This window comes from Geotrypetes seraphini, chromosome 1, assembly GCF_902459505.1.
Source record: "Geotrypetes seraphini chromosome 1, aGeoSer1.1, whole genome shotgun sequence".
Taxonomy (NCBI): Eukaryota; Metazoa; Chordata; class Amphibia; order Gymnophiona; family Dermophiidae; genus Geotrypetes; species Geotrypetes seraphini.
In genome coordinates, this window is record NC_047084.1 from 96,903,192 (window position 1) to 97,047,370 (window position 144,179).

Genomic DNA, 144,179 nt, shown 5'->3' on the forward strand with positions numbered 1-144,179 from the left:
TTTCTGGGGCCGCGCAAACGCTGCAGCAAGACAGAGGAGGGAGCCAGCAAGACGGTAAACACCCGGGGACAGCAGAGGAAAACACTGCATCGCCCTCGACCGGGGCCGCACAAAATACTTTACGAGGCCCCATGTGGCCCTCGGGCTGCAGGTTGGACACCCCTGTCCTAGGCAGAACTTACATGCTGAGACTAAGATGAATGTAAAAAAGGTCTAAGTGCCCCAAAGGTGACCAAACTGACAAGATGACTACTGGAAAGTTTAAGGCATGCCCCCCCTTATACTCCTATTGGTCACGACCCCCATCTAGCACCCAAAGAGCTGAACCCCCCCTCCCCCCCAAAAAAAAGACAACAGGCTTCCCATCAGCTTATCGCAGAGGAATTCTGATCAGCTGAGCCAGTTTTGGGAAGTCTTGCTGGCTCAGCTGATGGGAGATTCCCCTGCCAGGATCTGCTGAACCATGATCTTAAAGAAATCAGTCCTAAAAATTGCATCTTACCCGGTATAAAACTATGTAAGGAAATGTGGGTAACACGATGTTTACAATCAAGCTTATATACCAGCGGTCTCAAACACGCGGTCCACGGGCCGCATGTGGCTCTCCAGGTTTTATTTGCGGCCCGCGGTCTGGAGGCGATCATTCTCTTCCTTTTGGAGCAGCAGCCGGCTCGTTCGTTCAAAGCCGCGCTATCCTTGCGCTATCCACTCCTACATCGGAAGCCTCTCTGATGTCACAACATCAGAGAGGCTTCAGACGCAGGCACGGATCTCGCAAAGAGCCGCCACCAGCAGCTTTGAATGAACGAGCCGGCCAGACACGCTGCTGCTCCAGTGGCGTACCAAGGGGGGGGGGCGGTCCACTGTTCTCCCTATAGTGCGGCTCGCGGCCCGTCTAGAGAAGTAGTGCCCAACCTGCTTCCCTTCCCTTCTCACTGCTGCCATCTGGGATCAGGCCGGCACCGTGTTCTTTGATCTCCCTGCTTCTCTTCCCTGTGGGGCCGACCAAATCTCGCGGCCCGACGTCAATTCTGATGTCGAGAGGATGTTCTGGCTAGCCAATCGCTGCCTGGCTGTCCGGAACGTCCTTTCCAACGTTAGAATTGACGTCGGGCAGCGAGAGTTTGGTCGGCCCCGTGCAGAAGAGAAGCAGGGAGATCTCGGCCTGTTCCCAATAGCGGCAGTGGCAGCAGCCTATTCCACAGCAGCGGTGGCATGGGGGAGGGCAGGAAGGAAGGAAGAAAGAAAGAAAGAAAGAAGGTGAGGTGGGGACAGGGAGCCAGAAAAAAAAAGCAAAAAATGGGGCACGGAGAAAGAAAGGAAGAAAGAAAGAAGGAGGGGGGACAGGGAACCAGAAACAAAGCAAAAAATGGGGTACGGAATCAGAGAAACACAGACATAGAGAAAGAAAGAAAAAGTTGGGGGAGGGAATTAGGTCTGGAGGAGAGGAAGCTTACAGGAGGCTGAAAGAAGGGAAGAAGTATTGGATGCACAGTCAGAAGAATAAAGTGCAACCAGAGACTGATGAAATTACCAAACAAAGGTAGGAAAATGATTTTATTTTCAATTTAGTGATTGAAATGTGCCAGTTTTGAGAAAGAAAAGATATTGAACTTTAAATGTGGGTGCTGCAGAAAAAAATAGAGTACTTGGAGGGCCGCAGAAAAAATAGTTAATGTCTTATTAAAGAAATGACAATTTTGCATGAGGTAAAACTCTTTATAGTTTATATATCTTTCCTTTTAACTGTTAAAGGAAAGTTTTATAAACTATAAAGAGTTTAACCTCATGCAAAATTGTCATTTCTTTAATAAGTCATTAACTATTTTTTTCTGCGGCCCTCCAAGTACCTACAAATCCAAAATGTGGCCCCGCAAAGGGTTTAAGTTTGAGACCACTGTTATATACCTTAACTCTAAGGGCTCCTTTTACTAAGCTGTGATAGCGTTTTTAGCGTGCAGAATTTTAGCACATGCTAAACCCACGCTACGCGGCTAGAACTAACGCCAGCTCAATGCTGGCATTAGCGTCTAGAGCGCACGGCAATTTAGCATGTGTTAAAACCGCTTTCGTAGTTTAGTAAAAGGAGCCCTAAGAATTTCTTTTCAAGTGCTAAAAAGTGCTACTGCCTTAAATTCTATTTTACACAAATTCTGATCAGGAATGTCAAGAAATCTCTCTTTATGACAATTTTACAGAGTTTCTATCTATAAAATATATATAACAATTTCTCACTTAGGATTAGAGGTGGACATATCATACACTCTGGATAATCAGATCATAGGACCTTCATGTCCGCATCCTGAATTGAATTGAACTACAAGAACGAGAGGGCATTCGGAAAAATTAAAAGGGGACAGATTCAGAACCAATGCTAGGAAGTTTTTCTTCACCCAACGGGTGGTGGACACCTGGAACGCGCTTCCAGAGGGAGTGATAGGACAGAGTACGGCATTGGAGTTCAAGAAGGGATTGGACAATTTTCTGAAGGAAAAGGAGATAGGAGGGTATAGATAGAGGGCTAGTATACAGGTCCTGGACCTGATGGGCCGCCGCGTGAGCGGACTGCTGGGCATGATGTTTCAAGTTTCAAGTTTCAAGTTTATTGGTTTTTTATATCCCGACCATAAAACAAATATCTGACCGGTTAACAATAAAATTTAAATAGGAAGAAATGAAATATTTAATGGAGTTTTAGGAAGATTAGTGGGAAAGATAACAACATATAAAACATACGAACGGACCTGACAGTGAGGGTAAATGGGGAGGTAGGGAAAAAGTTACATAATCTTAGCAGAAATGAGATAGAGGGAAGGGATATAACATAGAGGGCGGGGGTGCATGATATGAGTGAAATGCGCTGAAGATAAAGATTAGATATAAAAAAGGGATAAACAAGTGGACAAAAAGATTAAGTTTTGGCGTAGGCATCTTTAAATAGAAAGGTTTTAAGATTAGTCTTAAATTTTAGTAGTTGGATTTCATCCCGAAGAAATTGGGGGAGAGAGTTCCACAATGTGGGGGCAATTATAGCGAAATTAGTATTCCTTGAGTAAAAGGATTCTTTTAGAGACGGAATGTAAAGAAGTTTTTGATCTGACCCAGCAGAGGCACGGCTTATGTTCTTATGTTATGTTCTCACGAATGTTGTAATCATTTATGCTCCCATCCTCCTACCCACCACTTAAATCCATTATCTACAAGTGCTGAACATTTTTTTACAAAAACTTTTTTTGAGTTGGTTTTATTTTATTTTTTTTTTTTTTTAAATCTTTATTAAATTTTCAAGGCTAATCTAATCTTCATTTTAAATACCGAATCTACTCCCTAAGGAGCTCGACTCGGTTTACAGTTCATTAAAAAAATGAAACTTAACAAGTATAAACTGTGGGATAAAAACAGAAATTGGTTAGATTAGATGGATTGATAAAGTTAGAAAAAAGTATGTTGAATTGCTTAAAATTACTATACGACAGCTAAAATCAAATTAACTATTGTGAAAACAACCAGCATTGAGCTGGCGTTAGTTCTAGAAGCGTAGCGCGTGGTTTATCACACGGTAATATCCTGTGTGCGCTAAAAACGCTAGTGCACCTTAGTAAAAGGAGCCCTAAGTCACCTTTCATCCGGGGGGAGGGAGGGAATCTAAGGGTGTGTGTGATAGGAGAAGATCGGATGTATTAAACTTAAAAACTTATATTGAAGGATGTACAGCTAGGCTTTACTTAGCATGATTGTTTTTGTTAACAGGGCAGGATTAATTCGTCGAGGGCCCCTAGGCACACAAGTACACTGGGCCTCCTGCCCCGCCCCACCCCACCAGGCGGAAACAGGAAGCTGCGTCAGAGGGAAGCTTTGGGCAAGCAGCACCACTTGCAAAATTACAATTCCCATTGCCTTTCTTACCCGCGCTGCTTGCTTGTCTTACTTTCCATTGATGGGGGGGGGGGCATTGATGATCGGGGGTGGGGGGCCCGCGTTGCTGATTGATGCCGGAGGGGCCCATCGCCATTTGGAAAAAACAATGTTGATGTCCTCCTTCATCAGACCCCCCCTGACCATTTCAGGCCCCAGGCACGTGCCTACTGGGCCTATTGGTTAATCCTGCCCTGTTTGTTAATATTGTCTGTTTATTCTTTATTAATTTCACACTTTTTATGATGAATAACAATCATATCGAAATAAACAGTATCCATAGAAATACAAATAATTATTAGAGAAAGAAAAAGGAAAATAAACATTCTTTCAACTGTTTGTTAGTCCACAATATTGGAGAAGGAGTTTCATAATCGGAGCTTAATTCAAACCAAAATTATTTTATAGTCAAAAGAAGACCTAGGGCTCTTTTTACGAAGGTGCTAGCCAAAAATCTACCGCCTTCTCAAAAGGAGGCGGTAGCGGCTAGCGCACACGGCATTTTAGCGTGCGCTATTCTGCGCATTAAGGCCCTAGCGTGTGTTTGTAAAAGGAGCCCCTAAAGTGGACCTAATGTATTAACTGTGAGTGCTTATTCTTGTTTCTCTATAGGGGTACTAGCTGTCCTCGCCTCTTTATCCCTAATAAATCTAGATAACTCCGAAGAATCAAAGAAAATATATCTGACTCCTTTAAAGTTAATCAAACATTCACATGGAAATCGTAATACAAATGTAGCTCCCAATTTTAAAACCTGGGGTCTCAAGAGCAAAAACTGTTTCCTCTTTTTCTGAGTTTATCTGGACATTCTAATTTTTTGATTCAGAAAGATTACATTTTTATGCTCTTGTTAATATGTATATTTTAATATACTCTTTTGATGTATACTGTCTTCCTTCAATAAAAGATAGTCACCAAGGTATGCGGAGAATAGAGCTTGTCAATCTAAAGGCTTTGCTTATAGAATCACACCTAGTGGGGCCTAAAATGGACTTAGGCACCAGTAGGCATCAAAATCGTAGGCACCCTCTATTTATGCCAGGGTTTTCTTGACCTAAATACCAGCTCCTAAGTCCAATCTAGGAATCTAGATACAAAACATGCCCAAGATCTGCCCATAATCCACCCCTAACTGAAACCATTTTCTGGTTGGCACCTTGGGCTAGGCATCTACGTGATAGCGGTAGGCATTTACCAAGTCAGGTGCCTACCACCCAATTAATTTTAATGTTTGCCAATTGTGAGCTCATTATTGCTCATTAATGGTGCCAATTAAGCTAATTTTAAAAATTAAGTTATTCGCCTAGATTGACTAGGCATGACAATCTAGGCGCACAACTTCCGGCACCATTTATAGAGTCCAGGCCTTACAGCCTACGGTATGTGTATGTGCTAATTTTTTAATAGTCCACCACTAATGACAGCATTAGTACATGTCCATTAATTAGGAAAATGAAAAATCGGCCATTGTATGGTAATGGAAAAAAGTGGATTTAGCATGTGGGAAAGAGTTGCGGAAGGGTGTACTAAAGCCACGCGTTGCCAGATGTTGTGATAAAAGTGGATAGAATATCTGATTTTAATAAAGGTTTGGACAATTTCCTGGAGGAAAAGCCCATAGTCTATTATTGAGAAAGACATGGGGGAACCCGCTGCTTGCCCTGGATCGGTAGCGTGGAATGTTGCTACTGTTTGGGGTTCCGGAATCTTTTGTTACTCTTTGGGATTCTAGAATCTTGCTATGCTTTAGGATTCTGAATGGAATGTTGCTACTCTGTGGGGTTCCGGAATCTTTTGTTACTCTTTGGGATTCTAGAATCTTGCTATGCTTTAGGATTCTGAATGGAATGTTGCTACTCTGTGGGGTTCCGGAATCTTTTGTTACTCTTTGGGATTCTAGAATCTTGCTATGCTTTAGGATTCTGAATGGAATGTTGCTACTCTGTGGGGTTCCGGAATCTTTTGTTACTCTTTGGGATTCTAGAATCTTGCTATGCTTTAGGATTCTGAATGGAATGTTGCTACTCTGTGGGGTTCCGGAATCTTTTGTTATTCTTTGGGATTCCAGAATCTTGCTATGCTTTAGGATTCTGAATGGAATTTTGCTACTCTTTGGGTTTTTTCCAGGTACTAGTGACCTGGATTGGCCACCATGAGATCGGGCTACTGGGCTTGATGGACCATTGGTCTGACCCAGTATTCTTATGTTCAATTTTTGCTACAGTTTTGTAAAAAAGCCCCTTAATGTTCTTTCAATTAAATTCCCACAATTCAACCAGGTTAGAATATGTATATTTACATAACATTAACCTGCAAAAAAATAGTAGATTTGGCCCTTTGTGCTTGCAAAGATCTCACATTCTGTTGACTATTTGCATCCCTTCCCGACGCAGGAAAACGTGTGCATTGCCAGAGCTTTTGACATTCATAGCATTATGAAAGTCCTATCATGTCATCGCTGTAACCTGCAAAGATTTAACAAAAGCTGAGTCAGTGTTATATGAGGTTGAGTCACTTCTACTGACATCAGCATCGCACTGAAGCTTTGCAGCTTGTGGCCTGCCCTGATGGATCTCTCAATATACTTTGTTCTCTTCATCACAGTCAAGGATGCAGGGGCATGAAAGATTCATTGAATGACAGCAAATAGGCATATCTTTTCTCGTGTTCAGACTACACTCAATTATTCTCGCTAAAGGATGGCCAATACATGTAATAAAACAGAGAAAGGTCGCAGTTACCATAGTTATAGAGCACTGAAATATCATTTGGAGAAGACCTGAGTCTTAGGTTTACCAGTTCTCATGTCAAATGTATTAAAAGGATTTTTCCTGATTTGTTTCAAAGGCAGATTGGGGGGGGGGGAGGGGAGAAGCTTCATTTATGTAGCACTCTATAAATTATACACTTAAGCCTGACTTTGCCTCTGTGTATACCTATCTGTAAAACATGCGCTACGTAGTAACCCTGCAGATTGTATATATAGCAATCAGCACATACAAATTTAGGGGTGTGCTCAAATTGAGCATGCAGTTTAATTGCTTAATGATATGGTCCAAATTCGGCAAACGGCGTCCTGATTGTAGGCAGCTGTAGGCGTCCTACAGGTGTCTAACCAGCCAATCGGGACGCACGTTTTCTAAAAAAAAAAAAGCTCCCGAAGCAGGCCGCACCGGGAGGCGCCTCCGGGAGCCTAGGGAAGCCCGCATGGCCACCTAGGTTCACCTAAGGCTAGCCGTGGGCGTGGTTTGCCCCAGAAGTCACCTTAGATCAGGGGTCTCAAAGTCCCTCCTTGAGGGCCGCCATCCAATCGGGTTTTCAGGATTTCCCCAGTGAATATGCATTGAAAGCAGTGCGTGCACATAGATCTCATGCATATTCATTGGGGAAATCCTGAAAACCCGACTGGATTGCAGCCCTCAAGGAGGGACTTTGAGATCCCTGCCTTAGACGAACCTAGGTGGCTGTACGCGTTTCCCTAATAGAGTGGAAGACGCTTACAATGTAGGCCAGCTATACTTATCGCAACAAGGGGTGGGGGGGGGAAAATATTACTTTCAATTATATGCAAGTTCAAAGTGCTTTTCTCGATTTGTTATATGTTCAGCTTCATATGTAATGCACTGTTACTACTTGAAAATCAATAAAGATTTATTAAAAAAAAAAAAAAGAAATCTCCTAAATAGCAAAGTTTTCAATTTTTTTATGGAAAGAAAAATAATCTGTCATGAACCATATGCTAACATAGTAACATAGTAGCATAGTAACATAGTAGATGACGGCAGATAAAGACCCGAATGGTCCATCCAGTCTGCCCAACCTGATTCAATTTAAATTTTTATTTTTTTTTATTTTTCTTCTTAGCTATTTCTGGGCAAGAATCCAAAGCTTTACCTGGTACTGTGCTTGGGTTCCAACTGCCAAAAACTCTGTTAAGACTTACTCCAGCCCATCTACACCCTCCCAGCCATTGAAGCCCTCCCTTGCCCATCCTCCACCAAACGGCCATACACAGCCACAGACCTGGGAGATCATTCCAATACCTCAACATATGGTAAGGTAGGAGTTGCTCAAATAGTTTTCCAGACCATTCTCTCTTCAGATTTTGGAAACAGAATTTCATGAAGAACAAAATGTCTTCTTGTTCTGGCCCAATAGTGATGGCAATAATTGAGCTATGTCATAAAGTGACTTTATGTGTAATGAGTTAAAAGCCATTGTGAGTAGCATAAACATTATATAACATTATACACTTCTTGATAGGGAGCCAAAGCAAACTACACAACAGTGGGGTGAGTCTAATCCAGGAATCTCAAAGTCCCTCCTTGAGGGCCGCAATCCAGTCGGGTTTTCAGGATTTCCCCAATGAATATGCATTGAAAGCAGTGCATGCACATAGATCTCATGCATATTCATTGGGGAAATCCCGAAAACCCAACTGGATTGCGGCCCTCAAGGAGGGACTTTGAGACCCCTGGTCTCATCTAATCTAAGGCTTGGCTTTATATACCGAGACATCAATCCAAGAAAGCTCAACTCGGTTTACAATAGTTAACTTAACAAATAAAAACCATAAAGAATGAGACTAAGTTTCGGAAGATTACTTTTCAAAGTGTTTAGCAAATAAAGTGGTTTTTAAAAGATTTATGAAAAAATTGAAATGAGCCAGAACTCCTGAAAAGAAATGGAAGATCGTTCCAAAGTTGAGAGAACTTAAAAATCAAAGTCTCTCATATCTTGTTAGTAAACAAAATAATTGAGCCACTTTACCATTAGGAGTCAGAGCTGCCATTTTAAAACTGGCTGGCAATGGGACTGGGAGAAAATGGGATTGCTCCTGCCCAGATATAATTAGGAACATTTTCAAAACACAAAAATGTCTAACCCCCTCCCCCTCCCCATTAAATTGATACTTGGACGTTTCTCTCAGCAAAACGTCCAAGTGCCAATTTTCAAAACAAATATTTAAGACAATCTTGTGGAACGTTTGCCCTCCAGGACTTCTAACGCATAAAGGGGCATGTTAGAGGTATGGGTGGGATATGGGCATGCTTTAGAATAGCTTAGACTTGGTTGTCTTGTGGCTATAATTGAACCTTATGTAAGATGTCCTGGACAGAACTTAGATGGTCTGACTTAGACCTGTTTCAGAAGCATCTAAGTGCCAAAAAGGTACTCAAACTGACCAGATAACCACTGGATGCATGAAGGTATGACACCTCTAAACTTCCACTGTGGACACTGACCCCCCAAATATCTGAATGTAACAGTATATACCTGTGTCTAGAACAGTAACACTTGGTATTGAAACCTAATAGGACTCCACACAGGTGTCTTAAGTAGCCATTTGGGTGGGCTAGTGAACTACAGAGAGAAGGAGCCGGGCCATAAGCTACTCTAAAATAATATGAACAAAGAAAAGAAGATTTACCACCAATAACTAGATCCACAAAAGGTTAATCAGCTGAGAAAAAGACCATCCAAATGAATGTTATAAATATAATGGTCAAAATGAAGGAAAAGATCTCAGAATTGCCACTCCAAGGATCATAATAATATCATCCATATAGGAATTGTGGTGTGGATATCTTTCATTGATCAAAAACCTTCATATATTTAAATATGACTAAATTTGTCAATATTTATGAAATATATATCTCTCTAGACCAGTGATTCCCAACCCTGTCCTGGAGGAACACCAGGCCAATCGGGTTTTCAGGCTAGCCCTAATGAATATGCATGAGAGAGATTTGCATATGATGGAAGTGATAGGCATGCAAATTTGCTTCATGCATATTCATTAGGGCTAGCCTGAAAACCCAATTGGCCTGGTGTTCCTCCAGGACAGGGTTGGGAACCACTGCTCTAGACCAGTGGTTCCCAACCCTGTCCTGGAGGAACACCAGGCCAATTGGGTTTTCAGGCTAGCCCTAATGAATATGCATGAAGCAAATTTGCATGCCTATCACTTCCATCATATGCAAATCTCTCTCATGCATATTCATTAGAGCTAGCCTGAAAACCCGATTGGCCTGGTGTTCCTCCAGGACAGGGTTGGGAATCACTGCTCTAGACTACTCAACAATTTATAGCATTAGCAGTTTTTATAGAATTTTATATAACTTATTTTTTTATAGTTTTTTCACTTATATCAAAAACTGTTCAAAACACATGATACAAAATTGTGCAAATAGCAAAATAGCTTATTCGATATTTCAAAAATAGCTGTGCAAAAAGCATAATCTCTAAAAAACAACATCAAAAAAAGCCATAATACGACACTTATCTTACAACTTGATGTTGAAGAATTATTAACAACCTGAATGAACTATGCTCTGACCCGTTTAACCAAATACCCTGAAGAAGCTGCCTGACAGCGGCAAAATGGGTTCCCATTGGATACGGCAAAGGGGCTTAAGCGGTGTTCTACTTACAGCCGCGAAATAATTCTTCAACATCAAGTTGCAAGATAAGTGTCTTATTATGGCTTTTTTGATGTTGTTTTATTAGAGACTAGCTGATGCCCCGGCGTTGCACGGGTATTTAATTATAGCAATAACACTGTAAATGGATTCAAATAAAGATACTTTATAGTGGTGAATGAAATAATTTTATTACAACTTAATAAAAAGTACAATATTCAAATTATAATGTGAAATATTTGACAAAATGAATACAATACAACTAACGCAAAACGTGATTATAAACAATTTTAGTTTCACCTCCTGGAGCAAGAGCATATAAATTCTTGGGTGAACCCACCCTTGAGCAAGCAACATAGAGTTGTGGGCCGCGAGACCCCCAGAACATATCACCCCAGGTAGTGAGGGATCTGCATACCAAGTTTCGTTCAAATCGGTCAAGCCGTTTTTGAATTACAGTGAGAATGGCAGCTTTTTACATTTTTTCCATTGACATGAATGGGTGAAATCTGATTTTCTGTTTGTAGCTCCGCCCATGTGTGCAGGTGGGCCGCGAGACCCCCAGAATATATCACCCCAGGTAGTGAGGGATCTGCATACCAAGTTTCGTTCAAATCGGTCAAGCCGTTTTTGAATTACTGTGAGAATGGCAGCTTTTTACATTTTTTCCATTGACATGAATGGGTGAAATCTGATTTTCTGTTTGTAGCTCCGCCCACGTGTGCAGGTGGGCCGCGAGACCCCCAGAACATATCACCCCAGGTAGTGAGGGATCTGCATACCAAGTTTCGTTCAAATCGGTCAAGCCGTTTTTGCGTGATCGCGGCACATACACACACACACACATACATACATACATACATACATACACACATACATACCTCCGATTTTATATATATAGATTATGCTTTTTGCACAGCTATTTTTGCACTATCGAATAAGCTATTTTGCTATTTGCACAATTTTGCGTCATGCGTTTTGTACAGTTTTTGATATAAGTGAAAAAACTATAAAAAAATAAGTTATATAAAATTCCATAAAATTCTATAAAAACTACTAATGCTATAAATTGTTGAGTAGTCAAGAGAGATATATATTTCATAAATATTGACAAATTTAGTCATATTTAAATATATGAAGGTTTTTGATCAATGAAAGATATCCACGCCACAATTCCTATATGGAGTGGCAATTCTGAGATCTTTTCCTTCATTTTGACCATTATATTTATAACATTCATTTGGATGGTCCATAAGCTACTCTAACCACAACATTTATGGTGGAAAGTATGAGCCCACCAAAACCCTACTATATTGTCATATAGGTGCCACCTGCAGCCATAAGGGCTACTGTGGTGGCAGACAGATGGGTATAGTAGGTATAGGAAGAGTTTTAGAGGATTCACCATACATTATAAGGGGGTTATGGTGAGATGTACATCTGACACCCTTTATGTGAAATTCACAGCAGTGCCCCACTGCTCTGTTGGGAGTCTGTGTGGCCAGTCGATTACAATGCTGACTCCTCCCACATATAAACGGTGCTGATTTGGATGTTTCTAACATGGACATTTTTGTAGTCGAAAATGGTCAATAAAGTTAAACGTCCAGGCAGTCTAGACATTCTGGTAGACAAGATGTTCAAGTTGGTGATTTTCAAAAAAACAAAACAAACAAACAGTATATATTAATGTCCTGTTCAAAAATGGGCATTTCTTTCATCTCTGACTTTTGACATCTTGCGGGAAATGTCAAAAGTCAGACTTAGTATGTGATGTCATAATGCTTCATTCCACCAATGCCTAAGAGCCAGTCTCATCAGTGATGTCACAATGACTTGATAGTCCTATACTTGGCTCACTATACTATTCATTGTGGACATCCTGAAAACCAAGCAGGATTGTAGACCTCAAGAACTGGATTTCGTGGACCCCTGTTATAAAGGGTTATTTACATATATGCATTGCCACATTTACACAAAAAGGATCAAACTACCAAAATGTGGGTTCAGACTTCACCCTTTATCGAATTGCCTTTTAGTATATATATTGATATAAGAACAATATGCACCATGCATTATTTTTGGACTCTTGAATTAATGTACAGATAATTGCTCACTCTAATACCATTATTGAACGTTGCATCAATAGATATGCAATCAAACTGGCAACTAGAAAAATTATGAGTCCTTGATTTAACCATGTCAATGAAACCACTTGAAAGCAATCTTCCTCCCCCCCCCCCCATTGATTAGGATATTAAAATTTATTGGTAGCTAAATACAAATTAATCTGCCCATTAAATGAACACCTCATACGTGACATTTACGAGCAGCTGTTCCAATAGCACTTCTCACAAAGACTGTAGACACAGGATATGTAAATACTTGTTACATTCAGTAAACACTCTTTGAAATGAGATGTCTTTAAGTGCCAATGTCTATACGATAATGATGTCAACTGAACTTCATTACCATTGGTGTGGCTTTCTGTTACCCTTTTTGTAACATTTAAACAGCATCAATTTGCAAGACTTATTCTCTATCTAGAGCTATTGTCAAATGTACATTCTTCTATTGTATTTCTGGAAGCATGTCCTATTTAGGTAGACTTTAAAATAAGAATTTACAGTTCTTGGGATGTAACATAGTAAATGACAGCAGATAAAGACCTGATAAGTCCATCCAGTCTGCCCACAAGTTATACCCAATCAAAGATACAAAATTAAATTAACTTGTCCCTTCTTTGATATTTCTGGGCCGTAGACTGTAAAGGCTGGTGTTGTCCTAGATTCCAAATGCTGAAGTTGCCGTCCAAGCTCACTCCGGCCTATCCAACCATCCTGTTGTTTGCAGGATATCTACCGTAAAGTCTGGCCAGTAACATCCTCATGTTCCATATTAGTGGAGTTCACATTGATACCCACCCCAGCCCATCCTACACCAGTGGTCTCAAACTCAAACCCTTTGCGGGGCCACATTTTGGATTTGTAGGTACTTGGAGGGCCGCAGAAAAAATAGTTAATGTCTTATTAAAGAAATGACAATTTTGCATGAGGTAAAACTATAGTTTATAAAACTTTCCTTTAACAGTTAAAAGGAAAGATATATAAACTATAAAGAGTTTTACCTCATGCAAAATTGTCATTTCTTTAATAAGACATTAACTATTTTTTCTGCGGCCCTCCAAGTACTCTATTTTTTTCTGCGGCACTCACATTTAAAGTTCAATATCTTTTCTTTCTCGAAACTGGAACATTTCAATCACTAAATTGAAAATAAAATCATTTTCCTACCTTTGTTTGGTAATTTCATCAGCCTCTGGTTGCATTTTATTCTTCTGACTGTGCATCCAATACTTCTTCCCTTCTTTCAGCCTCCAGACCTCATTCCCTCCCCCAACTTTTTCTTTCTTTCTCTGTCTGTCTTTCTCTGATTCTGTGCCCCATTTTTTGCTTTGTTTCTGGTTCCCTGTCCCTTCTCTTTCTTTCTTCCTTCCTCCGTGCCCCATTTTTTGCTTTTTTTTCTGGCTCCCTGTCCCCACCCCACCTTTCTTCCTTCCTTCCTGCCCTCCCCCATGCCACCGCCACCGTGGAATAGGCTGCTGCTGCTGCCGCTATCGGGAACAGGCCATCTCCCTGCTTCTCTTCTGCACGGGGCCGACCAACTCTTGCTGCCCAATTTCAATTCTAACGTCGGAAAGGGCGTTCCGGGCAGCCAGGCAGCGATTGGCTAGCCAGAATGTCCTCTCGAAGTCAGAATTGACATCGGGCCGCCAGAGTTGGTCGGCCTTGCAGGGAAGAGAACAGTGGACCGCCCCCCCCCCCTTGGTACGCCACTGGAGCAGCAGCATGTCTGGCCGTCTCGTTCGTTCAAAGCCGCGGGTGGCGGCTCCTTGCGAGATCCGCGCCTGCGTCTGAAGCTTCTCTGAAGTTGTGACATCAGAGAGGCTTCCGATGCAGGAGTGGATAGCGCAAGGAGCCGCCAACCCGCGGCTTTGAGCGAACGAGCCGGCTGCTGCTCCAAAAGGAAGAGAATGATGGCCTCCAGACTGCGGGCCGCAAATAAAACCTGGAGAGCCACATGCGGCCCACGGGCCGCGTGTTTGAGACCGCTGTCCTACACTGAATCATCATACGGTATATGGGACACAGACCATACAGGCCTTAGTTCTTTAATTTACATCCTTCATCTTCTAATTAGACATCCTCTATTTTTATCCCACACTTTTTTGAATTCCATCACAGCTTTCCTCTCCACTACTTCCCTCGGGAGAGCATTCCAGCCATCTACCACCCTCTCCGTGAAGAAGAATTTCCTAACATTGCTCCTAAGTCTTCCTCCCTATAACCTCAAAGTTTTATCATTTTTTCTTCCCTGGAAAATATGTGGTTCTACTGTATATTAATACCTTTCAAATATTTAAACGTCTGTATCATATCTCTCCTGTTCATCCTCTCCTCTAGAGTATACATATTAAGTCTCCCAGCCTCTTCTCATACTTTCTTTGTTCAAACATTACCATTTTCGTTGCCTTCCTCCGGACCGCTTCAAGTCTTTTTATATCCTTCGCCAGATATGGCCTCCAAAACTGAACACAATACAGTGCTCCCTCGATATTCGCGGGGGGTTCCGTTCCAGGAGCCCCCACGAATCTTGAAAAACCACGAATACGGTTTTTAGCGGGGGAGACAGGAGAGGGCAACCGGCGCACCGGCGAGTGAAGGAAATTACTCGCGGTATGCTCCGACCACCTATTCCTGCACTAAAGTCGGGCCTCACCAATCAGGAGGCTGCTTTGACACGCAGCTCCTGATTGGCGAGGCCCGACTTTAGTGCAGGAAGAAGCGGTCGGAGCATACCGCGAGTGATTTCCTTCTATCACCGGCACTGCGGCTGCTCTCTCCTGCCCGGTCATTCGCGGTCGGAAAATACCACCAATGACTGGGACCGCGAATCGCCGACCGTGAATGACTGGCGGAGCACTGTACTCCAAGTGTGGCCTCACCAATGGCCTATACAGGGGCATCAACACCTCCCTTCTTCTGATAGTTACTCCTATACCATTCTCCCAGAGGAGCTCAGAACAGTTTACATGAATTTATTCAGGTACTCAAGCATGTTCCCTATTTGTCCCGGCAGATTCATAATCTATTTAATGTACCTGAAGAAATGGGGGATTAAGTGACTTGCCCAAGGTCATAAGGAGCAGCATGGATTTGAACAAACAACCTCAGGGCGCTGAGGCTCAAGCTTTAACCACTGCACCACACTTTCCTGCTTCAAATGCAATGTTCATTTAAGAATTAAGCAACACTTTCAGTTTAATGCTTTTGAACCTAATTTTTCTCAATGTAAAATTATTTACTATTTGTTATTGTGTACAATTTTTGTTAAGAGGAGAAAGGTCCTCAGAATTGTCAGCCCTAAGCTGAAATTTCGTTCAAGATATGCAAATATAACCATAGGTTGAAAGCTTCTCAAAAATAAGGAAATATACAATTTTAGGTCACTCGCAATCCCCTCCCCCACCTGACAAAACCCCAACCCGGCAGGAGGGATCCCAAACCCTCCTGACGGCACCTCCCCCGATAAACCAGCAATCACGAGAGGAGGGATCCCAAGCCCTCCTGCCAACACCCCACCCCCCTGCGAATACCAGCAGGAGGGAGCTCAGGCCCTCCTGCTGAAGATGGCCCCCGACACACCCCTGGCAGGAGGGATCCCAAGCCCTCCTGCTGGAGGGCAAACCCCTGACCTCCCCGACAATACTGGCAGAAGGGAGCCCAAGCCCTCCTGCTTGAAGATGCATTCCCCGGACCTCCTTCCCCGACTAACCTAATCAGATGGCCAGATGGACGGGTCCTTTTGCCAGCCAGCAGGCCCACCGTCTTTCAAATGGCAGGCCTGCCCCTTCATGGTGCATTGTGGGATGCACTGGGAAGGGGTCTTGGACCTGATTAGCCCAGGCACCTAAGGCCCACCCATAGGAGGGGACTTAGGCAACTGGGCCAACCAGAATTGGCCCAGTTGCCTGAAGCCCCTCCTATGGGCAGGGCCTTAGATACATGAGCCAACCCATTCCGTGTGCCTAAGGGGCCTCAGGCAACTGGGCCAATTCCGGTTGGCCCAATTGCATACAGCCCCTCTTATGGGCGGGCCTTAGGTGCCTGGCCAATCAGGCCCAAAGACCCTCCCCGCTGCATCCCACAATGCACCGAGAAGGGGCAGGCCCGCCATTTGGAAGACAGTGGGCATGCCGGCCGACCAGAGGACCTGTTTGTCCATCTAATTAGGTTAGTTGGGGGAGTCTGGGGTCCAGGGGGCTAGTTGGGGGTGTTCAGGGATAGGTATGCCTTACAGCAGGAGGGCTTGGGATCCCTCCTGCCGATATTCTCAGGGGTGAGGTGTTGGAAGGAGGGCTTGGGATCCCTCCTGCCAGTTCGGGGTTTTATTGGGGGGGGATTGCGATCGCGGCAGGAGAGATTAGGCATCTCTTCTGCCGTGATCATTGCAGTGGGGGGGGGGGGGGTCAGTTACAAGATTCTGTAACCGACGTTGTTTTTTGACAGACGCCGGTTATAGAATCCTGCTTTTAGGTGAAGGACTGGCCCCTCTTTCGTCTAAAAGGTCTGGGTTTGGGCGTTTGGGACTTGGGCAATTTTTTGGATGGGAATGTGGTGTAGGGATAGACCTAGTGACTGTCTGGGTGAGTAGATTGCTGAACGTGCAGGCAGGCCATTGTAAATTTGGACTTTTTTTTTGAGAATGGACATTTCCCTGCTGCCAACTTCAGTGTCTAATGACTTAAGCCAAAAGGGGACTTAGACTTTTTTTGATTATGCGCCTTGTCACAGGTATAAACTGGAAGAGTAGTTCATCTAGCCAAAATTTTATTAATCAATCAATAATATAGAGGCAATAATAATTGATCTAACAAAGTCAAGAGGTCAATGGTATTTGCTGAATCCATCTGGATTAGACACTATCCATTCTAAAGCTGTGATATTTGTGCCTACTGTAACGATGTTATCTAGGGGGTTTAGTTCTGCACATCTGTGAACAAGATAATGAAAACTTTGAAAGTCAGAATCCTATACAGCCCTTAAACCTGTATTCGTGGGGCTTGTTTTATCCATTTCAAGGTCAAAAGGGAAACCATAGCAAATCGTTATTCAAATCAGTATGCTGAACATTTTAACTCTGAGCGTCTATCTTCTCTGTCAGGGTCCAGTGGCTATGGAAGATCTGGATCACTTTGAGCTTATGGCAACATAAAGGATATTCGGTTCTAGTGGTTGATATGCTTCTCAGGTCTAAGATGTTGTCCACGGTGTCTGCCTATGCTAGGGTGTGGAAGTTTTACCAGCATTGGTGTGCCCAAGACTGGGTTGATCCTTTTTCAGCTCTGGTCACGGGTATTCTCGTTTTTTTTTCAGGCTGGTTTCGATAAAGGCCTTACTGTGGGGAAGGGGTAAAACGCGGACCTCACGGACCTGACGGACCTCGCGGATCTAAACCCGTACGGCCTTAAAAATCTGAGGTCCGTGTCGGTCCATGTCCGTGGCGCTTGTAGTTTCTGTCGCTGACAGACCTGGATGAGATTTTAGCACTGACAGATCCGTCTCAGCATAGGGAGGGAAAAGTGTTAGGATCCGTCAGCGCTAAAAATCTCTTCGAGGTCTGTCAGAGCCAGAGACTAGTGCTGGAGTTTGAAGACTTCTTTTCCATAACGCACGTCCAAAACCTATGTCCCCACTCTCTTGGCTTCTGCTCTGCCGCTCCAGCACTAGTCTCTGGCTCTGACAGACCTCAAAGAGATTTTAGCGCTGACGGATCCTACCACTTTACCCCCCCTTTGCTGAGACGGATCCGTCAGCGCTAAAATCTCATCAAGGTCTGTCAGCGACAGAAACTACAAGCGCCACGGACACGGACTGACACGGACCTCAGATTTTTAAGGCCGTACGGGTTTAGATCCGCGAGGTCCGTCAGGTCCGTGTTTTACCCCTTCCCCTTACTGTGGCTTCTCTGCGGGTTCAGGTGGCCCGGCTGCTTTAGATCCCAGGACAGTAGATTCTCTTTGGTATCGCATCCTGATTTTGCTTGTTTCTTGAAGGTGGCTCTGGTCCGGCCACCCGTTCAGAATCTTTTCCTGGCTTGGGACCTTAACTTGGTGCTGTTGGGCCTTGCTGGAGCTCCCTTTGAGCCTCTTCGGGATGTTTCTCTCTTAGATTTGTCATTCAAGACTGTTTTTCTTGTTGCCATCCCTTCTGCCCATAGGGTTTCCGAAGAGCAGGCGTTGCCTTGTAGAGACCCTTTTCTCTGTATTTTGGAGATGGGGGTTTCTTTGCAGACAGTTCCTTCCTTTTTGCCGAAGGCCATCTCAACTTTCCATTTCAATAAGGAAGTGTGTTTGCCTGCTTTTCAGCCAACAGGTTCCAGAACTCAGGATCGCCTGCTGAAGAAATTGGATGTGCACAGGATGTTCCTGCATTATTTGGAGGTCACTAAAGAGTTTTGACTCTCTGACCATCTGTTTGTGCTGACGCAGGGTGCTCCTGCTTCTAAGACCACAATATCCAGATGGATCCATAGGGCTATTTTGTCCACTTATATTCTGGCAGGGAAATGGTCTCCTGTTTCTCTCAGGATGCATTCTACCAGGAGTGTGGCCTCGTCGTGGGCTATTTCTCCAGAAGAGATTTGCAGGGCGGCAACATGGTCTATGCTTCGCACGTTTGCCACGTACTACAGAGTGGATGTTGCTGCCAGGCAGGACTCGACCTTCGGGTTCTCAGTCTTGAGGGCTGGTGCAGCAAGCTTACCCTACCTTTTTTGGGGGGATTGCTTTTGTACAACCCTATTGTCTAGAATGTCTCATCTATTGCACTGGAAAAAGAGATTATGTGCTTACCCTGGTAAACTCTTTTCCAGTAGATAGGTGAGACATTCTAGAATCTACATCCTGTCCTTCCTGCTCCTGCTTTCAGCTTTCAATCTCTTCTGCTTCTCCAAGCTGATTCTTGAAGACTGGTCAGCCCTTCGGAGTTATGAAGAATTTGTACAAATGTTCAACTTGTTAGGGAGTAGTTTTTGAGCTCCTTTGAAGTTTATATTGGCGGTTAAGGGTACTGTTTTGTTATGAGTAGAACATTTATTTAGCCTGTTGTATCAGTTGCCGCTACTTCACATGTGAGGGTGCCTTTCTATTCTTGGGTACTGACTGCTAGATGACACAATAATGAGCTGTGAAGTACAGAGGAGGCAGAGCGAAAAATCCGAAGTGGATTCCTTCTGCAGTCCATGCGAGTATGTAGTGCCCAAGTCCGGATCCCCTAATCCGGGAAGGGCTGCACTATCAAACAAAGGACCAGAGAGGACAGGATCAACCGCCGGATCCCCCAGAACAGGAGTCGAAACATGAATGACTGCAGCAGCGATGATTGTAATACCGAGAGTGGGATTACTGTCTTAATATCCCCGACCCTGAGGAAGAAATTGAAATGCATCGGAAGGGTGTCGTCAGAGAGAGGCGACGCAGGCAGCAAGTACGTAATGCTGCTCATGCAGGGAAAATTAAAGAGGCACGAGGGAAGGGAATGGGCATACATGCATGGCAAGTGGGGTGGAGAGGGGGACGGGTGCTGAGTCTGACACCCCAAGCAAGACTGTGTCTAGTATGGACCGCACCCCCTTACTACAGCACTACAAGGAGTGTTCATTTAAATACAGTACTCCCCCGGAATTTGCAGGGGTTCCGTTCCAGGAACCCCCGCAAATTAAAAAAAAAAAACGCAAATGCAGTTTTCCGCATGTCAAAAGGCAGGGGAAGCAGGAGAGGGCAGCTGGGGCGCCAGCGGGTGAAGAAAATCACTCGGGGTCTGCTCCGACTGCCTCTTCCTGTAGTAAACTAACATAAGAACATAAGAACATAAGAACATAAGCAGTGCCTCCGCTGGGTCAGACCTCAGGTCCATCCTGCCCAGCAGTCCGCTCCCGCGGCGGCCCGAACAGGTCACGGCCTGTCTGAGACACCAGAAGGGGCCCCCTTGCCACCTTGGTTTCCCATTGAGTTTTATCTTCCCATCGAAGTCCTAACCCTCCGGTCTTGCACATGCACGACCTGGTCGGATTTCTATACTTATTACTTGGTTTGCTTTCTATACCTTTGTTACATCCCAGCACCTCTCTCAGTATCCCACGATCCCCCTATCCCTCAGGAATCCGTCCAATCCTTGTTTGAATCCCTGTACCGTACTCTGCCTGATCACTTCCTCCGGTAGCGCATTCCAAGTGTCCACGACCCTTTGGGTGAAGAAAAACTTCCTTGCATTTGTTCTGAACCTATCTCCCTTCAGTTTCTCCGAATGCCCCCTCGTGCCTGTTGACCCCTTCAGCCTGAAGAATCTGTCCCTATCCACCCTCTCTATGCCCCTCATGATCTTGAAGGTCTCTATCATATCTCCCCTGAGCCTCCTTTTTTCCAGAGAGAAGAGCCCCAGCCTATCCAACCTCTCGGCATATGGGCAGTGTTCCAGCCCTCTTACCAGTTTCGTTGCTAGGATATGCCGCGGGTTTACACTCAAAGAAGTGTTAACTGCGAAACATCCCTGGGCTCTCTCCGTATGTGAATAACTAAAGTGCACAACAAAAAGTGCTATGTGTGAAAAACAATAATCGAAAAAACACATATCAAATATAAATAAAGATAGAGTTCATCTCTTTCCCCTAGTCTGGGGGCCAAAAGGAAAATTAGTGTCCAAATCTAACCGAGCAAAAAAACACAACTGGAAGGACTTAGCTTCTCCGTGTGAGTGCAGTCAACAGGCAGTGTCTTCGTCCAACGGGACTCCGTTTCGGGGGTGTACACTCACTGCACTCACACGGAGAAGCTAAGTCCTTCCAGTTGTGTTTTTTTGCTCGGTTAGATTTGGACACTAATTTTCCTTTTGGCCCCCAGACTAGGGGAAAGAGATGAACTCTATCTTTATTTATATTTGATGTGTGTTTTTTCGATTATTGTTTTTCACACATAGCACTTTTTGTTGTGCACTTTAGTTATTCACATACGGAGAGAGCCCAGGGATGTTTCGCAGTTAACACTTCTTTGAGTGTAAACCCGCGGCAGCTTGTCCCTGGACGTTCCAGGGGTTGCTGTGTGACTGAGGGCTCTCCCGTTAAAACACATTATAAATTTAAACCCAGATTTAGTAATTTCCAGACTTCATCTCTTTCCCTTAATCATTTTGCCTTCTTGGGGTGAGGGAGGGTCTTAGAATTTTTGCATATTTATACCTCCACTCTTCTAAGGGTTCTATTTTTTGTTCAGCTAAACCCTGGGAGCATGACCCGACATGTTTCGCACCGTCCGTGCTGTATCAAACAATAACATGAAGTGACATTAGTCTATGTTTAGTAACATCACCCACGCGGTAATTGTATAGATATATATATATATATATATAGCCTTAAAATCAAACGTCTTACCGGGTCGCCTGGGTACACGCCGACGCCATCTTGCTCATTCACAAAATAGGTAGAGTCAGATGACACAGGCGACCCGGTAAGATGTTTGATTTTAAGGCTATATATATGTATCTCTCTATACAATTACCGCGTGGGTGATGTTACTAAACATAGACTAATGTCACTTCATGTTATTGTTTAGGGGGACCCTTGATACAGCACGGACGGTGCGAAACATGTCGGGTCATGCTCCCAGGGTTTAGCTGGCATAAAGATAAGCACATATACCCTATTTACTTCCTTACTATTTATACTTATTTATTTGGAATCCAATGCACTTTAAAAAGATAAAAAATGAAACAATGTGAAAATGCCAGTGATGATAGCACCACGTAATTTCTTCCCGCAGTAATAAGACAATACAGCGGTGGAGTGGTGGGGCTGAGGCTTTTTCATTTACTTCATGCGTTTGACAAAATACGATCCATATCCAGTATTTAGTCTCTTCCTGTAGTAAAGTCAGGTTACACCAATCAGGAGCTGCTTTGACACACAGCTCCTGATTGATGTAGCCTGACCTTACTACAGGAAGAGGTGTTCGGAGCAGACCGTGAATGAGCGAGTCCGCGATTCGCGAACTGCGAATTCGCGGGGGAACACTGTACTAATGCATTTGCATAGGGTTCTTGGTGGCTGATACCACTATTGGTAGAAGCCCCAGAGAATCCTTTTAAACACGAAGTAGAGCTTTCTTGCATGTAAGACCGGTTTTAGCCCCTCTTACTTTCACGGAAAGCTTTTGAGAATCTGGGCCTGAGTTTTCTAGATGAAAAGAGTATGGGGGGGTGGAGGGGGTGGGGGGGTGGAAGCTGGAAAGTTCTCAGCCCAGCCAGAAATAAATTTGAAATGTCAACTAAAACAAAACAGGGCAGTTGAAAAATCAAAGATGTCAAAGGACGACATAGCTCCGAACAATCAGAAATCTACGAGGAAGCCCCTCATACTACGTAAGAAAGAATTCACAAGAGCAGTGTCGGTAGTGCTAGAAGACAAACTTTGCGACTCATACTCACTAAGGCAGGGGTGTCCAATGTCGGTCCTCGAGGGCCGCAATCCAGTCGGGTTTTCAGGATTTCCCCAATGAATATGCATGAGATCTATTTGCATGCACTGCTTTCGTTGTATGCTAATAGATCTCATACATATTCATTGGGGAAATCCTGAAAACCCGACTGGATTGCGGCCCTCGAGGACCGACATTGGACACCCCTGCACTAAGGGATGAGCTCAATGAAAACATGGAAATGAACAACTAGGAGAGCTTAACAATCAAATAATGGTTCTCACAGAAAGACCAACTAGAAATTATAAATGCCACAGTGACGGGACAGTAAGTCTAAAATAGGCAGCAGGAAAATAAATTAGAAGACACTGAAAACCAAAGTAGAAGAAATGAAATATGAATTTTAGTTGTACCAGAGAGGACGCTTTTCCAGTTCTATAAAACCTGACTGCTGGAAAATTTGGTAACCACTGAAAAAGGTAATAAGAGTCTTTTTAATATAGTGCATAGTCTTGGAACAGTAAAACAAGTCATGCAGTTGTAAAAGTGTCGTATTTCACTGACAAATAAAATTCCTATGCATCTTAGAAACCTCAAAGAACCGAAACATGAAAGCCTCAAAATGTTGCTGTTTCCTTGACCGAGGAACTAGCCTATAGCAAAGAAATAATACCATAGTATGCACAAATATATCGTAAAGGTGTCAACTTTTCTGTACAATATCCTGCAACAATTATACAAAAAGAAAAAAAAAACCCCCCAACAACAAGGAGGCTCAGGGGAGATATGATAGAGACTTTCAAGATCATGAGGGGCATAGAGAGGGTGGATAGGGACAGATTCTTCAGGCTGAAGGGGACAACAGGTACGAGGGGGCATTCGGAGAAACTGAAGGGAGATAGGTTCAAAACAAATGCAAGGAAGTTTTTTTTCACGCAAAGGGTCGTGGACACTTGGAATGCGCTACCGAAGGAAGTGATCAAGCAGAGTACGGTACAGGGATTCAAACAGGGATTGGACGAATTCCTGAGGGATAAAGGGATCGTGGGATACTGAGGGAGGAGCTGGGATGTAACACAAGTATAGAAAGCTAACCAGGTAATAAGTATAGAAACCCAACCAGGTCGTGAATGTGCAATACCGGAGGGTTAGGACTTCGATGGGAAGATAGGACTTCAATGAGAAACCAAGGTGGCAAGGGAGCCCCTTCTGGTGATTCAGACAGGTCGTGACCTGTTTGGGCCGCCGCGGGAGTGGACTGCCGGGCAGGATGGACCTATGGTCTGACCCGGCAGAGGCACTGCTTATGTTCTTATGTTCTTATTTATGAAGACAAAACAAATACCTTCACAAGAAAAGAGGAAATAAAAGGGGTCTTTTACTAAAATGCATTGTTATCTTGCATTGAACACCCCCCACCCCCTTTCACGAAGTCGCATTAGGCCACAGTGGTATTAGCTCTGACGCTGATAAGAACATAAGAAACGCCTTCACCGGATCAGACCGAGGTCCATCTAGTCCGGTGCTCCGCACACGCGGCGGCCCATTTAGGTACTCCCTTTTGGAGACCCGACTTTACCGTATCCCTCAATATGATATGCAAGAAGGTGTGCGTCCAACTTGCGCTTGAATCCCAGCACCGTAGTCTCCGCCACAACCTCCTCCGGGAGCGCATTCCAGGCGCCCACCACTCGCTGTGTGAAACAGAACTTCCTGACATTTGTCCTGAACCTGCTGCCATTCAGTTTCAGGCTATGACCTCTTGTCCGTGTCACATCTGAAAATGTTAGCAATGCTGCTTCTTGGTCTATTTTATCAAATCCTTTTAATATTTTGAAAGTCTCTATCAAATCCCCTCTCAGTCTTCTCTTCTCGAGGGTAAACAGTCCCAGTTTCCTGAGTCGTTCTTTGTAGCTCAAATGCTCCATTCCTTTGACAAGTTTCATGGCTCGCCTTTGCACTTTCTCCAACAGAGTCATATCCCTCTTGAGGTATGGAGACCAGTGTTGGACACAATATTCTAAGTGCGGTCTGACCATTGTTCTATAAAGTGGCATTATGACATCTTCCGATCTACTCGTGATCCCCTTCTTAATTATGCCTAACATCCTGTTTGCTTTCTTTGCCGCCGCCGCACATTGTACCGATGGCTTTAGGGTACTGTCAAATAGTACCCCCAAATCCCTTTCTTGTTCGCATTTTGCTAATGTCACCCCCAACATCTTGTACTCGTGTTATAAGAACATAAGAAATGCCTCTGCAGTATATAAGTGTTGGAGCTAATACTATCATGGCCAGCGATAAAACAGCTTAATGTCAGATGCCCATCACAATTATAAGAACATAAGAATTTGCCTCCACTGGGTCAGACCGAGGTCCATCTCGCCCAGCAGTCCGCTCCCGCGGCGGCCCATCAGGTCTGTGACCTGTGGAGTGGTTTCTGACCTCTTCTATAACCTACCTCAAGTTATATCTGTACCCCTCTATCCCCTTATTCTCCAGGAACCTATCCAAACCCTCCTTGAACCCCTGTACAGTGTTCTGGCCTATCACATTCTCCGGAAGCGCGTTCCATGTGTCCACCACCCTCTGGGTAAAAAAGAACCTCCTAGCATTTGTTCTAAACCTGTCCCCTTTCAATTTCTCCGAGTGACCCCTAGTGCTTGTGGCTCCCCACAGCTTGAAGAATCTGTCTTTATTTACTTTCTCTATGCCTTAAGGATTTTGAAGGTTTCTATCATGTCCCCTCTAAGTCTCCTCTTCTCCAGGGAGAACAGCCCCAGCATTTTTAACCTGTCAGCGCATGAAAAGTTTTCCATACCTGTTATCAGTTTAGTCGCCCTCCTCTGCACTCCCTCAAGTATCGCCATGTCCTTCTTGAGGTACGGCGACCAGTACTGAACACAGTACTCCAGGTGCGGGCGCACCATTGCGCGATACAGCGGCATGATGACTTCCTTCGTCCTGGTTGTGATACCCTTTTTGATGATGCCCAGCATTCTGTTTGCTTTCTTTGAGGCTGTCGCACATTGCGCCGATGGTTTCAGTGATGTGTCGACCATTACCCCCAGGTCCCTTTCAAGGGTACTCACCCCTAGCAGTGTTCCCCCCATTTTGTAGCTGAACATCGGGTTCTTTTTCCCTATATGCATGACCTTGCATTTCTCTACGTTAAAACTCATTTGCCACTTTTTTGCCCAGTCTTCCAGTCTCGTTAGGTCTCTTTGCAGGTCTTTACAGTCTTCCGTGTTTCTAACCCTGCTGCAGAGTTTGGTGTCATCAGCAAATTTGATAACCTCACATTTTGTCCCTGCCTCCAGATCGTTGATAAATATATTAAACAGGAGAGGTCCCAGCACCGACCCCTGTGGAACTCCACTCGTGACCCATTGCCAGTCTGAGTATTGGCCTTTTACTCCAACCCTCTGTTTCCTGCCTGCCAACCAGTGTTTGATCCATCGGTAGATATCCCCTTGCACCCCGTGGTTCCACAGCTTTTTAAGTAGCCGTTCGTGAGGTACCTTGTCGAAGGCTTTTTGAAAGTCAAGGTAAATGATGTCTATGGAATCCCCCTTATCCATCTGGCTGTTTATTCCCTCAAAGAAGTACAGCAAGTTCGTGAGGCATGACCTTCCCTTGCAGAAGCCATGCTGGCTTGCCTTCAGTTGTCCATTGTTTTCTATGTGTTCGCAGATTGTGTCCTTTACCATTGCTTCCATCATCTTCCCTGGAACTGAGGTCAAGCTCACAGGCCTGTAGTTTCTCGGGTCACCCCTTGATCCCTTCTTAAAGATGGGCGGGACATTTGCTATTTTCCAGTCCTCTGGGATCTCCCCTGTTTTTAGGGAGAGGTTACATATTTGGCGAAGTGTCTCTGCTATTTGACATGACTGAAGATATATTGTCCTCTCTCTTACTGATGGCCTGCTCTACTGCTTGCTGAGACAATTGTTTGCTTGTTTTGCACTGTTCCTCTTTGTCCCTTTGGTTGTATGTCCTTTCGCAATTGCTAATAAACATAATTGGGGAAAAAAACCCAGCTTAACGTGGCTTCGTAAAAACGTGGAGGGGGGGGGTAATTTTTTTAAGCCTGTCCTCCCTAATGAGCTTAGAATTGGTTACAAATCAGGTACTCAAGCAGTTTCCCTGTCTGTCCTGGTGGGTTTACAATCTATCTAGAGTACATGGGACAGCAGAGGATTAAGTGACTTGCCCAGAGTCACAAAAAGCAGCACCGAGTTTGAACCTACAACCTCAGGGTGCTGAGGCTGTAGCTCTAACTAGAGAATGACACGGTGGTTGTTTCCTGCGGCTAGCCGTGGGTAACCCATCAAAATGGTGGTAAAAAAAAAGGTCACCGCGAGTACGGGGACAAGGCCATTCACCGCCCTGTGGAATGGTGAATGGTCTTGTCTCCGCAGTTAATAAGTGAGCACACACGGTGAATGAGTGTGCGGTCTGGCAGCCCCCTCTCTCCCACCGGCCATCCTGCCGTCATCTCCCTCCTTTTCCCTTACCTTCTCTTTGTGGCGATTTCTATAAGGCTATGCGTTGTATTGCAGCCAGAACGTTGAAGTCGCATCACGTGTGGCTGCTGGAAAAGTCTCCTCTGACGCAACTTCCTGTTTCCAGTTGCATAGCCTTATAGAAATTGCCATGAAGAGAAGGGAAGGGGAAGGGAGGGAGGGAGATGCACGGCTGGCTGGCAGGAGGGAGCTGCTGGGCTGCGTGAAGGGCGCTGGGGGTGGGGGAATGGAGAGGAGAAGACCCTGAAGCAGCCTGAAGGGAACTGGGGAAGAAAGAGAGGAAAGAAGATGCTAGGAAATGGGGAAGAGAGAGTGGGGAGAAGACGCAGGGAAATGGGGAAGAGAGAATGGGGAGAAGACTCTGAAGGGAATGGGGAAGAGAGAGTGGGGAGAAGACCTTGGAAGGGAAGAAGACAGAGATGCCAGACTATGGGGGAGGGGAGGGAAGAAGATGAGTGCAAGACCAATTGGGGGGGAGGGTGAAGGGAGAGGCACAGTAACAGAGCAAATGGAAGGCGCAGAGAGAAGACAGACAATGGATGGAAGGAATTGAATGAGAAGATGAGGGAAGCAGAAACCAGACAACAAAGGTAGAAAAACATTTTCTATTTATTTATTTTGCTTTAGGATAAAGTAGTATATTAATTGTGTTTATAAAAATATATAAACAAAGCCCTGTCAGTTGAACATCTCTTTCTCTAGTTCAGCAGCCAGAACTTTGATTTTTTCTCCATGTCATTCTCTAGCTCTAACCAAACTAATACTATATCAAGAATGGACATTCCCATCATTTTTTTTTACTGCAGGTCATGCGTTAACATTTGAATTAACATGTGATTGTAATGGGCTGATGCTCAGAACTCCAGCACTGTACGAGAACAGCACTGGAAAACATTTCAGGCACAGCACAGAAAAATAACTTCCTGATGCTCAGCACTAAGAACATGGAAATGCTATGCGGTTGTTAGAGCCGAGCATTAGGAAGTGATTTTTCTGCCCATGCCTAGGGCACGAGCACTTTACAGCACAGCTCTGTGCAAATGCCCAGAAGGAAAGGGGATGGGCTGGTCTCCTGCTGGAAAGAATCCAATCCAGTCCAATTTTTAGTTTTATATACCGATTCTTCCCTCGAAAAGGTCTCGACTCAGTTATCAAAATGTGCATAAATCCAGTAAAGAATGAAAGATAATCTCTACTCCAACCATCAGTTTGGAACCGATGAATCTGTTAAAGATTTCTGAAATAAGTGAGTCTTTAACATTTTCCGAAAGATTGATAATTAATCTATATATATAAAATCGGAGGTATGTATGTGTGTATATATGTGTGTGTGTATGTGCCGCGATCACGCAAAAACGGCTTGACCGATTTGGACGAAACTTGGTATGCAGATCCCTCACTACCTGGGGTGATATGTTCTGGGGGTCTCGCGGCCCACAACTCTATGTTGCTTGCTCAAGGGTGGGTTCACCCAAGAATTTATATGTTCTTGCTCCAGGAGGTGAAACTAAAATTGTTGTTTATAATCACGTTTTGCGTTAGTTGTATTGTATTCATTTTGTCAAATATTTCACATTATAATTTGAATATTGTACTTTTTATTAAGCTGTAAAAAAATACTTTCATTCACCACTATAAAGTATCTTTATTTGAATCCATTTACAGTGTTATTGCTATAATTAAATACCCGTGCAACGCCGGGGCATCAGCTATATATATATAAAATCGGATGTATGTATGTATGTTCCATTATTACTCCGAAACGCATGGACAGATTTCAACCAAACTTGGTATACATATCAATTGCTATCTGGGAAAAAAATACTGTGGGGGTGGGAAGGGGATGACATGTAAAGACTCATCGAAAAAGACAGATATTGCTTTGACCAATGGTGTGAAGCTTGGGGAATGATGTCACAGTCAACAGTATATAAGGAAGTGCCGTTGTGGTGTGGTGTGGTTAAGCCGAAACTGAAAATTTGTGTGATGTTAATCCTCAAGTGAATGTTCCTGAAGGGAATTTATATCTGGGCAACGCCGGGTGATCAGCTAGTAATAATAATAATAATAACAGTTTATATACTGCAGTACCGTTAAGTTCTATGCGGTTTACAAAAGATTAGTGAAGTACAAGTTGAGTTAACTTAAGGCATGTCGGAACAATAGGGAGAAAGGGCAGGAACACCGTTAGAGAGGGGAAAGAGGGAAGTGGGTCAGCTGTCTAGGTATTTCAGGAATAGGTGAGTTTTGAGGCGTTTCCTGAATACCTCATAAGTGGTGGGCAATAGGAGTTGTTCTAGGTCTTTACCCCATAGAGCAGCCTGAAGTGAGAGAAGATGCTCATGGTGTTTTTTTAGTTTGCATCCTCTAACCGGGGGAGAAACGAAGTGCGAGTGGGAGCTTCTCTTGTGTTTGTTGGCTGAGAAGGAGAATAGGTCAGTGATGTATTTAGGGGTTAGACCGTAGAAAACTTTAGAACAGAGGCAGGCGAACTTAAACTTTACGCGAGCTTCCATCGGCAGTCAGTGTAGCTGTTTGAAGTATGGCGTCACGTGATCGAACTTCTTTAGACCGAAGATTAGTCTGACCGCAATTGAGAGAGTAATGCCCTTTCCAGCCAAATTTGCAGCCACTGCCTCAAAATGAAAAGAGCTGAAGAGCTAAGAAGAACTGCTAGGCAGGATTTGATTTTGGTTTGGGTGAGGGGGAAAAGGATTTGCTGTCTCTCTCTCTCTCTCTCTGCTAGCAGCCTCCCTTGAGCTAACAGCAGCGGCAGGCAGAAGACGCGACAAACCAAGTCGAGTCAGAAACCCAAATGGCGCGCTAGGCAGAAATCCAGGTCAAGTCATCGATGAAAACCAAGTTCAGATACCCAAACGCCAGTTCTGAGCTAGCATTAGGTTTTCAGCAGGGAAAATCCTGTTTGCATAACATCTGAAAGCTATTTAATAATAATAACTTTATTCTTTTATACCGCCATAACCAAATTTCTAGGCGGTTTACACTAAAAAGAGCTGGACAATCAGCAAAATACAATAATACAGTAAAAAATACAAATATTTATAAAATAGAATTTCAATAATAAAACACACCATGTAATAAACTTATCGAACAAAGTGGTGTTAATTAATTTCCGAAAACTGCACTAGGATAACATAGCTTGCTGAATACATCTACTTAACCAAGATTGTTGCCTACCAGCTTGAAATGCCAGGGTCCTATCTGAGAAGGTCTTATGTCTACACCCATTAATTTTTGGATAAGCAAATAAGTAGAAGTTTCTAGTTTCTTTTGATGGTCTATGCAACACAAAATGAGGACAAAGGTAAGCTGGGCATAATCCCGATATCAACTTAAAGCAGATACAGAAAAATTTGAATAATACTCTTGCCTCCAAAGGCAGCCAATGAAGTAAACGATAATATGGACTAATAAGGTCCTTCTTTTTTAAACCAAAAATCAATCGAACAACTGTATTCTGAATTATCCTTAATTTCCTTAGAATTTTTTTGGGTGCTCCTAAATAGATGATGTTACAATTGTCTAAAATAGATAAAACTAATGCCTGAACGATAAAGGATCAAAATATTTTTTATGGTTTTTAATTTCCACAATGTATAAAAGCATTTTTGTACCATTAAGTTCATGTGTTCTGCTAGTGTTAAATCCATACCACTGACTTACGAAGCCATAATTTGTGGTACTCTATTACATGTTAAACCTTCTTTGGATCACTATAAAAGCCGTTTTTTTCTTAATAATGACAGGAAGAGCCATCCAGTTGATAACATGCAACTGGAAGAGTTTTGATCGACTTAATTATACTTTCTGGTGGGCAAACTTATGTTCTAGCTACAAATATGAAAATGAATGCTGAAATTTTAGGATATACCGTATTTTCACGTAGATAATGCGCACCCTTGTAAATCGCGCACACGGGTATAACACGCGAAAAACACAAATTTATGTACATAAATTTTTATATACCGCACACACCCGTATACCGCACATGCTGCCCGACTCTCTTTTCGCCCGCCCCGACTCTCCTCTGGCCACCCCGACTCTCCTTTCGCTCGCCCCGACTCTCCTCTCCCCCTTGAAGTCCTGTCCCCACCCTGAAAGCCTGTTGCCCCCCCCCGACATACGATTCACCCCCCCCCCGCAGGACCGCTCGCACCCCCACCCCAAAGGACCGCTCTCACACACCCGCACCCCCACCCCGAAGGACCGCTCGCACCCCCACAGCCTCCCGACCCCCCCATCATGTAGAAGCTCCTCCCGGTGTCCTGCTGCTTCCTCTTGGCGGTCCCGACTCCCCGACACGATCAGGGCAACAGGGAGCTCAAGCCCTCTTGCCCCAGCCAACCGCGGCACCCCCGACACGATCGGGGCAAGAGGGAGCTCAAGCCCTCTTGCCCCAGCCAACCGCGGCACCCCCGACACGATCGGGGCAAGAGGGAGCTCAAGCCCTCTTGCCCCCCCCGACTCCCCGACACGATAAGGGCAAAAGGGAGCCCAAGCCTCTTGGCCCTGGCGACCCCCCCCCCCCCCCCCGCTAGTTGTTCGGGCCAGGAGGGAGCCCAAACCCTCCTGGCCACGGCGACCCCCTACCCCCACCCTGCACTACATTACGGGCAGGAGGGATCCCAGGTCCTCCTTCCCTCGACGCAAACCCCCCTCCCCCCAATGACCGCACCCCCCAAGAACCTCCGACTGCCCCCCAGCCGACCCGCGACCCCCCTGGCCGACCCCCACGACACCCCCACCCCCCTTCCCCGTACCTTTGTGTAGTTGGCCGGACAGACGGGAGCCAAACCCGCCTGTCCGGCAGGTAGCCAACGATGGAATGAGGCCGGATTGGCCCATCTGTCCCAAAGCTCCACCTACTGGTGGGGCCTAAGGCGCCTGAGCCAATCAGAATAGGCCCGGAAGCCTTAGGTCCCTCCTGGGGGCGGGGCCTTGGGCACATGGTCGGGTTGGGGGTGCCGCGGATGGCTGGGGCAAGAGGGCTTGAGCTCCCTCTTGCCCCAATTGTGTCGGGTGTCGGGACCGCCAAGAGGAAGCAGCAGGACACCGGTAGGAGCTTCTACATGATGGGGGGGGGGGGTCGGGAGGCTGTGGGGGTGCGAGCGGTCCTTCAGGGTGGGGGTGCGGGTGCGGGTGGGAGTGCGTGCGAGCGGTCCTTCGGGGTGGGGGTGCGGGTGCGGGTGGGAGTGCGTGCGAGCGGTCCTTCGGGGTGGGGGTGCGGGTGCGTGCGAGCGGTCCTGCGGGAGGGGGGGTGAATCGGACGTCGGGGGGGAACTATGTGAAAAAAATTTTGTACAAAGCACTCACATGTATAACGTGCAAGGGTATGCGCGGTACATAAAAACCACGTATAACGTGCGCGTTATATGTGAGAAAATACGGTAATAGTGCATTTGAAAGGGTGTGGAGCCCATTGACATCATTTATTGAGTCACAGTAATTGTCATGTTCCTTTTCTTTTTATCTGTCCTCCTTACACATCCAGGGTGGGAGGGAGGGAGCTGGGAAAACATTAGAATTATTATTCGTTAAATCTATTGTATTGAAATTATACATGTGGTTTGGTTTTATTTTCATTAGTTAAGGGGAGGAGGGGGGCTGAAAATGTTTGTTGTTGAAATATTTGTATATTTAAAGGGCTTTTGTTTGATTCGTTTATGTTTAAATTCACTGTATTGCACTATTAATAATTGAAAACTAATAAAAATTTACAAGAAAAAAAGCTTAGCTAAAAGTGCTAAAAAAAAAAAAAAAAAATCATTTTTGTACCACTAAGGGCTCCTTTTACAAAGGCACTAGCGGTTTTAGCGCGCGCTAGCAGGTGATAATTTTTCAGCTAGCGCGTGCTAATCTTGTGCGGGCGCTAAAAAAGCTGGCGCACCTTAGTAAAAGGAGCCCTAAGTTTGTGTGTTCTGCTAGTGTTAAATGTCGGTCTAGTGTGACTGGCATTTAACACTAGCTGAACATCCCAAGCACACTAATTCTGGTGCAACACTAATGCTTCATTGCCAAACTACTTATTCCGTATACCCCCCTCCTGGAATCTGCGTTCTACTAATCAAAACCTATTTTCTGTTCTTTGTATTGCAAACTATTTCTTGATTCTACCCGCAAAACTAATTTTTCAGTCGTTGCCCCCTCGTTACGGAACACCCTTCCGTCAGATCTTAGACAAGAAACAGCTCTTGAAAAATTCAAATTAGAGAATGACGCGGTGACAAAATTCATCACCGTCCCCATCCCCGCGGATAACCGCGGGAAATAATCCCATGTCATTTTCTAGTGTCTATTTCAACCTCAGTCCTTCTACACCAGCATTCTTCAAAGCAAAGCTTGCAGGTCAGTGGCTGTGCTTATGTGAGCCAAGGATAATGAAGCCATTGTGACATCACTGATGTGATTGGCTCTTAGGCACTGGTGGAATGAGGCATTATGACATCACAATATCTGCTCTGGATATCAGAGACGGTCATTCTGTAGTGTCTGTTTCAACCTCGGTCCTTCTACACCAGCATTCTTCAAAGCAAAGCTTGAGGGTCAGTGGTTGTGGCCATTCATACTCTGATTCTTCCCTCTCTCCTTAAAGAATGACATGAAGATGGTTTCCCGCGGTTATCCGCGGGGACAGGAACGGTGATGAATTTTGTCACTGTGTCATTCTCTAATTCAAATGTAAATTTAAAACATTCCTTTTTAAAGAGGCCTTCTAGGTTTGACCCTATTCTCCCAAAGCCTTAACAGTTTCTTTGCAGTTTCATATTGATGGTGTGATGTCAAGGATTTTTGTAAATGTGGTATGAATGATTCCCTGCTACTAAATACCATTCACAATACATTTCATATACATTTTGATTATATACGATTGGATTTCCTAATACATTGAGATGTTTAGAGAACCATTTAAAGTACTCATTAAAGTGGGACAAGGTATTTGAAGAGCACCTTAGAAATATACAGTGGTGCCTCGCATAAAGAACGCCTCGCACAGCGAACGCTGCACACAACGAACTTCATGTCATGATTCATACAACGAACTTCGTTTCACACAACGAAGTCGCCCGAGCTTCCACGATCGCTGCCGATGTATTGCATCCTTCCGCGCAGGCGCTGCAGGCAGTCGTTAGTCACTGCGCTTAACGCGTTTCACATAACGAACTTTTCGCATAACAAACTTGCTCCTGGAACGAATTAAGTTCGTTGTGTGAGGCACCACTGTATTTAGAAAGACCCCATATTAATAGAGCATTAGTCAGTTACCTGATTTCATATTGTTTTTTGAGTTGCACGTGCAAATTTGGACACACGCCCCATTTGCACATGCAACTTAATTAATTAACATGCAAATTAACACTGATAATTGACATCCTAACAAGCAATTATTAGTGCTACTTGGATTTAATTAAAAGTTAGGCACAGTTCCCAGGCATAATAAGTGCCTGTGTCATTTATAGAATAGCACTCAGCTTTTTTGTGTGCAATTTTTTAGGCACCTGTGACAGGGTGAGATCCTGTCACTGTCCAGCAGTGGTAATGGAGCTAATTTGCATATAAGTTCCTGCCAAAGCACCTGGGAGCTGTCCACTCATCCCAAGTGGAAAAGGATGCTGAAAAGAACTGTTCCAGCACAGAGAGCTGGGGAAAGCAAGAGCTTCTTCAGGAATTTTGGGAGACTCAAGAAGAGGAATGCTGGCTTTGGCCTAACCCTCACTATGCTTTCTCTAGACCAGCCTGTCCAGTAGTGCTTGGAGTGACCAGAGAGGGTCAAGCTTGATGACCGGCACAGGGCTTGGCAAAGAAGAGAGTCCTCAGGAAGAGAGTCTGAAGGACTGGGAGAGTCCCTGGGAAGTGCATCCAGAAGAAGAGACTGAGGGACTAGGAGGTTCTGTTTCCTGTTTCTAACAGTGACTAATCTAGGTCTCAATTACCCAGCAAGATCCCAAAAAAGTAAAACATTGATTTTCCCAAGTCTATTTTAATAGTCTATGAACTTTTCTTCTAGGAATTTGTTCGAACCTTTTTTAAACCCTGCCATGCTAATGGCTTTTACCACATTCTCTATCCACAAATGTCAGAGTTTAATTATGCATTGAATTAAAAAATATTTTCTACAATTTGTTTTAAATGTAATGCAAGGGGAAGAGGAAATCATTAAGCAGTGTTAGGACCTTAACATATGTTAAGATAATTAGCACACACTAAATGCTAAAAAGCTCATTTTATACCTAGGGGATTCTTAGCAATTAGCACATATTAAGTCCCTTAGGTCTAGATTCTATGAGGCATGTAAAGTTAGGCGCCGTTAGAGGTGCCTATTGCTCAAACCACCTTAATAGCTTCAATTATGAGCTTTAACAAGCAAACGCTCCTTCAGGAATTTGGGAGACCCTCGAGAAGAGGAATGCTGGCTTTGGCCTAACTCTCAATAAGCCTTCTCTAGACCGGCTTGTTCAGTAGAGCCTGGAGTGACCAGAGAGGGTCAAGCTTGATGACCAGCACAGGGCCTGGCAAAGAAGAGACTGAGCGATTGGGAGAGTCCTCAGGAAGAGAGTCTGAGGGACTGGCACCTACCCAATTCTATAAAAGGTAAGTGCTTATTGCATGGCGCTTAGTGGTACCTAATGACTGAGTGTTTTTGGGGAGTGGAGATAGACAGAGGCACCACTAAAGAACTTAGGCGCCTGCAATGTAGGCCTTCATTACTAATGCTTACATTTTTTATGATAGGTCCCATTAGGACCAATTCTATAAATGGCGCCTTTTTTTCTAGGCGTCTGCTGATTCAGGCACCATTTACAGAATCCAGTCCTTAATATGCATTAAGGCCCTAATGCTCATGTGAAAGTCTTAACACTGCTTGATGAATCTCCCCCCTCCCCCCCCCCCACACACACTTAGAAACTTCATTGCATGTTCCCCTACTCCTTCTATTTTTTGGGAAAGACTAAATCAGTGATTACATCTACCTATTCCATTCTTTTCTTTTTTTAAGGATCATTTTTATATATTTTTAAAATTTCCTTATATATATTTATATATAAGGAAAAAGAGAGATTTTGCATACAAATTAAGAAGTAAGAAAACCAAAACAAATAAAACTCAGTATGAGATTACCAATCTCTCAAATAAAGCCCACAATCTGGGAGAGACAATTCACATTATCATGGGATCTGATAATTAACAACGATAAAGAAAGGAATCATTAGTGTAGTGTTACATCTTCTACATTATTCTTATCATTTTTATTTTTCAAAATAAATATACAAAGTATACAGATAATTATTACAAATATACAAAAGATAACTCAAGCATGAAACAGACTAGTTGTGCATATCACAGTTAATAAACAGGGAGATAGAAACTGGGCCTCTTCTCCCTTGAAAAGAGGAGACTGAGAAGGGACATGATAGAAACATTGAAGATACTGAAGGGAATAGACTTAATAGATAAGGACAGGTTGTTCACCCTCTCCAAGGCAGAGAGAACGAGAGGGCACTCTCTAAAGTTAAAAGGGGATAGATTCCATACAAACGTAAAGAAGGTCTTCTTCACCCAGTGGTGGAAAACTGGAACGCTCTTCCGGAGGCTTTTATAGGGGAAAACACCCTCCAGGGATTCAAGACAAAGTTAGACAAGTTCCTGCTGAACCGGAACGTACGCAGGTAGGGCTGGTTTCAGTTAGGGGACTGGTCTTTGACCTAGGGGCCCCCGCGGGAGCGGACTGCTGAGCACGATGGACCACTGGTCTGACCCAGCAGCGGCAATTCTTATGTTCATATGTTCTTATTATAAGCCAATACGACCAGTGTCTCATGTCAAACAAATCCAGCAGGGCCAGTACGTATAATTTCAGTTGAAAGTATACATGTGAAACATGGAACAAAGTTCCCAATGAGCATCAAAAATGACTTAATTAAATGATAAGTGACTCAATGTATGTTTTATGGATATTACTTTGCAGTAATTTAAGTCAAAGGTCTAAATCACAATAAAGTTGAACAGGTCTCCATACTCTGTAAAATGAGCTAATAGAATGATGTTTTTCAGTATAATCTCATTATATCGGACTTCAAGGAACCTGGAAAAACGGTCCATTATATCCAGAGTTCGTTATATCCAGAGTTGCATTTTTTTTAAAAACTTTATTTAGGTCAACTTGAAACAACGTTCAATCGATGAACAACAGTCACCGCACAAGCGTATCAGCCACATCAAGAACATAACTCAGCAAATGGCACGAAATGATTGCAAAACCAGAACACCAAAAGATGCTCTAAAGCACAGGTGTCAAAGTCGGTCCTCGAGGGCCGCAATCCAGTCGGGTTTTCAGGATTTCCCCAATGAATATGCATGAGATCTATTAGCATACAATGAAAGCAGTGCTTGCAAATAGATCTCATGCATATTCATTGGGGAAATCCTGAAAACCCAACTGGATTGCGGCCCTCGAGGAGGGACTTTGACATCCCTGCTCTAAAGCATTATGTCGTACTTTACTGGAAAGAAAAATATTCTGTCATTCTTCTTCTGGGCTGCATTTTGATACTATATCACCGGCACGCCACGCGCCTTGTAGGCGGAGCCTGCAGGTCCGTTATAGCTGAACAAAACTATAGCTAAAAGCAGCTCTGAGGACCAAATTGGTTGTCCGTTATATCTGAACGTCCGCTATATGCGAGTCTGCTATATGCGATGATTTTCTGTATGTTTATAATGGTGCCCGGCCGGGACCAGCGGACCTCATCCGCTCTAGGCGAGGTTCTGTTATAAGCGAGTCCGTTATAATGAGATTATACTGTATTACCCTTTCAAATGGGTTAATTATGCATACCGTGTTCCACCATACGATGTATTCTACCTTAGATAAGTCCTTCCAACAGTGCAATATATTTTTAATAGCCAAAACTAATAGGATGTTAAGGAAATGGGCATTGGACTCGGACATAGAGTATGTGAGGCCATATTGTCCAAGGATAATAATTTTAAGATTCCATTCTACTAATGATTTCATAGGCCTCTATCACATCTCTCCTAAGCTGTCTCTTCTCCATGCTGAAGTGAACTCTTTAGCCTTTCCCCATGGGTTGGTGGCCCCTCGTAATTCATTTATTTATCTTTCAATTTTAATTTTAATTTTTTATATATTTTCTTTGCATTGTTTATTTTTATTTCAATTTTTCTATCCTATATACAATTTACAATATATAATTTAAGATAAACCAGTAATATAATTACCTTTTTCTAAACCTAACAACAAACTACACGAGGAAATATGTTTTCAAACTACTTTTTTATTTTTTTTAATTACCAGGATCAAATTCTCTGTGCAGCACTTGTTGTGACCTTATAAATCTATTTGACCTTATGATGTAGTAATAACTGGAGTTACACATGCAAATTCTGTAATCTGCTTAGGCTTTAAGCGGAATATAAAATTTTTAAATAAATAAATCATTTTGGTCACCCTTATCTGGACCTTTTCTAATCCTACTATATCTTTTTTGAGATGCAATTACGAGTATTGCATGCAAAATGCAGATAGGTAGATATAGGTGTAGATTCAAATTAGACAATGACAGGAGGAAAAATTTTTCTCCATCCCTGCGAGAACTCATTTTCCTGTCCCAGCGAGTTCTTTTCCTGTCCTTGCCCCATCCTTGCAAGCTCCAGCCTCTTCTGCCCAAGCCTCAAACGCTTCAAAATCATAAGTAGTAACATTCTAGAGCTCAGATTGTGATGTCATAATGCCTCATTCCACCAATGCCTAAGCTCCGTCCTCATCTGCCCAAGCCTCAAACGCTTCAAAATCCTAAGTAGCAACATTCTAGAGCTCAGATTGTGATGTCATAATGCCTCATTCCACCAATGCCTAAGCTCCGTTCTCATCTGCATAAGCATCAAATACTTTAAAATCCTAAGTAGCAACATTCTAGAGCTCAGATTGTGATGTCATGATGCCTCATTCCACCAATGCCTAAGCTCCGTCCTCATCTGCCCAAGCCTCAAACGCTTCAAAATCATAAGTAGCAACATTCTAGAGCTCAGATTGTGATGTCATAATGCCTCATTCCACCAATGCCTAAGCTCCGTTCTCATCTGCATAAGCATCAAATACTTTAAAATCCTAAGTAGCAACATTCTAGAGCTCAGATTGTGATGTCATGATGCCTCATTCCACCAATGCCTAAGCTCCGTCCTCATCTGCCCAAGCCTCAAACGCTTCAAAATCATAAGTAGCAACATTCTAGAGCTCAGATTGTGATGTCATAATGCCTCATTCCACCAATGCCTAAGCTCCGTCCTCATCTGCACAAGCCTCAAACACTTTAAAATCATAAGTGTTCGAGGCTTGTGCGGCTAAAGCAGAGCTTACAGGAATGGGGCAGGTACAGCGCCAAAACTTGCGGGGACGTGACAGGGAAAAATATGTCCCAGTGTCATTCTCTAATCTAGATATCTTCCATTGTCACTAGCTTCATTCTGCCCTATGAGGCACTGATTTAACAATGAGTTTGGCTGCACTAGGCTTTGTATGGTATATCTCTTCTGCCTTTACGAGAATCACATTCCCAATAAAGATGTACACTAGAGAGGTACTACTGTAAGAGATATATTCTGCAGTGTCACCACAGCAGAGCTTGTTTTCAGCTTCACCAGGTTTCTGACTCCTTAGGGCCAAATGTTTATTGGCTCAGGTTTAATGTGCTGGTGGATAAGGCCAAGGGTCCATGCCCTCACGCAATGATATAAACTGATTGACAGGAGGTCGGCACAGGAAAGAAAAAGAAGCACAGGAGGCAGCAAGGATGTTGCTTCTACAGCTCCAATTCTGCAGGACAAAGAAACATGAATCTTTTTGTCCTTTCATGTAACGGGAATAAAATATACGGGAAACGTGAATGGTCCTCTTGTCTTACCATGTGCTATGATCTGTATTAAAGCAGGCAGCTGTAGAGGCTCAGGCAGGATTCAGTGGCACACAAACATACTTGGGTAGCTGATATTCGGACCGGCCAATATTCAGTGCTATTTAACTTGCCTGAAATGTTGCTGACCGGTTAAATAGTGCTTAAATGTGAATATTCAGCTTGATATACTACTATGAATTATTTCTATAGCGCTACCAGACGCACGCAGCGTGTACTGAGTCACAAAGAGTAAGAAAACAGTCCCTGCTCGATAGAGCTTACAATCTAAACAGGCAAGGCAGACAAACAGGATGTCATGGATACAGTTAAGGGGAAGGGTTAATCTGCTGGCTGGGTTGGAGGGCAGAGGGGAGTGCAGGACAATCAAGCCATTGTGACATCACTGATGAGTTTGGCTCTTATTGGTGGAATGAGGCATTATGACATCACAATCTCAGATCTGCTTCCCAAAGACTGAAACTCTTCACACTACTACTACTATGAATGAATTCTATAGGGCTACCAGACGCACGCAGCACTGTACAGAGTCACAAAGAAGACAGTCCCTGCTCAAATCTAAACATACAAGACAGACAAACAGGATGTCATGGATACAGTTAAGGTAAATGGTTAATCAGATGGCTGGGTTGGTGGGCAGAGGAGTAGGGTTAAGGATTGCATAGAAACATAGAAGATGACGGCAGATAAGGGCCATAGCCCATCAGGGTCTACCCAATCTACTGACCCACCCCCAAGTCTACTATCCTAGGGATCCCACTCCTGATGACAGGTTCCCATGGCTTAACCCTCTAAGGGATCCCACTTGGGCATCCCATTTGCTCTTAAATTCTTGCACGCTGTTTGCCTCGATCACCTGCACCGGGAGCTCGTTCCAAGGATCAACCACTCTCTCGGTGAAGAAATATTTCCTGATGTCGCCATGAAATTTCCCGCCCCTGAGTTTGAGCGGATGCCCTCTTGTGGCTGAGGGTCCTTTGAGAAAGAGAATCTCTTCTTCCATCTCGATACGGCCGGTAATATACTTAAACGTCTCGATCGTGTCTCCTCTCTCCCTACGTTCCTCGAGTGAGTACAGCCGCACATTTTTCAGCCTTTCCTCGTACGATAGATCCTTGAGCCCCGAGACCATCCTGGTGGCCATCCGTTGCACCGACTCTACTCTCAGCACATCTTTTCGGTAGTGTGGCCTCCAGAATTGCACACAGTATTCCAAATGAGGCCTCACCATGGTTCTGTATAATGGCATTATGACTTCAGGCTATACCTGGATGTTCAGTGTTGATATCTGGATTTGAGAGTTCTAAGAACTGGCAGTTGGAACTCTTAGAACTCTCCAATCCAGCAGTGAAAAGACTGTACATCACGAACCTCACAGAATCATTACAGCATCAAGTTCTTTTTGAACATTAAACAATGGGTCTCCTGAAGCAGAGATCGAAATGGGGCCACGTTGGGACCCCTCAAATCATGTTTATAAGCTAACTGAACATTATTCCATTTAATCATGTGCAATGATGGCTGTTTTATGATTTACACAGAGAAGATATTACACTCAAATTTTGATGTATTAAGCTATTTTTGAAACCTACACAAACCGTTCACCGCGTCTTGCAGCGTGATCATTAAGTTTTGAAGTTGCTATGACTGGAAGGTGAACTCTTATCACAGGGGGGTTTGTTAGCCTTCCTTTCAAAGTTTCATGTCTCTGAGCATTTTATACAATTAATTGATCACTCTCCATAGACAGTTTTTCGTGTGAAGTCAGTTTTTTTCTTGTAATTAAACGTCTTTCTGACTTCCTCTTTTGACAGTCAACATCCCTGATTCTCATAAGGAAACGAATTTGCCCTGTATTGGTAGCATGAAATATTGGTACACTTTGGGTTTTGGCCAGGTACTACTGGATTGGCCACCATGAGAACGGGCTACTGGGATTGATGGACCATTGGTCTGACCCAGTAAGGCTATTCTTATGTTCAACCCATGATTGAGTCTTTATTGAAATTAAATATTCCCAACAAGGACCCCAGTTTTGGCGTATGATAACGCCTTCCTCAGGGGACACTATTGGAAATATATAATACATATAAATAAACATTTTAAAATGTGTAACACAGAAATCTATATTGACAAAGTGACGGAAAACATATACGTTGATCGCATGAAAACAGTAAACTGAAGCCACAGAAGAAACCAATCCAAATGTAAAACAATGCCATTGAATGATATACCGGTAAGATAAGTTAGCCAAATGTGAATAATAAAATCAATAGCGATTTCTTACCAGGGATGATGTGGTGCCATGCTCAAATGAGACACAAATGGTGATTGGCCAATAGTCAAAGAAATAGAAAAAAGGACATTATTTATGGCTACAGTAAAATTGGCCTTAGTGTGCAGGAGAGCCAGCAGATGCGGCCCATTATGTATTTTAAAGTTTCTATCGTGTCCCCTCTGCGCTCCTCGAGCGACATGATAAGCAGGCTACGCTTATACTCGCTCGAGGAGCGCAGAGAAAGGGGAGACATGATAGAAACTTTAAAATACACAACGGGCCGCATCGAGGAGGAGGAGGAAATCTTTACTCTTACGGGTCCCACATTGACAAGAGGACATCCGCTAAAACTTAGGGGAGGAAGATTTCATGGGGACACCAGGAAGTACTTCTTTACCGAGAGGGTGATTGATAGATGGAATGGTCTTCCACGTCAGGTGGTCGAGGCCAGTAGTACGCTAGACTTCAAGAGACGATGGGACAAGCAGATGGGGTCGCTACAGAGATATAATACATAAGACACGACATTGAAGGCGTCGGCACAATGCGCCACAGCCTCGAGGAAAGCAAACCAAATGTTAGGTATCATTAAGAAGGGTATCTCGACCAGAACGAAGGAAGTCATCCTGCCACTGTACCGGGCTATGGTGCGCCCGCATCTGGAATACTGTGTACAGTACTGGTCACCGTACCTCAAAAAGGACATGGCAATGCTTGAGGGAGTCCAGAGAAGAGCAACTAAACTGATTAAGGGTATGGAAAACCTTACATACACTGACAGACTGAAGAAGCTGGGGCTGTTCTCCCTGGAAAAGCGGAGACTCAGAGGAGATATGATAGAGACCTTCAAGATCCTGAGGGGCATCGAAAAGGTTGACAAAGACAGATTTTTCAATTTGAAAGAAACCACAAGAACAAGGGGTCACTCGATGAAATTGAAGGGGGACAGGTTTAAAACAAACGCAAGGAAGTACTTTTTCACACAGAGGGTGGTGGACACATGGAACACCCTTCCGGAGGCCGTGATAAGAAATAGCACAGTACAGGGTTTCAAGGAAGACCTGGATAGGTTCCTGGAAGACAAAGGGATTGAGGGGTACAGATAAGAGCAGTGGAAGGTTTAGAGATAACTGTAGAGGTAGGCAATAAAATTAGTCAGGGACCGCTGACCAGGCAATATGCCTGATGGGCCGCCGCGTGAGCGGACCGCTGGGCTGGATGGACCTCTGGTCTGCCCCAGCGGAGGCGACTACTTATGTACTTATGTACTTATAATAGAGGATAGTTTCTCGAGGGTGGGAGGGATCTTGATTGGGCAGACTTGTTGGGCCGCCGGCCCTTTTCTGCCGTCATATTCTATGTTTCTATGTAAGGTTGCCACTACAGCTGCTTTTTACCACAGCCTAGTAAAAGACCCCTTTATTAATGGTGGAGGGCTCAAAGTGGGCCAGAGTTCAGCTCAGATCGTCATTCGCTTCCCTTTAGTTTTAAAATCTCTTACAGGGAAGATTGGATATTTAAAAGCTCATTGCAAATATTTGATAGGAAAGATTAATGCCAATCTGTTATAGGGATTGCTGTTGAAAATTTGTAAAAGAGATTTTGATTAGTAGAGACAGAGAGATTGTTCACACTCTCCAAGAGAACGAGAGGATACTCTCTAAAGTTAGAAGGAAAAAGATTCCGTACAAACGTATGGAAATTCTTCTTCACCCAGAGAGTGTTGGAGGTCTTGAACGCTCTCCTGGAGACTGTTATAGGGGAAAGCACCCTTCAGGGATTCAAGAAAAGGTTGGATAAGCTCCTACTGGAACAGAACATACGCAAGTAAGGCTAGACTCAAATAGGGCACTGGTCTTTGACCTAAGGGCCGCCGCATGAGCGGACTGCTGGTAGCGATGGACCACTGGTCTGACCCAGCAGCGGCAAATCTTATGTTCTTGTCCACTTCAGGCTCAAGGCGATCACTGGTGCGATGAGCTGGTTCAAATGTTAGATGATCGAGCAATCTTTAGGGTGTATTATTTCTTCCGGAGACTGGGAAATGGTGCAAGGATACATCGAAAGAGTTAACACATAAATCATTTTATTTGAAGAGGACTTTTTTGCACTACTTGGCACTGAAATAAAAAGTGTTGAAAACAGAAAAAGACTAATGAATATTTAATTGCTATGAGAGCAAAAACAACTTTTTTCTCTCTCTGTTCCTGTTGCGATGGAAGTGAAGAAGCCCCAAGAGATGGCTTTAGTGTTGGAAAGATTATTGGGTAACGGATGTTCAGCTTATAACAAAGAACATGTTAACCCAGATGCAAAAAAAATTAGCTCTTTATTTTGTAATTAAAAAACCACAGAAGCTGAAGGAAAGGAACCGTGTAGCTGGTATGCCGATGGCACAAAAATGACAAGGGAATTGTTAAGGATTTGAATAGTGAGATACTAAAGGAGAGTGTCCTAACTTAAACTTTTTCCTACTGGCCATGCCTCTCCTTATGCAACCTAGCATCCTTCTAGCTTTCGCCGTCACCTTTTCAACCTATTTGGCCACCTTAAGATCATCACATACAATCACACCCAAATTCCGCTCCTCTGCCGTGCACATAAGTTCTTCACCCGTTAAACTGTAACGTTCCCTCGGGTTTTTGCAGCTCCTAATTGGTAAGGCCCGACTTAGTGCAGAAAGAGGTGGTCGGAGCCTACAGCGAGTGATTTCCTGCACTCGCTGGCGCTCCGGCCGCTCTCTCCTGCCTCTCCCGCTGCCCTCTCCAGTCTCCCCCATGAAAAAACGTATTTGCGTTTTTTCAAGATTCACAGGGGTTCCTGGAATGGAACCCCCATGAATATCAGGGAGTACTGTATTGTAGTGCGCATGCAGAGGCACGCTAAGGGTTTTATTATTATGGATAACCAAAAAAAAGGAGTTTTAGGATTTAGAAGTTATTATATTCAAGATTTTTCTTCATTTTTATACGTCATATTCTTATGGAAAAGTTTTTAACTTTCATAAAGTATTTTATAAAGTCGAAAGGCACATACATGACTTTACAAAATAGATTTAAAATAGAAGCATGAAAATTCACATTCCCCTGCTGCAGCTTTATGCAGTGACCCGCTTTGATACTTCTCTTTAATTGCTGAAATTATTAGCATTTTGCTGCAAAATACAATGGTTGATTTTTGGAGGGGGAGTGTCGAGCTTTGAAAAATTTGAAACCAAAGCAAAAAAAAAAACCCCAGCAAATTATTAGAGTAGAAAATACAATATGTGGGAAAGCCTGCAAACGTTTTCTTCAAGCGAAAAACAAGCAGGCAGTTCATCTTGAAAGAAATAATCCATTAAACCAAAGCTCTTTCTCTGAAAATCAGCGAGTAAATTAGTATTCGAAGCTGTGCTTCATGCATTTGGAGTAAGGATTCATTTCCCATCTCTTAACAAGTTTTGCAGTATTGATTGCATTATTTTTAAATATTTATTATTAAATTATATATTAAATATGTGCATTTTATGCCAACGGGCCACTCAACTGCATTTTGTGCCTTCACTTTTCACACCTACACCCCGGAAGGAAAATTATAGACAATTATGCCACTTTCCATGTTGCTCAATGAGAAAATGTTTTCTTTTGTTGTTGGGGTTTTTTTTTTTAACACAAATGCTTTTTAATAGTTTCGCATTTGTTAAACTGAAGCTCAGTCTTTCTATGAATTGGCTGTGAAGTTTAGCAGAGGAGTGTGGATCTATTAAGAGAAAATCCTGGAGCTGGAGGTGACAGGTTTACAGCAACGGTTCTGTTGACTTATCTGCAGTAACTCATTTTATATATAGTAGTTCGTATTGGTGAAGCCAAGGGCTAGGACTGCATGTGATTTACTTCAAACCATAAGTGGGATGGTAGTATCCAAGAGGGCAGAAAATGGTTCTCCTGATTAGAACAGTAAATTAAGCGAGGAGGGAAAAGAATCAAAGAATACTTGGATTCAAAAAAATTTTTTTTTTTTTTTTAAAAGCATAAGTACTTCATGCAGTCTGCTACTTCTTGTCCATATGAAATGTGCTCCATGTTTTGTCTTACCATTAGTCTAGTACAGGGCTGCCCAAGTCCGGTCCTCGAGATCTACTGGCAGGCCAGGTTTCTGGAGATCCACAATGAACATGTATGAGAGAGATTTGCATACCAAGAAGGCAGTGCAGGCAAATCTCTCTCATGCATATTCATTGTGGATAGCCAGAAAACCTGGCCTGCCAGTAGATCTCGAGGACCGGACTTGGACAGCCCTGGTCTAGTATTTCTCACCTCGGATATTGAGGGTTCGCCTAACAATTTGGTTTCTTAAACTAATTTCCATGAGCATCTGAAATGAATCTGCTTCTTCCCAAATTAGCACCGTGTTCTTTAGTGTAGGACAACTGCTAGGGGCTCAAGTGGCACCATTTTAGAAAAAGGCAGCTGCTAGGACAGGAGAAAATGGGCATCAATTCTCCACCTTGAGTAGCACACCTCAGGTAGCCCAGAACGAGATTGTTCGAACTCTTTCGATTAAGAAAGAGTGATTATGTCACAGAATGCTATATACAGTGTTCCCCCGGTTATTTGCGGTTGGCGGTTTGCGGTCCCGGTCATTTGCAGTATCTTCCGACCGCGAACTGCCGACCAGGAGAGGACAGCTGGAGAGTCAGGAGAGAACAGCCGGAGCACCGGCGAGTGAAGGAAATCTCTTTGACACGCAGCTCTTGATTGGTAAGGCCCGACTTTAGTGCAAGAAGAGGCGGTCGGAGCATACAGCGAGTGATTTCCTTCACTTGCCGGCGCTCCGGCTGCTCTCTCCTGTCTCTCCTGCTGCCCTCACCAGTCTCACCCATGAAAAAACATATTCGCCGTTTTTCAAGATTCGCGGGGGTTCCTGGAACGGAACCCCTGTGAATATCGGAGGAATACTGTATCATTGTATTGGTTAAAATTAGAACATCTTTTGAAACATTTGATGGATAGCATTCTGTCATACGAACCGCAGCGCATGTTGCGCTCAGCGACTGACAATGACCTACATATTCCGACAGTGAAACAGCTGTGGCTAGCCGTGTCTAGAGCTGGCATATTTTCATGTGTGGGTCCTTGGGAGTGGAATAAGCTTCCGGGATATTTACGACAGCAAACATGTTTGAGTAGTTTTAAGAAAATGTTAAAGAAACACCTCTTCTGTAAGATGAAATATGGGACTCGATTTATAGTTTTTTTGATGCAAGGCGCTGGTAGCCTCTTTGTAATTTTAGGAGGCTTTACATTAGTACTATTATGTTATATTGATGTATGAATTGTTGTACTGTATGTGATTCTGTTTGTGTATGTAGTCTATTGTGATCCACCTTATAAATAAACAAATACATCTAACCCCCCCCCTCCCCAACCGTGTAAGTTCACACAGATATTAGTACTCCTCTGATCCATACCATTGAAGATAACTCCACCCCAAGATCTTCTTCCAAAGATGAGCACTTAGCTTAACCCTTCCCAGGGTCCCTCCAAGGTAAGCCCCCAAGATCATCTCCCCAATTTAGGCCTCCAAGGTAAGGATCTTTCAATATAAACTCACCAAACAAAAGCCCCCAAAACACCACATTTTAAACCCCCCCCCCCCCATATCTTCCCTCCCAACCTACATCTACAAGGGTTCAAAATAGTGGATATTACCCTTGGCAGTAGTCTCATGGCACTACCTTTATTGGTCATCCTGTCATATAAAAAATGGTTGCCCATATATGGCCAACCAAAAAAATGTACATTAAATAACAATCAAAGCACCTTTCATTGCTGGGGAGGTAAAGATTTCAGTTGTTCTGCATATATGGGCATAAGAAGTGTGTGGCGTAGTTGTTAAATCTACAGCCATAGCACCCTGAGGTTGTGGGATCAAATCCCACACTGCCCCTTGTGACCCTGGGCAAGTCACTTAATCCCGGTCATTGCCCCAAGTACACTAGATAGAGTTTGAGCCCACCAGGACAGATAGGGAAATATGATAAAGTACTTGAATATAAACCACCTAGAATTTAAGTGGTATATAAATAATAAAAGAACATAACAATTGCCATACTAGCATAGACCGATGGAATAAGCAATAGATTTCCCCATGCCATCTCAATAGTGGCCTATGGACTTCTCTTTCAGGACATTGACCAAATCTTTTTAAACCCTGCTAAGCTAACTGATTTCACCACATTCTCCAGCAATGAATTCCAGAGTTTAATTACTTGTGTGGTTTGTAGGATTCAACTCACCGGTCTGTGTTCCATATAAGGTGATTCAGTGTAGGATGGGCTGGGGAGGGCATCAATGTGAACTCTACTAATATGGAACATGAGGATGTTACTGGCCAGACTTTACGGTAGATATCCTGCAAACAATGGACGGTTGGATAGGCTGGAGTGAGCTTGGACAGCAACTTCAGCATTTGGAACCTAGGACAATACTAGACTTTACAGTCTATGGCCCAGAAGTATCAAAGAAGAGACAAGTTCATCTAATCATGTATTTTTTAATGAGCATAACTTATGGGCAGACTGGATGGACCATTTGGGTTTTTATCTGCTGTCATTTACTATGCTACTATGTTACCTGGCAGAAACCCAAAGAGCAGCAACATTCTAGAGCTGAGATTATGATGTCATAATGCCTCATTCCACCAATGCTTAAGAGCTAACCCTCAGCAGTGATGTCACAATGGCTTGATTAGATGGCAACTTCAGCATTTGGAACCTAGGACAATACCAGACTTTACAGTCTACGGCCCAGAAATATCAAAGAAGAGACAAGTTAATCTAATCATGTATTTTTTCATGGGTATAACTTATGGGCAAACTGGATGGACCGTTTAGGTCTTTTATCTGCTGTCATTTACTATGTTACTATGAGCTTCTGTAGCGGTGTTACAATACAGAGTTGGTGTTTTCTGAGATGTTTTTCAATACGGGCACATTTATACCCTAAATGTGATGTTATTATTGCCTGCTTTGCATTATAATTGTTTTATTAATTATTGATGTGAACCTTCCTGTAGTCTTTTTGGTAAAAAAAAAAAAAAAAGTGGTGCGTAAAACATACAAACTGAACTTGATTTTTACATATTATGAATTGGAGAAATTGTCCTTTAAATTCATTCTGAAAATGTAAAACGAGATTAACAATGAAATAACCTAATTGATTTGGCGGGGAGGGGAAAGAGTACATGATGATCCAAGCGGTTAGAAGACTTTTAAAACGATAAATAATATGATGAGTAGATGAACCCTGGCATCTGTAACAATAATCAGGAGTAAGTTAGAAGGTTAATTAGAAAAGCAAAATAAATATTGGACAAAGAGTGGCAGGTGATATTTCAAGCAGCAATAAAAAGTCTTTCAGATATATTTGCAGTAGATAGAAGAGAACAGAAAATTGGTCCAGAAGAATAATAGCAGCAACTGGAAAGCACAAGAAAGAAAGAATCGACTTCTTGAGCACGTCTTTAGCATCTCTTCCTACAAAATGCAAAATGTTAAGAATTCTGTTTACTGTTGAATTTACCCTTGGCATCTGCAGTTAATTTAATGTTTGCCTTCTAAAGTGAGATGACATAATCAGACACAGAATCACTCTTTAAAACAGAAAAGCGGAGTGCCGCAGGGCTCAGTCCTGGGACCATCCCTTTTTAACATATTCATAAGGGACTTGACCCGAGGGCTTCAGGGAAAAGTAGTGCTGTTTGCCGACAACGCCAAACTGTGTAATATAGTAGGTGAAAGCGATCTCACGAATGGTATGGCGCAGGATCTGATCAAGTTGGAAAACTGGTCCTCAACATGGCTGCTGGGCTTCAACGCAAAGAAGTGTAAGGTGATGCATCTCGGCAGCAGAAATCCATGCAGAACATACACCTTGAATGGAGAAACACTAGCTACGACCTCAGAAGAACGGGACTTGGGAGTAATCATCAGTGCAGACATGAAGGCTGCCAAACAAGTAGAGAAGGCCTCATCCAAGGCAAGGCGGATGATGGGATGTATCAATAGAAGCTTCGTCAGCCGTAAACCTGAAGTCATAATGCCACTGTACAGAACCATGGTGAGACCTCATTTGGAGTACTGTGTGCAATTCTGGAGGCCACATTACCGTAAGGATGTGCTTCGAGCTGAGTCAGTCCAGCGAATGGCCACTAGGATGGTCTCCGGACTTAAGGGTCTCTCATACGAGGAAAGACTGGGCAAGTTGCAGCTCTACTCTCTAGAGGAGCGCAGGGAGAGGGGTGACATGATTGAGACGTTTAAGTACGTCACAGGTCGTGTTGAGGTGGAAAACGACATATTCTTTCCTAAGGGACCTTCAGTCACAAGGGGGCACCCGCTCAAACTCAGAGGAGGGAGATTTGGTGGTGACACCAGGAAGTATTTCTTTACAGAAAGGGTGGTGGATCACTGGAACAAACTACCGGTGCAGGTGAGCAAGGCCACTAGCGTGCTCGACTTTAAGAGTAAATGGGACATCCAACGTGGGATCTCTACGTGGGTCGAGCAGCACTCTGACTTAATGGGGTGGGACAGTAGAGTGGGCAGACTTGATGGGCTATAGCCCTTTTCTGCCGTCATCTTTCTATGTTTCTATGTTTCTAAGGAAGAAAGAATGGGCAAATCACATAGCTTGCCTGAAATGCAGGAGCCATTTTCAAACTCGTTATCCATTGCATCTACCGTGCCACCGATGGCAAAGTCATTGAAGTAAAGAAGTAGGTGGAACCAGTGAATCCAGGACTCAAATCTTACTGCTTCTCCTTGGCTAAGTTACGTACCCTTCATTGTCTCAGGTACAAATTTAGGACTTCTTTTACAAAGCGGAACTATCAATGCTCTGGAAATTGGAACGACGAGTGAGGTGATTAAATTTGCAGATGACACTAAACTGTTCAAAGTTGTTAAAACGCATGCGTATTGTGAAAAATTGCAGGCGTACCGTAGGAAATTGGAAGATTGGGCGTCCAAGTGGCAGATGAAATGCAATGTGGACAAATGCAAAGTGATGCACATTGGGAAAAATAACCTGAATCACAGTTACCGGATGCTAGGGTCCACCTTGGGGGTTAGCGTCCAAGAAAAGGATCATTGTAGAGAATATGATGAAACCTTCCACCCAATGTGTGGCGGCAGCCAAAAAAGCAACCAGGATGCTGGGAATTATTAAAAAAGGGATGGTTAACAAGACTAAGAATGTTATAAGGCCCCTGTATCGCTCCATGGTGCGACCTCATTTGGAGTATTGCGTTCAATTCTGGTCTCCTTATCTCAAGAAAGATATAGTGGTGCTAGAAAAGGTTCAAAGAAGAGCGACCAAGATGGTAAAGGGGATGGAACTCCTCTTGTATGAGGAAAGACTAAAATGGTTAGGGCTCTTCAGCTTGGAAAAGAGATGGCTGAGGGGAGATATGATTGAAGTCTACAAAATCCTGAGTGGAGTAGAACGAGTACAAGTGGATCGATTTTTCACTCCATTAAAAATTAAAAAAGACTAGGGGACACTCGATGAAGTTACAGGGAAATACTCTTAAAATCAATAGGAGGAATTTTTTTTTTCACTCAGAGAATAGTTAAGCTCTGGAACGTGTTGCCAGAGGATGTAGTAAGAGCAGATAGCGTAGTTGGTTTTAAGAAAAGTTTGGACAAGTTCCTGGAGGAAAAGTCCATAGTCTGTTATTGAGAAAGTCATGGGGAAGCCACTGCTTGCCCTGTATTGGTAGTATGGAATATTGCTACACTTTGGGTTTTGGCCAGGTACTAGTGACCTGGATTGGCCACCATGAGAACAGGCTACTGTGCTTGATGGACCATTGGTCTGACCCAGTAAGGCTATTCTTATGTTCAATTAGCGTGTGCTGAATGTGAAGAAGTCCACGGGAATTCAATGGGCTCATTCATATTCAATTCATCACTAAACAGATGTGCCATTTTATAAAACGAGCCCTTAGATTACAAACCCAATGGGGTCAGATTCTGGAAACGGCATATACATCGACAGGTGCCTCCAAAAATGGCTTCAGCTGCATGTCAATCATGCGTAGGCACCACTAGCTTAGAGAACCATATCGGTTTCCATTTTTTCTTGTTTTTGTTTATTTTCCTTACATCAAGGTTGGTAGCCATTTTTATTGCTCCTTTCACGTTGGACCACAGTTTTTCCACTTCTCATATGCCTTCCCATCCTATCAGCTCTTTCTTCAGGTACTTGCCCATTTTTCTAAAGTCTACATGTTTGAAATCCAGGAGTTTGAGTTTTGTGTGGCCACCCTCCATTTTTGGTTTGATGTAACAGCTAAAGTGGAGGTGAAGGAAGTGATCAGAGACAAGAAATCTATGTTTAAGGAATGGAAAAGGTAAAAAACGGATGAAAACTGGAACAAGCACAAACAACATCAACGCAGGTGCCATAGGGCGGTAAAAGGGGCCAAAAGATACTACGAGGTAAAAATAGCCATGGAGGCAAAAAACTTTAAGCCGTTCTTTCGATATATCAAGGGGAAATGATCTGCGAAGGAAGCGGTGGGACCGTTGGATGACCATGGAATAAAGGGAGCGCTAAAAGAGGACAAAGCAATCACCGACAAACTGAACACATTTTTTGAATCTGTATTTACCGAAGAAGATTTACACAGTATACCAGAACTTATCAGGCTATATGCTGGAAATGAAGACGGAAAGCTGACAGGATTGATGGTCAGTCTAGAGGAGGTGTGTAGGCAGATTGATAGGCTTAAGAGCGATAAATCCCCTGTACCAGATAGCATCCATTCGAGGGTCATCAAGCAACTGAAAGGGACCATAGCTAAACTGCTTCAACCAATAGCCAATCTGTCGATCAAATCGGGAAAGATTCCGGAAGATTGGAAGGTGGAGAATGTTACGCCAATCTTAAAGAAAGGTTCGAGGAGAGATCCTGGAAACTACAGACCGATGAGTCTGTCCTCAGTACCGGGAAAGATGATAGAGGCGCTGATAAAGGACCGCATCACTGATCACCTTGATGGACATGGGCTGATGAGGACCAGTTAGCACGGTTTTAGCAAAGGCAGATCGTGTTTGACGAACTTGCTGCACTTCTTTGAGGGAGTAAACAGGCAGATAGACAAGGGCGACCTGGTCGACATTATATATCTGGATTTTCAGAAAGTGTTTGAGAAGGTTCCACATGAACGACTACTTCAGAAAATTGCAAGCCATGGAATCGAGGGTGAAATACGTGGATTAAAAACTGGCTGGAACATAGGAAACAGAGAGTGGGGGTAAATTGACAATATTCAGACTGGAAGAGCGTCACCAGTGGGGTGCTTGGACCCTTGCTCTTCAACATCTTTATAAATGATCTGGACATTGGTATGACAAGTGAGGTGATTCAATTTGCGGACGATACAAAGTTATTCAGAGTAGTGAAGACGCAGGGGGATTGCGAAGATCTGCAACGTTACATAATCAGGATGAAGGAATGGGCAGCGACATGGCAGATGAGGTTCAACGTGGATAAGTGTAAAGTGATGCATGTTGGTAACAAAAATTTCATGCACGAATACAGGATATCCGGGGCGGTACTTGGAGAGACCTCCCAGGAAAGAGGCTTGGGAGTTCTGATCGACAAGTCAATGAAGCCATCAACACAATGTGCAGCGGCAGAGAAAAGGGCGAACATAATGCAAGGAATGATAAAGAAGAGGATCACGAACAGATAGGAGAAGGTTATCATGCTGTTGTACCGGGCTATGGTTTGCCCTCACCTGGAGTACTGCGTCCAGCACTGGTCGCCGTACATGAAGAAGGACATGGTACTACTTGAAAGGGTCCAGAGAAGAGCGACTAAGATGGTTAAGGGGCTGGAGGAGTTGCCGTATAGCGAAAGATTAGAGAAACTGGGTCTCTTCTCCCTCGAACAGAGGAAATTGAGAGGGGACATGATCAAAACATTCAAGGTACTGAAGGGAATAGACTTGGTAGATAAGGACAGGTTGTTCACCCTCTCCAAGGTAGGGAGAACGAGAAGGCACTCTCTAAAATTGAAAGGGGATAGATTCCATACGAACATAAGGAATTTCTTCTTCACCCAGAGAGTGGTAGAAAACTGGAACACTCTTCCGGAGTCTGTCATAGGGGAGAACACCCTCCAGGGATTCAAGACAAAGTTAGACAAGTTCCTGCTGAACCAGAACGTACGCAGGTAGGGCTTGTCTCAGTTAGGACACTGGTCTTTGGCCAGAGGGCCACCGCATAAGTGGACTGCTGGGCACGATGGACAACCGGTCTGACCCAGCAGCGGCAATTCTTATGTTCTTATACTGTGGGAGCTCAGAGATGTTCTGGCATGCCCTCTTAAAGATCTGTTCAATAAAATCCTTGAAGATGGGAGAGGTTCTGTAGGATTGGAGAAGAGCAGATGTGGACCCTCTTCACAATAGCAGAATCTTTTGTTATTCATTGGGATTCCAGAATCTCATTATTCATTAGGATTCTTAATGGAACTCTTTGGGTTTTTCCCAGGTACTAGTGACCTGGATTGGTCACTGTGAGGACGAGCTACTGGGCTAGATGGACCATTGTTCTGACTCAGTAAGGCTACTCTTCTGTTCTTATGTAATATTAAAATTTCCAAAGATGTATGTTGCTTAGGGCAGTGATTCCCAACCCTGTCCTGGAGGACCACCAGGCCAATCGGGTTTTCAGGCTAGCCCTAATGAATATGCATAAGAGAGATTTGCATATGATGGAAGTGATAGGCATGCAAATTTGCTTCATGCATATTCATTAGGGCTAGCCTGAAAACCCAATTGGCCTAGTGTTCCTCCAGGACAGGGTTGAGAACCACTGGCTTAGGGATAAAGCAAGTATCCTTAATAATGTCAGCTTCGAGTGCAAAAGCCACAAAAAATGTGGTATACAAGCCTCCATTCTTTTTCCCTTCCCTAATAAGGAGAGTTTGGATTATACAAATTGTATTATACATAACATAGTAACATAGTAGATGACGGCAGATAAAGACCCGAATGGTCCATCAAGTCTGCCCAACCTGATTCAATTTAAATTTTTAAATTTTTTTCTTCTTAGCTATTTCTGGGTAAGAATCCAAATCTTTACCCGGTACAGTGCTTGGGTTCCAACTGCCGAAATCTCTGTTAAGACTTACTCCAGCCCATCTACACCCTCCCAGGTGGCCATTTAAGCCCTCCCCTGCCCATCCTCCACCAAACGGCCATACACAGACACAGACCGTGCAAGTCTGCCCAGTAACTGGCCTAGTTCAATCTTTAATATTATTTTCTGATTCTAAATCTTCTGTGTTCATCCCACGCTTCTTTGAACTCAGTCACAGTTTTACTTTCCACCACCTCTCTCGGGAGCGCATTCCAGGCATCCACTACCCTCTCCGTAAAGTAGAATTTCCTAACATTGCTCTTGAATCTACCACCCCTCAACCTCAAATTATGTCCTCTGGTTTTACCATTTTCCTTTCTCTGAAGAAGATTTTGTTCTACGTTAATACCCTTCAAGTATTTGAATGTTTGAATCATAACTCCCCTGTCTCTCCTTTCCTGTAGGGTATACATATTCAGGGCTTCCAGTCTCTCCTCATACGTCTTCTGGCGCAAGCCTCCTATCATTTTCGTTGCCCTCCTCTGGACCGCCTCAAGTCTTCTTACGTCCTTCACCAGATACGGTCTCCAAAATTGAACACAATACTCCAAGTGGGGCCTTACCAATGACCTGTACAGGGGCATCAACACCTTCTTCCATCTACTGACTACACCTCTCTTTATACAGCCCAGCATCCTTACTATTATTATTACCAATTATTACTACACTTCAGAATATTTTGCTTGACTAGACATGAGAAGACTAATCTAGCAGCCGCTGAAGTTGGAAATCAGATGATCAAGATGAGATTAGAATATCTGTAGGAAGAGGACACGGACCTGAGACAGAGGAGGTTGCTGAGGAAAGGGAAGTCTGCTATTGTGGTGGGAGACTCGATCTTGAGAGAGGTAGATAGTCACGTAGCTGGAGGAAGGGAGGATCGGCTAGTGACTTGTCTCCCAGGGGCCAAGACACGAGACGTCACTGATAGGATCGAGAGGATCCTGGACGGAGCAGAGACAGAGGAGACTGCGGTGATAATCCACGTCGGAACAAATGACGTGAGCCGGAGGAACTTCAGCATGGCCACGCTGACTGACCAGTTCAGGGTCCTGGGACGAAAACTGAAGCGGAGTACCCGGAGGATAGCATTCTCAGAGATCCTGCCTGTGCCGAGAGCAGATGCAAAAAGGCAGGCAGACCTCCAGGCTGTGAATGCATGGTTGAGGAGATGGTGCCAGGAGGAAGGCTTCCACTTTGTAAGGAACTGGACGTCCTTCTGGGGAAAGAGTAAGCTCTACCGGCGGGACGGCCTGCACCTGAGCACAGAGGGAACTAGACTACTGGCTGCCAATGTGAGGAAGGAGATCGAGAGGGCTTTAAACTGAGGAGAGGGGGAAAGCCGACAGCTGATCTAATGTTGACGCTTCGGACAACGGTATCCAGAACAGATGCTGAACGGGCTGACTGCACGGAGGAAGTAGAGAGACCAGTGAATCTCAAGATCTCTGATCTCAGGATCAGACAGCGAGGGAAACAACAGGTAAAGGGAGCTTGCTGGGTGGAGACTAAGGGGCATGGAGACACAGAGGGACTGGGTGGCAAGAGGGCGAAAGCTGAGGGCATTATAGGGGCTACACAAGGCGAGGGGGATCGAACAGAGGCTGGGGCCCAGGAGGGGGCAAGAAAACCCAGAGGAAAAGCGGGGAAGTGGGGTGGCGGAAATGTGGGGAAGCTGAAAGCTACGAGGGCAAAGGCTAAGGGCAAAACAGAAGTACAGGGAACAGGAGAGGCGGCCCAGGTGAATGCAGAGGTGAATGCAGAGGTGGAGGAAAAACGACGGGACCTGCGGTGCTTATACGCAAATGCAAGAAGCCTCATGGCCAAGATGAGTGAACTAGAGGTCGTGGCCAAGGGGGAAGACCTGGATATAATTGGAATTACAGAAACATGGTGGACAGAGGAGAATCAATGGGATGTGGCGCTGCCGGGGTACAAGCTCTACAGGAGAGACAGGACCCACAAGAAGGGGGGAGGCATAGCACTATATATAAAGGACTCTATCTACTCGGTCGGGATGGATATAGCAACGAAGGCAGAGGGGCTGGAATCGCTATGGGTCAAATTGCCGGGAAACAAGGGTGCAGGCATAAAACTGGGGCTGTACTATCGCCCACCTGGCACGCCGGAAGGACTCGGACACGACCTGGAAGCTGAACTGAGACAGGAGTGCAGGACTGGAAGTGTAACAGTGATGGGGGACTTCAACTACCCAGGGATAGACTGGAGTACGGGTCACTCCAACTGCATTAGGGAAACAGGATTTGTAGAAGCTGTGAGGGACTGCTTCATGGAGCAACTGGTCAGGGAACCAACGCGGGGGAGTGCTACCCTTGACCTCATCCTGAACGGATTAGGGGGGCCTGCAAAAGGGGTAGAAGTGGGAGGACCACTAGGCAACAGTGACCACAATGCGATCAGATTCACATTAGAAAGGGGGACACCCATAGTAAGGAGAACCGCAACATCTGCACTCAACTTCAAGAAAGGGAACTATGTTGCTATGAGGGAAATGGTGGGGAGGAAGCTCAGAAACATCTTTAGGATGGAGACTGTGGAAAGCGCCTGGACCCTATTCAGGGACACCCTGCAGGAAGCACAAAAAACGTACGTCCCCAGTTTCAGGAAAGGCTGCAAGAACAAGCGATCAAAGGACCCGATTTGGATCTCAGCAGAAGTAAAGAAGGCAATAAATGACAAAAAAGCATCCTTCCGGAGATGGAAAAAGGATCCAACGGAGGAAAATCACCAGGCACACAGGAAATGCCAAAAAGAATGCCACCGAGAGGTTAGAAAAGCAAAAGGGAAATACGAAGAGGGGCTGGCCAGGGAGGCAAAAAACTTCAAGGCATTCTTCAGTTACGTAAAGGGGAAACGACCAGCGAGAGAGGAGGTGGGGCCGCTGGACGATGGAGAAAGGAAGGGAGTGATTAAAGAGGAAAAAGAGGTAGCTGAGAGGTTGAACACGTTCTTCTCGTCGGTTTTCACGAGAGAAGACACATCTAATATACCGGACTCAGAGGAGCTCATGAGTGGGGAACAGGCTGAAAAATTGGAGCATATAGAGGTCAGTAAGGAGGATGTCCTCAAACAGATAGACAGGTTAAAATGCGGCAAATCACCGGGTCCGGACGGGATCCACCCAAGGGTTCTGAAGGAACTAAGACAAGAAATAGCGGGCACAATCCAGCATGTTTGTAACCTATCTTTGAAAACTGGAGAGGTACCAGAGGACTGGAAATTGGCGAATGTCACACCTATCTTCAAGAAGGGATCGAGGGGTGACCCCGGGAACTACAGGCCAGTGAGCCTGACTTCAATTATAGGGAAGATGGTGGAAGCTATGATAAAGGACGGCATTTGCGAGCACATTGAGAGAAATGGCCTACTGAGAACAAGCCAGCACGGATTCTGTAAGGGAAGGTCGTGCCTAACGAACCTTCTGTACTTCTTTGAGGGAATAAGCAGTCGGGTGGACAATGGGGAACCCATCGACATCATTTACCTCGATTTTCAAAAGGCTTTCGACAAGGTACCACATGAAAGGCTGCTTAGGAAACTGTGGAATCACGGGGTGGGAGGGGATGTGCACAGATGGATCGAGCACTGGTTGTCGGGTAGACTGCAGAGGGTCGGAGTAAAGGGCCAATATTCTGACTGGCGGGGAGTCACGAGCGGTGTGCCACAGGGATCGGTGCTGGGGCCGTTACTCCTCAACATATTTATCAATGACCTGGAAAAGGAGGCAAAGTGCGAGGTTATAAAATTTGCAGACGATACGAAACTGTGCGGCAGAGTTAACTCCAGGGAGGAGTGTGAGGACCTGCAAAGGGACCTAGACAAGCTGGAAGACTGGGCAAACAAATGGCAAATGCGCTTTAACGTAGAAAAATGCAAGGTCATGCATATAGGGAAAAAGAACCCATTGTTCAACTACAAATTGGGGGGGGCATTGTTGGGAGAAAGCAATCTTGAGAGAGACTTGGTGTGCTGGTAGATGCATCACTGAAGCATCTGCACAGTGCGCAGCGGCCTCAAAAAAAGCCAACAGGATGCTGGGCATCATAAAGAGGGGCATAACTACCAGGACGCGGGAAGTCATCATGCCACTGTATCGAGCGATGGTGCGTCCGCATCTGGAATACTGCGTTCAATATTGGTCGCCGTACCTCAAGAAAGACATGGAGGTACTTGAGAGAGTCCAAAGGAGAGCAACGAAACTGGTAAGAGGGCTGGAACACTACCCATATGCTGAGAGGTTGGATAGGCTGGGGCTCTTCTCTCTGGAAAAAAGGAGACTCAGGGGTGATATGATAGAGACCTTCAAGATCATGAGGGGCATAGAGAGGGTGGATAGGGACAGATTCTTCAGGCTGAAGGGGATAACAGGTACGAGGGGGCACTCGGAGAAACTGAAGGGGAGATAGGTTCAAAACGAATGCAAGGAAGTTTTTTTTCACCCAGAGGGTCGTGGACACTTGGAATGCGCTACCGGAGGAAGTGATCAGGCAGAGTACGGTACAGGGATTCAAACAGAGACTGGATGGATTCCTGAGGGATAAAGGGATCATGGGATACTGAGAAAGCTAACCAGAAAATAAATGTAGAAACCCAACCAGGTCGTGCAGGTGCAAGACCGGAGGGCTAGGACGTTGATGGGAAGATAGGACTCAATTAGGAAACCGAGGTGGCATGGGGGCCCCTTCTGGTGATTTAGACAGGTTGTGACCTGGGCCGCCGCGGGAGCGGACTGCTGGGCAGGATGGACCTATGGTCTGACCCGGCGGAGGCACTGCTTATGTTCTTAAGAAAAGACAGACCCTTGTACAATACAAGATTATAGCGTAAACATAACAAGAATCAAGGAAAGCATTACTAGGAGTGGTGGGGGGAGGGGGAGGTTGACAATTCCTGGGCAACTGGAGTTTGAATTTGATCTAAGCAAGGTAAAAAATAAAATAAATGATGTGAGGAAATACCATTCACTTTTTCTCCCTAGGCAAACACAATACAATATCCAAGGAAGCCAAAAGATATCTTCTCTGGCACAGAACGGAACAGAAGCAAAAATTCCAGCACATGGAGTTACCGCTATATCATCTGCTTCATTGCATTGAATGCAAAATACTGCATTTACTTAAATATACAGTATGTTTCAGGCTCCTGGGCACCTAGACTTTAAAAAGGGCCTCTTCTGTCAATGAATACCACATTATTGTAGCTGAAGAAAAATATTTGGCTGTAAAAGTCACATAATTAAGGAGTGAACCATCATAAATTCCATTGAAAAATATTATTAGAAAACTAGTCTTTAAGCCGTTACATTAACGGGTGCTAGAATAGATGTGTGTGTGTGTGTGTGTGTGTCTGTCTTTCTTTCTTTCTCTCCTTGGCCGCTTTCTGTCTGTCTCTCTTTCTTTCTTTCTGTTTCTCTCTCCTTGGACGCTGTCTGTCTGTCTATCTTCCTTTCTTTCTGTCTCTCTGGCCACCTGGCTGTCTATCATTCTTTCTGTCTGTGTCTCTCCCTGGCCCCCTGCCTGCCTGTATTTCTTCTACCCCACATCACACTCCTCCCTCTAAAGCTGCCCCCTTTCCCTCTCCTCCTGGTCTCCTGTTGTGCCATGCCTGCCTGCTCCGTGGTCCCCTTCTGTTTCCCCCCTCCCAGAGCAAAACATGATTGCTGTCTGCCTCCCAGCACACCACTCCTCCCAAAGCAGCCCCCTTTCCCTCTCCCCCTGGCCCCCTGCCTGCCTGTATTTCTCTGTTGTGCTTTGCCTGCCTGTTCGGTGGCCCTCTTCTGTTTCCCCCCTCCCAGAACAAAGCGTGATTGCTGTCTGCCCCAGCACACCCCTCCCCCAAAGCAGCCCCCTTTCCCTCTCCCCCTCCACTTCTTACCCGCACGACGCCCTCCTGCCGTTCCTGAGTCAAATCGCTGTTGAATTCACTGCACGTGCCACAAGGCGGTGCATGCGCCACATGCCACCCCACTCACCGCAAGCCGCCCCACGTGCTGCAAATGGAATGTAGCCATGGATACAGACATCACGGCGGCAGGGATCACGATACCCTAAGCGCGCATGCGTCCTTAGGGTTTTATTATAGAGGATACAGTACTCGAACAACTTGGAATCCAAACAAAAAATTCAAGCAAATTTTGCCCCCAAATCCAAATGCTGCTTTGGAATCTGAATGCCCTGAATGTTGTTTGCGTGTGTTTGTGCGTATGTTTCCCCAGCGCTCGGGCCACCCGTATGTCGTTCAGTTCATTGTCGGAAGCTGTAGTGAAAGCATCTCGTGCGATTTTCGCCTTTGTGTAGTGTAGTGAGGAAAATACTGGACTGTATTATTATTTGTTAAAGTTTTACCTTAAAATCCAGTGTATTTACTGTTAAAATTTGAGTTTGTGGGACCCGGGAATGAATTAATCCTGTTTCTATTATTTTAAATGGGAAAAATGGTCTTGGAACTTGAATAGGGTTCTGGAACAGATTAAGTTCGGATTCAAAAGTATCACTGTAATTTTAAAAAAAGGGCTGATATATGGTGCTAAATTCTACATATGGTGCCCCCCCCCCCAAAAAAAAAAAAAGAGTGCTAAGCGCTATTCTCTAAAACAGTGATTCCCAACCCTGTCCTGGAGGAACACCAGGCCAATCGGGTTTTCAGGCTAGCCCTAATGAATATGCATGAGAGAGATTTGCATATGATGGAAGTGATAGGCATGCAAATTTGCCTCATGCATATTCATTAGGGCTAGCCTGAAAACCCGATTGGCCTGGTGTTCCTCCAGGACAGGGTTGGGAACCACTGCTATAAACTGGTGCATGAGAGAGATTTGCATATGATGGAAGTGATAGGCATGCAAATTTGCTTCATGCATATTCATTAGGGCTAGCCTGAAAACCCGATTGGCCTGGTGTTCCTCCAGGACAGGGTTGGGAATCACTGGTTTATAGAATATCACTTAGGGGTCCTTTTATCAAGCTGCGTTAGCGGGGAAAGTGTGTCGGACATTTCATCACGCGCTAACCCCCACGGCTGGCTAAAAAACTAACGCCTGCTCAATGCAGGCGTTAGCGGCTAGCGTGGCGGGTGGCTTAATGTGCGGTATTACGCGCGTTAAACCCCTACCGCAGCTTGATAAAAAGACCCCTTAGTGCCAGGATCCATACCTCATTTTAAGAATGGCATAGATATTAAGAACATAAGAATTGCTATACTGGGACAGACCGAATGTCCATCAAGGTCAGTATCTTGTTTCCAATAGTGGCCAACCCAGGGCTCAAGCACCTAGCTAGATCCCAAGTAGTAAAACAGATTTTATGCTGCTTATCCTAGGAATAAGCAGTAGATTTCCCCCCCAAGTCCATCTCAATAATGGCTTATGGACTTCTCTTTTAGGAAATTATCCAAGCCTTTTTCAAACCCTGCTAAGCTAACTGATTTCACCGCATTCTCCGGCAGCAAATTCCAGAGCTTAATTACACATTGTGTGAAGAAATATTTTCTCCGGTTTGTTTTAAATCCACTACTTAGAAACTTTATTGCATGCCCCCTAGTCCTAGTATTTTTCAAAAAAGTGAACAAGTGGTTCAAATCTACCCTGTCCCCTCCACTCGGTATTTTATAGACCTCTCATATCACCCCTGAGCCATCTCTTATCGAAGCTGAAGAGTCCCGGCAGCTTCAGCCGTTCCTTTTAGGGAAGTCATCCCATCCCTTTTATCATTTTCGTCGCCCTTCTCTATATCTTTTATAACTCTGCTATATCTTTTTGAGATACAGCAATCAGAATTGCACATGGTATTCAAAGTGTGGCTGTACCATAAAGTGATAACATAGGCATTTTAACATTTTTATTAGCATAAAATCTATTTTACTCTTTGTGATCTTGGGATGGCCATTTTTGGAAACAAGATACTGGGCTTGATCGATATTTGATCTGTCCTAGTTTGATAATCCTTATGTTCTTATGATCCAAGGTATACTAGAAGTTAATCTATATATATAAAATTGGATGTATGTATGTATGTGCCGCGATCACGCAAAAACGGCTTGACCGATTTGAACGAAACTTGGTATGCCGATCCCTCACTACCTGGGGTGATATGTTCTGGGGGTCTCGCGGCCCACCTGCACACGTGGGCGGAGCTACAAACAGAAAATCAGATTTCACCCATTCAAGTCAATGGAAAAAATGTAAAAAACTGCCATTCTCACAGTAATTCACAAACGGCTTGACCGATTTGAACGAAACTTGGTATGCAGATCCCTCACTACCTGAGATGATATGTTCTGGGGGTCTCGCGGCCCACCTGCACATGTGGGCGGAGCTACAAACAGAAAATCAGATTTCACCCATTCATGTCAATGGAAAAAAATGTAAAAAGCTGCCATTCTCACAGTAATTCACAAACGGCTTGACCGATTTGAACGAAACTTGGTATGCAGATCCCTCACTACCTGGGGTGATATGTTCTGGGGGTCTCGCGGCCCTCCTGCACACGTGGGCGGAGCTACAAACAGAAAATCAGATTTCACCCATTCATGTCAATGGAAAAAATGTAAAAAGCTGCCATTCTCACTGTGACCAATTTGGACAAAACTTGGTATGCAGATCCCTCACTACCTGGGGTGATATGTTCTGGGGGTCTCACGGCCCACAACTCTATGTTGCTTGCTCAAGGGTGGATTCACCCAAGAATTTATTTGTTCTTGCTCCAGGAGGTGAAACTAAAATTGTTGTTTATAATCACGTTTTGCATTAGTTGTATTGTATTCATTTTGTCAAATATTTCACATTATAATTTGAATATTGTACTTTTTATTAAGCTGTAAAACAATAATTTCATTCACCACTATAAAGTATCTTTATTTCAATCCGTTTACTGTGTTATTGCTATTATTAAATACCCGTGCAACGCCGGGGCATCAGCTAGTCTATATATATAAAATCGGAGGTATGTATGTGTGTATGTGCCGCGATCACGCAAAAACGGCTTGACCGATTTGAACAAAACTTGGTATGCAGATCCCTCACTACCTGGGGTGATATGTTCTTGGGGTCTCGCGGCCCACCTGCACACGTGGGCGGAGCTACAAACAGAAAATCAGTTTTCACCCATTCATGTCAATGGAAAAAATGTAAAAAGCTGCCATTCTCACAGTAATTCAAAAACGGCTTGACCGATTTGAACGAAACTTGGTATGCTGATCCCTCACTACCTGGGGTGATATGTTCTGGGGGTCTCGCGGCCCACCTGCACACGTGGGCTGAGCTACAAACAGAAAATCAGATTTCACCCATTCATGTCAATGGAAAAAATGTAAAAAGCTGCCATTCTCACCGTAATTCAAAAACGGCTTGACCGATTTGAACGAAACTTGGTATGCGGTTCCCTCACTACCTGGGGTGATATGTTTTGGGGGTCTCGCGGCCCAACTACACACGTGGGCGGAGCTACAAACAGAAAATCAGATTTCACCCATTCATGTCAATGGAAAAAATGGAAAAAGCTGCCATTCTCACAGTAATTCACAAACGGCTTGACCGATTTGAACGAAACTTGGTATGTAGATCCCTCACTACCTGGGGTGATATGTTCTGGGGGTCTCTCGGCCCACAACTCTATGTTGCTTGCTCAAGGGTGGGTTCACCCAACACTTTATATGTTCTTGCTCCTGGAGGTGAAACTAAAAATGTTGTTTATAATCACGTTTTGCGTTAGTTGTATTGTATTCATTTTGTCAAATATTTCACATTATAATTTGAATATTGTACTTTTTATTAAGCTGTAAACCAATAATTTCATTCCCCACTATAAAGTATCTTTATTTGAATCCATTTACAGTGTTATTGCTATAATTAAATACACGGGCAACGCCGGGTCATCAGCTAGTACCATATACAATATACTTTTTGATTCACCTTCTATATATTTCTACTTAACAGATAGCAATGGAGGACCCCAGTTTGCTATTTAACGATAACTATTAAGTATTACATTAATTTTGATTGGTTTTATAATTAAAAAGTTAAATATTATGGCTGATTTATATAGAAATGTCATAAATACATCAGCATTGACCATGGTTTAATTCAATGGTAGGTACATTTTGTGATTGATATCAAAAGTTCACTTTATTATAGAGTAACGCTTATCTATGCCAAATTTTGAGAGCTGTACATATACCAGATAGAACCGGGTATAATTCCAGTGCCAAAAGATAGGCACAGCCTATGCATTATTTTATGAAGGTCAGGTGCCCTTTAGAGAATATAGGGCTCATAATTAAAAAAATAAAAAATTGTGTAAAAAGTGGCCTAAATGACTACTTGGATGATCAAAAAGCCTGATCGACCAAGTACCCTTTAATCAAAGCTGGTTTTAGATGTATCAAAAACCAGCTTAGGCCTTTCCCCTGCCTCTAAACACACAGAGAGAAAAGAGGCGTTTTTAGAGGAGAGGAAAGGGCGGGTGGTGGGCCGACCTACACCTAGGCGCACAACACGTAAAACCAAAGATTTTGACAGGTTGCCTAGTCGGCACTTATACGTTTTGACTTAGACAAAGTCAAAACATGTATAAGTGCCGAAAAAGGGGCCGCTGAGCTGATGGTGGCTGGCGCGATCAGTTCAGCGGCCCAGCAACCAACCCCCCCCCCCCCCCACAGCAGGAGAGATTGGCTATCTCCCTTACCGCGATGCGATCACCCCTCTAACCGAACTGTCATGACCCACGGCAGGAGAAATGCCCAATCTCTCCTGCCACGGGTTGTGGCAGTTCGTGTAGAGGAGTGATCGCATCACGGCAGGGGAGATAGCCAATCTCTCCTGCCACGATACATCACCCCCCCCCTCCCCCCCCCCCGACGACATCGGGGCAAGAGGGAGCCCAAGCCCTCTTGCCCCACGGCACCCCCTAACTCCCCGGCACTATCAGGGCAGGAGGGAGCCCAAGCATTCCTACCCCGCGATCCCCAAACCCCCCCCGGGCCGAATCCGTTGGGGCCAGGAGGGAGTCCATGTTATGCACCCCGTACTAGGGCATTTGGTGCAGGATATAGTGACATCATCTTGATATGTTGACGGCATAACGTACTATGCCCCCACCACATGATCTGGCCAGGAGGAAGCCCAAACCCTCCTGGCCCGCGACCCCCTCTAACCCCCGCACCCCCACTAAATAAGGGCAGGAGGGATCCCAGGCCATCCTGCCCTCAATGCAACCCCCCAATGACCGCCCCCCCCCCCAAATCCCTTCCCCATACCTCAAAAAATGTTGGCCGGACGGATGGGTGCCAAGCCCGCCCATCCGGCAGGCTAGCCAGCGCAGGAATGGGGCCGGATTGGCCCAGGTGGCTCAAACCCCACCCACAGGTGGGGCCTGAGGCGCCTGGGCCAATTAGAATAGGCCCAGGAGCCTTAGACTCCTCCTGTGGGAGGGGCCTTAAGCACATGGGCCTCGGATCCCTCCTGCCTGTATTTTAGGGGGGGTGGGGGGTTAGAGGGGGTCGCGAGCCAGGAAGGCTTGGGCTCCCTCCTGGCCGGATCGTGTGGTGTGGGCATAGTACGTTATGCCGTCAACATATCAAGATTATGCCACTATATCCTGCACCAAATGCCCTAGTACAGGGGTGCATAACTTTCGCCCTTGAGGACCGTAACCCAGTTGGGTTTTTAGGATTTCCCCCAGTGAATTTGCATGAGATCTATTTTCCTGCACTGCTCCCATTGTATGCATATTGAACTCATGAGAGGGCTTCATATGTATTAAGATAATATAAATGTATGTATGAAAGAATATTGTTTAATTGAATTTTAAGATATATGGTATAATAAAATTCTGAGTAAGTTAATAACTGAATAAATGATAATTATTTATATAATATATGGTTTAATAGTATAGCTCTTTTTTTCTATGAAATTAATGCATATTCATTGGGGTAATCCTGAAAACCTGGCCTGGCGAGGGCCGAAGTAGTGCACCCCTGCCCTAGTATAATGTGAATATACCCTATCCTATGTCAATATAACATAAATGTGCCCTTATTAATATGCATAATCCTATGTCAAAATAATGTGTATGTACCCTAAATTGTCCGTCTTGAAAACATCACATATATAAATTATGCAAACCATTTAGTTATAAATGGTATAGAAATTGCTAAAATAAATAAATAACAATAAACATGAATGCCAACTTATAGAATTGCCACCATAATTTTCTGTGCAATTAAACGGATTTTTAAACCACTGCTGAGCTACAAATGTGTGTTCAATTTTCCTGGAATGAACAGATACGGTTTGAAATCAGTTTGGGGTGACAATCGCCAAAGGGTTGTCCTATAAATGGGAGTTCAAAGCACAGCACCATCAACTAAACTTCCAGGAGCCATTAATGAAATGTTGAGGGCTGATTGTATAAAGTAAACGTCAGCATTCGCTTTTAGAACTAGAAGCCATGAAATATGGACTCTGCAAGACCTCCTTAATCACAATAAATGGCTGACCTTTGAAGAAGTGTGCAATCAATAATTATGGTCTACCTGCCAACCAATATTCTAGATGGCTTCAACTAAAACATTGTGTTTGCGAAAAGTATACGGATCTTCAAAAACTAAAGTCCACACCTGATCTTCTTTCACAAATTATTACTACCGCCCCTCTTAAGGGAGTTGCTTTTAAATGGTATGCAATATTGCAACAGACGCCTTCAGTACATATATCACAACTGATAAATGCTTGGCATACAGATTTAGAAATATCTGCTGAGGATGAGTTGTGGCAGGAAGTGTGGACTAGAGCAGTGATCCTCAACCCTGTCTTGGAGGACCACCAGGTCAGTCGGGTTTTCAGGATAGCCCTAATGAATATGCATGAGAGAGATCTGCATATAATGGAGGCGCCAGGCATGCAAATCTGCTCCAGACATATTCATTAGGGTTATCCTGAAAACCTGACTGGCCTGGTAGTCCTCCAGGACAGGGTTGGGGACCACTGGACTAGAGTATTTAAGTCTATTCAATCGGCTTTTGTACTTCAATCGATAAACTTTATGCTACATCGATCCCACTGGATCCCGCAGAAAATTGCTAAATTCTCTTGTTGTCTCTAATCTATGCTGGTCCTGTAAGAAATCAGTGGGTACACTACCTCATATGATATTCCATTGTCCACACCTTAGATTGTATTGGGATAGAGTTTGGAATACCATTTCTTCTATACTGAACATTTATGAACCCTTGCACCTCAAAATTATCATTCTAGGACTAAAGAGCCTTAAGCATTCCCTTCCTGAACAAAATGCATGCTTACCCAACATCTTACTATTTTTGGCCATTAAAAACATTTTGCATTATTTGAAGGCCTTATCAAAAGTGGAATATATGGTATGGTGGAACACAATTTGTATAACCATCAAGTTTGAAAGCGCCATAGTGGAAAAATATAATTCTACTAATCTATCTATATATATAAAATCGGAGGTATGTATGTGTGTATGTATGTGTGTGTGTGTGTATGTGCCGCGATCACGCAAAAACGGCTTGACCGATTTGAACGAAACTTGGTATGCTGATCCCTCACTACCTGGGATGATATGTTCTGGGGGTCTCGCGGCCCACCTGCACACGTGGGCGGAGCTACAAACAGAAATTCACATTTCACCCATTCATGTCAATGGAAAAAATGTAAAAAGCTGCCATTCTCACAGTAATTCAAAAACGGCTTGACCGATTTGAACGAAACTTGGTATGCAGATCCCTCACTACCTGGGGTGATATGTTCTGGGGGTCTCGCGGCCCACCTGCACACGTGGGTGGAGCTACAAACAGAAAATCTTATTTCACCCATTCATGTCAATGGAAAAAATGTTAAAAGCTGCCATTCTCACAGTAATTCAAAACCGGCTTGACCGATTTGAACAAAACTTGGTATGCAGATCCCTCACTACCTGGGGTGATATGTTCTGGGGGTCTCACGGCCCACCTGCACACATGGGCTGAGCTACAAACAGAACATCAGATTTCACCCATCATGTCAATGGAAAAAAAGTAAAAAGCTGCCATTCTCACAGTAATTCCAACTACCTGGGGTGATATGTTCTGGGAGTCTCGCAGCCCACCTGCACACGTGGGCGGAGCTACAAACAGAAAATCTGATTTCACCCATTCATGTCAAAGGAAAAATTGTACACAGCTGCTATTCTCACAGTAAATAATAAACGGCTTGACCGATTTGATCGAAACTTGGTATGCAGATCCCTCACTACCTGGGGTGATATGTTCTGGGGGTCTCTTCACCCAAGAATTTATATGTTCTTGCTCCTGGAGGTGAAACTAAAAATGTTGTTTATAATCAAGTTTTGTGTTTGTTGTATTGTATTCATTTTGTCAAATATTTCGCATTATAATTTGATTATTGTACTTTTTATAAAGCTGTAAAAATATAATTTCATTCACCACTATAAAGTATCTTTATTTGAATCCATTTACTGTGTTATTGCTATAATTAAATACCCGTGCAACGCCGGTTCATCAGCTAGTTCATTTCATAAAATATTGAGACCTGTTCAAACTTACTACTTACAAAGGACATAGCACTACTCAAAGGGGTCCAGAGAAGAGCGACAAAAATGGTTAAGGGATTGGAGGAGTTGCCGTACAATGAGAAACTAGAGAAACTGGGCCTCTTCTTCCTTGAAAAGAGGAGACTGAGAGGGGACATGATCAAAACATTCAAGATATTGAAGGGAATAGACTTGGTAGAGAAAAAGAGATTGCTCACCCTCTCCAAGGTGGAAAGAATGAGAGGGCACTCTCTAAAGTTAAAAGGGGATAGATTCCGTGCAAAAGTAAGGAAGTTCTTCTTCACCCAGAGATTGGTAGAAATCTGGAACGCTCTTCTAGAGGCTGTTATAGGGGAAAGGACCCTCCATGGATTCAAGAAAAGGTTAGATAAGTTCCTGCTGAACCAAAACGTATGCAGGTAAGGCTAGACTCAAATAGGGCACTGGACTTTGACCTAAAGGCTGCCGTGTGAGAGGACTGCTGGGCACGATGGACCACTGGTCTGACCCAGCAGCGGCAATTCTTATGTTCTTATATTAGATTGCTTAATCAATACTATAATGTGATTCTCGTTGAGAACTTCTTCCAGGCTTTGCATGTGCATCGTCAAATAAAATATGTGTACTGAACTGTCTTATTTGTTTGACATGAGATACCTAGTTGTGTTGTATTACCATGTTCACGTTATTCTTCTCATATATTCTGTTTGGCTTGCACAACTAGAACGTATCGGCCCTGATTCTGTATAGGACGCACAGGAGAGGTGTCCTATACAGAATCGGTCCTACACTAAACCCCGATTCTATAACCGGTGTCCATGGTACAGACGCCGGTTAGAGAATCGGGTTAAATTAGACGCGGCCGCTATACTTATGGCAGCAATGGATCTCCCTGCTGCAATAAGTATAGCGGCCGCAGTCGTGGCCGCCTGTCCCATCGCCAACAGAAGGATGCCCAGTCCTCCTGTCGGAACCCCTCTGGAACCCCCCTCTCCCCCAAACTGGTAATCGCGGGCAGGAGGATGCCCAGTCCTCCTGCCGGAACCCCCCTGGAATCCCCCTCCCCCCAAACTGGTAATCGCGGGCAGGAGGATGCCCAGTCCTCCTGCCGGAAAGCCCGACGAAACCCCCCCCAAACTAACCTTTACATGTTGGTCGGCTGGACGGGTCTTGCTGCCGTCCAGCCGACGGGCCCGCCTCGTGGAAATGAGACGGGCCCGCCCCTTCCCGGCCCATCCCCGCTAAATCTAAGGCCTGATTGGCCCAGGCTCTAGAAGCCTGGACCAATCAAGCCTTAGGCATAGCGGGTCCGCCCATCCCCATTAATCCTAAGACCTGATTGGCCCAGGCTAGGCACCTTCAATATAGGCGGCCTGCCTGGTGAGCATTTTTTTAAAAAACGTGCCTCCCGATTGGCTGATTAGACAGCTGTAGGATGCCTACAGCTGCCTAAAATCGGGACGCACTTTGGAGAATCAGGCCCATCATGTCCTAATTAATACTTGTATACTTGGTTATTGGTTTTTCCTCTCTTTACATGTTATTATTATAAATCTAATTTTAAAAAAAGAACTAAAAGCAATGTCTTCCAATTAGGATTCAACAAACCACTTCTCAGCAGTCACTTGTAACCGATAGCACAGCACCAGAATATTCTAAATTAAGTAAGCTAGAATTTTCAAGCAAATGTCACTAGCAATATTAGTCAATGGAAAATTAATAAATTGTTTTTCTTATTTAAAAACACCGAGGTACCACCTCCCCCTTCTTCAAACCCAGCAAGCATCCAAAAAGAGGGAGGAAAAGCCTCAGACTAATGTAGCAGTATAGACCAAAAGGTACAAATATTGGTGGCTCTCTCTTCTCTCTCTCTCTTCTTTTCTCTCTCTCTCTCTCTCTCTCTCTCTCTCTCTCTTTTCTCCCTCTCTCTCTTCCTCTCTCTCTTTGTGTCTCTTTTTTTTCCTCTCTCTTTTCCTCTCTCTTTTTTTTCTCTCTCTATCTCTCCTTCTCTTTTTTCTCTCTCTTTTTTCCCCTCTCTCTTTTTTCTCTCTCTCTCTCTTTTCTCTCTCTTATTTTTTTCTCTCTCTTCCTCTCTTTTTCTCTCTCTCTTCTCTCTCTCTTCTTTTTGCTCTCTTTCTCTTTTCTCTCTCTCTTCCTCTCTCTTTTTTCTCTCTCTCTTTGTGTCTCTCTTTTTTCTCTCTCTCCCTCTTTTTTTTTCTCTCTCTCTCTTCCTCTCTCTTTTTTTACTCTCTCTTCCTCTCTTTTTTTCTCTCTCTTCCTCTCTCTTTTTTCTTTCTCCTTTTCTCTCTCTCTCTCTTCCTCTCTCTTTTTTCTTTCTCTTTTTCTCTCTCTCTCTCTTTTCCTCTCTCTTTTTTCTTTCTCTTTTTCTCTCTCTCTCTTTTCTCCCTCTCTCTCTTCCTCTCTCTCTTTGTGTCTCTTTTTTTCCTCTCTCTCTTCCTCTCTCTTTTTTTTCTCTCTCTATATCTCCTTCTCTTTTTTCTCTCTCTTCCTCTCTTTTTTCCCCTCTCTCTTTTTTCTCTCACTCTCTTTTCTCTCTCTTTTTTTTCTCTCTCTCTTCCTCTCTTTTTTCTCTCTCTCTTCCTCTCTTCTTTTTGCTCTCTTTCTCTTTTCTCTCTCTCTTCCTCTCTCTTTTTTCTCTCTCTCTTAGTGTCTCTCTTTTTTCTCTCTCTTCCTCTCTTTTTTTTTCTCTCTCTCTCTCTCTTCCTCTCTTTTTTTTTCTCTCTCTTCCTCTCTTTTTTCTCTCTCTTCCTCTCTCTTTTTTCTTTCTCCTTTTCTCTCTCTCTCTCTTCCTCTCTCTTTTTTTTCTCTCTCTCTTATTTTTTTCTCTCTTTCTCATTCTCATTAAAAGGCATCATGTATGCAGGTAAATTAGGGAAATCAATTTTCTTCAAATTCACGGAGCTTTGGAATAACCTCCCTGCCTCACTGTGGAACCTAGGTTCATTCCCAATTATTCCGAAAGCATTTGAAAACCTGGCTTTTCTCCAAAACGTAAAGCTAGCTATCTTCTTCATAACCTCTAATTTCTTATTATGTCCTTCCCTCATTTATTGAATTACCTGTAAACCGTGTCAAGATCTATCTTTATGGAGATGATGCGCTATACAAACTTAAGGTTTAGTTTAGTTTATATATATATATATGTATATATATATATATATACACATGCTTAATGTGCTGCTTAACATGCACTTTGTATGCTAATGAATATTAACAATTTTTGCATTGGGTCATTAATGCAGGCTAAAGTGCAACTTAACAGATTACATTACATTACATTACATTAGGGGTTTCTATTCCGCCATTACCTTGCGGTTCAAGGCGGATTACAAAAGGTTAATTTAAAAAGGACAGAATTACAATGATTAGCTAGAGAGGTAAGTTGTAGATCTTAAGAGCATTTAGGGGTCGTGTTGTTATTGCTGTTTCAGGAATTTCTTGAAAAGTGTGGTTTTTATTTCTTTTCTGAATGTCCTATAGTCTGGGGTGGTCATCAGAAGGTTGGAGATCTGGTTGTCCAGTCTTGCGGCTTGAGTGGCTAGGAGGCCGTCGTGTAGTATTGTTCTTTTTACTTCTTTGATTGGGGGGGGTATGAATGGGGAGTGCGTTTTTCTGTGTCTGGTACTGGGTGCTTGGATGAGGCGATTGTTCAGGTATGATGGGCTGTCTCCGTGTAGGGTTTTAAATAATATGCAGTAGAATTTGAAATGGATTCTTTCTTGGATTGGGAGCCAGTGTGAGTTGATGAAGGCTTCAGTGATGTGGTCATGTTTTTTCAATGAGTAGATGAGTCTCAAAGCTGTATTTTGGATTGTTTGGAGTTGTTTTATCGTAGTTGCAGGACAAGGAAGGAAGAGTATGTTACAGTAGTCCAATATACCTAGTATTAGGGATTGTACTATAAGTTGGAATTGTGTTCTTTCAAAGAATTTTCGGACTTGTCTCAGGTTTCTCATGATTGCGAATGATTTTTGAATTGTTTTATTTATTTGCGGTTGCATTGTGCAGCATCTGTCTATGGTCATGCCTAGTAGTTTTATGGTGGTTTGGATGGGATATTTGGTTGCGTTTATGTCTAGGTTGGTTGTGGTTTGGATCTTGTCATTTTCTAGGAGGATGAATTTGGTTTTATCTTGGTTGAGTTTAAGTTTGTGATTTTTCATCCAGGTTGTGACTGCTTCAAGTGTTTGGTGAAGTTTGTCTGTCATGGTAGGTTTAGAATGATCATATGGGACGAGGATGGTGATGTCATCCGCATAACTATAGGAGGTTATGCCTAGATTATCCAGATGCGTTCCTAGAGAAGCAGTGTAGAGATTGAAGAGGGTAGGGGATAGTGGAGATCCTTGTGGTACGCCGCAGGGGTTTGACCAGGATTCTGACTTTTCTTTGTTTGATTTTACACTGTAGGTTCTGAGTTTTAGGAATCCTTCAAACCAGGAGTATACTTTATCTGAGATGCCTATTGCATCTAAGATCTGTAGAAGGATGTTGTGGTCTACTAGGTCGAATGCCGCCGATAGGTCCAGTTGTGTGAGTAGCATTTTTTTCCCTGTGCTAAGTTGTTGTCTGACGGTATCCATAAGGGAGCCTAGTAGTGTCTCTGTGCTGAAGTTTGTTCTGAAGCCTGATTGCATGGGGTGGAGTAGGTTATGGTCCTCTAAGTAATTGGTGAGGAGTTTGGCTACTAGGCCTTCTATAATTTTGACATATAGCGGAATTGAGGCTATAGGTCTAAAGTTAGATGGGAGGTTTTGTGGTGCTTTTGGGTCTTTTTGGATTGGGGTGATGACAATTTCGCTGAGGTCAGCAGGGAATGTGCCTTCTGTGAGCGTGAATTGGATCCATTGTAGAGTTATGGTGCGGAATTTTACACTAGAGGTGGTAAGGAGATATGAGGGGCAATGGTTGAGGTCACAGGAGGCATGGCTGTATTTTTTGTAGCATTTGTTGAATTCTGACCATTGTATGTTAGGGAATTGAGTCCAAATTCTGTCTGCTGCGATTGCCTCTTTTCCTGTAGGGTGGATTGTGATTGGATTTTGATGGGATGGGTTAAGGATGAGTGTGGCTCTGGTGTTGGTGATTTTGTTCTTGAAGTGTTCTGCTAAGAGGGTGGGTGATGGTGGAGGTGTGTTCGTGGAGGTAGTGTATGGTTTGGTGTCTGTTAATTCTTTCAGGATTTGGAATATTTTTTTGGAATCTTGGGTTTCCGTGCCTATGAGATTAGTATAGTAGCTTTTCCTCTTATCTTTTAGTAGATTTTTGTATTGTTTGTTGGTTTTTTTCCAGTCGGTTTTTGTTTGATCTTGGTTCTTTTTTCTCCATTTTCTTTCTAATCTTCTACACTGTCTTTTGAGTTGGAGTAATTCATTATCAAACCATTGGTCTGATTTCCTGCTGGTTCTGGTTTTGGTTTGTAGGGGTGCCAGATCATCAAGGATGTTGGTGGATACATTTTTCCAGTGGGAGATGAAGTTTTTTGGGTCGCAGTCTTGGATAGTTTCGTCTACCTTTGACCAGAAAATGGTTGGGTCGATATGTTTGCGTGAGGTATATGTGGTTTTTTTTGATTGAGGTGTGTGTTTGGTCTTGGTCCAATTGATGTTGAAGTTATAAATGTAGTGGTCTGACCATAGGGATGGGGACCATGTTCCGTTAGGAGTTTGGATTGCTGGATTGGATGGTTGGTGAGACATGAATGCAGCAATGTCCAGTTGATGACCTTTTTCATGAGTGGTTTGTGGGTTTAGGATCTGGAAGGATAAGGCATTGAGGAAGGATAGACAGTTATTTGCTGGTGTGGAGGTTGTGTCTTCTAGGTGTAGGTTTAGGTCTCCTAGGATGAGGTTATATTCAGCTGTTAGTGAGTTTTGGTAGATGAAGTTTTCAAATTCAGGTCTCACTGTGGTCCAGTTTCCTGGTGTTATGTAGCAGAGCAAGCAGTTTAGAGAGTTTTTTAGTGTTGGGTTTGTGAGTTGACACGCTAGGAAATCCATTTGTGGAGTGGATGTTTTCTCAAGTATGTTTAGAGTTAGGGAGTTCTTGAATATTATTGCTAGTCCTCCTCCTCTTTTTTTCTCTCTGCAGGTTACTGTTATTTTGTATCCTGGCGGGCATACTTCTTTTATTCTAGGGTCTGTGTCTGAGGTTAACCAGGTTTCAGTGAGGAATAGGCAGTCAAGTTTTTCTGTTTTTATCCAATTTTTTATGTTTTCTGTTTTGGGTCCTAGTGCTCTGATGTTAACATAGGCACATGTAAGGGAGGTCGTGTCAGTCTGGGGAATGTGAGTTGTTTCTGGGTATATGAGTGTTGTGGGAGATGGATGAGATTTTGTTTTCGGAAGTGTTGATCTTCTTCTCCAGGTAACAGTGATGGAGTGTTGAGTGCTGGCGTGGTGGTTCGAGTTTCTTGATGTGAGTATTCTTCTGTTGGGAAGTTGGAAGTTGGTTGTACTGGAGGATGTGGTTGTGGTGGGTAAGTTGTTTGCAGCTGCTTTCCAACTAGAAATGAGGAGGATTATCAAAAGGGTGGTTAGTGTGTGTGTATGCAGGGAGAGCTTCATTTTTGATGTCTGGTTCGGGGGGGCGGAGCAGGGCTCCCACGCTGGCCCGATCTGGCTGGCTTCTGTGAAGTGGTGCGCTGGGTCGTTTTTAAATGTAATATGTCCTCCGGCTGGATTGGGGGGGCGGAGCAGGGCTCCCACGCCGGCCCGATCTGGCTGGCTCGTGTTGGTGTTGTGCGCTGGCTTTTTTAAGGTAAAATGTCCTCCTGCTGGATCGGGGGGGGCGGAGCAGGGCTCCCACGCCGGCCCGATCTGGCTGGCTCGTGTTGGTGCTGTGCGCTGGCTTTTTTATGATAAAATGTCCTCCTGCTGGATCGGGGGGGGGGGCGGAGAAACAGTTGAAGAAAACAGGTAATCTTTGGCGGATTTAAACAGTGTACAGTGTCAGGCTTGAGTATTGATTGTGGACTAGGGTAGGATGAAACTTGACAGGTGTGGTGAGACTTGATAGGAGTAAGATCAAGAAGTTTGAGCTGCAGGAGGCCTCGGGTGACGGAGCTGGACTCCCACGCGGCCCGAGGTTCTCTCTCTGCAGCTGAGGGACGAGTCTCGCGTTGGGGCAGCTCCCGGTATCGATGGAGCTGCCCTGCAGAGTAGCGCTGGAGAGAGCTTGGTTGCAGGGGGTTTCGGGAGGCGGAGCTGGACTCCCACGCGTCCCGAAGCTTCGTCCCTGCAGCCGGAGGGTCGGACAGTGGTGGGGTAGCTCCGGATTCAATGGAGCTGCCCGAGAGTGTAATTAAAGTAAAAACCAAACAAAGGTTAAGCCGCAGGAGGCCTCGGGTGACGGAGCTGGACTCCCACGCGGCCCGAGGTTCTCTCTCTGCAGCTGAGGGACGAGTCTCGCGTTGGGGCAGCTCCCGGTATCGATGGAGCTGCCCTGCAGAGTAGCGCTGGAGAGAGCTTGGTTGCAGGGGGTTTCGGGAGGCGGAGCTGGACTCCCACGCGTCCCGAAGCTTCGTCCCTGCAGCCGGAGGGTCAGACAGTGGTGGGGTAGCTCCGGATTCAATGGAGCTGCCCGAGAGTGTAATTAAAGTAAAAACCAAACAAAGGTTAAGCCGCAGGAGGCCTCGGGTGACGGAGCTGGACTCCCACGCGGCCCGAGGTTCTCTCTCTGCAGCTGAGGGACGAGTCTCGCGTTGGGGCAGCTCCCGGTATCGATGGAGCTGCCCTGCAGAGTAGCGCTGGAGAGAGCTTGGTTGCATGGGGTTTCGGGAGGCGGAGCTGGACTCCCACGCGTCCCGAAGCTTCGTCCCTGCAGCCGGAGGGTCGGACAGTGGTGGGGTAGCTCCGGATTCAATGGAGCTGCCCGAGAGTGTAATTAAAGTAAAAACCAAACAAAGGTTAAGCCGCAGGAGGCCTCGGGTGACGGAGCTGGACTCCCACGCGGCCCGAGGTTCTCTCTCTGCAGCTGAGGGACGAGTCTCGCGTTGGGGCAGCTCCCGGTATCGATGGAGCTGCCCTGCAGAGTAGCGCTGTCTGCAAAGAAGAAATGTAACTAATACAGCTGTTTAATGTCTATTAATGCTTGTGTTAGCACTAAACCTCTTTGGTAAATAGAACGTTTGAGCTTGTTTCCAAGTGACTGATCATTTTAACTTCAAATGTCTTATATTCTTTAGTAGCTTGATCTTCCTATGGAGTAACAATTTTCAAAGGCATTTCTGCTCAAATACCTAGTTCAATGCATGAAAGTGGGGCTCTTGAAAAAAACAAGAAAATCTAAAAAACACAGCTCAGATCTATGGCGCAGGCCCTCTTTTACTAAGGTGAGCTAACCGATTTGCATGCGCTAAATGCTAATGCATGCATGTAAGTCTACGGCTGCGTTAGCGTTTAGTGCGCGCTATTTTGCTTAGCGCAGCAGAGGGGGGTTAGTGTTTCCTTTATGTAAAATGCTAAAAAAAAAATTCATTACTTGATGAGATTCGTAATGCTATTTTTTTTTTAGTTTGGTTTTTTGTAGCTTTTAATATTTATTTGTTTTTCATATTATATTGTATTTAATGTTTAACCCCCCTCTTTTACAAAGGGGCGCTAAGCTTTTTAACGTGCGCTAAACACGCGCTAATCGCTAACATGTGCATGTTATCAAATGGACGCGCTAGCAGTTAGTGTACGCGTTGATTTAGCGTGCGCTAAATCCACGCTAAAACCCTTAGTGCGCCTTTGTAAAAGAGAGCCTAAGTGTTGATTGTAAAGCCTATGGCCTCGTTTCCCTGGGTAGGCCTGCTCTTTCTATCAGAAGCTTAGCTGGGCCAGGCCTGGCTAGTACCTGGATGGGAGACCACCCTGAAATACCAGGTGCTTAGGGGCCCCATGTTGGGCAGCAGCAACATAGTGGAGCCACATACTACATGAGAGAAGGCAATGGCAAACCACTCCTGTACTCTGCCATGAAACATCACAGGGAGGATTCCTCACTATGTATTGCCAGGGTCTAGTAGCTGACTCAGTGGCTTAATCTATCTGTTGACAGTAAACCACCTATATACCTTGGCAAAAAGCAGTCCATAAGATCAAAAGCAGTGGCAATTTCAGTGGTTTGCATCATGCCAACATAAGACTGGCCTCTCTAGGATAGTGCTGGTGAAATACCTTTGTATTACATTTCTCTTTCTAGTTTAACAATCTGGGGGTCAGTGGGAATTAAGCTGAAGGTAATCCTATAGACCAGGGATCTCAAATTCCCTCCTTGAGGGCCGCTATCCAGTCAGGTTTTCAGGATTTCCCCAATAAGAACATAAGAAGTTGCCTCTGCCGGGTCAGACCATGGGTCCATCTCGCCCAGCAGTCTGCTCCCGCGGCGGCCCATCAGGTCTATGACCTGTAAGTGATCCTTTGTCTAAAACCCTTTAATCCCTATTTTTCTTCTATCTATACCCTTTCATGATCCTATCTCTACTTCTGTCTATATCCCTCAATCCCCGTACTTTTCAGGAACTTGTCCAATCCCCCTTTGAATCCCCTTAATGTACTCTGTCCTATCACATCCTCCTGTAGCGCATTCCAGGTGTCCACCACCCTCTGAGTGAAGAAAAATTTACTAGCATTGGTTCTAAACCTGTCCCCTTTCAATTTCTCCAAGTGCCCCCTTGTTCTTGTAGTTCCCAATAGGCTGAAGAATCTGTCCCTTTCTACCTTCTCTATGCCCTTCATGATCTTGTAAGTCTCTATCATGTCTCCTCTGAGTCTCCGCTTCTCCAGGGTAAAGAGCCCAAGCCTTTCATGCATATTCATTGGGGAAATCCTGAAAACCTAACTGGATTGCGGCCCTCAAGGAGGGATTTTTAAACCCCTGCGACAGACCCAGAGATGGTATCCTAGACAGAAACACATGAGAATGCAGAATTGGGCGACTACTTTTAGGCCTCCACATTTTAGACGGCTGCTGATATTGACACCTTATGGAGAACCCGGGCCTTATTGGCTAGCCACCTTTTTAAAAAAACCTGGATAGTCAATGCCGGTTGCCAGAAACGGCCCGGTATTGAATATCTAGGGTCAGCAACAGTGGCGGGCTTTAAGTGTGCTGCCCGCTCCTCAGTGAATATTGGCCTCTAAACTCCTAAATGTACCTAGGGTTACCAGATTTTGGAAAATCTGGATCCCCCTAGCCGCACCCCCAGGCCCGCCTAGTTCTACCCACCCGCCCCATCCCTCCCCAGACACGCCCCATCCCCACTTCCTGCTCTCGTCAGGCAGGAGGGCATCCGCGCATGTGCCGATGCCCTCCTGCCCGACGGCGATTTGATAGAAGCTTTTCCAAACCCCGACAAAGTGCCAGGTTTTGAAAAGCCATCCAGACCCCGGCCATGTCCTCAAAAGGAGGACATGTCCAGGTAATTCTGGACTAGCCCCCAAATACATAACGGACCTTTTCTTTTTTTCCACCAACAGACGCAAGAGAAGCACACATTCAAACTTTGTTTCCCCTCCAGTTAGAGGCTGCAAACTGAAAAAAACATCATGAATACTTTCTCTCACACCAAGCAGCCATATGGGGTAAAGACCTAAATCAATTGCTTTCACCAATCACTTATGAGGAATTCAGGAAGGGCCTAAAAACATACCTGTTCCTGAAATACCTAGACAACTGACCTGCTCTTCTCTCTCTCCACAATAAAGATCCTCCCGATCTCTTATCCATTCCCTCTCCCCTCATAAGTCCGCATGGAACTTCAGGGTTCAGCGATTTATATAAACTGTTATTACCATATTGTAATTTTTCGCTGTATTTTTGAAATGCGTTACCTTTTCCTAACGGATCCTCTCAGAAATTTCTTAGCAACTGTATAAACCTATATTCTCGCTCAGCAAACTGTATATTTACATTTTTGCTTTCTTAAAATTTCTGCACTCTGTTTTTCCTCTGATCATCTGCAAATTGCAACTCGCTGAACATTCAGCTTCCTTGATTGTAAACCGCCTAGAAGTCGCATGATTGTGGCGGTATAGAAGAATAAAGCTATTATTATTATTATAACTCATACTGAGCAACCCCTGAAAAGGCACGAGTTAAATATAGAAAAACAATGCCACTTTAGTTTTCCTTCTGCTTAACATATCTACCTATTTAAATTATTCATAGTTAAATAATCTTGGCTGTTCTTACCATGAAAATCTTTATTTCATTTCATTTTAATCTCACCTGAATTTTTAATATTTCTACATGTTGTCATTTTGGAGAATATACAGTTCTAATCCTTTTTAATATCTTTTTCTAAAATACAATCTTATCAGTCAAACATCCTTTTTAAGCCAGAGCAATGCAAGGTTAATAATTGTCAAGTTTTCTGTCTAAAGCTTAGTCAATGTGCAATTTCAGGATTCTCAAGTGAGGACCAAGAAAAATGGCTCAATGGCCAGTCAGAAACCCCTCAACCTAACAAATAATAGTCATAATAAAGATGAATGTTGTAGGCAAAAAAGAGTGATCCTGAGAGCTTTTTTCAAAATGATGCTTACTAATAAAATTACATCAATTGCTAGCAGCTGAGATGTTCTGTGCGGGGAGTCAAATTAATAATTCACGTTGAAATAATGAAACTTGCAATATAATTATTGCTTTTATTTAGGTATGGTTTATTGGCCCCTATTACAAAACTGCAATAGCGAGTGCCAATGCAGAAAATGCAACAACGCCTATTCATCCCCTCTTTTACAAAGGCGCGCTAAGCTTTTTAGAGTGGTGCAGCGAGGGTGGGAGGAGCCCGGGGTAGGGGCCGCCCCTCCCCTGCCCTCATCTCCTTCCCCAATCCCGCCCATACTCCCCCCCCGCCTTTCTTTCCCTTCCACGTACCTCTAGTCGAAGTTGCTGTTCGCGGCGGTCAACGTGCTCGTCACGGCCCTGTCAGCTCTCCCTCCAACGTCACGTCCTATGCGTGGCACCCTGAAGTGACATCAGCGGGAGAACTGATGGGGGTTGCAAAGAGCACGTTGCAAAGAGCACGTTGCAAAGAGCACGTTGCAGCACCGCTGCAAACAACAGCTTCAACTAGAGGTACGGGAGAAGAGAAGGGGTGCCCTGGCACCTCCACCAACATGGCACCCGGGGCGGACCTCCCCCCCTTAGTATGCAACTTGTTCCAAAAGCCTCATTGTACCTCCATTGCTGCCTAATTTGACATGTCTCAGTCAGACTCTCCTCAACTGGTAAATAAAAAGTTTTTTTTATACTTTGTGTCTTACTAACTGTGAACTTTAACTTCCTTTTCAGCATGAACGAGCGAATCAACCTGTTACAATATAATGATCGTAAACTGACTATATGGTGATCACATCAGCATGTGAAACGATGACAGGTTAGGTTCATTTTTTAAAAATAAATCTTTATTAATTTTCAAATGTTAACAGTGTCATACAATGAACTTAAACATAAACTCTACACAGAACGCACTTTAAATACACAAATAATTAAAAAAACAATCATTTTCTCCTCCCCTGCTCCCCATAATTAATAGAAGAAGAAGTACATTTTTAAAAAATGATTATTTCAGAAGAAAGATCATAGGAATAAGGATCACAAACCAAGACAACCTCTAGATGTTTCTGAAATAACACAGGAGAGAAAGCTATCACCTCTTTTTTTTCAATTATCCATGCAAAAATAAGGTGAAAATGCAAGGTCTAAAATGACTCTGATAAGCTTTATTCTATACTTTTCAAGAGAGATAATGATGGTTTTTCTTTCTCTGCTCCTAATTTAACGGATGCCTAGGGGCGTGAGTTCAGCTTATTAATTTCGATGGCACAACACAGAAGGGTGTTCCACAGCTGTTATGTTTAGTAAAAATAATGGATTCTTCTCTTTTCAGACATAATTATGTGATTGTTATATGGCACAGATATTTTCCAGACTATAGATTTCCTACTTGATCCTTGACTTTCTCCACAATGTCAGGAACTTAAAATAATATTGTATTTTCTACATTTGTTTGGGTTTGTTGTTTTTTTTTTTTGTCTGTTTGTTTGTTTATTTCTCTCCTGCCCTTATGCAGGGTGAGTTTTACATATGAACATACAAAATAAAACATTAACATTTGTTGTACAAATCAATACAAAAACACACTATAATATATTACATATAAAATCAAATTGGATATGACATACACGTCGCATCAACGACGAGTATCATTTAAGGCAAAAACTGGCGAAATCCTAACATACGTCCAGTTGAGTATAAAAGCAACAGCATGTGTCCTGACAAATAAGTTACTATCAATAAATAGAACAAAAAGCAGTGGGAGGTACTAGGGCAAATGAGCATGGATTGTAGATTAGAGAATGACATGGATCAGACCAATGGTCCATCAAGCCCAGTAGCTCGTTCTCACAGTGTCCAATCCAGGTCCCTAGTACCTGGCCAAAACCCAAAGAGTAGCAACATTCCATTCAGAATCCTAAAGAATGGCAAGATTCCGGAATCCCAAAGAGTAAGAAAAGATTCTGGAACCCCAAGGAGTAGCAACATTCCATTCAGAATCCTAAAGCATAGCAAGATTCCGGAATCCCAAAGAGTAACAAAAGATTCCAGAACCCCAAAGAGTAGCAGCATTCCATGCTACCGATCCAGGGCAAGCAGAGGCTTCCCGCATGTCTTTCTCAATAACAGACTATGGACTTTTCCTCCAGGAATTTGTCCAAACCTTTCTTAAAACCAGCTACGCTATCTGCTCTTACCACAACCTCTGGCAATGCATTCCAGAGCTTAACTATTCACTGAGTGAAAAATTATTTCCTCCTATTGATTTTAAAAGTATTTCCCTGTAACTTTATCACGTAACCCCTAGTCTTTGTAAATTTTGACAGAGTGAAAAATCAATCCACTTGTCCCCGTATAACAGATTATGGAATAATAAAATTATTTCCCTACTTTTTTTTTTATTATTTATGCTTTAGAATATGATTATACCAATGTGTCATTCTCAAAGACATAAAGAGAGAAAAGTCAGGTATAAAATGAGACCATTTGTTGCGGTTATGCACTTACATTTTTGAAATTATCATTTTTATTATTAATTTTTGAGGTCAAATGAGAGCAAGTAAAATGTTAAATGCAAAATAATATCCACAGAAAAGAAATACAGATAGGTGTCATTTGAATAATACTGGGAATAAAGCTTTGATTCTACACTTTATGGTAAACAGTAGGGGAAAGTTGAAATTAATGTGTCTCTGACGATCCCATCATATAGCAAACAGAATCAAATACTTCAAGCACATCAAGGTCAAAGTTAGCTACAGATATAACAATACATTATCAAGGCAGAAACAACAAAAAAGCAGTTAACCTCTTCCTCACTTATAGGTATCAGACTGGGCTACCAGTAACATTAATAATCTAGAACTTCCTTTTGAATCCTTCATCCAGCATCCCAAGAGAGTTTTCTCTTTCTCCACTGAGTAAAACAAGATATATCACATTTGGGTAAGGGCTCACAGTTTTACAATGTTTATCAAGTTGGTTTTTTTTTAATTTTATATTTATTGAAATTTTTTACATAATCCACAATAATAATAATAATAACAACTTTATTTTTGTATACCGCCATACCCAGGGAGTTCTAGGTGGTTCACATTTGTTTATCAAAAATTACAAGTGGTTCACAACAATTGAACAAAGTTGGAAGCAACAAAGTAGTTGAGGTTAGAGAGAGAAGGGACGAGTAGGTCGGTGGGGAGAGGGTTGGGGTGGGTAGGCTGGGTAGTAAGGTGGAGGGGGAAGGAGGAGGTTACAGTTCATTGAAGAGGGGCGTTAGGGGTCTTGTCCATGGAATAGGTGAGTTTTGAGTAATTTTCTAAACCCGAGGTAGGTGGGGGCCTCAATTTGGGCTAGCCATGGGTTCAGTTTGGCAGCTTGGAAGGCGAAGGTTTTGTCAAGGAATCTTTTGGAGTGATATAGTTTTAGGGAGGGGAAGGCGAACAGAGAAAGAAAACCAATTAAAGAATACTACTCACGTTAACTGCTACTAGTAACATATTCAATCTTCCTTAGACCACTGACTCAAATGGGGGAGGAGAACTGAATGAATTAAAGAGATACAATATTTAGGAATATATCAATAAACAAAAGGCTTAACAGCTATTGACCCCCTCTTTCCTACCTGATTTTAAACATTCCTAGTATCCAAACCTTTCAAGTCCAAAAAAGCTCGTAATTGATCTAGGGCTCCTTTTATCAAGGCGCGCTAGGGGGTTAGCGCTTCGGACATTTCATCACGCGCTAACCCCTGCGGCAAGCCTAAAAACTAATGCCTCATCAATGGAGGCGTTAGCGACTAGCGCGGCAGGCAGTTGAATGCGCGGTATTCCGCGCGTTAACCGCCTACCGCACCTTGATAAAAGAAGCCCCTAGTGAATAATAGATATATTTAACTCCTTGATATTTAATCATTTGCATGGATATGCTAATAGGAATGTTGCTCCAAGGGTTAAAGTCTCTACTCTCATAGCTAGGAATAATTTTTTTCACTCCTGCGTTGTTCTTGTGACGTCGGGAAACATCCATATTTTCTTTCCTAAGAACACTAGTTGAGGATTTTGAAAATACAATCACATAATTGCATTCATATCTTGTTCAAAAAGAAAAGAAATGAACAGTGTGGCCCTCTCTGTAGATTCGGAGATAGTGGATTCTAATAGTTGCGTAACATTGAGAGCTTCTGTTGACACCAATTCCTCTGCGCCTGGTATGGTTGCAATTTTCTTTGTAGGCAAATAATAAATTCTATTAAGTGGAGGAAAATGTTCTGGGGAAAACTTTAATATATCAGTTAAATACCTTTTCCACATTTCAATAGGTGTAACCCTCAAGACCTTCGGAAAGTTCAACAGGCGTACATTCAACCTTCGGTTATAATTTTCCATTTGTTCTACTTTTTTACTCATAATTGTTCGTTCCTTTATCAAATTATTAGTTACAATTTGAATATTTACCACATTGTCCTTAACATTTTTTTATTTCTGTTGAAAAATCTTTAACTTTTTCCAAGGATTTCCGTAGGGCGTCTACAGTACTTAGAAGTGTAGTTATTTCTTGTGAAGATCTGGCTACCTGGGTGTTTAACTGCTCGAGAGACTCCCAAATCTTCTCGAGGGTGACCGCCTCCGACTTTGTTGTTTCAGAGCCAGCTCCAATGCTGGCTTGCACTGCTCCCTGCTGCCCTTCAATCCTCGCAGGTCCAAGCCCCTGACACAGGGTCTCCCCAGCACTAACTTCCGCAAAGGGAGCCTCCGACAGGACTGCGAGTTCCTGAGCAGGGGGTGGAACAGGCTCCGAGGGGAGAGAGACACTTCATGCTCAAAGTCTCCGGTCGCTCTTCCAGCTGGAGATAGCCCGAGCTTGCCACCTGGAGTTTCGGGGCCAAGAGAAGCAGCGGTAAAGTCCAGTATAGACCTTTGGATGGGAGTAGATGTCCAAACTGCAGCGGGCTCAGAACGGACATTACCCTTCCGTTTTGAATGAGGCATTACGCTTGTAAAAGAAAAAAAACTCTCCTGGACCGCTGGTAAGACCGCCGACTTCAGGCTGCCGCCAACTTAACTCCTGCCCCCAATCCCTCTGTTTATCACGTTTTAAAGGGTTTTTTTGTTGTTGTTTTATTATTATTTTTTAACTTATGCAGTTTTCATCCAGTCTAGAGAGATTTTCCTCACATATGTTAGAAAGTCATTTCTTTCCCAGGTATCTCTGCGAAGATCTAATATTCTTACATTTTTTGCATATTAAAAACTGACAACATATGCTTCTAAGAATGTATTCTCTAGGCTAGGAGCCTTTTGACTAAAAAAACAAAACCATTAGACCTAGGGCTCCTTTTACGAAGGCGCGGTAGCGGTTTAATGCAGGCAATATTTAATCACGCGCTAACCCCCATGATAGCCCCAAAACTACCGCCTGCTCAAGAGGAGGCAGTGGCGGCTAGCGTGGCCGGTGGTTTAGCACGCGCTATTATGCGCATTAAACCACTACTGCGCCTTCGTTAAAGGAGCCCTAAGGTGCGCTAATTGATTTACCGCATGCTAAATGCTAAGGCACCCATAGAATATAATTTAGCATTTAGTGCGCGCTAATCTTTATCGCACGCTAAATCGATTAGCGCACCTTAGTAAAAGGAACCCAATGTATTAAAGGGCTTTGTGGTATTTTGCCTGTTAACATATTCTATCTCGTGTGTTAGCTATTTTTTAAAAAGTAATTTGGAAGGGGACAATAGGTGTAGTGTGTTTGCATTAGTGCATGCCAACTGGATACCATTGAGTTCATGTAAGAGCTCTTTGTGCCTCTTAAATAAGAATCAATAAGGCCCTGATCCTATAAATGACATCTAACTCCTAGGTGTTGTTCAGTGTGGTTGTCAATCATCCACTAGGCGCCATTTATAGAATCGAGCCCAGTGGTGTCTATGCATTCCTACGCACCGGTGGGCATTGAGTCCATAGGCACATTGTCATTTAGGCCAAGGTTTTCTTGACCTAAATAATTGCACCTAAGGTAGACGCCTACCGGCACCTAAGTCAACCAATGTCCAAACTCCACCCTGAATCTGCCGCTAACCATGCCTACTTTACAGTAGGCGCCTATCTCAAAGTGATAGGCGCCTACCAGCTAACTAACTTTTGTAAATTGTTTTCTAATGGTGCTTCCAATTATCCGTGCCGATAAAGCCAATTTAAAAAAAATTTAAATTAAGCGCCTAGATCAGCTTGGCGTACTGATCTTGGCACCTAACTTCTGGCACCAATTATAGAATCTGGGGCTAAGTGATCCCATGCTAACTCTTCAGAAAAAAATGCATGCAAATGTGAACATTAGTTCATGACCTGGAAAAAAAAATGATTCAAAAATGCCTTAAATTGTGCTGTGTTGAATCTTGGCTTATTTCACGGGAAGTACCTTCTTTGTGCTGTGTTGTCCATTTCACAGAAGTTTGGAATCTTTAATGTTCAGTCTATGGTAAGCACCCTTTTACCCCATTATGTAGCCATGAAAGTAGATTTTAGTCGGCATGTGGAGAGGGAAATTCACATCAAGCCCAGTATCCTGTTTCTAACAGTAGTCAACCCAGGGCAGAAATACTTAGCTAGTTCCCAAGCAGTAAAACAGATTTTATGCTGCTTATCCTAGGAATCCTATTTATTGTACATTGCTTAGAATTGTATTATCCTTTTAAATTGTATTCTTCACTGTATGACTAGTTATTATTTGTTATAAACCACCTAGAACCATTTTTGGTTAGGCGGTATATAAAAAATAAAATTATTATTATTAAATTAGATTGTAAGCTCTTCAGAGTAGGGTCGTCTATTACATGTCAAATGTACAGCGCTGCATACACCTTTCAACCCTATAGAAATGATAAATAGTAAGTAGTTGTTTTTGTTGATATTTCCACTCTTCTGAAAACCGAGATCCTCGGTAGCCTTCACTTAATTTATCAGATATTCAGAGTGTGCTGCCCAGCGGTAAGGAAGACCTGGAGCGGTGGTCTAAATACGATGATTGGTGGTTTTCAGAGTAATCCTAATATAGTACCCTGCCTTTAATGAGAAAGCTGTATTTACAATTATTTTGACTGAATCATGGATTTTGGCATTCATGCAGAGTAGAGCTAGTTCATTTCTAATTCATGCTGGCTGGAAGAAAATGAGAGGTCTGCAATCACAGTTCTAGAAATTTAATCAAGCATTTAGAGCACAAAGCTGCAAACTCTGGAAATGAATAGTGCAATATCTATTCCTCCTTAGATGACCTTCAACAAATCACTTAACTTAGACGCATGGAAAATTATGGCAGCTAAAGGGCCATACTGCCTATCCAGTCTGCTCATCTATATTATCTCATTAAGAGTATGAAAAGATTTGAAGTGGTTCATAGAAAAGCAACAAAAATGGTTTGTGATTTGCCCCAAAAGGTGTATAAGAATAATAATCCTCTATAATAAAACCCTAAGCGCGCATGCCATGATCCCTGACTCCGTGTTGTGTGATTCCATGAGCGTGTTCAATGTGGCGTGCATGCGGTGTGTGGCATGCAGCGTGCGTCAGCTTGCGGTGATTTGAGCAGTGCCGAGAGCAGCGGCAAGAGGGTGTCCTTCGGCCTGAACGAAGCGGACAGGGTGCAGGTGCTGCGAGGCATCCGGCTGCTACTGCTGCACAGGGAAGTGAAGGGGGAGAGAGAAAGGGGGCTGCTTTGAGGGGAGGGGTGTGCTGGGGGGCAGGCAGCAATCTTGGTTTGCTCGGGGGGGAGACAGAAGGGGGCCAAGGAGAGACAGGCAGACATGGCGCAACAGAGAAAGGTAGGCAGGCAGGGGTCTAGGGAGAGAGACAGACAGAAATAAAGACAGACAGACAAGGGGCCAGAGAGACAGACAGACAGCGTCCAAAGAGAGAGAGACAAAGAAAAAAAGACAGACAGACAGACAGCGGCCAAGGAGAGAGAGAGAGAGAGAGAGAGAAAGAAAGACAGGCAGACAGGGGGCCAGGGAGAGACACAGACAGAAAGAATGCCAGAGAGACATACAGAAAGACAGACAGTGGCCAAAGAGAGAGAGAGACAAAGGAAAAAAGACAGACAGACAGCAGCCAAGGAAAGAGAGAGACAGAAAGAAAGAAAGACAGACAGAAAGCAGCCAAGGAGAGAGAGAGACAGAAAGACAGACAGAAAGTGGCCAAGGAGAGAGACAAAAAGAAAGACAGACAGACAGACAGAAAGCGGCCACGGAGAGAGAGAGAGAGAGAGAGAGAAAGAAAGAAAGAAAGACAGACAGACACATCTATTCTAGCACCCGTTAATGTAACGGGCTTAAAGACTAGTATTAATAATAACTTTATTTTTGTATACTGCAATACCATGATAGTTCTAAGTGGTTCACAATAAAGAGATAACTAACAGACAGCGAAGGTACAAAGTCAAAATTCAGTGGCCTAATTATGAAGATACAAATTTATCAAAAAGATAAGTCTTTACTGATTTTCTGAAAGATTGGTAGGAACTTGAAAGAAGCTTTCAAAATGGTTTTACTCAACCAATCATTCATTTTACCAGCCTGAAAAGAAAGAGTCCTATCCAAAAATCTATATACCGTATTTGCCGGCGTATAAGACGACTGGGCGTATAAGACGACCCCCCAACTTTTACAGTTAAAATATAGAGTTTGTTATATACTCGCCATATAAGACTACCCCTTCTTCCGCACACCTTCTGCACAACAAATAAAACTTAAAAGAACATCAGAATTTATTTCAACAATTTTAATTAATTCACTAAAGCTGAATAGAACAATAAACCCATGGGAGCTGCCATGCTATTTGTTTTCTAAACTGTTAACCAAACTGAAACTGTCAATGATAGAAGGAAGATAACACATAGAGGGAGAGAGCAAGTGCCGGGCAAGTCCCTAGCAAGTTTGCTGGCATGACAGTTTCCCTTTAAAAGCCTTCAAAATCCTCCTGTTCGCCCCCGCAACTTCCTTAAGGGCATCTTTATCCCTCTCTCATTTCTCTGCTGACCCCATTTCCAGCATCAATCTCTCTCTACTTTCTCATTCCTGTCTCTCCCCTTTCCCTCCTCTAATCTCCCTGCCAGCTGTTTCCTTCCTTTTTACCTTCTCTCTTCCCTCCTCCCCCCTATCCAACAGTAGCTCTCTTCCCAACTCTTTCCCTCTTCCCCTCCCAGCAGCATCTCTCTTTCTACCTCTCTCCAGGTGCAGTAGCAGCTCTCCCTTTATCCATCAGCTTCCCAGCCTCCAACAGTGGCTTCCTCTCCTTCCAGCAGCTCTCAGTACTTGCCTGCAGCAGTGATTTCCTTAGGCAGCCTTGGGTCCGTTGCCGCCTCTGAGGAAAGGGGAAGTTGCCAAAGTGAATCACTGCCCTGGTAAGTACAGAGCTGCTAGGAGAGGAGACAGCCACTGTTGAAGGCTCCCCATGATCTTACTCCTGCTGTGCCCTGCACATTCGCGACCCCCCCCCCCAAGCCGGCAAAAACAGCTTTGCACCGCAGGACAAGCCGCCCAATACGAGCCGGAGGCACCTACCCGCCGCATCCTGCACGTGGGCAGACTCAGCACAAACGCTGCTGATGGCCCCAATCGACACGCTGACCTCCCCGCGCACGCTGACCATCTTCTCTCTGCCTGCACTTTCCCCGCGGCCCTCTTCGGCGACTCAGCAGGGGCAGCGATCAAGACAGGCTGCAAACGTCGGGACCTTCCCTCTCTGAGTCCCGCCTATTTTGTTTCAACTTCCTGTTTCCGCATAGGCGAGACTCACAGAGGGAATGACCGCCTGTCTTGATCGCCCGAGGCTGGGAGGAACAGAAGATTTCTGCAAACACCATCGGGGCAGAAAATTTAACGGGTCCATCTCGCCGGTCCTGTGCGGACCGGCAGGAATTTTCTGCAGACCGGCACCGGTCCGCGGACCGGCGGTTGAAGAACTGTGATGTAAACAGTACCCGGCGTATAAGACGACCCCCGACTTTGGGGAGGATTTTAAGGTACTGAAAAGTCGTCTTATACGCCGGCAAATACGGTATATAAAATAGGAGGTATGTATGTGTGTATGTATGTATGTGTGTGTGTGTGTATGTGCCGCGATCACGCAAAAACGGCTTGACCGATTTGAACGAAACTTGGTATGCAGATCCCTCACTACCTGGGGTGATATGTTCTGGGGGTCTCGCGGCCCACCTGCACACGTGGGCGGAGCTACAAACAGAAAATCTTATTTCACCCATTCATGTCAATGGAAAAAATGTAAAAAGCTGCCAACGCAAAAACGGCTTGCCCGATTTGAACGAAACTTGCTATGCTGATCCCTCACTACCTGGGGTGATATGTTCTGTGGGTCTCGCAGCCCACCTGCACACGTGGGCATAGCTACAAACATAAAATCAGATTTCACCCATTCATGTCAATGGAAAAAAAGTAAAAAGCTGCCATTCTCACAGTACTTCAAAAACGGCTTGACCGATTTGAACGAAACTTGGTATGCAGATCCCTCACTACCTGGGGTGATATGTTCTGGGGGTCTCGCAGCCCACTTGCACACGTGGGCGTAGCTACAAACATAAAATCAGATTTCACCCATTCATGTCAATGGAAAAAATGTAAAATGCTGCCATTCTCGCAGTAATTCCAACTACCTGGGGTGATATGTTCTGGGAGTCTCTCGGCCCACCTGCACACGTGGGCGGAGCTACAAGCAGAACATCAGATTTCACCCATTCATGTCAATGGAAAAAAAGTAAAAAGCTGCCATTCTCACAGTAATTCAAAAACGGCTTGCCCGATTTGAACGAAACTTGGTATGCAGATCCCTCACTACCTGGGGTGATATGTTCTGGGGGTCTCGTGGCCCACCTGCACACGTGGGCGGAGCTACAAACAGAAAATCAGATTTCACCCATTCATGTCAATGGAAAAAATGTAAAAAGCTGCCAACGCAAAAACGGCTTGCCCGATTTGAACGAAACTTGCTATGCTGATCCCTCACTACCTGGGGTGATATGTTCTGTGGGTCTCGCAGCCCACCTGCACACGTGGGCGTAGCTACAAACATAAAATCAGATTTCACCCATTCATGTCAATGGAAAAAAAGTAAAAAGCTGCCATTCTCACAGTACTTCAAAAACGGCTTGACCGATTTGAACGAAACTTGGTATGCAGATCTCTCACTACCTGGGGTGATATGTTCTGGGGGTCTCGCAGCCCACTTGCACACGTGGGCGTAGCTACAAACATAAAATCAGATTTCACCCATTCATGTCAATGGAAAAAATGTAAAATGCTGCCATTCTCACAGTAATTCCAACTACCTGGGGTGATATGTTCTGGGAGTCTCTCGGCCCACCTGCACACGTGGGCGGAGCTACAAGCAGAACATCAGATTTCACCCATTCATGTCAATGGAAAAAAAGTAAAAAGCTGCCATTCTCACAGTACTTCAAAAACGGCTTGACCGATTTGAACGAAACTTGGTATGCAGATCCCTCACTACCTGGGGTGATATGTTCTGGGGGTCTCGCGGCCCACCTGCACACGTGGGTGGAGCTACAAACAGAAAATCAGTTTTCACCCATTCATGTCAATGGAAAAATTGTACACAGCTGCCATTCTCACAGTAAATAATAAACGGCCTGACCGATTTGATCGAAACTTGGTATGCAGATCCCTCACGACCTGGGGTGATATGTTCTGGGGGTCTCTTCACCCAAGAATTTATATGTTCTTGCTCCTGGAGGTGAAACTAAAAATGTTGTTTATAATCAAGTTTTGTGTTTGTTGTATTGTATTCATTTTGTCAAATATTTCGCATTATAATTTGATTATTGTACTTTTTATAAAGCTGTAAAAATATAATTTCATTCACCTCTATAAAGTATCTTTATTTGAATCCATTTACTGTGTTATTGCTATAATTAAATACCCGTGCAATGCCGGGTCATCAGCTAGTTAATTATATATATATATTTATTTTTTTTCATTGCCCCCTTCCTAAAAAGAATGGAGGCAAGGTGGTTTTAATCACAATGGGTAGTTAAGGGGTTTTTAGTTTAGAAGCTGTAGCAGCTCAGTCCTTTAACACCACGATTGCCCACCCCTGTCCTAGATGAAAGGAGGGGTTTGGATAATATGATACAGACATTTAAGGTATAACATTAGCATTCGCATTCCTGTCACCTGCAACTGAAAGCTAATCACCATCAATCAATAATCACACAACTCAGTTTTATTGGAATAAATATTTGGCCGCAGCTTTATTATCTGTCTCAATATTATCTTCACTTACAATACAATCTGTGTCCAAAAACCAACAAACCCCCAATGCATATTTCACACACCCCCAGGGAGAAATTCGGTGTCGAAACTAGCTCCTGTTAAGTCTTTAAATTTATAACATTCCCCCAAACATGACCCACGGTGACGCAAGGCCATGCTTCCCCTCCCCTCCCCCCAAACATGACCCACGGTGATGCAAGGCCATGCTTCCCCTCCCCCCAAACATGATCCATGGTGACGCAAGGCCATGCTTCCCCTCGCAGCGGTATCGCCTACAAGTGTTACATTTATTTATTTATTTATTAACTGCTCATCACCCAGATACAACTGGGCCAAACCCCATTTTCCACCCCACCCAAAGCTACGACCACCTCCCCTCAACCCCATAAGCTCCACCAAACCCATCCAAGTCAATATATAACATGTACACCCCCCACCCCACCCCACAATACTGACACAAAACATAACACCAGCACAAATTGGAGGGAGGGATAATATTTTCCTGAAGAGACTACTCTACTGCTCCCCTTTCCTCACAGAATTCGCTCCAGACTGCCACAACATCCAACCAATCACGTGACTGCTTCACCTCATCACCTTAGAAACCTCCCTAATCATTTCTCTTTCTTACAATATTAACCCTTTCTTACCTCCTCTTATAAAATTGTCAATCCTTATTCTACAGACTCTTGACAACACCTCATATATTCCCCTCACCCTCTGCCCCCCTCCCCTTCCCATTTTACCCACACCATCATTCAATAAATACTACCAGCAGGTGACATCAGCTCAGCTAATGTTATATCACACTAGATGAATCTGGTGTTTTTCTTTAATATAAAAAGAAGCCTTTTCCAGAGACAGAGCAGCAGTAGAACTGGAGACATGAATTGAGGGTACAAGGAGATAGACTTAGCAGTAATTTCAGGATGTGTTTTTTATGGAGAGGGTGATGAATGTCTGGAATCCAGAAGGTAGTGCAGAGAAAAAAATGCATGAAATAAGCACAAAGGATTCCTATATATAAAGTGAATCAAAGCAATTCCGGTAATTGAGAAATAAGATCAGGGGCAATGTTAGGAAATTCTTCTTCACAGAGAGGGTGGTAGATGCCCGGAATGCCCTCCCAAGGGAAGTGGTAGAGAGGAAAACGATGATGGAATTCAAAAAAGCGTGGGATAAAAATTCAGGATTTCTAATTAGAAAACAAAAGATGTAAATTAAAGAACTAAGGCCGGTATTGGACAGACTTGCACAGTCTGTGTCCCATATATGGTGATTCGGTGTAGGATGGGCTGGGGTGGGCATCAATGGAGACTCCAGTAATTTGGAACATGAGGACGTTACTGGCCAGACATTATGGTAGATATCCTGCAAACAGGATGGTTGGATAGGCTGGAGTGAGCTTGGACGGCAACTTCAGCATTTGGAACCTAGGACAATACCAGGTGGACTTTACAGTCTATGATCCAGAAATATCAAAGACGAGACAAGTTAATTTAATCATGTATTTTTAATGAGTATAACTAATGGGCAGACTGGATGGACAGTTTGGGTCCTTATCTGCCATCATTTACTATGTTACCTGACAGAAACCTAAAGAGTAGCAACATTCTAGAGCTGAGATTGTGATGTCATAATGCCTCATTCCACCAATGCCCAATAGCCAGCCTCATCAGTGATATCACAATGGCTTGATTAGATGGCAACTTCAGCATTTGGAACCTAGGACAATACCAGGTGGACTTTACAGTCTATGACCTAGAAATATTAAAGAACAGACAAGTTAATTTAATTATGTATTTTTAATGGGTATAACTAATGGGCAGACTGGATGGACCGTTCAGGTCTTTATCTGCCGTCATTTACTATGTTACTATGACTTGTTTAGTCTGTGCCCCGATTATGGCTAGACAGACTTGGATGGCTAGAGTGGGCCATTGATGGCATCTCCTGTAGTTGATGACTAAGTCTAGAACTGGGCAGACTTCTACGTTCTGTGTCCTGAAAATGGCAAGGATCAAGATCAAGTTTGCATATACAGTTGCAAGATCCTTTATCCAAAACTCCACATTCTTTTGCTCTGTGATATGCTTTGTTCATATGTATTTTAGCTTACCATTCTCTCACTCTGTGATGTTTCAATGCCTATTGACTTTTTTTTTTTTTTTAGTATACTAGCCCTATGCAAAAGGTATATCCCGCGTAGGAAAACTAGGAACATCCCTCCCCTTTAGATCCACAGAACTCTGGAACAACCTCACATCCCCACTCAGAATTTCAAGCTCCCTCCAATCCTTCCGCAAACACCTGAAAACTTGGCTCTTTTCAAAAATCTAACACCTCCCACTCTTTGGTTCTTTATCTTCCTAGCTCCTTTCCTATAACCCTTCATTGTAGCTCCTTTTCAACCTAACCCTGTAAACCGTGCCGAGCTCTACGCTTGTGGAGATGGCACGGTATACAAACCTAAGGTTTAGTTTAGTTTAGTTTTAGACATTGATGTGCATGTATATGCTTTGTTTATTTGTGCATGTCATTCGTTTGGATGTCATTGCGTTTTTATATATCTCGTGTTTTAGACTGTATTTTCTGATTTTACATTTACTTTTGTCTAATTGCTTATTAATGTTTAGTTGTGTCCCCTGAGGAAGGCGTCGTTTGGACGAAACTAGGATCCTTGGGACTTGTGTTTTTGAATAAAGACAGCTTTCTTTGGCTGATTGGACTCCTCGCTTGCCTCTTCTGCCTCTTCTGTCGTTTCGAGGCAAAGTATTTTCTTCTTGCAATTGCATTTAGGGCCACTTTTACAAAGCTGCGCGGCATATGCTCCAAAGCTCATTAATTCCCTACGGGCTTCGCCACATTTACCGTGCTGACTCGTGGAAATTGGCTTTCTAAAAGTGGCCCTTAGTTAACAGGACTTTGAACTAGAATTATGCATTGATTGTAAGGCACCTGACTGACAAAGAAAATAACTATAATATGGCTTGATATCAAAGCATCATTTTTTTTCTTCATAAAAATCCCTGACATTCTTAGAAACCTCTTTAGGCAAATTTAGTATTTACATAAGCGCACTGAACATTCAAACCATTTGTGAGTTTTCTTTCTTTTTAAGGACAAGGTGCTATTCTAAAGGGAACGTTATCAAATGAATACTATCTCTTGCATTTGACCTCTAGTTTTTGCCAAGCTTTTATTTTTAATTAATATTCAATTAAATTAACATGATACTTCTGCTTTATACTTGCAAGGGCAGAGCTCTTTCTTCAAATGATAATAATAATAATAATAATAATTTATTTTCTTATATACCGCCAAAGCCATAGTAGTTCAAGGCAGTTTACAATAAGAGGAGCTGGACAATCAGCGATATAATTACAAAATAGAATCAATGAATACAAGTACAATGAATACAAGTACAATAAGAAGAAGAGCTGGGTAGTCAGCGACCTGGTTACAATGTAGAGGCAATGAATTCAGTATACAGAATATGTGAGATAATGAACAACAAATAAGGAGAATCCAATGGATATTACCTAATTATTACTTTCACTTTTAAACTGGGCCAACTAGTGACATCACAACTATAATTAGGATCAGATTTACAAATAAGCTAGACAAGCATGAAAAACTATTAAATCTAAAATGTACTTCCTACTTAATTGAGATGGGCATCTTAGATGCTATAATTTAGGGACCACAGTACACACAGAGCTGGCCCTGGCTATAATTGCCCTTTTGCCACTCCCGTGAGTTCTCCAAAGCTGGAAACAGAGCATGCAAACAGATCTCATGCATATTCATTGAGGAATCCTTTCACCCAGAATAAGGAGAACCCAGATCCCGTTCACCTACCCCCCACTCAAAGGCACTAGACGCAAAAAACTATACGACAACCTACTTGCTACACAGGCGGCAAAAATTGACCCCCACCATCTCCAAGCTGCTGACTATAAAGCGTTTCGAAAAGATATCAAAACCATACTATTCAAAAAACACATCCCAACAACATAATCTCCCCTCATCTCCTATCCCCTCCGCACCTTCCTTGCAATTCCTCCCCATAGGCAACATCTAATCAAGTCGCCATGATGATACGTTAATACAGACCCGGAAACATTGTAACCACCAAATATCTCAAAACGTCCGATACCTCTACTTATAAACAGAATCTAGCTTTCTGTAATGTAAAGTAAGGTATGCAAAGTTTGTAAAGTAATGTAAAGTATTGTATTGTCATCACCTGGAAATGACCAGCCATCTTCTAATGTAATCCGCTTAGAACCGCAAGGTACAAGCGGAATAGAAATCACTAATGTAATGTAATGTAATGAAATCCTGAAAACCCGACTAGATTGCAGCCCTCGAGGAGGGACTTTGACACCCCTACTCTAGGGTATATATATTCAGGGCTTCCAGTCTCTCCTCGTACGTCTTTTGGCGCAAACCTCCTATCATTTTTGTCGCACTCCTTTGGACTGCTTCAAGTCTTCTTATGCCCTTCACCAGATATGGTCTCCAAAACAAAACACAATACTCCAAGTGGGGCCTCACCAATGACCTGTAAAGGGGCATCAACACCTTCTTTCTTCTTCTGGCTACGCCTCTCTTTATACAGCCCAGCATCCTTCTGGCAGCAGCCACCGCCTTGTCGCACTGTTTTTGTGTCTTTAGATCTTCGGACACTATCACCCCATGGTCCCTCTCCCCATCCGTGCATATCAGCCTCTCACCTCCCAGCACATACTGTTCCCTCCGATTATTAATCCCCAAACATTAAATCGGTTAGTGCACCTTAGTAATAGGGCCTAAAGGAAACATTTCCACCTCAACAGTGAGACTTTATATCCCTTTTTAACTCTTCCACTGATCCCTGAATATAACAATCTGTGCCGCTTGTTGAATTTTATACGATCTCTTTGCCCCTATAACTTGTTGCGTTCTCTTATTCGGGATCACAACAGCCACTTCCAGTTTCAAAACAGCATCATATTTTTTTTTAAAGGCATGAACTTTGCTTTGCATGAATATTTAAAAAATCTTGCAACAGTAAGAACAGTAAGCAAATATAAAGCACCATTTTGCAGTAGATTTTTTTTTTCCTGAAATTAGCAAAGACTTAAATGACCTTGGTTTTACGAGTCATTTGTGCAACAGTTGAGATAGCTCCATTAGACAGTTCCAACAAGCAAATGAAGAGCTGTGGGAAAAGTATTGGAGGGCTTTTACCTCTTCTCAGATCAGCCCATATTTTATTAAATAAAAATGGAAAAGCCCTTTCACACGGTCATGCATTTTTCAGGAGCAATAAATACTGCATGAGCCATGCAGGGCTTGACCCTTCAAAGATCTCTGGAAAAAACAACGGCTTATACTGAGACTTTTACAATTTGATTCCACCTATTGATTACAACAGAAGACTGATATTTAAATTGTGAGGATCTTGACCTACAGTGAGAGAGCTATCGTCTGAGTGATTTTCCTTGTGTTCCAGTTTTTAATAAGTGCATGTCCATTCAAAAATCATGCTTGAAGAAACAACAACAAAAAAAACCCTCTTCTTTTTAAATTATCTTATAAACCGCTTGCGAGACATCATAGCTATTCACATTCAAGTTTACTAAATATTTTTCTATTCCTGGAGGATTCACATAAAAACATAAGAATTGTTGCTGCTGGGTCAGACCTGGGGGTCCATTGTGCCCAGCAGTCCGCTTACACGGCGGCCTTCTGGTCAAAGACCAGCGCCCTGAGACTAGCCCTACCTGCGTACGTTCTGGTTCAGCAGGAACTTGTCTAACTTTGTCTTGAATCTCTGGAGGGTGTTTTCCCCATGACAGACTCTGGAAGAGCATTCCAGTTTTCTACCACTCTCTGGGTGAAGAAGAACTTCCTTATGTTCGTACGAAATTGCACATGAGGTGATGGAGGGTTATGGGGTCCTTTTACAAAGGTACAGGAAAAAAAAAGGTATTATTTCTTATCTAAACTAATCTTCAATTTCTTTATCACACTGTGCCAGTAAAGGTTCGAGGCGATTTATAAAAAGAGTACCCATCCAATCAATATGGGGATTTACAGTAATTTTTTTAAAATCTTTATTAATTTTCAAAACTAATACAAAGTGCCAAGAATTGTACATACATTAATAATCAACTTAAGAACTTAAATTCCATCAATAACAATGCAGAAGAAAAATATCCCTCCCTCCCATCCAACAATTTAATCAAGAAATAAGCCAAAAAGATTTCCCGTCCCCCGTACCCACCCCATCCTTGATATGTATAGAAATAAACAAAAATAAAATAAAAGACAACTATGTTGAAGTAACAAAGGAGGTCAACGGACCCCAAACCAAATTAAAAAGATTGATATGCCCCAACATATCATCATTCATCTTTTCATATTTGTAACCTAAACATAAACTAGCCCACCCAAAAGGAAAGTTAAGGCGGTCACAATTTTTCCAATTGCGGGTTATCATTTGCATAGCAATCCCTGTCATAATTAGGAAAAGCCTGCCTTTGTAGCGATCCATGGGAGGCTTGATATGCAGCAATGGTCCACATACGTCAAAGGGATTGTTGATTCCAGTATGAGGTTACTCTGTCCCCATATTGACTTCCAGAAGCTGAGTATCAAAGGACAATAGAACAACAGATGATCCAGTGTCATGTCAAGTACTTGGCAGCTAAACTTTAATGCCAAAAAATGTAAAGTAATGCACCTTGGGAGCAGAAACCCATGCAGAACATACACCTTGAATGGTGAAATCTTAGCAAGAACCACTGCAGAAAGGGACTTGGGAGTTCTCATCCGCGAAGATATGAAAGCTGCCAACCAGGTGGAGAAAGCTTCAGCAAAGGCAAGACAAATGCTGGGTTGCATCAGAAGGAGCTTTATCAGCCGTAAGCCTGAAGTCATACTACCGTTGTACAGATCCATGGTGAGACCTCACCTGGAGTACTGTGCCAATTTTGGAGGCCACATTATGAAAAGGATGTGAAGAGAATGGAGTCAATCCAGAGAATGGCCACTAGGATGGTCTCAGGACTTAAAGACATCCCATATGAAGAACGTCTGACCAGATTGCGCTTATATTCTCTCAAGGAGCGCGGAGAAAGGGGGGACATGATAGAGACATTCAAATACATCACGGGTCGCATTGAAGTGGAGGAAGAAATATTTTTTCTTACGGATCCCACGGCAACAAAAGGTAGGGAGAACGAGAGGGCACTCTCTAAAGTTGAAAGGTGATAGATTCCGTACAAACGTAAGGAAGTTCTTCTTCACCCAGAGAGTGGTAGAAAGCTGGAACGCTCTTCTGGAGGCTGTTATAGGGGAAAGCACCCTACAGGGATTCAAGAAAAGATTAGATAAGTTCCTGATGGACCAGAAAATATGCAGGTAAGGCTAGACTAAAATAGGGCAATGGTCTATGACCTACGGGCCGCCGTGTGAGCAGACTGCTGGGCATGATGGACCACTGGTCTGACCCAGCAGCGGCAATTCTTATGTTCTTATGTTAAAACTTAAGGGGGGAAGATTTCATGGTGACACCAGGAAGTACTTCTTCACCGAGCGGGTGATTGATCGATGGAATAAACTTCCACGCCAGGTGGTCGAGGCTAGTAGCGTGCTCGACTTCAAAAATCGATGGGACAAACAGATGGGGGTGCTACAGGGTTATGCATAAAAGATGGGTAATCCAGGGAAGGAGGGGTCTTGAGTGGGCAGACTTGTTGAGCCGCTGGCCCTCTTCTGCCATCATACTCTATGTCTATGTCTAAATGACAGTAATTTAAAACATACATCATAAATAATATCTATCAAATAATAAAAAAAATTAACTTCTTACAAAATCTCATATAGCTTGACTCTGTCCTAATAATTAATGAAAGCTGTTTTCTATTTTTTTGTATTAATGACCATGCGCTAATGTTGCCTTTTGTAGTGATTTTGTATGCTATTTATACTTGTCTGCTGCATAAGGTCGGGTTGGGCCCATGTGCCTCAGGCCCCACCCCCAGGAGGGACCTAAGGCTCCCGGGCCTATTCTGATTGGCCCAGGCACCTTAGGCCCCACCAGTAGGCGGAGCTTTGGGACGGATGGGCCAATCCGGCCTCATTCCGTCGTTGGCTGCCTGCCGGACAGGCGGGTTTGGCTCCTGTCTGTCCAGCCAATTACACAAAGGTATGGGGAAGGGGGGTGGGGGTGTCGTGAGGGTCGGCCAGGGGGGTCGCGGGTCAGCTGGGGGGGTGGTCGGAGGTTCTTGGGGGGGCGGTCGTTGGGGGGGAGGGGGGTTTGCATCAAGGGCAGGAGGGCCTGGGATCCCTCCTGCCTGTAATGTAGTGCGGGGTGGGGGTAGGGGGTCGCCATGGCCAGGAGGGTTTGGGCTCCCTCCTGGCCCGATATTGTCGGGGAGTTGGAGAGTCGGCGGGGCAAGAGGGCTTGGGCTCCCTTTTGCCCCGATCGTGTCGGGGGGGGGCAAGAGGGCTTGAGCTCCCTCTTGCCCCGATCATGTCGGGGGTGCCGCTGTTGGCTGGGGCAAGAGGGCTTGAGCTCCCTCTTGCCCCGATCATGTCGGGGGTGCCGAGGTTGGCTGGGGCAAGAGGGCTTGAGCTCCCTCTTGCTCCGATCGTGTCGGGGAGTCGGGGAGTCGGCGGGGCAAGAGGTATTGACATTAGAGAAAGGGCGAACCGCTGGAAGAGGAAGCAGCGCAGGCGCAGGGCTCATGGAAGGGCCGGGACCGCCAAGAGAAAGCAGCAGGACACCGGTAGGAGCTTCTACATGATGGGGGGGTCGGGAGGCTGTGGGGGTGCAAGCGGTCCTTCAGGGTGGGGGTGCGGGTGCGGGTGGGAGTGCGTGCGAGCGGTCCTTCGGGGTGGGGGTGCGAGCGGTCCTGTGGGGGGGGGTGAATCAGACGTCGGGGGGGCATCAGGCTTTCAGGGTGGGGACAGGACTTCAAGGGGGAGAGGAAAGTCGGGGCGGGCGAAAGGAGAGTCGGGGCGGGCGAAAGGAGAGTCGGGGTGGCCAGAGGAGAGTCGGGGCGGGCGAAAGGAGAGTCGGGCGGCGACGGGAGAGTCGGGCAGCATGCGCAGTATACGGGTGTGCGCGGTATATAAAAATTTCTGTACATAAATTTGTGTTTTCCGCGCGCTATACCCGTGTGCGCATTTTTACACGGGTGCGTGTTATCTACGTGAAAATATGGTACTTTAAAATGAGTTATTATAGTACGAGTGTATATGAAGTATGGAGTGTTTGTATGTTGTTACACATGGGTCATTATGGTTATTTTTATATTTTAGGATTCCCCTCCTGAGGAAGCACGTTTGTCACGAAACTCAAATCCGGGGGGGAAGACCTGTGTTTCACGGCTTCAGGAGCTTTTTAACGGTGTTGCACTAGCACTTTATATAAATTGTGCTGCCAGTTTCGTGACCAACTGATTTCAACTACCACCAACAGCTAAGTGGCTTTTTATTAATATTCTGGTTATGAATATTAGTTGGATTTTGGTGGTCCAGACATTGCTGGTGCGATGATGGTCTGATGGCACTTGAACATTAATAGGTTGTGGGTCTGAGCACTATTTATAAAATGTTATATATATTTTTTAAACTGTGATGTAAGTTTATGTATTTGATATAGAAACATAGACACATAATGGCTGATAAAAGCCAATGGCCAATCCAGTCTACCCATCTGCAGCATCCACAATCTCCTCCTCTCCCTATTGGCTAAGCCTCTTAACATTTGCATCTCCTCTTCCTATAGGCTAAGAGGGGCATAATCAAAAAAACGTCTAAGTCCCCTTTTGGCCTAAGGCCTTAAACGTTGAAAAAATAAACAAACAAACTACCTCTGCTTCAGGAAGCAGGTGAAACTCTGGCTCTTCTTCCAAGCCTTTAATACATATGGAACTAACACCCCTCCCCCTTTTTTCAAATCTGTAAGTGTTTTTAGCACCGGCAGGTGTGCTGAATGCTGCTTCGACACCCATGGGAACTCTATGAGCATCGAGGCAGCGCACAACACTCAGCACGCCAACTAGCGCTAAGAAACGCTTTTGCGGTTTTATAAAAGGGGGGGGTGGGGTAAATGGGTTTTTTTTTTTCTTTTAAAGTGTTTTTGTTTTTTTTGTTTTTTAAATTTATGTATGTATATTTTGTAACCTGCATAGATTTTGTGATATGTGGAATAAAAGTGTTTTAAATAAACAAATGATGTCCAAATCCGGGCACTGAAAGTCATTTAAGTGCTATAAATGGCATTCCAAGTGAACAAAATATGTGTCTATGGAGAGTTTTGTGCCAGATGAACCGACAAGCAGTTATCTTAATAACAAAACTGGCCTCAAAATCCCTAAGGATATCACTCAGGCGAGAGCACAAAGCTCAATGCAGAATCATGTTAACAACGGGATCTGGATGGGCTCCTTTGTTCCCTGTGACCCATTCCCTAGATCCCCACCAATACTCATCCTCCCTAATAAACAACACGCCAACTCAATTTGGTAATTAGCCGCAGCTCAGTTTATTAACAATAAAATTAACATATTATAATTTCCATATCAGCTTTAATTAACATAACTCCAAGAGCTCCTCCCGAGCTACCGAAACAAACATTCAGTGCCCTCGACCCTGCCACTTCAACAAGGGTCAGAGGGGTGGCATGTCCCTCATGCCCCATTATCCGGGTCACCTGACCCACCAGGCACAGCACCCCGCCGGCCCACCGCTCATCACCCAATGAGCCCCAATGACCGAGTAGCTCGGGAGATCCGCCCCGAGCTACTCCCAAGTACCGGAAAACAAAGGGAGGGTGGGAGGGAAAACACCCTGGAGGACCCAAAACGGTTGAGTCCTCCACTGCCTTCTCCCCTTTATCCCCTCGTCTCTGCGTGCGTGACCCTCCCCAGCCAATCAATTTAAATATGGCTCTCTGCCTTTTTGAAGGCCAATCAGCCACTGCGCCCATTTCTCAGCCCCCCCGACCGCCCCCCCCCCCTACGATCGACACGGAGGCACACCAGCCCCGTGTTACATTCTTGCCCTTTGACACGAGGTCTCGGGCTTCCATTTATTCTCATTGGCCAGAGAAAAAAAACTCCCTAACCTACAAGGGAGAAAATAATCTCTGCCCCCGCCCCCCCCCCCAAAAAAAACCTGTTTATTTCTATTACTTAAGTTGGTCAAGTAACGCAAAACTAGATGGCAAAGAGATGTTATAAAGTCACTTATCTGCCGAGCAGTCTTATGTTCCGGAATAATCCCAATGTCCTTTATAGAATATGCCCAAAATCTTTGCACATCAAAGGTTGATAACAGTTATGTTACTGTTACTGATAACAGTTACTGATAACATAAGAACATAAGAATTGCCACTGCTGGGTCAGACCAGTGGTCCATCGTGCCCAGCAGTCTGCTCACGCGGCGGCCCTCTGGTCAAAGACCAGCGCCCTAACTGAGACTAGCCCTACCAGCGCACGTTCTTGTTCAGCAGGAACTTGTCTAACTTTGTCTTGAATCCCTGGAGGGTGTTTCCCCTATGACAGGCTCCGGAAGAGCGTTCCAGTTTTCTACTATTCTCTGGGTGAAGAACTTCCTTACGTTCGTACGGAATCTATCCCCTTTCAATTTCAGAGAGTGCCCTCTCGTTCTCCCTACCTACAGCGTGAACAACCTGTCCTTCTCTACTAAGTCTATTCCCTTCAGTACCTTGAATGTTTCGATCATGTCCCCTCTCAATCGCCTCTGCTCAAAGGAGAAGAGGCCCAGTTTCTCTAATCTTTCGCTGTACGGCAACTCCTCCAGCCCCTTAACCATCTTAGTGGCTCTTCTCTGGACCCTTTCGAGTAGTACCGTGTCCTTCTTCATGTATGGCGACCAGTGCTGTACGCAGTACTCCAGGTGAGGGCGCACCATGTAATCCATATCCAACTGGTGCAAAATGAAACTCCAAGCCACTCGCAGAAAATTATTTGCAAAAAAATCTCAACACGAGACCCTGCAGGACCTTGTTTTGCGGGTCACTGCATCAGGAGAAGCACCCTTCAGGGGTCTCAAAGTCCCTCCTTGAGGGCTGCAATCCAGTCAGGTTTTCAGGATTCCCCCAATGAATATGCAAGAGATCTATGTGCATGCACTGCATTCAATGCATATTCATTGGGGAAATCCTGAAAACCCAACTGGATTGTGGCCCTCAAGGAGGGACTTTGAGATCCCTGGCTAGACTTTCACGCTTGTTTCAGAAGGGAACATACAATACATTATAAGGATACAATACAGTTCAAAGAAGGTTACATTGTTGCAGGAAAGAAGCAGCTAAGTTACAATGTGGCAGCTTGCTTGCACTAGCTAGGTGGGAGTGCAGAGACGCTAAGGGCTCTTTTACTAAGGTGCGCTAAGCGTTTTATTGCGCGCTAAATATACGTGCACGCTAAAAGCTAACGTGCCCATTATAAGTCTATGGATACGTTAGTGTGCGCTAAAATGGCTAATGCACCTTTGTACAAACAAACCAAAACTGCAGATATCTATATATATAAAATCGGAGGTATGTATGTGTGTATGTGCCGCGATCACGCAAAAACGGCTTGACCGATTTGAACGAAACTTGGTATGCAGATCCCTCACTACCTGGGGTGATATGTTCTGGGGGTCTCGCGGCCCACCTGCACACGTGTGTGGAGCTACAAACAGAAAATCAGATTTCACCCATTCATGTCAATGGAAAAAATGTAAAAAGCTGCCATTCTCACAGTAATTCAAAAACGGCTTGACCGATTTGAACGAACCTTGGTATGCAGGTCCCTCACTACCTGGGGTGATATGTTCTGGGGGTCTCGCGGCCCACCTGCACACGTGGGCGGAGCTACAAACATAAAATCAGATTTCACCCATTCATGTCAATGGAAAAATTGTACACAGCTGCCATTCTCACAGTAAATAATAAACGGCTTGACCGATTTGATCGAAACTTGGTATGCAGATCCCTCACTACCTGGGGTGATATGTTCTGGGGGAATTTATATGTTTTTGCTCCTGGAGGTGAAACTAAAAATGTTGTTTCTAATCAAGTTTTGTGTTTGTTGTATTGTATTCATTTTGTCAAATATTTCACATTATAATTTGAATATTGTACTTTTTATAAAGCTGTAAAAAAATAATTTCATTCACCACTATAAAGTATCTTTATTTGAATCCATTTACAGTGTTATTGCTATAATTAAATACCCGTGCAACGCCGGGGCATCAGCTAGTAAAAGATAAAAGAGCCGTTTCACTATGTTAAATAGCACCATATAACACAAGCTTAAAGCACTGCTGGTGGATACTTCGCATATCTCTGTTGACTCTTAAATCTTATCACTGTGTTTCACAACTATAAAACATGGTAGGGAGAACGAGAAGGCATCTCTAAAGTTAAAACGGGATAGATTCCGTACAAACGTAGGGAAGTTCTTCTTCACCCAGAGAGTGGTAGAAAACTGGAACGCTCTTCCGGAGTCTGTCATAGGTGAAAACACCTTCCTGGGATTCAAGACAAAGTTGGACAAGTTCCTGCTAAACTGGAACGTACACAGGTGAGGCTGGACTCATTTAGAGCACAGGTCTTTGACCTGGGGGCCGCTGGGCACGATGGACCACTGGTCTGACCCAGCAGCGGCAATTCTTATGTTCTTATGACTCTCTGTCTTCCGGTTTAGATGACATCACCCACAGCTGTTAGCCCGGAATATCTATCAATGAAGCTGTCACTCATTTGTGGAGAAACGCCCACCACTCTACCTCGTGGTTCAGCCCATTCGGGGCTACCGTTTGCCAGTGGTATATCCATGACTGCTCCTTCTTCCACAGATGGCTGTCATAGTTCCACCTGTTTTCAATCCCGGAGCTTCTAAAACCACAAATTTAAAGTCATCCAAACAGTGCGACTGTGCATGCCAATGCTGCGAAAGGGGGGCTTCCAGATCACCCCTTCAGATCTTACTAAGGCGTTCAATAACCCACACCCTAATAGACCTCGTGGTATGGCCCATGTAAAACAATTGGCAATGGCAGATGATCATATAGACAACTTCCTCAGTACTGCAATCTATATGATACTTGAGAGTGTGGGTTTTCTGCAGTCGTAAATGAGGGATCTCCTGGGTTTCAATGGCATAAGGGCACGCACTGCACCTCCCACATTGATGGTATCCCCTAGAAATGGATTGTTGACTTGGGTCAGAATGCAAAAATTGAGAAGAAGTAACACGCTCATGCAGGTTACGTCCCCTGGAGTATGCGAACGTAGGAAACTGGGCAAAGCCCGTATGAAATTGTGAAAAGTGCCAGTGGGTTTTAATAATTCTCTTGATTTCAAAGGCCTTATGAGCATATAGAGCCCTCTTGTATGCTATTTTAATAACTCTCCCGGGGTAACCCCTCTCTGCAAACTGGTGCCACATATCTTTAGCTCTGTGCTTGTATTCCTCAACTGTGCTACACAGTCACCGTAGCCTTAAGAACTGGCCCACCAGCAAATTGACTTGTAGATGTCTGGGATGGTAACTATCAAAATTTCAAAGATTATTCCTGTCCGTAGCTTTGCGATATATAGTGGTTTCAAAGTGACCTTGGTTAAGATGTATCCAAATGTCCAAAAAAGCAATCTCAGCTGATGTGGGACAACTTCAGACACGTTTAGATACATTTTTTTTCGCTCACTCAAGCTAAGTTAAAATTATCTTTAATCTACTTTAATCTAATTTGAAATGGACTTTTGAGCAGTTAAGTCATCTTGAAATCATATGAAAGTCCTTCTAACTAACCTAAGATGGAGCAATGATAGACATTACGGAAACACATTTGAGTGCTTGCGATTTCTACACCACCCACGGTTCTGAGCTCCGCCTGTTAGTTTAATGGTTTATCATAAATTGTAAGCGTTCCCCTTTCTTTTTTGTTGGGGCTCGCAAAAAAGCTGCCACGACCTTTTGTGGTACTTTTTAGGTACACTAGCAATTTACATGCTTCTCTAAATGCACAAAACTTGACATTTCTCACTGTAAATACGTATAGTATTTAATAAAATCTATTTTATCCACAGCCCCCACAGTCCAGTCGGGCCATGTGGGGGAGGGGCGTCAACCTCTCCGAGAGGGCAGCGGCCCCCCCAACAGGATTGGCTCCCTCCCCCTAGCGGTCGCGCGGAACGTGAGGGTATAGGTTTTGTTTTTAGTTTTAAATATTATTATTATTTTGTTTTTGTTTTTTAGAGGCAGGCGGTAAGCGAACGGCAAGTGGAGATGGGGCGAAGGCACGTTGCGAACAGGGCGGCGGAAAAAACAGCCGTGGGGGGCGGGCCGCCCCCCCTCCCCTCATCGGAAATCGGGACTCGAGTACGGCGCACGCGGCCCGGCATAGAAATCGGGGGAGCTGAGGACGAACTCCGGCCATGTGGGCGCCACTCACCCCCCCTCCCCTACTGCAGTTGGATCTCTCTTATTTAAGTGGCCGCGTGCAGTGTGGCTTAAACCCGGCCACCCGCCTCCTAGCGCGCTCAACGGCTCTTCACACAGGAATCGGCCGGCTTCTTGTGCCTGGAATCTCCGGCTGCTCGGGGAGTGGGAGGCCGATGCGCCGACGATAGCCACGCAGGTGGAAGTGGCCGGAGATGGGCCGTGCATTCGGGTCAGCGGCGGCACCGGGAAGGCACAGACTGCAACGGACGGCGATCCGGGCCGGCGACTCCCCCCTGTCCGCGTGTGTAGCGGCCGAACCCCCTCTTGACGCGGACCCACCTAATGCCGTCATCCCGCAGGCGGCGGTCCCACACGCCGGCGTGCAGCCGTCAGAGAGGACACAGGGGTGCCGCTGTTGAGGCTGTGATTTGTTCACCGCGGGTGCCGGAGGCGCCCAAGGTGAGGGAAAAAGACTGTAGTCGAGGGTGAGAGGAAGGGAAGCCGCGTCTCTCTCTTGGGATCACCGTGTCGAAAGGGCGACCTCCCTTCCGCTCACCCTTGTCCCCTAATCCCCCCCCCACTTCTTCGTTGATTGGCCCTTCCTTCTCCTCCCTTCCCCCTCCCCCCTCCCATCCTTTCGCTCCGGCTTCGGCCGATTTGGCCGCGCTCCTCCCTAGGCGGGATCGGAGCTTGTTCTTACCTATAGTATATAATAAAATCTATTTTATCTATCTACACCGAAGCCTTTTTGAAAATATTCATACCTCTGGCAAGGTCATCTCATATGCCGTCCCTTTTGGGAACAGTGTCTGATTTGCCTAACTATGTTTGCTTGCCACAGTTGACCTCAATTTTTATACAAGCATTCTTCAGGAGGGTACACTGCAAGTCATTCTTTCTAATTTGGATAAGTGACCTGGACCACACTGAGCTCTCTCAGAGGTCTTTGTAGAATTAGCCTGATTGAATTTTTGCAGCTGACAGCTGCCATCCACAAACACTGACATTAGGCTTTCAAAGTTAGCCACAAATGCTGAAAATAAAACTTGAATCTTCAAACCTTTCCTTTTTTTAAAGAAATTAGAGAGCCCCAATCAGGCTTTCTTCCAACTTCTCTCCCCCTGCCCAGCACACACACACAATAATAACAAACACACATACTGACAATCTGTATGTACACACACACACACGCACAACGGGCTCCTTTTATGAAGGCGCATTAGCGGTTTAACGCACGTAATACTGCACGCTAAACCGCCTGCCGTGCTAACCGCTACCGCCTCCTCTTGAGCAGGCAGTAGTTTTTCGTTTGGCGCAGGGGTTAGCGCGTGATGAAAAATCACGCGTGCTAAAGCTGCTAACATGCCTTCATAAAAGGAGCCCTATAACAACAAACACACACACTATAACAATCTGTATGTACACACATACACTCTATAACAACAAACACACACACACTATAACAACAAATACACACACACTATAACAATCTGTATGTACACACATACACTCTATAACAACAAACACACACACACTATAACAACAAATACACACACACTATAACAATCTGTATGTACACACATACACTCTATAACAACAAACACACACACACTATAACAATAAACACACACACAAACTATAACAACAATCTGTATGTACACACATACACACTATAACAACAAACACACACATACATTATAACAATACACACACACTATAACAACAATCTGTATGTACACACACACACTCTATAACAACAAACACACACACACTATAACAATAAACACACACACAAACTATAACAACAATCTGTATGTACACACATACACACTATAACAACAAACACACACATACATTATAACAATACACACACACTATAACAACAATCTGTATGTACACACACACACTATAACAACAATCTGTATGTACACACACACACTATAACAACAAATACACACACACTATAACAATCTGTATGTACACACATACACTCTATAACAACAAACACACACACACTATAACAATAAACACACACACAAACTATAACAACAATCTGTATGTACACACATACACACTATAACAACAAACACACACATACATTATAACAATACACACACACTATAACAACAATCTGTATGTACACACACACACTATAACAACAATCTGTATGTACACACATACACACTATAACAACAAACACACACACACTATAACAATAATCTGTATGTACACACATACACACTATAACAACAAACACACACACACTATAACAATACACACACACACTATAACAACAATCTGTATGTACACACATACACACTATAACAACAAACACACACACTATAACAATAATCTGTATGTACACACATACACACTATAACAACAAACACACACACACACTATAACAATACACACACACACACTATAACAACAATCTGTATGTACACACATACACACTATAACAATACACACACACACTATAACAACAATCTGTATGTACACACATACACACTATAACAACAAACACACACACACACTATAACAATACACACACACACTATAACAACAATCTGTATGTACACACATACACACTATAACAACAATCTGTATGTACACACATACACACTATAACAACAAACACACACACTATAACAATAATCTGTATGTACACACATACACACTATAACAACAAACACACACACACACTATAACAATACACATACACACCCTATAACAACAATCTGTATGTACACACATACACACTATAACAACAAACACACACATACTATAACAATACACACACACTATAACAACAAACACACACACACACACTATAACAACAATCTGTATGTACACACATACACACTATAACAACAAACACACACACTATAACAATAATCTGTATGTACACACATACACACTATAACAACAAACACACACACTATAACAACAATCTGTATGTACACACACACACACACACTATAACAACAATCTGTATGTAAGATAAAAAGTCTCACCCCTTAGCCTCGCTCTTTAACCCCTCACCCCCAAAGTGGAGGCATCCATAGTTCATCCAGGTTCAGCTTCCCCCGTTTCTGATGAAGCTGCTTTCCTGTCATATTTACACAGCTATTTAGTTTCCCCCCCCCCAGCACTTGTCAGGGTGGAGGCCAAATATTTCACCATTTGTGAATACAAATACTGCCACCTCATTTTTATCAATGGTGGAAGCTAATACAGATTAAAATGTGTAGAAGTTAGAGGTGACCCCTGCAATGTCCCCCACAAAAGACATTAGCCGCTTCCAGTAGTCTGAATTCCTGGCAATAGTAGTTGATATCAGAAGCCAGGGGTGGATTGTCCTATCTGGCTTTTAGGCATGCTGCAGTGTGCTGGTCAGACTGATTACATAAATATGAAGACTTTCAGTAGAAACATAGAAACATAGAAAATGGTGGCAGAAAAGGGCCATAGCCCATCGAGTCTGCCCCTCTGAATTTACTCCCTCAAAGATCCCACGAGAGCATCCCATTTTCTCTTAAAATCCGTCACGTTGCTGGCCTCAATCACCTGCAGTGGGAGTCTGTTCCACTGATCCACTACTCTTTCGGTGAAGAAGTACTTTCTGGAGTCGCTATGAAACTTCCCTCCCCTGATTTTCAGTGGATGCCCTCTGGTGGTCGAGGGTCCCACGAGACAGAAGATATCATCTTCCGACTCGATGCGACCCGTGATGTACTTAAACGTTTCAATCATGTCTCCCCTCTCTCTTCGTTCCTCAAGTGAGTACAGCTGCAATTTTTTTAGTCTTTCTTCATACGTTAGATCCTTGAGCCCCAAGACCATCCTGGTGGCCATTCGCTGAACCGACTCGACCCTCAGCACGTCCTTACGGTAGTATGATCTCCAGAATTGAACACAGTACTCCAAGTGAGGTCTCACCATGGATCTGTATAACGGCATGATGACTTCAGGACACCTGCTGACAAAACCTCTACGAATACAACCCATCATTTGTCTTGCCTTGGAGGAAGCTTTCTCCAACTGATTGGTAGCCTTCATGTCATCACTAATGATCACCCCTAGATCCCGTTCTGCCGTGGTCTTAACCAGGGTCTCACCATTTAGTGTATAAGTTTTGCGCGGGTTTCTCTTGCCCAGATGCATTACCTTGCATTTTTTAGCATTGAAGCCTAGCTGCCAAGTCGTTGACCATCATTCCAGCAGCAGTAGGTCCTGTGTCATATTATCAGGTAACAAGCTTTTGCCTACTATGTTGCAAATTTTCGCGTCGTCGGCGAACAGTGATACCTTTCCTCTAAGTCCTTGCGTCATATCTCTTATGAATAAGTTGAATAGAATCGGGCCCAAGACCGAGCCCTGCGGTACTCCACTGAGCACTTCCGACGCTCCTGATGGAGTACTGTTCACCACCACCCTCTGTAGTCTACCACTCAGCCAGTCCCCAACCCATGTAGTTAGAGTGTCTCCCAATCCTGACGATTTCAGCTTGTTCAATAACCTTCGGTGTGGAACGCTATCAAATGCTTTACTGAAGTCCAGATATACCACGTCCAGTGACTCTCCGGCATCCAGTTGTCTAGTGACCCAGTCAAAAAAGCTAATAAGATTGGATTGGCAGGATCTACCCTGGGTGAACCCGTGTTGGTGGGGATCGCGTAGGTTTTCCTCATCTAGGATTGTGTCAAGATCCCGTTTGATCAGTGTTTCCATGAGCTTACTCACTATAGACGTGAGACTCACTGGTCTGTAGTTAGCTGTCTCTGTCCTGCAGCCCTTTTTGTGGAGTGGGATTACGTTGGCGGTTTTCCAGTCCAAGGGGACTTTTCCTGTGCGTAGGGAAAGATTGAAAAGCACAGATAATGGTTCCGCCAGGACTTCACTTAACTCCCTAAGCACCCTGGGGTGTATGTTGTCCGGTCCCATGGCTTTGTTCACCCTGAGTCTCGAGAGTTCGTTGTAGACGCTGCTGGGCGTAAATTCGAAGTCTTGAAATGGGTCCTTTTGGTTATCTCCCTCTGAAGCTGTGGACCATCTCCCGGTGCTTCACATGTGAAGACTGAGCAGAAGTATTCGTTTAGTAGCTCTGCCTTGGCAGAGTCTGATTCTGCAAAGTTACCATCTGGCTGTTTCAGGCGTACAATCCCATCTTTGCTTCTTTTCCTGTCACTAATATAGCTGAAAAAAGATTTATCCTCTTTTTTAATGTTCCGTGCTAGCTCTTCCTCCATTCGGAGTTTGGCCTCTCTGACTACTTTTTTGACAGCTCTAGATCTGTCTAGATAGACCTCTTTCGCCTCCTGTCTTCCTAAATGTAGAAGCCAGATAAATGCTTTCCAGTTCTAGCATGACCTGACCACAAACCATCATTGATCTTGCTTCATCCTCCTCAGGACTGGGTTAGATACTAGGGAGGCTCACCCTCAATCAATTTCAGGCAGGTTTGGGGACCCCAATAATATGAGAGTGCAGGATAATTGCCCTGTTAGCCTGCCCCTAATATCAGCCCTCCAATAAAAAATCTTTTTTTAATATATACTAGCTGATGGCCCGGCGTTGCACGGATATTTAATTATAGCAATAACACTGTAAATGGATTCAAATAAAGATACTTTATAGTGGTGAATGAAATTTTTTTTTACAGCTTTATAAAAAGTACAATATTCAAATTATAATGTGAAATATTTGACAAAATGAATACAATACAACTAACACAAAACTTGATTAGAAACAACATTTTTAGTTTCACCTCCAGGAGCAAGAACATATAAATTCTTGGGTGAAGAGACCCCCAGAACATAGCACCCCAGGTAGTGAGGGATCTGCATACCAAGTTTCGTTCAAATCGGTCAAGCCGTTTTTGATGTACTGTGAGAATGGCAGCTGTTTACATTTTTTGCATTGACATGAATGGGTGAAATCTGATTTTCTGTTTGTAGCTCCGCCCACGTGTGTAGGTGGGCCGCGAGACCCCCAGAACATATCACCCCAGGTAGTGAGGGATCTGCATACCAAGTTTCGTTCAAAGCGGTCAAGCCGTTTTTGAATTACTGAGAGAATGGCAGCTTTTTACTTTTTTTCCATTGACATGAATGGTTGAAATCTGATGTTCTGTTTGTAGCTACGCCCACGTGTGCAGGTGGGCCGCGAGACCCCCAGAACATATCACCCCAGGTAGTGAGGGATCAGCATACCACGTTTCGTTCAAATCGGTCAAGCCGTTTTTGAATTACTGTGAGAATGGCAGCTTTTTACTTTTTTTCCATTGACATGAATGGGTGAAATCTGATGTTCTGTTTGTAGCTCCGCCCACGTGTGCAGGTGGGCCGCGAGACCCCCAGAACATATCAACCCAGGTAGTTGGAATTACTGTAAGAATGGCAGCTTTTTACATTTTTTCCATTGACTTGAATGGGTGAAATCTGACTTTCTGTTTGTAGCTCCGCCCACGTGTGCAGGTGGGCCGCGAGACCCCCAGAACATATCACACCAGGTAGTTGGAATTACTGTAAGAATGGCAGCTTTTTACATTTTTTCCATTGACTTGAATGGGTGAAATCTGACTTTCTGTTTGTAGCTCCACCCACGTGTGCAGGTGGGCCGCGAGACCCCCAGAACATATCACACCAGGTAGTGAGGGATCTGTATACCAAGGTTTGTTCAAATTGGTCAAGCCGTTTTTGAATTACTGTGAGAATGGCAGCTTTTTACATTTTTTCCATTGACATGAATGGGTGAAATCTGAATTTATGTTTGTAGCTCCGCCCACGTGTGCAGGTGGGCCGCGAGACCCCCCAGAACATATCACCCCATGTAGTGAGGGATCTGCATACCAAGTTTTGTTCAAATCGGTCAAGCCGTTTTTGCGTGATCGCGGCACATACATATATATACACATACATACCTCCGATTTTATATATATAGAAGATAACTCCCTCACTGTATTTTTGTTTTCTATTTTAACCTGCGCAATCAGTGTGAAAAAGTCTTTGAGAGAATATTTACATAAGGTGGCATGGTTAATGAAAACGTGGGAAATATTTTTAGCTTTAAGGCTTATGTTTGTACTGTTGTCATTAATCTCCAACTCCATCCAGATTTGCATATCCAAAAACTGAATATCGTGGAACAGGCATGTTTACCCTATTATTTCCCCAAAAGCTCTGAGAAAACAGGACCTTTTGTAAACTTTGCATCAGGATACCAACTGATATATATGGGAGCCCGAGACCCCGTGTCAATGGGCGGAATGTAACACGGGGTTGGGGTAGGTGGGATTAGTGGAGGTAGGGGGAGGGGAAGTAAGTAGGGAAGGATTGGGCAGTGGGCCTGTCAGTGTAGGGAATTTTTTAAATGATTGGTGGAGGGGCACGGGGGCGAGGTCATAAAGCCAGGACCCTGGAGGACTCAGTTCCTTCTGAGGTCCTCCAGGGCGGCTTTTCCCACCCACCCGCCCATTGCTTGGGGGCAGATGTTGGTAGCACGGGGGGGAGAGAGGATCTCCCGAGCTACTGGGTCATGGGGCTCATCAGTTGATGAGTGTTGGGACGGCGTGGAGCTGTGCCCGGTGGGTCAGGTGACCCAGAAATGGGGCATGAGGGACATGCCACCCCTCTGACTCTTGCTATGGTGGCTCGGTCGAGGGAATAAAACTAATTCATTTGGTAGCTCGGGAGGAGCTCTCTATATGATGTTAATGAAGTTAAGATATGTTTTATGTTTATGGTTAATAGACTGAGCTGTGGCTAATTTTTACCAACCAGAAGACTGTAGTGTGTTTTTGGTAAAGTTAAGGGGGAGGGTTATGATGGAAAGTGGTGGGTTTGAGTATTTAGGCGGACAGCAGGGCCTATCCAAATCCCGCTATTAGTATATGTACCAGAACAGACCAAGCAGGCCAGCAGATAGTAGAGATAAGAAGTTTTATTAATCAAAAGTGCCTGACATAATCATGTTTTGCCTTCACGCAGGCTACTTTGGTACAAACTGTCAATTTAGACATAAATTAAATTAAAACCAATCCAATAAATAATACATGTAAAACGTGTCAATTAAATCAATACAAAATGATAAAGAAATAAAGCATTACAATCAATAATACACAACAGAAGCTTTCTGCATATAGAATGATAAATATAAAATAGTTAAAAGTATGTGAAACACAAATGGTGATATAAAACAAATCAAATTTCAAAGGTCTAAGGGAGCTACAACAAATACGAGGGGTGTTTAATAATGTATCTACCTGAGTATGAAACAAAGCAGCAAGGGTGTTGAAACAAGTCTATGCATGTTGTGACATGTCTCAAGGTTACTCATGCACAGTTGTGGCTCAGTACAAGTCTAACATTCCAAGAGACAGGATGTCAGGAGAGTCCTCTTGTGAATCAAGTAAGAAACTGCTAGATTTGGAGCACCGTTCAGTGATAAAATTCCTCACAAAAGTAGGGAAAACGCCAAAGGAGATCCATGAACAAATGACTGCAGTTTATGGTGAGTCTGCTCCATCATCCTACAAAGTAACATAAGAACATAAGAAATGCCTCCGCTGGGTCAGACCTAAGGTCCATCGCGCCCAGCAGTTCGCTCACGCGGCGGCCCATCAGGTCCAGGACCTGTGCAGTAATCTTTTATCTATACCCCTCTATCCCCTTTTCCAGCAGGAAATTGTCCAATCCTTTCTTAAACCCCAGTACCGTTCGCTGCCCTATAACGTCCTCTGGAAGCGCATTCCAGGTGTCCACCACACGTTGGGTAAAGAAGAGCTTCCTAGCATTCGTTTTGAATCTGTCCCCTTTCAACTTTTCCGAATGCCCTCTTGTTTTTTTATTTTCTGAAAGTTTGAAGAATCTGTCCCTCTCTACTCTCTCTATGCCCTTCATGATCTTGTAAGTCTCTATCATATCCCCTCTAAGTCTTCTCTTCTCCAGGGAAAAGAGACCCAGTTTCTCCAATCTCTCAGCGTATGAAAGGTTTTCCATCCCCTTAATCAGTCTTGTCGCTCTCCTCTGAACTCTCTCGAGTAACACCATATCCTTCTTAAGGTATGGTGACCAATACTGGACGCAGTACTCAAGATGCGGACGCACCATTGCCCAGTACAGCGGCAGGATAACTTCTTTGTTCTTGTTGTAATACCCTTCTTGATTATCCCCAGCATTTTATTCGCTCTCTTGGCGGCCGCTGCGCACTGTACCGTCGGCTTCATTGTCATGTCCACCATTACCCCCAAGTCCCTTTTGGAGCAAGCAGTTTAAGTGGGGTAGAGAGTCCACTGAAAATGACGGCCTGTGGAAACAACTTCCATATAAAATGTGCAAGAAAGTTGATGATTTAATTTTGTCAGACAGATGAATTAAGGTTTCCAGAATAGCTGAAGAAATGGGCATCTCGGCAGGTACAGTTTGGAAAATAATTCATGAAAAGTTAGACATGTCCAAGGTTAAGTGCAAGAAGGGTTTCAAGAATGTTGATGCTATGTCAGAAGGCTACAAGGCTCGAGTGCTGTCAGGAGAACTTGGAGATACTCCGTGAAGACAAAGTGAATTTTTTTTCATTGTTTGGTGACTGTAGACGAGACTTGGATCTATGACAGAGATCCTGAGTCCAAAATGGAGTCAACGCAGTAGAAGCACAAGTCATCCCCCACCCCAAAAAAGTTCAAGACAGAAAATCTGCAGGTAAAGTCAGAACAACTGTCTTCTGGGATGATGAAGGACTTTTGCTTCTGATGTTCACGCCATACAAGAAAATCATAACTGGAGAGAGTTGTGCCAAAACAACGATCACTTTGCGGGAGTCGAGCAAGGAGAAAAGACAAGGAAAACTGACAGCAGGCATGCTGATTCTTCATGACAATGCAACCACTATCTCTTCCTCTCTCCGAGTGATCCCACGTGCCTCTCCCAGGCTTTCTTGAAATCAGACATAGTCTCTGTCTCCACCACCTCTACCGGGAGACTGTTCCGCGCATCTACCACCCTTTCTGTAAAAAAGTATTTTCTCAGATTACTCCGGAGCCTATCACCTCTTAACTTCATCCTATGCCCTCTCATTCCAGAGCTTCCTTTCAAATGAAAGAGACTTGACTCGTGCGCATTTACATCACGTAGGTATTTTAATGTCTCTATCATATCTCCCCTCTTTCCTCTAAAGTATACAGATTGAGATCTTTAAGTCTTTATGACAAAGACCACGCATCATTTTAGTAGCCTTCCTCTGGACAGACTCCATCCTGCGCTATGCAGATGATACAACGCTCATCACCAGCAGCAAAGAAGACATGCTGTATCTACTGAAAAAAGTCAAACCAAAAGTCATAACATGGGATTAGAACTGAACGTAAATAAGATGAAGATCATTAACATACTCCATGCATGGCTGTCATCAGTTCTCGCGGCCAAGATTTACGTGTCAAATCATCATTGGCTCAATCATTTGTTTGATATCTTTTTTTTTTATACAGTACTAGCTGATGACCCGGCGTTGCACGGGTATTTAATTATAGCAATAACACAGTAAATGGATTCAAATAAAGATACTTTATAGTGGTGAATGAAATTATTTTTTTACAGCTTTATAAAAAGTACAATAATCAAATTATAATGTGAAATATTTGACAAAATGAATACAATACAACTAACACAAAACTTGATTATAAACAACATTTTTAGTTTCACCTCCAGGAGCAAGAACATATAAATTCTTGGGTGAAGAGACCCCCAGAACATATCACCCCAGTTAGTGAGGGATCAGCATACCAAGTTTCGTTCAAATCGGTCAAGCCGTTTTAGATTTACTGTGAGAATGGCAGCTGTTTACATTTTTTCCATTGACATGAATGGGTGAAATCTGATGTTCTGTTTGTAGCTCCGCCCATGTGTGCAGGAGGGCCGCGAGACCCCCAGAACATATCACCCCAGGTAGTGAGGGGTCTGCATACCAAGTTTCGTTCAAATCGGTCAAGCCGTTTTTGCGTGATCGCGGCACATACACACATACATACCTCCGATTTTATATATATAGATATATAAATATCTTTATACTTTAAGACTCTCTTCAAAGCTTATAAATATAACAAATATGTGTATACAACGAACTTAATTGGTTCCAGGAGCAAGTTTGTTATGCGAAAAGTTCGTTATGTGAAACGCGTTTTCCCATAACAATACATGTTAAAAAAAATAATTCGTTCTGTAGCATAAAATATGCTAAGATGACATAAAAAAAGATAAATTTTTTGTTATTATTTTTATTTAGATACATCTAAAAACATAATTGTTTTTTAAAACAACACACATTTTTTAAATTTAAAGACAGACTAAGTAGAGTCTAATTTTACAGTGAGAGAGGGCAGAGTCTCAGCGGCAAAAACTGGGACTTAACTGTTCATTTTTTTTTTCTAGCATCGGGGAAGCGGCGAGAGTAGCTCCGCCCCCCCAATGCATCAGCAGTAGGCGCCGGGCCCCTGCGAGCCGACGGTCCGCCACTGCACAGGGAGCCAGGCGGAGAGAGGGCAGTTAAGCGCAGTGCCTGCGCGGAAGGATGCAGCTCGGGCGACTTCGTTGTGTGAAACGAAGTTCGTTGTAGGAAGCAAGACATGAAGTTCGTTGTGCGCAGCGTTCGCTGTGCGAGGCGTTCGTTATGCGAGGCACCTTTCTTATTTCTAATCTTAATGTATATTTTCTGTAAACCGCTTAGAACCTAACGGATGTAGCGGTATATAAGAAATAAATTACATTACATTACATTACTGTATATTATATAAATTATGAGAGACTTATCTCAGATGGTATTCTCTTACGCTCGACCCGGAAGGGCTAGACACAACATGTTTTGCAGAAAGCTTTTTCAAGGGTCCCCCCCTACAAGCACAACATTAAAATTGAATACTTATACTTTCCCAACCTACAAATTAATTATATCACATACACTAGCAAAAAAGCTGGAATTATAAAAAAAACATTTTATTATACCAGAGCTGCCAGTGGCATCCGCCTCGTTAAAGTTTTCAAAGCAAGATGGTGGCGGTGTCTTCCCTAATGTTTAAATATGCTAATTCAAACGCAACAGCTGATATCCCCTACATATCATTGGTTAGAGCTTTCAAAATAGAGAACTCCTCTCAACCTTAGCATTCAGTCCCTTAGGTTCAACTGTTTCTAAACGAGAGATCCGTCTTTGCTCTTTTATATTTAAATCCCTCTCCAAATTTCCTCCCGCCCTCCCCTCTTGTAACTGATCTATAATACACCATCTCAAACCTTCTATCAAATGTTGTTTTTTTGATCCAATATTTGACCATAAATACAGACATAAAAAATAGGCCTCCAAAAATATTTGATATACTTTTTTAGCATGTGGTTACTGCATGTAAATTTGGCAGTAATCCAGGAAGCCTGAATGTGTCCTTCTGTACACCATTTTCAGCTATGATAGGGATGTGTTCACACTTAAGGCTGCTTAGAAAAAAGGCCCCTTAATTCCATATGTTGAGCCCTTCCCAAAACAAGCACTTTTAAAATATCTGGGAGAAATTCTGTATAGGACACTGGTTTTAAAGCCGCCTAAGAAAAGGCAATAATCACACAGCAGCATCCTATACAGAATTGTGTCTGCCCTAAGGGACAGATGTCCAACTCTGCCTATCTGGCCCAATTCTCTAACAGGCACCCATGTCACAGGTGCCGGTTAGAGAATTGCACCTGATCCCTTCCCATCAGCTGATCGCGGCAAGGGAATCCCTCTGATGCGATCAGCTGAGTGACTGCAGCAGGGAACTACCAGAAACACCCACTCCCCTGCAAATTAAGCTGACAGGAGGGATGCCCAATCCCTCCTTCCACTACCCCCAAATCCCCCCTCCTTCCACCCCCTTCCCAAATACCCACTCCCTCTTGCCAGAATCCCCAAAACAACTTCCCCGTCCATGATAAGCAGGAGGATTGCCCACTCTCTCCTGCCAGCAGCCCCCCATGAACTCATGACACCACCCCCAGACCTGAACCCCCACCCCAGCACCCCCGACTTGAACCCACACCCTGGAACCCCAAAACTCACCCCATCACTCCCCTCAGTACCTTCTGTAGTTCAGCCGGCTGGAGGGATGCCTACTTCCTCCGAACGCCAGGCCCGCCTAATCACAATGGTGGGCCTTCCCCTTCCCAGTGCATCCTGAGATATACCAGTGGGACATGGACCATGTTTGGCTCAGGTACCTAAGGCCTCTCCCATGGGAGTAGTTGTTGATATCTGGCCAATCTGAGTCTTAGGCCACTCAGTGCATCCCAGAATGAACTGGAAAGGAGGCCTAAGACTTCAGTTGACCCAGGTGCTTAGGGCCCCTCCTACGAGAGGGGCCTTAGGCGCCTGGGCAAATCATGGCCTTAGACCCCTCCCCAGTGCATCCAAGGATACACCGGGAGGGGAAGGCCCCCCATTGTGAAAAGGCGGGCCTGGCGACCAGAGAGAGCATCCTTCCTGCTGGCTGAACTACAGAAGGTACTAGGGAGGTGCCATTTATAGAATTTGCCCCTCTCTTTTTATCTCTAAGCTGCTACAAACTACATAGGGACATTTTTGCCCCATATAAATGTATTCCCAGTTCTAAGATAGGAATACACATGTAGACATTTGGCCTACCTATATCACAACACTTTTTTATAATTTTTGTTGATGTGAATCTTGACATGTAAATATCAGCTTTCTGGAATTGCAATTTACTTGTGTGTACATGCCTCATTTTTATTGCATTAATTCATAAATTAAATTACATCAAATTGGTTTTGTGTGTGCTAAATTTTAAAGCATGCTAATTAGCTCAATATACATAACTGAATGCATAGACCTATACCGTATTCTTATTCATGCACCTAACATATTCCTGGTACAGGTGAAATACATGATCAGGAGCTAGACAGCAGGACCAGCTGTTTCTATAAGCTGCAGTCAGTCACCATTTCCTTCTGCTGCTTCTGCATTCACTCCCCCATGCTTTCGGCCTGTTATTATCATGTACTTCTGCTAACTATATGTTGAAGTTCAATGAGTTCTACAGCAGATGAACCAACTGCAACTGCATGATCTTTGCATCATATCCTTCTGTTTCTCTGACCTGCAGCTTGCTTCCTTCCATAGTCCCTTGAAAAATGAAAGAAGACGATGTTAGATCTATGACCCGGGATGTCATGTTCTGAACCTAGGTTGATGGGGGGAAATGGTAAACAGAAAGATATTGGGAGAAGGAGAAGGGAGAGTGAAAGAGAAAAAGGAAAAGTGTTAGAGGCAGGTTGAGACCATGAACAGTGTGAGAAATGGAGGCTGGGATGAAACATAAGAACAAAAGAATAGCCTAACTGGGTCAGACCAATGGTCCATCAAGCCAAGTAGCCTGGTCTCACGATGGCCAATCCAGGTCACTAGTACCTGGCCAAAACCCAAAGAGCAGCAACATTCCAGAATCCAAAGAGTAACAAGAGATTCTAGAACCCCCAAAGAGTATCAAGTTCAAGTTTCAAGTTTAATAAAAATTTGATTAATCGCTTTATCTGGATTCAAAGCGATATACATTTTGATAAAATTACATTATTAAAATTATTACTACAATAAATAAAACAAACTCAACTTAAGACAAATGCGACAAAATTGGAAACATTCTATGCAGAATCTCAAAGGCGTAGTAAGATTCCGGAACCCCAAAGAGGAGCAACATTCCATGCTACCGATCCAGGGCAAGCAGAAGCTTCCCCCATGTCTTAATAACAGACTATGGACTTTTCCTCCAGGAATTCGTCCAACCTTTCTTAAAACCGCTTTTACCACAACCTCTGGCAACGCGTTCCAGAACTTAACTATTCTCTGAGTGGAAAAATATTTCTTCCTATTGGTTTTAAAAGTATTTCCCTGTAACTTCATCGAGTGTCCCCCATGTCTTTGTAATTTTTGACGGAGTGAAAAATCGATCCACTTGTACCCATTCTACTCCACTCAGGATTTTGTAGACTTCAATCATATCTCTCCTCAGCCATCTCTAGAGTTAAGCAGGCTGAAGCCCCAGGGTGGGGAGATGCGAGATTAGGGTAGGGGTGGGAAATGGTTGATTTATTCCCGTTGAACAAAAAATGCCTTCAAATGCCCTTGCCCTTAAGTGATTTATTCAAGGTTGTTCATTATACATAGTAATTGAATTTCCTTTTTCCTAAGCTTGCAAATCCATATTGTAACTACCGTGCTGTTATTGTTAATCTTACAAGGATTTGGGAAGGTGAAAGGTTATGCAAAAAAAAACCAAAACCTACAAAAAGACTGTTGAAGTGGATCAGTAAAATAAACAGCCACAGCTGTGTCTCTACACAGCTAGACCACCAGGCACGCCTGTAATCTATATGCAGTCTTGCACAAGTCTGATCAGAATTCACATGGCCTGTCTTTCCTCAGAAATAGGCACTTGCTTCCAAATTGTAATTATATACTTGCTTACGTCTGCAGCTGATAAGGTAACTTTATACCATAATGGCCACATCTCTCAACTTACTAAATGGGAAATTAGGGGCAAAAAGATAATAAATCATTGACCATCTTCAAAACACGGAAAATGAAGAAGTCTTTAAAGAAGAAAAGATATCTACTTAGAAGAAAGCAGAAACATATCTGTATTATTAGCCAAAAATATATTCTGTTTTATGCTATTTTCACACCACTTCAACTGCCAAACTAATTGATATGAATAGAAGTCATTTTGTTTAACTGTGATATACAGGATGTCTTTACAGTAGATGAGGCAAAAATACAAAGCACGCGTGAACTCATTACCCAAATTCGAGGCTCAGAAATTATTCATTGAATTGAACAATAGAAAAATAAACATATCTTAAGTAAGAAAAATTATATAAAAAAAATCAGTGATGTCCTGTATATTTTAAAATAGATTAAAATAATCTATTTATTCATTTTCATAAGCTAGTCCTCCCACTCAAAATTATATAACATACCCCCTTTTTTACGAACGCATAGCATCACCATTGACCTGTACAGCGGCATCAACACCTTCTTTCTTCCACTGGTCATGCCTCTCTCTATACAGCCTAGCATCCTTCTGGCAACAGCCACCGCCTTGTCACACTGTTTCTTTACCTTTAGATCTTCAGACACTATCACCCCAAGGTCCCTCTCCTCATCCATGCATATCAGCCTCTCACCTCCCAGCACATACGGCTCCTTCCAATTTCTAATCTCAAAATGTATTTCTCTGTACTTTGCACTAAATTTTAGTTGCCAGATATTAGACCATTCTTCTAACTTTTGCAGATCCTTTTTTGTGTTTTCCACTCCTTCCTCGGTGTCTACTCTGTTCCAAATTTTGATATCATTGCAAAAAGGCAAACTTTTCCTTCTAACCCTTCGGCAATGACTTTCATAAACATATTGAACAGGATCGTCCCTAGCACCGATCCCTGAGTGACTCCACTACTCACCTTTCCCTCCTTCTAGCGAATTCCATTAACCACCACCATCTGGCATCTGTCCGTCAACCAGTTTCCATTCCAGTTCACCACTTTGGGTCCTAACTTCAGCCCATCAAGTTTGTTCAAGAGCCTTCTATGAGGAACCGTGTCAAAGTAAATTACGTCTAGCATACACCCTTGATCCAATTCTCCAGTCACCCAATCAAAGAATTCAATCAGATTCGTCTGGTACGATTTACCTTTTGTAAAACCATGTTGCTTCGGATCCTGTAACCCATTTGATCTAGGAATTTCACTATCCTTTCTTTCAGCAACACTTCCATTGTTTTTCCAATAACCAAAGTGAGGCTTACCAGCCTGAAGTTTCCTGCTTCATCTCTGCGACCACTTTTATGAATAGGGACCATATCTGCTCTTCTCCGATCCCCAAGAACCACTCTTGTCTCCAAAGATATGTTGATCAAATCTTTAATAAGACCCGCCAGAACCTCTCTGAACTCCCTCAATATCCTGGGATGGATCCCATTCGGTCCCATCGCTTTGTCCACCTTCAATTTTCCAAGATGTTCATAAATACTTTCTTCCGTGAACGACACGGTATCTACTTCATTCTCGTGTGTTACTTTGTCAATCTCGATCCTTCTCCAGGATCTTCGTCCGTGAACACAGATCATTAGTATTTGTTTAACATGTTTGCATTTTCTTCATCACTCCCCACATATCGATACATATCATCTTTTAGTCTCGCAATTCCATTTTTCTTCTTCTTCTTTTCACTAATATATCTGAAAAAATTTGTCTCCCTTTTATACATTCCTAGCCATTTCCTCTTCCACTTGCGCTTTCGCCAGACATATCTTTCTCTTGGCTTCTTTCAGTTTCATCCGGTAGTCCTTTCTGGACTCCTCTTCTTGGGTATTTTTATATTTCACAAACGCCAGCACTTTTGCTTTTATTTTCTCGGCAACAGTGTGTTACCCTGTGCCTTGCCAAGATATGGGTGAAGAGGAGGCCGAGTTCAATAGGAAGAGTGTCATTGGGGTGTCTGACATTAACTGCAGATTCCCCAGTCTCCTTCAAAACTGAGCACTGCTGTGGCACATCTGAAGGAGAACAGAATAGTACCCTGTACTGTGCCGAGAGCTGGGGGAAGAGGAGGCCAAGTTCAGGAGGCAGAGCTTCACTGGGGCAACTAATGACACCTACAGACACCCCAGTCTCCTTTAAAAGCTGTTCATTGCCGCTGAACATGGCTCACAAATGCATGCCTGTGGGCACGTATCTGTAGAGGCATGGCCAAAGGGCCAAGTCTCTTTGGAGCCAACTAAAGGAGCCAACTGAAGATCTTAGGTACTGTGTTTACATTTTTATTAATATTTCATCAAAGTGGGTGTTGTTAGGGTCAGATTGTGGGCCTGTTTTTGAGTTAGGCACTGTTAGGTGGTTAGTTTAGGTACAGGTATTTAGGGGGAAAAAAAATAATCCCTGGCATAAATATGGTGTACACTGTTACATATAATAAGGGAGTGTTGTGTCTTTAAATCCCAAGTATATAATTCAAATACTCTTGGTGTCTGTTTCACGATTGCTGAGAGCAGGGTGGTAGTGTTTCCACTGCATGCACCGTGAAAATTTTTCACCCCTGAAGAAGCCTTTTTAAGGCGAAACCAGGATCCTAGTTGGGACTGCACAGCAGCGGTGTAGGATATACATGCACGATGAAGAAAAAAAATAATAGTAAAAAGTTTTTGCCAGCAGTGGACAATGCATTGTGCCATTGAAGGGAAGAAGGAGTTTCAACTTTATAAGATAAGTGCACTTTATTCCTTTCTCTTGTAATACTTATGGACTCCTTTTACAAAGGCGCGCTAGTGGGGTTAACGCACGCGATTTTTCACCACGCACTAACCCCCGTGCAGAACAAAAACTACCACCTGCTCAAGAGGAGGCGGTAATGGCTAGCGCATCCGGCGGTTTAGTGTGCACTATTACACGCGTTAAACCGCTACCGCGCCTTTGTAAAAGGAGCCCTATATGAAACAAGTGTGACGATAGAGAATGGTGCTGTCTTGCCATTGAATAAGAAATTGCATAAATTAGCTTTGAGGTAGCCATTTTCTGAGCACTTTGCACTATATATTGTGCTTATATGAATGAAAGACTATGGGGTCCTTTTACTAAGGCGCGCGAGCCGTTATAGCATGCGCAAAAAATTAGTGTGCGCTAAACGCTAATGCGTGCTAATGCATCCATAGGCTATAATGGACGCGTTCGCCCCGCGTTAGCATTTAGCGCGCGCTAAGACGAACTAGCGCGCCTTAGTAAAATGACCCCCATGAATTTATATAAGTGACATTTTAGTATTTAAAAGTATATCGTATTCTGGGATTAATCAAGAATAAATACAGTGTGTCTAGAGTTAGGACTAGAGAGTTGCACGGGGACAGAAATCCCACCCATTCCCGCCTGTCCACGCCAGGATCCTCCCCGTCCCCACCCATCCCCACCAGGATCCTCTCCGTCCCCACCCATCCCCACCAGGATCCTCTCCGTCCCCACCCATCCCCCCCAGGATCCTCTCCGTCCCCAACCATCCCCACCAGGATTCTCTCCGTCCCCACCCATCCCCACCAGGATCCTCTCCGTCCCCACCCATCCCCACCAGGATCCTCTCCGTCCCCACCCATCCCCGCAAAGAATTACCTCCATCCCCGCCCGTCCGCATAAAAAGCAGCAATTACTTCTGACAGGATCATCAATTCCACAATTTTTTTTGTGTTTGCGCTGCTGTTTTCCTTGTGAAATCTCTTTGGTGGAACCCTTTTTTTGTTTTCTGTTCAGGTAATTAACTTATAAGCCCCCTCTTTTACTAAGGCTGACGTGTCCATTATATTATATGGACGAACCCTGCTTCCAAAGCCTTCCATCCCCGTGGGAGTCCAGTTGGCTAGAGGGGGGTCCCCGTGGGAGTCCCGTGGGCCAGAGGCGGGGTCCCCGTGGGAGTCCTGTGGGTTAGGGGGGATTCCCGCGATCCCCGTTCCCGTGCAGACCTCTAGTTAGGGGACACCTAGCGATACCTAACATTGCTTTGACGGCACTAAGTTTGCTTCTATGCAGTGGGTCTAAGTTTTATAGAATCGTGCTTAGCGCCACACTAGTTTAGACTGAGTTCTGACTACATTCCATAGACTCAATTCTTTATTCATCTGTTGAAATTATGTATGCCACTCCAGGCCTTGGTTTAATAGAACAAGCATGCAAACTTCATGTTTGGTATATTTTTAGTGATGGATGAATCTCTCGTTGCACATATGACACTATGGAGAAATATAGTAATGGGAAAACACATTTATTATGCTGTTCATTTGGGTGAGTAGCTATAATTAGCTATGTCACTTCCTGTCTAGTTTATGATATTCCTTCAAATCAGGCTGAAAGAGTAATTTATTTTACTTATGTTCAATGTTTCAGAGTAACCTCGACATAGAAATTAGATTTATAGTGGGACAACCAGATGTCTTCAGCATCACTGGAGCATTTTAATAATCCTAGCTTATTTATTCTAAGCGTTATATTCCAAATAATTTTAAAATCTACAGAAACAGATTTAATATCAAGGCTTCTTGACATGGGCCAGTTAAAAATAAGAGGGTTAACTGGCCTATGTCAGGTTTAGTTAAACATCCTGTCAGTATCCTGTGTTAATACATGTCGACAGTTTCTCCAAACCACTAAAAGTGCTGGTTATCTCTTCACTGGTTCACCTTGAGCCCCCGTCCCCAAATACAAAATGAGTCAGAAACAGCAGGCTATTGACCTCAATTATAAATATACAGCTCTCTTAATGTCTGCCTAAGCCAGAAGAGCTGGTACCCTCAAAGACAGGAATCCCTGGATCTATTGAACTAATGAGACTCAACTGTGGATCCTTCCAGTCCTTGACTGTTCCCAAAATCAGCAGACATAATAAAATATATCTTTATCCCCCCCCCCCTCACATACACACTTGATCCCTGAAATTTACGAGCTGAATTCACACCCACAACTTCCCAGTCACATATGTATTACATTACATTACATTACATTACATTTGTGATTTCTATTCCGCTTGTGCCTTGCGGTTCTAAGCGGATTACAATTTAGAAGACTGGACATTTCCAGTAGCTTTACAGTACATTTAATCAAGGATGCGTTAAGTTACAATTGTTATTCTGGACTTTTCCAGGAGAAATTGGTAATGGATAGTAGATAGTGATAGGTTGTTTAGACGAGTAGAGTTAATAATGTCCGGGTTCTGTTGTTTAGATGAGTGGAGATAATACTGACCGGATTCAAGGTGTTGCTGGTGGTGGTGTTAGGGTAGTCATGAGCGCATTTTCTAATACTTTTGTGAGGTTATGATGATGGGAAGTGCTTTTTGAAAAGATGAGTTTTGATTTCTTTTCGGAATGCTTTAATGTCTATTGATTTGGTCAGTAGATTGGTGATGTTAATATCGATCTTTGCTGCCTGTGTTGCTAAAAGGCTGTCATATAATTTCTTTCGTCGTGTTCCTTTGAGAGGGGGGTAAGTGAATAGGCTCTGAGTTCTCCTTGATCTGTGTGAGAGGTTACGGTGTAGTCTGTTGTTTAGGTAGATGGGTGCTGTTCCATGCATTACTTTGTATAATAGACAGTAGAATTTGAACTGGGATCTTGCTTTTATTGGTAGCCAGTGTGAGTCTAGGTATGCTTTGGTTATGTGGTCATATTTGCTTAGTGAGTAGATGATTCTGAGGGCTGTGTTCTGAACTGTCTGTAATTGTTTTATCATGTAATTTGGGCATGGTAGGTATAAGCTGTTACAGTAATCTACAATACTCAGTACTAGGGATTGTACTAATATCTTGTATTGATCTTTGTTGAAGAATTTTCTTATTTTTCTTAGGTTACATATTGTGAAGAATGCTTTTTGGATGATTTTGTGGATTTGAGACTGCATTGTGCAATTTCTGTCTAGTAGAATTCCCAGGATCTTGAGTGTGCTTTGCATTGGGTACTTGATTGTATTTACTTCTAGTTCTGTGAGAGATGGTTTTTTTTTCCCTTTCCAGTAGTAGGAATTTAGTTTTTTTCCGAGTTCAGTTTTAGTTTATGATTTGACATCCATTTTTCTACCGTTTCCATTATCATTTTCAGGTGGTTTGTGGATAAGGGGTCTTGAATATTAAAGGGGAGGAGGATAGTTATATCATCTGCGTAGCTGAATGATACTGTGTTTAGGGCGTCTAGGGTTATGCCTAGGGATGCTATGAAGAGGTTAAATAATATGGGTGACAAAGGTGATCCTTGTGGTACTCCACATGGGTTTGACCATGGATCGGATATGTGCTCTTTTGATTTGACTTTGTATGTTCGTGTTTTGAGGAAGCTTTGGAACCATTTGTGAACATTACCTGAGATTCCTATTGCGTCTAATGTCTGGAGTAGTGTGTGATGGTCAACTAAGTCGAATGCCGCAGAAAGGTCGAGTTGAATGAGAAGCAGCTTGTTTCCTTTGCTGAGGTGTTGTCGGGCAATGTCTAATAGTGATACCAGTAGAGTTTCTGTGCTATGGTTGGATCTGAATCCAGATTGTGATGGATGTAGTATGTGATGGTCTTCAAGGTAGTTGGAGAGGTGTTGTGCGACAAGGCCTTCTGTTATTTTAATGTATAGTGGGATTGATGCGATTGGTCTATAGTTTGCAGGATTATCTATAGGGCCTTTGGGATCTTTTAGGATGGGTGTAATTATGATTTCTCCTAATTCCGGTGGGAAATGACCTTCGCTTAGTGTTGTTTGAAGCCATAGTGTGAGGCTAGCTTTAAATTTGGTGGAAGCTGTTGCTAGTAAGTATGAGGGACAGTTATTCAAGTCACATGAGGATTTGCTGTATTTTTTGTAAAGCCTGTTCAAGTCTGACCATTGTATCTTTGTGAAGTTTGTCCATATCCTGTCTGCTGGGATTGCTTCATCTGTTTTGGGATTGATTCGTATTTCTTCTATGTTGATTCTTGAATTGTTGAATGTGGATCTGGTTGTGATGATTTTGTGTTTGAAGTGGTCCGCTAATTGGGTGGCTGTGGGAGTTTGGTTTCCTTGGGTGGCGAGAAATGGTTTGGTATCAGTGAGCTATTATCACCAGAACCTCCTTCAAAATTTGTTGGTTATATATGACTAACCCAATCCCTTAAAAATGGCCACTTGCAACAACCTTAATTCAAAACCCAGACCATACCTACAGAGCAATGACAGTGGTGAAACATAAAATTAAGTGGCATCATTTTTGAGATCTGCAGTGGTACATAAGAGATAGACCTAAGTTCCATCAAGTCTAGTATCCTGTTTCCAACAGTGGCCAACCCAGGTCACAAGTACCTGGCAAGATCCCAAGGAGAAAAACAGATTTTATGCTGCTTATCCAATGAATAAGCAATGGATTCCCCCAAGCCATCTTAAGAACATAAGAATAGCCTTACTGGATCAGACTAATGGTTCATCAAGCCCAGTAGTCCATTGTCACGGTGGCCAATCCAGGTCGCTAGAACCTGGCCAAAACCCAAGGAGTAGCAACATTCCATGCTATCGATCCAGGGCTAGCAGAGGTTTCCCGCATGTCTTTCTCAATAACAGGCTATGGACTTTTCCTCCAGGAATTTGTCCAAACCTTTCTTCAAGCCAGCTACTCTATCCACTCTTACCACATCCTCTGGCTTAGCGTTCCAGAGCTTAACTATTCACTGAGTGAAAAAATATTTCCTTCTATTGATTTTAAGAATATTTCCCTATAAATTCATCGCGCGTTCACTAGTCGTGCATTTTACTATTGCATTCCTGCTAATGAAGTTCATTTTTGCAGACATCCCCCAAAAAATGCCTAGCGTGTACGTGGGCCTTGTAGTTGTCCCGATACTTCAAAATGCCAAATTTTTGGTTTTTTAGATGCATTATTTTAAAATTCAGACCTAAAAATTATGCATAACTAAAGACGAGAAATATAAAAAGCTGAAAGGGTGTATTTTTTTTTCTTTTGTCTGTTGGAAGTGATATACAGAATTGAAGCTTTAATGACTGCATGAACAAGAACAATGCAATATCTCAATGCTGAATTAAAATGGGATGATGTACTTTTAATTATATCTTAAAAGGTTTTATGCCCAGCTTTTTATGAGCTTCTAGATTAAATTTTAAATGGAAACTACACCTACCAAGTACTGAGCAATATTTTAGTGAGAGTCCCTCAGGCGGTAGAGTTTTACCGCTAGAAATATTGTCGTTGCTAGAAGTTAGACTTGCCAAGTTGAAGACAAGGACGTACAATATGATGCTAGGACAGCCCACTGGCAGGGATGATATTGCTGCTGAAAAGGAAAACGGATTTAAAGAAATATGGTCTGTAATTATTTTTTTGATAATTATAGTGGCATTAATGACAAGATTTAGGTACCCGCTGTCAGAAACAAATTGGAATGCATGTCCTAGTCAAGTTCACACTGTTCTTCCCTTACCTCTTTCGCATCAGACATCCTTCATTGCTACTACAGTATAATCTCGTTATAACGGACTTCAAGGGACCTGGCAAAACAGTCCATTATATCCAGAGTTGCATTTTTTTTAAAACTTTATTTAGGTCAACTTGAAACAACGTACAATCGATGAACAACAGTCACTGCACAAGCGTATCAGCCACATCAATAACAAAACTCAGCAAAACATTGGTATGGCACGAAATGATTGCAAAACCAGAACACTAAAAGATGTTCTAAAGCATTAGGTCGTACTGTACTGGAAAGAAAAATACAGTGGTGCCTCGCATAACGAACGCCTCGCACAACGAACGCTGCACACAACGAACTTCATGTCTTGATTCACACAACGAACTTCGTTTCACACAACGAACTTCACACAACGAACTTCGTTTCACACAACGAACTTCGTTTCACACAACGAACTTCACACAACGAACTTCGTTTCACACAACGAACTTCGTTTCACACAACGAACTTCACACAACGAACTTCGTTTCACACAACGAAGTCGCCCGAGCTGCCGATGTATTGCATCCTTCCGCGCAGGCACTGCAGGCAGTCGTTAGTCACTGCGCTTAACTGCCCTCTCTCACTGTATACAGTCGTCCTTTTAAGATAAACTCAATATTTTTTATATATCATGGCTTCTAAAAAAAGCAGGAAGGTGATTTCTGTTGAAATGAAACGGGGAAATAATTAGAAGGAGTGAATGTGGGGTAAAACAGTGTGACCTCGTCAAAGAGTTTGGCCTCAGCAAGACCACCATTTTCACCATTTTGACAAATTTATCTTTTTTTATGTCATCTTAGCATATTTTATGCTGCAGAACGAATTATTTTTTTTAACATGTATTGTTATGGGAAAACGCGTTTCACATAACGAACTTTTCGCATAACAAACTTGCTCCTGGAACGAATTAAGTTCGTTGTGTGAGGCACCACTGTACTCTGTCATTTTCTTCTGGGCTGCATTTTGATACCATATCACCAGCACGCCACGCGCCTTGTAGGCGGAGCCTGCATGTCCGTTATAGCCGAACAAAACTATAGCTAAAAGCAGCTCTGGGGACCAAATTGGTTGTCCGTTATATACGAGCCCGCTATATGCGATGATTTTCTGCATGTTTATAAAGGCGCATGGCCGGGACAGCGGACGAGGTTCCGTTATAAGCGCGTCCGTTATAACGAGATTATACTGTATTTTCTTCGACACCCTGTTGGTATTAATGTTCTACCACGTGACCAATCAGCAATGCAGCCAACCGACCTAGAAAATTGAAATTGGGGCACATTATCCAATATCAGCTATTGAGCAACTTGTAATCAGGAATGACAAACTGTGCTTTAAATGGCTGCATACAAATGCCAGAAGACTAAGAAATAAGATGGCAGAGTTAGAATATATTGCACTAAATGAATAGGCATCTCTGAGACCTGGTAGAAGAAAGAAAGCAAATGGGACACTGATACCAGGGTAAAAAAATTGTATTGCAGTGATAGGATGGATCTAATTGGTGGAGGCATAGCATTATATGTTAATAATAATAATAATAATAACTTTATTTTTATATACCGCCAGTAATCTTGCGACTTCTAGGCGGTTTACAATAAAGGGTAACTGTAAACCCTTTATTCGATCAAAGGAGGGCCTTTGATCGAATAGACTACAAATTTTACAGGAACCAAAACACACCTTGAAAGCCCTATAGGTGGAAATTCCATATATAAAAGGTGGCAATGATAGTGATTGGAGTGTATCTGCCTGGTCAGGAAGAACATACAGATGCAAAAATGTTATCAGTTTACAGTTCTAATATACTTAACTAGTCTTATAGCCCGTTACATTAACGGGTGCTAGAATATATGTGTGTGTGTCTGTCTTTATTTCTTTCTCTCTCTCTTCTTAGCCGCTTTCTGTATTTCTGTCTTTCTTTCTGTCTTTCTTTTTCCTTGGCTGTCCACTACCATCCCGCACCCCTCCTGACCCGACTCCCGCTGTCTTTCTTTCTGTCTGTCTCTGTCCCTGGCCCCCTTTGTCTGTTTGTCTTTCTGTATATGTCCCTGGCCCTGTGTCTTTCTTCTTTTCTTTCTGTCTCCCTTCCTCCCTCTGTCTGTCTGTCAAAAGCAGCATTCCCTCCCCCTCTATTTCCCTCTCCCCACACCAGTTCCCTGTGCACCTGCCCCTATGTCTTTCTTCTTGTCTTTCTGTCTCCCTTCCTCCCTCTGTCTGTTCAAAGCAGCATTCCCTCCCCCTTTCATTTCCCTCCCCCCACACCAGTTCCCTGTACAGCAGCATTAGCGTTTCCTCTACCCTCTTTCCCTTCCCACAGTGGCGACTACAAACGCGGGTCCGAGTCAATTGCCGCCGCCGCCCCCCCCCCTTCAGTTCCCGCGGGCCCGACTGGCGATTTAAGCAGCGTGTGCATCAGTGTTCACACGCTGCTTCGGGTCCTTCTACTGCCCTGATTTACTCAGGCATGTCCGGATCAAATCAGGGCAGTAGAAGGGCCCGAAGCAGCGTGTGAAGACTGATGCATACGCTGCTTAAATTGCCAGTCGTGCCCGCGGGAACGGAAGGGGGGGGCAGCGGCAAATGACTCGGGTCCCAGGCAGCGGAAAGTTGCTGGGCTCCACAGGCCTCCCCACCCCACCATCCTAACGTCAAACTGATACCTGAGGCCGGCCACCACCACCACCACTTCCGCAGCTCGCTCGCGCTTTGGCCGGTAGGTGGAGAGCAGGGATGCTTTTGTGATGCGCGAACACGCAGCAGCAGGACGGACCAGAAGCCGCGCATGCGCACTTCCTATGTGTCGCTACAGCTCACGGAAAAGCGGCACACACTTAGGAACTGCGCATGCGCGGCCTAGCATTTTATTAGATTAGATATACCACCACTACCAAGGTAACCATAGCGGTTTACAATCACAAATAAAATTTTTAAAAAATCCATAAAGAAAAAAATGCCACTTAATCGATGACAGTCCCCAAAGCACCCCCTCATTTTTAAATATCATCTTTAACTCACAGTTCAATCCAAATAAAACATCAAATAGCCCAAAGCAGCTTCACAATCCCAGAGAGCTATTCGGTGATGAAACTAGCTCCCTTTAATTTCATGCTTTTAAAACATGATACAGAACCCATCGATAGATGTGGCACGTCAGACCCAAGGGCCGACAAGTTACCGGTGTACCTTACCTCTTTGGGTTTTTCAGAGAGAAACAAAATAATAATAATTTTAAAACCCCATGATACAAGCATGACCTTTGGTAAAATCAGGCCGGGCCTCCCCTCATGGTGGTGTCACCTATGAATGTTATTATTATTATTATTATTTTTAATCTTTATTCATTTTCATATCTTACAACAAGTGTACAATAATTAATCAGAGAATTCTTACAAATCACTTGATATTCTTATATATTCTTATATATATATATTATATATTATTATCAGTAAGCATAGAAAAGAAACCCTCCCTCCCCATCCCTTCTATTAGGAGTCAATCAATTAAAACATATATCATACATCCCAATCCCACACTAATCATATTACTATATAATAAAAAGGTGTAAAAGTGTCTAGTCATTAGAATATGTAATCAATGGCCCCCAAATCTTTTTAAAATTATTGTAATTTCCTTGCTGTATAGCAAGCACTCTCTCCATTTTATAAATATGACAGACTGAATTCCACCAAAAGGTATAATTAAGTTTAGTATAATCCTTCCAATTTCCAGTAATATGTTGAATGGCAACCCCATCAGTGTTAGCAAAAGTTTATTGTTATGTACTGAAATTTGACTCTTAAATCTCATAGATGTACCAAACAAAATAGTATCATAAGAAAGGGCAACATGATTTTCTAACAATGAATTAATTTGGGACCAGATTAACCTCCAAAAGGCATTTATATAGGGACAGAAAAAAAGTAAATGATCTAAAGTCCCAGCATCTAAATTACAATGCCAGCATCTATTAGACCTAGAGCTATCCAACTTTTGTAAACGAGCTGGGGTCCAAAAAGCTCTATGCAACAAAAAGAACCAAGTTTGTCTCATAGTTTGTTATATTTTAATTATTTATGACCTTCTCATCTCCCAGCTGCATCTGAGTCCAATGCCCCTATTTTCCGCCCCTCACACCACAGCTGTGATCTCTCTTCCCCCAAAACCCAAACTCCACCCCAAGAACCACCAAATCCACAACCACACAAAACAAAACACGTGGGAGGGGCTGGGGAAATAACAACAGGCACCACCTAACCCTCGCCTTCCCTGATCCTCAAAGTCTAATCCCTCGAGCCTGCCAAAAGTTTACATCAATGCCTAACACAGCTCTTCCCACCATTTAGCTCCACCAATCCAGAATTCTGTTACACCTCTACTTCAACTCTTGCTATCTCTTCCATATGTACGGTCCTACATAGCCTTCACTGCATGTCACCGCCCTTTATCCTCCCCCTCCCCAAAACCGTTTGCACAAATCTCACCTGCAGGTGCTCAGCTAATGTTATTAACACACCAGATTAGCGAGGTGTGTCTATATAGGCGCTCTTATTCTGTCAAAATTGGACTATTGCAACAGCATCTTCTCGGGTCTTCCCAGTACCAGTTCTTCAGATTGCAGACCATTCAGAACACATCAGACTATTCATCTCTCTCACATCTTACGCTTTGACTAGATTACTCCCTTTTCATTCAAACCACTAGCTTCCAATCCCCACCGGTATTCATACAATTCAAAATCTTGGTTCTCATCTTTAAATCTATTCATTGCAATGTTCTGTCCTACTTATCTTCTCTTACTCATCTACTACCAGTAGTAATGTCCCCCTAGAATCTTGTGTTCATTAAATGGCCAGTGTCTCCATATTCCTTTGGCTCATTCAGTCCATTATAAATTAACTAGAAATCAAGCTTGCTTTTTTTTTCTATGTTTCTCTGTCCTTGTGGAATTTCTTCCCTAGTTCAGTCCATACAGAACCAGTTTATTTAAAATTCAGATCACCTTTGAAAAACTATCTTTTTGAAAGGTCCTTCTCAGTAGAGTTGGACAGCTCATGACTCATGGGAGTCTTCTAGGGTCGTGGCCTGTAGCATTAACAATAATTAATATTTATTTTTTATCCTTTCATATCATTTATTGGCGTTCATTTTCCCATTTTGTGTAATTTTATGTTGCCTGAGGAAGGACGGTATTACATTACATTTGTGATTTCTATTCCGCCATTACCTTGCGGTTCAAGGTGGATTACAACAGGAGTTATCTGGCCATTTCCAGAAAAATTGAAGAGTAGAGCGAGTTGCTTCAGATAATTGGAATGAGTCTTGGGGTGTTAGTTTTCCTTTAAGGATTTCTTGAATAGCATGGTTTTTATTTCTTTTCTGAACGATTTGTAGTTTGGGGTCGTTATCAGTAAATTGGAGAGTTGGTAGTCTAGTTTTGCTGCTTGTGTGGCTAGAAGGCCATCACACAGTTTTTTTCATTTGACGTCTTTGATTGGGGGATGTGTGAACAGTTTGTGGGTTCTCCTATGTCTGGTTGAGGTAGTTTGGATTAGACAGTTGTTTAGGTAGGCTGGGCTGTCTCCGTTTATGGTTTTAAATAGTAGGCAGTAGAATTTGAATTGTACTCTTGCTTATATTGGGAGCCAGTGTGAGTCGAGGTATGCTGCCGTGATGTGGTCGTGTTTCCTCAGTGAATAGATAAGTCTTAGCGCTGTGTTTTGAACTGTTTGTAGCTGTTTTATCATGGTTGTGGGGTAGGAGACAGAGTATGTTGCAGTAGTCTAGAAGTACTAGGACTAGGGACTGGACCAAGAGCTGGAATTTTCTTTGGCGCGCGCCTCTGCGTTGCGCTCAGTTGCCTGCGTGCGCCTTTGTCCCGGTGCGCTTTTGACTTGACACCGTTTAAATGCCTCAAAATATTGGCACCTGGCCAACTCAAAGGGTTTCATCAAGCAGAATACTTTTGCGCTTGGGTAAAGCCCTTTGAATATTTACCCTAAAGATTCTCTGCTATAAGGAAAGACTAAAGAGGGTGGGGCTCTTCAGACTGGAAAAGGATGGTTAAGGGGGGAATATGAGTGAGGTTTACAAAATCCTGAGTGGCATAGAACGGGTAAGAGTAAATTGATTTTTCACTCTTACTAAAAGTACAAAATCAAAGGGACATTTAATGAAATTACAGGGGAATACTTTTAAAACAAATAGGAGGAGATATATTTTTTTTACTCAAAGAATGGTTAAGCTCTGGAACTCATTGCCATTGAAGGTGGTTACAGTGGTTAGCGTAACTAAGGGCTCCTTATACTAAGGTGCATTAGCATTTTTAGCGCACGCTGCAGATTAGCACACACTGACCCCGCGCTATGCGTAAAAACTAACGCCAATTCAATGGTGGCGTTAGCATCTAGCATGTGCGGCAATGCAGCGCACGCTAAGCACATGCTAAAACCGCTAGCGCAGCTTAGTCAAAGGAGCCCTAAGTTTAAGAAAGGTTTGGACAAGTTCTTGGAGGAAAAGTCTATAGTCTGCTATTGAGATAAGTTCCAGGAGGAAAACTCCATAGGCTACCATTAAGACAGACTGGGGAAAGCACTGCTTGCCCTGGATCGGTAGCATGGAATGTTGCTACTGTTTGGGTTTTGGCTAGGAACTGGTGACCTGGATTGGCCACTGGGCTAGATGGACCATTTGTCTGACTCAGTATGACTGTTCTTATGTTTTTTTCTTCCACTGTCTGGTAAAAAAATTACACAAACTCGTTCTAGTTTAAAAACAGACTGCAAACTGCAAATCCCTTGAGCAACTTTGGTATCAGCACAATGCAAGTAATTTATAGTTCTATAAATGCGTGAGTTAAAAATAAAAACATTTAATACCTTAAAGAAATTAGAAAGGTGATATTTGGTGTAGTTCTCTAATTAAGTGCCTTTCTGAGCATGTTCTGTTTAGGAGGAAAACTGCCTTTTTATGCACTTTTTAATGCACTTCAGGAAAGCTTCATGTATCATGGAAAAACTAGACAATTTGGGAAGCAAGCCTGGAATTGAAATGCTCTCATTATGCGACTAAGAGCAAGGGTTTTTTTTTCCCCCTCTAATTGCTTTCAATAAATTGGCATGCTGTACACTACTGACTCATAGAATTACTCTAATGACATTATCTATGTACATTTGTACTGTTTTTGCAAAATAGTACAATTATACAGCAGAATTACCCGGAGAAGCGGATAGCTGTTTAGAATGCTAAAAGCAGTTCTGTTGTACTTAGTGTGACAAAAACCTGCATGTGCTTTTCAAAGTTAGATACAGTACTATTACATGCAAGGAACAAAGACGACTACAAATAATACAAAACATTGCTATTAAATTAATTCACCATGGAAAGAAATATGATCACGTAACGCCTTATTTAATAGACTCACATTGGCTACCTATCAATCAAAGAATAACTTATAAAATAGCTTTACTTGTATTTAAAACAATAACTACTAATGAACCACAGTTTATTAATCGTCTTCTAATTCCACTTACTTCAAATCGTTCTCTTCGGTCTAATACACAAGAATTATTAATGGTCCCATCTTTAAAAATAATAGGAACCAGACGCCATGATATCTTCTCAGTTAAGGCACCACTTATCTGGAATACCCTTCCTTTGTACATTAGAAACATTAAAGATCTTAATCTATTTAAAACCAATTTAAAAACATTCCTCTTCAAAGCTTCATTTAGCCTCTAAAATTTTCTCGCTTTTCATGATCATTTAAAACTTCAGTATTTAAAACCCAACCCTAGTGTTTTATCCCTCCCCTACCAACGTTCTTTTTTCCTTTTTTTTTTTTAAGATATAAAATATTGTAACTTTTTCCCTTACATTTTTACCAAAGTATTCCAGTACTGTCTATAATGTCTGTATTGTCAGTTTAATATTCCCCTGTTTACTTATTTAATGTAGTAATGTTAATTTAATTTTAATGTATTATCCCAATTATATATTTATGTAATTCGCTTAGAAATATTAAGCGAATCATCAAATTTAAATAAAACTTGAAACTTGAAACTACTATCTGATTTTCAAAGGGATGTAATTGAACCAGAGAGGTTCCGGCCTGCTTAAATCACGTCTTGCTTCCCAACCGCTGATATTCAGCGGCATTTAACTGAGCAGTGCTGCTGAATATCGACTCTGACTTGCAAGTTTAAAAAAAAGGGCAGATCAGAGGCAGCACGGGGTTGGTATTGGGGAGGAGCCAGCGGTTATGCAATTGCCAGCACTATTCACAGTCGGAACCTCCATAGCTAACCCGGCAAGTCAGGAAAGTTTAAAAAGCTGTCCTAACTTGGCCAGGCTCCTGGCATTGTGCTAAACATTAAGGGTTAGATTCACTAAGCTGCCCGATCGTGACCGATCCGTGTCCGATCCGGGCAGGTCCGTTGGATTTACAAACCAACAATATTCTAATGGGGATGATCGGATGAATGCCCCCATCTACTGACACAGATCGCTAGTGTGCGATCTGTAGATGGTCTGTGCATGCGCCTAAGACCCGTCTGCCAACAGGATGTGGGGGAAGGTGTCAGGAGTGTCAGAGGGTCAGCACAGGAGAGAGTTGGCATCCCTTCTGCTAGTTGGAGGGATTTCTGTCTGCGGCAGCTGGCTCAGCTGATTGTGGCAGAATTCCCCCTCCCCCATCAACTGAGTGGCAGGGACTCCTCAAAGCCACAATTCTGTAACTGGCACCCTCAAATGATTGACAGCGATCTGACTTGGGCACCAGTTACAGAATCAGGTCTGGCTCAGCTTTGGGGAGCTCTGCCAACTCAGCTGATTCGGGATAAATTTCCCTGCCATGATCGGCTGCTGTGGTCTAGTGGCAAAGATAGGCGGCTGAAATGTAGGCCAGGGTTTTCCAGGTCTACATTTCATCTGCTTATCTTGGCATGAATCGAGGATGGGTAGCTGCTATAGCCCGCCTAATGCCACTTTCGGTGTTGGCCATGCCTACTTTGGCATGCCACAGCCTAAAGCAGCTACCTAGCTGCAATTCCTGTGGCCATTTCACCTGCCTTTTATTTAGGCTTTGGTAGGCGCTTCACCATTGATGATTCTGATGGCATTTTTCAATTATTTAGGCATCGGCAGGGCGCCTGCTGACACCTATGTTTAGGCGCTGGTTATAGAATTTTCTCCTAAGTATTTAAACATCTAAATTATAGCTCCAAGCCTCTCTTTTCCTCTAGAGTATAGATATTCATGTCTTTCTCATTCTAGCACAACTCCATACCATTTTTGTCACCTTACTCTGATCTGCTTTATCTTTTTATGGCTTTAAGATACAGCCTCCAAAACTGAACATAACTCTGCACGTTGGGCTAACCAATGACTCGTACAGGGGCATTATCTTCTTTTGTCTGCCGGCTATGCCTCTTTCTATGCAGTCCAGTCTCCTTCTGGCTTTGGCCACTCTCTTGTCATATTGTTTCACTACTTTGAGTTCTTTAGATGCCATTAACCCTAAGGTCTTTCTCCAACTCTATGCATGCAGTTCCTTTGATTTCTACAGTTTTGCATCCTTCTAATTTTGGTTGATCTTCATGTATCTACTCTTTTGCAAGAATATAAGAATTAATGCTGCTGGGTCAGACCAGTGGTCCGTCGTGTCCAGCTGGGTCAGACCAGTGTTCTAAATGAGTCCAGCCTCACCTGCGTACGTTCCAGTTTAGCAGGAACTTGTCCAACTTTGTCTTGAATCCCTGGAGGGTGTTTTCCCCTATAACAGACTCCGGAAGAGCGTTCCAGTTCTCTACCACTCTCTGGGTGAAGAAGAACTTCCTTACGTTTGTACGGAATCAATCCCCTTTCAACTTTAGAGAGAACCACTCGTTCTCCCTACCTTGGAGAGGGTGAACAATCTGTCTTTATCTGCCCCTGGAGGGTATTTTCCCCTATAACAGCCTCCGGAAGAGCATTCCAGTTTTCCACCACTCTCTGGGTGAAGAAGAACTTCCTTACGTTTGTACGGAATCTATCCCCTTTCAACTTTAGAGAGTGCCCTCTCGTTCTCTCTACCTTGGATAGGGTGAACAATCTGTCTTTATCTGCCCCTGGAGGGTATTTTCCCCTATAACAGCCTCCGGAAGAGCATTCCAGTTTTCCACCACTCTCTGGGTGAAGAAGAACTTCCTTACGTTTGTACGGAATCTATCCCCTTTCAACTTTAGAGAGTGCCCTCTCGTTCTCTCTACCTTGGAGAGGGTGAACAATCTGTCTTTATCTGCCCCTGGAGGGTATTTTCCCCTATAACAGCCTCCGGAAGAGCATTCCAGTTTTCCACCACTCTCTGGGTGAAGAAGAACTTCCTTACGTTTGTACGGAATCTATCCCCTTTCAACTTAAGAGAGTGCCCTCTCGTTCTCCCTACCT